The sequence below is a fragment of the Apteryx rowi genome, unplaced genomic scaffold (genome assembly GCF_003343035.1).
Source record: "Apteryx rowi isolate R43461 unplaced genomic scaffold, aptRow1 scaffold_504, whole genome shotgun sequence".
In the NCBI taxonomy this organism is placed as follows: Eukaryota; Metazoa; Chordata; class Aves; order Apterygiformes; family Apterygidae; genus Apteryx; species Apteryx rowi.
The window spans coordinates 4,190-148,368 of record NW_020450766.1 but is presented as its reverse complement, the minus strand read 5'-3'; the positions used below and the strand labels follow the sequence as shown (position 1 = coordinate 148,368).

Here is a 144,179-nt window from a genome sequence, read left to right as displayed (position 1 = left end):
GCAGGCACAGGAATGCATGAGAGCTCTGTAATGCACTGAAGTGTTAGTAAAAAAAACAAATCTAGATGAACTGTGATTTCAGTTTTTACCATGAATTACATTAGCCCTGACTAAAAACTTTAATTTTTCACTAATTACCTGAAAACTTGTTAATTTTAGATTTTATTTCAAAGTAATGAAGCTGAGAAACACTTTACTTTTATTCTTCTAAATTAAGTAAACACCAGAGAAATCCTATTCACATTGGAAAATTTCTCCAATAAAATAAATACAAGGAGCTGCCAAAACTATATTTAGCTTTAAAAATAAAGAATCAATAACATACAAAGCAAAAAAATGCTAGGAGCTTAATTTTTTTCTTCATAGCTTTTATCTTCAGATTGCAACACCAGATATGAAGAAAAAACAAACCAAAACCCCTCTCTTGCCCCCTCACACACACCAAGTATTCTTTGTTATTTATTAAAACCAAATACAAGCAAAAAAACACTGATTTCTCTTGTGCTTGCATTCTATTGAAAGAATCTTAAAGTTTAAATTGATTCAAAACACTAAAGTTAAGTCTATACAAAAAACTATTAGAATTATTTCAGCTGAAAGCCGGAAGCAATCATGAATCAAGTTTTTCAGAAGTTTCTGAGGAACTGGGTTAAAGTTACATTTCATGGCCTCTCATTCACATCTTTGCTGGAAATGTGCCCAAGTCAAGACTGCAGGTCCTGGTAAGTCCCCACTTGTAGCAAGAGCAAGTCCAAAATCAGACACTCTTAGCTCCTCAGAAAATCTAAATGCTGTAACATTTGGAAATTATCCATTTACATCTAAATATGCACTTTGAACTCACATCTTGCCTCAGTAATTCACCAGGCAAAACGAGAAAGCACTGGACAGCAAAACGACTGTTTGAATGAGTTTTTCAGTCAAGCTGGGTAGCTCTAGAAATTGGACATGATTGCCTGTGAAAATGAGGTTAACAAATGCTGATGATGATGGTTAACATCAAATCATCTGTCATTTTGCATCATTAAATCTCTTCTCTCCAAACCCAGGTGGGAAACCCAGTTAAGGAGTTCTCAAAAAAATGGAGGTTTGAAAGCATAAATATAAGCTAATTTTGAGTAAGAGAAGACAAATGGATGAAAATGCATAATCACAAGAATATTATTCTTTTTTAAATTGTCAGTAATTTGTAAAGAGAGTTTGACAATTCTTCTTCAAATTTTTTTCCCTCTTCCTCTTCTATTTTAAGATAATTCTGGAAATTTCAGAAACAAATTTTAGAAATTTGTACAAAGCTTACTTGTCAACTCAAGTCTGGAGGGAGATGGGGTTTCATTTAATAATTTTTTTAACTACTTACAGAAGCCTCTTCATTTCTATGAAAAAGAGACAAATATTTATTTCCAGTATTAGTTACTGGCATTTGAAGTTCATCTGTGAGTTGGTGTCTAGCAATGCATGAAAGGAGATATTTTGCCCTGAAGAGGTTCAACTGGAGCATAAAAAAGAGAGATTAATTTGAAGTTATAAGACGAATATTCTGGAAGCTATATATTTTGATATGAAAGTGAGACTTTAATGCCACAAAATATGACAAATTTATTTGTTTGCTCTGTCTCGATCCTTCAGTTTTTCAAAGCTAATTTGTAAGAGCAGCTTGTGTGTGGCCGAATTAATTTATTCCAATTACATTAGAACAGCACAAGAACAAGAGCTGCTCTGACATAATACATTCCTTTAAAATGACAAATACAATTGCCTGATTGAAGCACACTACTCTCAGGAAAAAAATAAAGTTGTAAGTAGGGAATCATATCTGCAGCAGTGATTAGTAAGGATGAATGAGTTCCAGTGGGAAAACAAAAGAATGCTTCCTTTTCTGAAGAGAAACTAAATCAGACTAATTTGCTTTGATGTTGATGGGAAATTACTGTATGCTTTGAAAAACAGGGACCTAATAGACTGCTATTTGATTGGAATTGTAATGATCTCAATGAGAAGCAAGAGGTGTAGGTGATAAGAAGGGATGGGAGGAAGAGCACATATGCAATAAAACAGAGACAGGATTGCCCCCAGTGATGTAAAAAGGAAACGGACAGATGAGGTTCAAACCGACTATCCACTGCATTGCATGGCTATTGTTTAAACACTTTGTAAAGATTATTTATTTGATTTTAATTAAAAAATTCAGCTCCTAGGAAAAAAAGCAAATGCAAAATTAATGTTTCTATAGAGACTGAAGTGGTCCATTTAGAACTTCAAAGGCAGGAAATTCATGAAAAATATCACATAGTGAAACTGTCAAGCATTCAGTAATATCAACCACTTAAGGAAAATGCCCAAGTATCTTTGAATGGCATCTGCCACTGACTGCTACTCATATTTAATGGTAACTTATTCAACAGTTCATGCCTATGTATTCATCTCGACTACCCAATACCTAAGGTGGTATTATTGAAAATATTCCTTTTATTATCATAATATATTACTAAGTACTGTTACTAAGTATACTGTAGCATAGTGTGTATACTATACACTCAAAAGACAATACTATTACGTAGCTTAATATCTATGTTTCATTATTTAGAAAAGACCTGTAAACAGGCAAGAATGAATAGGACTATAATACTAAATGGTTATTTTTATTAATAAGCTATCATCAACCTGCCCTGTGCTGACAACCACGAATTACAGCTGGTTGATCAGAGTGGCCTACAGCTTCTCAGATGACAGAAGTCAAGCAGGAATGAGATCTGCCTCAGAGCCAAAGAGCAGGATGAAATCTTATGTTAATTTTACTTTTTCCTCTTTAACTAGCTAAAATAACTCTGTTGCCCTCATTGCCATACTTCTCTCACCTAATTTTACAGCTTGCTTTATTTTAATGTATTTATCTCGCCAGCTTGTCTTTGGTTAATGCCATGATTCTGTCCCCTATTACACATAGGGATGGGCCAAGAAGCAAAGTGATTTGCCCCATATCTATTATTTTTGCTCTATCTCAAGGCTCAGTATGATTTGGAATATATGAGAAGTGCTGCCAGATGCAACATGCTAATAATACCTTCTCCTCAGTCCAAGAGCCTTGCTTTGGGATAGTCTTGGAGGCCTTACACTACCTCCGTTCTTGAAGGAGGGAGGAGCATCTGTCAGCATTAACCCCAATTTTGCCAGTTCAGTGGAAACAGACTGTAGCTCCTGAATCCTTCATAATACCTGCACACATCTTTAATTTGAGCTACCACCTCAGTGGGAACAACACGCCCTAAACTTATCAGCATCACCCTCAGTCACTTCACCCCCAGGTTTAATAAGTGCATAGGCATTTTTAGCAGGACTGTCTACTTTGCAAGATTTAATGACAGGGTTTTAAACACGAGCACAAAAAGAAAAGATCACTAGTAAATCAAATGTCAAAGACAATTCCAGGCTGTATTTAACAAGACTTCTAGCTGGCTGCTTCAGTTCCCTTCCCCAAGTATTCAGCAGGATTTCTTCAGCCATAGTTTGTACCTAGCTATCTAGAAACATGTAATGTATATATGAACATTGATGGGACTGGTCACCTTATGTGTTTAAAGTCTATCCTCTACTTTCCTTAGACCTGCCGGCTAATTGCCTCCACCAATCTAGATTGCTCCTTCAGCCCACTAGAGATTACTAAAACACTCATATTAAATGTCATACAATGCATATATTTTATCAAGCTTGTGATCTGGGTACCTTGCCAACTTTCTGTGGAGACCACACAATGCTTTCAAATACGTAAGAAACACAGTAAGATGTTAAGAAGAGAAGTCCAGATCTACAGGACCACACCAAAGACCCGTTTAATTCAGTAGTCTGTTTCAAAATAGTGGATGTTTCGTAAAAGCGTGAGAGGGCAGGGCAAGCAGAAGGAGATATTTCCCCACTATATTCTACCAACTTTTTGCACTGAACAGTTTAGGGACTTCCTGAGCCAAAGGTTGCATCAGCATCTTAATTTTTAATAGGCCTGGGTGGACTTTTCTTCCATTAACTTGTCTCATTGCTTTGCCTGGAAATGTCAGAAGGGCAAGCTCTCCCAGTCATTTGCTTTTACTGAGGTTCCCATGACACAGAAGGCAGTGAACCTCATGAGATGTTTCAGCACTGCAGAAGATAAATACCTGGAAGACAGACAGCTGGCTCAGCTTCAGTCTGGATGAGAGCTCAGTGGTGCGGCCATATGGAAGAAAGCATTTCAAGGGTCAACCACAAGCTTGGAAGTAGATTTTAACTGAATGTGTCTGCCAGACCATGTCTACAAACCACTGTACTTTCAAGGCAGCTTTCTCAATTGCTAGACACCCAAACAACAACGGTGCCCAAAACCTTTAGCTAATGAGGAGATGCATCATGTCATAGCATGAACAGGCATAGCCAGCTTTACCCACCTTTTCATCGCACTAGAACTAAGCTCGACTGGGGAGCAGTCATTAGTTTCAGCCAATATGTAAGAAAGGATATAAGAAAGCATGTTGGGTTACATAGGCTACTGAATATCTCACAAGCTAGGGGATGTAATCTATGGGACTTACTACCAATTACACAGTTGTTTCATGAAGTAGGCAGAGGGGGCTTGACTTTATAGACCCAGCCAATGAAGACAATGCTGACTGACCCAAACATGGCACTCTGGAAACCCCAAGGCAGAATATGCTGTCTGTGGTTTTCATCATCAGAAAGAAGAAGTCGCAGTCTCTCCAGCTACACCAAGCAATCTCCAGCAAGATTCAGATTTACAAACAGAGACAATGAATAAGACAGCCCTGAAGGCAAGGCAACATGCAAACACCTCTGAAGAAATGAAGTTGATGTAAGGCCCCACTCCACGAAGAACCATGCGTCTTTCCCTCTGTGTAGCTGCAAAAACATTTGTGACCACACAACAAGCCTGTAGATGGACTTAGCAGGTCAGGAAAATGCACTAAAAATACATCCTCATATTTCTGATGAAAATTTTTCTCCTAAGGCATACACCTTTTGGCAACCACAGTGCCATCTAGCCACTCTCAGCTAGATTTTCTACCCATCATATGAACACAAAGTCAGAGTGTCTGCAGAGCTTGCCCTCAAATTCCAACAAGACAAAAGTGAAGAAGTCAGAGTCACTGAAATGACTTCTCTGGAGCCACAACAGCTCAAAAGCATAGGGAAGAAACACAGCCCTGCTTCTCCTCAATTCCATCCTAGCTCCCAATGCATGCCGTCCCAGGCTCTGCACAAAATTCAAGTCACATGAAGGACAAAGAATTGAGATAAAGCCTGAGGTTAATGAAGATAAACCAAGGACAATACTAGAAAGAGCAAAGTAAAGTACATAACATAAACTCAACAGGGCCAAAAAGCATAGAAAATCATTGCTATTAGCACAAATAGATTAAATTGATATATATTTACACAGCTCTTCTCCAGGAACAGTTGCTTGAGCACATGCCCTAATACAAACCAAATGCAAGGGGAAATTAACTGTCAGACAAAAGCCTGTAGAAACATGTATATACATATATCCATACATACACACATCACACACACACACACACACACACACACTTTAAAGGAGTGATCTAGAGGTATCTCCTGGAAATCACATTTGAACTACTCCTTCCAGGCTAAGTTTCTTTGTTCTGAAGTCAAGCCTTAAAAAAAGCTATGCTGTGAAAAGCAAACAAGGAACTCCACATCATACTTGATTTTACGGGTAGATGTCATTTTATTCTCTGCCTCCTCTTCCTCCTTTAACACTCCTGCTAGATGGGTGCATTGTCCTCCCAGTATGTATTCATCAGCAAAATAGCCTAAAATATCTTTCAGCTGCGTACCAGAAACTGAGTGGGGGGCTCACCACATCTTTGAGCTTAGTTTTCAAATATTTGCAGAAGGAACCACTTGTTTATATATACAGAAATTGAAAATCCTAACATATAGTAGTAGAATGTACAATACATTCAGCAATAGAGAAGCAGTCTTTGTAGCATGGTCAGAGCACTAATAGAGAATAGTTATAACCAATGTGGGTTGCTGCTATTTTCACTTCCAGTCTCTTAACAGCACCCTCTTTTGCAATATTTGCTCTTGGTACTGCTGAAGGTAGATTGAAGACCAAGGAACATGATTAACTCCTCATTCTGGTGGTTTATCATCAAGATAACGCCATTGTCTTCAACAGAACTTCTCCGGTATGCATCAATATGAGATACTGCAGACCTAAAATACATCTCTTCAGGATTACATTGGGAATACCAAATTTCCATCTTCAAGAATAAAGTTGCTCATGGAGATGGTCACAAAAGGGCTGATCCTGCACTCTTCATACACCCCAAGCTCTCCTTCATATCAAAGAGTTTTGGAAGGGGGCAATGAAAGAATGGATCCCAAGTGTAACCAATTATTTTCCAGTGATGGAAACTTTAAGCAAAATCCCCAAAAAGCATAGAGAACAAGACACTGGTTTTGAACAAATTCCTGTATTGCTTCACTCCCCTATATATGAATTATTGCAGTGTCTTCACGGACATTTTTAATTCTCTTGTTATATGAAAATGTATAAATACAGGAAAAATGGGAGGAAGATGCTCATTTTAAAGAAAACATGCTGATTCCCTAAAGACTGGAAATAAACTTCAAGAGTAATTTGTCTTAATGTAAATCTAAACCATGGCTATTTTTGATGCAATGACTGAGCTCATAACTTATAGAGTAAAACTGAAACATTTGTCAAGAGCTGCAAACCAATTGTTGAAAGGCGTGCATTTGTCATGGGATGTTAAATACAAATTTACACAAGTGCAGAAGGTTTTGCTGTGATGAGCCCTTCACAGAAATGGTTAATTAATGTAAAATTCAAGATTCATTCATGGCAATTAGCAAAGCTCATCTTAGTAAAGTATCTTTAGCAGCCAATATTTGTCATCTGGAGAATGGAACAAATCATATAAAAACAGTCATGAATGTAGGAGTGATTTAGGAGTGATTTAGAGTTTATTAATAATACAAAGAACAAACCTGTTTTCTGTCTCTTCAAGGAATCATTGTAATTTGCAGATTGCAATGCAAAATGAGATGTAGCACAATGATTAATCTGTGAGCTATGGAATAACTACTATACATATAACAGATGTCTGCTGTGACAAGGGGCACATTACCTCCATGTTTATATTAAGAAAGAAGAGGGATTCAACTGTTTTATATGGGAGAGTTGTGGGAAAGATCTCAAAAAGCCCCCTATGAGAAGGTGGGGAATTATAAATATTTGCAAGTGTTTATTCAGGTGCCAAGTACAGTATACTGGTGAAACATGGCCCGAATGCAAAAGGGAGAGAGGGGGAAAACATCTGATGTAAATGTTACTGGATTCATTTTACCAGTACGGATATTGATTCACTTCATCTCACTTGGCCGACACCAGCGCTGAGCCAAAACTTGCAAGTTCATTAATGTCAGCTGTACAGATGACAGGATTTTTTTCAAGATAAAATCTTGCTGGAGAAAGAATATTAGCCAAAAGCAGTTATTCCAAATAATTTTTGCTTTTACAAAGGAAGTAGCTTATCTTCATAAAGGTGGGTTGCTGTGGTGGGTTGCTGTCAGGCTCTTTGGAGAGATGGTGTCAGATACCTTCCAATTTCTTTGTGTCAAACTCTGACTTTGGCGGCGGTGCAAGCACATCCTTTGCTGTTCTCCCACTAACAGCTTGCATCAGTAGTCCCAGTTTTTCAGGGACTGGGGAAATTGGCCTGCCTGTGCAAGGATGACCAGAGGAGGGTGTGTAGTTCCTTTGTCTTTGAATAAACTGCTTCAAGGATTTGGTGCAGGTTCTCTTTGCATCACTTGGATCCTATTTGAATTCTGATGGGAGTATGTAAGTATTTCTGCTCTCGATTAAAAATTCAAGTGAAACAAACATTAGATGTAAAGGGTAGGATTCAGCTAAAGAGACTGAAATATGACTGTAGGTAACTGACCCCATGTGAGCTAGGTGTTTCAGGCCTCACTGTGCTCACTCACATTATCACATCTGAAGGTGCACAGCTGTAACTGATCTCCTGAACACCTTGCTAGTCTCTATTGAGTACACCTTGTCCACATGTGGACACCTATGTGTAGACACCTGAATATAGGTATCCTAATTTATGAACTGAATCCACCTAAATTTTGTCTTAATGTAAGAGATACAGTGAAAACTAAGACACAACTCTACTGTCCTTTTAGATGGGCCTTTCCCTCTCACCCCATACCTATACATCGTAGCATCCAGATAGACTGAAACTCTGGGGCTCCTGTCAGTGCTTATATCTAGCGATTATACAGTAGTGTATGCATGTCCATTCCTCACTCTGAAAACCAATCCCACCATAGGAAAAAACCACGGAATCACAATCAACTGTTTCTCTTTTCCTGTTTACCAGCTTTGAGCCATCCAAAAAACACACACTTCACTCCAAAATCTTTCTGTTTAGATGTGTCCCCTAATAGGAGTTAGCTCCAATGCTCATCAAATCAGCTCCCTTTCTTCCTAATTGTTGCCTGTGCTGAGAAAGGCTGTGAAAGGAATGATTTCAGAGCTCACCAAGCTCCACTTGCCCCCAGGGACACTATTAGGAAATGATTCCAATTAATACGGCTTTACGAATGCTGTAATCTGTACCAACACAGAAAAATCATGGGACCATAATCAGCTGACAGTTCCTTGCTCTGCTGCTCTAGGTGGCTACTAAGAACTACTTTGCTAAATGACTATACACAGGCAAAAAAAAGGGGGGGGGGGGAGCTAAGCTCCAGTCTGACACACCCTGAGGCTCCCAAAAGCTTGGCAACAAAGCAAGATAGCAGAGTAGCTGGGTATGGATACTGTTGATTAGCTCTGTTTTTCTTACCATTGATGGTCTCAACTTCTGATTTCATTTAAACCACAAATGGCTTCCAGAAGAACTCAGAAAAAAAAAATCTGTTAATGTTACAGGGTCAGAGAAAACTGGGAAAGATAATGTCTAACTGGGGAGAGATTTTTCTTTCTCTTTTTAATCAAATCTGCACCTTAGTTGAGCAGAGAGTAATTCACTGACTGGCTAGCTAAGCACACTGTGTTTTTGAGTACAAAAATATGTTTTTGAAACTCTGACTGATTTCAAAAGTAACAGAATCAGGTCTTTCAGAAAATAACCTATCAAATATACACTCACTGAAACCCATGGGAATAAGCATAACTGTATTAATTTCAGAGTGGTTGTTGGTATAAAACTGCAGTATCACCAGGCAGCAAATCAATAGTTGGCTCACTCTCCCTTGAGAAAAACTGAGAAACACTACACGTAGGATTTGTAGTAGCTAATGCCTGCCAGTTCTCTCCATGCTTCTAAAATACCATTTTCAATGGAGATCTGGTAATCTTATGTATAGGCAAACATTCCCAAGTTACATGTAATGCAAAATGTACCAGAGTCAGAGCAGAAGTATTACTGAAAATGGCCTTTTTCCTCCAAAACAGAAGTTATTTTTGAAGGATTCCCCCTAAACAGAAACTGAAACTGTAGCTATAAACTCTGAATCCAATCACATTTCTAATGAGGACCCATTGGTCCTCTACTATCAAAGGCACAACAATCAAAATTCTCTTTATTAGAGATTATCATCACATGAGGCAGGAAAAGGGACAGACAGTAGGCAACTATTCTGTTTGATCTCTGAACATGCCACAGGCATCTGAAATTAGAATAAGAAGCAAAGTGGCAAAATAAAAACTCATACAGGAGATGCAAAATAATTTAAAGGTGAATTCCTTTGGAGGGGAAACAAACATTGCAGGCCAATTTATTTACGTGGGCAGCTGAAGACACACTATGTAAGACACACTACTACAAAACACACAGGAGCTCTGAAAGACTATCCAAGTGTCTGGGGAATATATACAATTTCAAGCCAGACAAGATTTGTCTTCTACACAGAATTTCACATGAAATGATTAACAGAATGACTTGCAGCAAAAACAAAACTCTATTTGCTAAAGGAACCCCTTAGTGCAACTAAAATAACAGACTAGTCAGAGGAATACAGGAATCCCACTCACTCCTCGATTCGTCTGCTTTGGCCAAGAATGTGGAGTGTGGAGAGGTGGGAGGAAAGAGAACAAGACTTCCAATTTGAGAAACAGAATATATATTTGCAAGGGATGGAGCATAGTCTCCTACTGTAGTACTCTAGTGGTCTGTTGTAACTTTTACAGAGACTGTGGACACAAAGGTGTATCCTTACCTTTCAAAATCAAAACAAACCTAAGGAAAAGCAAAATGAAAAATAAATTTAAGATGAATAATTTATGAATAAGACGCATCAAGAAAAAAAAAGAACTTTTCCACAGGGATAGCTTCCTGACAAACTTCAGCCCTAACTCCTTTTATTTATTATAGGAAGAACATGGAAAGTAGTAGGCTGAAAAATGGTGAAAGAAGGAAGCAAATCCAGATATCATTTTGCAGCTTTGCTTGTCTGGAACAGTTGTTCACACTGAAGCCAAAAAAGGTGTGAAATGCTATCAGATGAGAAAAGTAACCTCTTCTGCACAGGTGTAAGAGGCTACAGTAGCTTCAAACCAATTGCAAGGGCAATTCTGCCTCAGCATGTTCACATGTACCTGGAGGAAGATCTCTAATCCTTTACAAAGCAAAGTTATGGAATGGCCTTTCAAAAAGAATAGTGGGACTAAAACTCAACTTGTACAAAGGCGCATTTCTCAAATTTAGATATGGCTGTCTAGGATAGCAGTGGACTGGACTAGGTATTTCAGGAGGCCCTTTCAAATCCATATCTGTATTTCAACACCTAATTAACAAAATGAAAGTTGCCAACTATGACAGACCATACATCACCATACAAAGACCATACCTCACCATCTCCCAGATTTTCCTGATGAGTTGACTCAGTAATATGGTCAGCAAAATTTAATTTTCATCCACGAGGCTACTTTTCTAGAATGCCAAAATTCATTAAATCCAAAGGTCAAGATTCAAGTAGGATCTTAAAGTCAAATACTTCTTTGCTTAATGACTTTGTCTTCAAAAGTGCTTACCAAGCAACAAAGACATCCCCATTTGCAGCAGATCCTGGATTCCCAGCACTCTAAGAGTAAATCAGAAACTCAAGTCTGGATTTTGGTGTCCAACTTGAAGGTCCTTCAAATCTTGGCACTATTTAGTAAAGGCACGTCAACTCTAACTCCTGTACCAGTCCAACCACTTCTATATCCTCTCCACAGACATGTTCCTCCCTCCAACAGATTTTTTTTTAAATATAATTTTTGAATGAATCTGCTCCATCTGGAAGTGATCCAGTTTTATGGTACTGAAAGAAAAAAACACTTTCCCCTCCACTCCAAAAAGTAAGCCTTAGTCACCCAGATCAACAAGCACTAATGAACTCAGATATGCTTTATGTAGCAATTCATGTATGGTCAGACAAAATGGAAAAACCAGCTGCTGTCTTCCAACACATTAAAAAAAATCCAAAACAGTCAAATCCCAATCATCACATTTTAAAATATGTTCACCACACTTGCAAAAATTTAGGACCACCTTTTATTTGATTATTTCCAGGAAATAATGGAAGATTTCTGTTAAAAGTTAAATCCCAGGACCACTGTTAACAGAATGCACAGTGTATGAGATCCTATTTTAATGCAGCTTTCAGGAGTAAGATTTTCACCATGCTTCAAGATGTCTTTGAAATAAATGTCTGGTTATTAGTTGAACTCATTACTATAAAGAGAGCAATTTTGTAACAACAGAATATGTGAACAGCTGAAAGAAATACAGAATCATGAATCCTAAGCAAATAAAAACCTTTTATAAAGGAAACATTCCAAAATATATTTCCAAACAATGGTTGACTGCAACCAAGTAATTCACACCCCATTGTGAAACAAACATTAATAATTTTTAGCATACACTAGGACCCAGAAGCAAACAATGATTCCCTCTTCCCTCTCCTTCCACTTCTGGGCTGGCTTACTAAAAAAAGCATGATTAAGTCCACATCTTGGACTATAAGAATTGAGCTCACTTGCAGATCTAAGAGCAGTAGCTTAGTAAATGTATTTTTTCCTCAAATTCTATTTCTAGCAGAGCACTATTAAAAAGAATCAATCCAAAGGCTTCAAAGTTAGCTTAACACTTCCAAAAAATCACTTTCTAGCAGAAATATTTTTGGCAAGAGCTTTGACTATTGTTTTCAGTAGTCCTTCTTCCAAAGGCTGGTATGCTGTAAGGAAATGGCTACAAGCACAAACCTCACATAGGTGACAGTATCTGCACACGATCTTTTGTAGATACTTGGACTAGCACTTTTAGTGGGGCAGCTGAAAACCAAGGAGCTCAAGCTTGCTGAGTAGGGACAATTTTCACATATGCCATGTGTTAAAACAGCAGCCACTTCCGATCAAAACAACCTTGCATTCAATGCAATTAATATTTTTATATTGAAACTACAGAGAAAATTTTATTCTTAGCCATCCAATGAATGCTTTAAGTTGCTTGGGGTACCCTAATCATGCTAAGAGTATAAATAAACCTCAGAATGTTAAGAATCAAGGGTTTTGTTGAAATAGCTGAGTGACAATTTTTGGTACTTTGTTGGACTGATAGGTATGAAGAACCCCAATTAAATCTAAAGCACCTAAGGGCACAGCTCCGCAGAGGCACTGCAGGCTTCCTTCAGACTTCTGTCGTTTATGCAGGTGGGTCATCCTTTTCCCCAGGACCTCTCTAGATCATAACACGACTAATCAAGTGTCTGTTTTCTCTCTGGCATTAGGCCCAACAACTGTCAAAAGGAATGAACATGCTCATGAGGGAACTTCAAACAGTTCAGAGGCTTTAGGTCTGGCTAATCCCTGAAAAGTTTGGTCAATTTACTAAATCTTTATCTCCATCTGGAATAAAGACCAGTCTGCTTATGTGGCCTGAAAATTTAACAGAAGCAGACTCTCCTGAGACTTTTAGTGCTCTTAATATCAAAGAAGAATTAAAGTGCAAATTTTTTTTTTTCCTTTCTAACCATTAACATTTTCTGGTTGATGTTTTACCCCGTTATAAAACCTGAGGCTGTTTTCATTTTACCTAACCCATTCACCTGTGTCTGTGGTAGGAACTTAGGCATTTCAGATGTTTGATTGCCATGCAAAGACTGCATGTATTTTTGATACCATTTGCACTATTGTTATCAGAGTGCACATCCTACTGGAAAAAAACACCCCCCATTTTGAAGAGTTTAGCTAATGCTGACTTTAAATCTGTTCAAAGAACAAAAGGGCTTGTTGCCCAAACTGACCCAATTTTACAGACATTTTAAGAATCTGATACTGCTCAGTAATAAAGCTAACAGTAATCCAGTTATAAAGGCACTTCAGCAACAAACTAGATGATTTTGTTCTACTAGCCATTTTAAAATGCCATTCTAAAAACTTTTCATTCTCTGAAAGCTTTGCCCAAAATAAGACCTTAAGGTAGGAGAATTTTTTAAAATTAGAGATTTGAACATTTTTACTTTTGCAAATGGCTTGTAACTGGATTGTTTAAGGATCCATATTACCATTTTTGCTGTCTTCTTCCCTCCCTCTCCCATTCTATAAATGTAAGTAATTCAGTTATGAGGCAGCCCATGCTTTGATATAGTCTGTGTGGAGCAGAGACTGGGCTTTTTGTATATTTATATGGTATTTAGAGCAGCAAGGACTCAGGTGGACTCCTTATGTAGGTATGACTACATACAACAGGGATGCTAAAGAAAGAGAGATGACTGATATGTTGCTTCAGTTACATTGTCCTAACCTTTATTTAAAATCAGAGGTTGAAGTTGCAAAAAAATGGTGATTTTATGAAAGAATTGGCCCCAGGAACCTATTTTGGTTTGGTTTAGGAGACTAGCAACACAACTGCCAAGAGCCCTAAAACAGGGGTCTCCTGCTTTTGTAACTTGCTAGGATAAAAGAAACTCATGGTGGTTAGTGCTTCTGATTAGTATAATATGGCTCCTACACAGTGAGGGGAAATAATGCAAGACAGAGATGATAGTCAGTCCAGGACCACATCATTAATATTTTCCCTGTAGATTTTTAGGATTTGTAGCATTAAGACACCACACCGCTGGCTCTTACGCAAGTCCCCTGAAAGTCACTACCTGAGCCCTTCCCTCTCTTTACCACTTTAAGCAGGCTAATGAGAAATGGTAAGATTTTACTGAAAACCCATTTTTCTTCATCTCTTAACTCTGTGTATAATTCCCTTATTTTTCAGTGCATGCTCAGCTTCCCTGCAGAAATGAAGAAACAGCAGCTTATGTCTGTGTAGGCTCCAAAGCAGCACCATGTTAGTAAACTGTCAAAAGGAAAGTTCACTGAAAGACACAAAGCACAAAATAGCTTACATTGTGGTGATATGGTGCATGTTGCATTGCTGAACACACAAACTGCTCAGTCACAACACCTATACAACCAAATTCTATCTTAACTTTGCAAGCACAGCCCTACTCCAATCAGCTCCATAACCAAGAGCAAATTTTGTCTCATTCTTAAGAAAGATTGTCCTGGCACCCAGCAAACCCCTCACATCTCCCACAGACCTGGTCCTCCACGCTCAGAGTCTCCACTGACTTCTTCCAGGCTGGATATCTGAAGGAACCGTGGACATAATCTTAAGAAACTGATTATGAAAATCTAAACCAAAACTGAGAGCAGGACTCTGTATGACATATATGGAAGGTGTTTACGAGTTCTGCCATACAGAAGTGTTGGGATGAACCTGAAAATTGGTTTTGTGCTTTTGTTGCTGAACGCCGAGAGCTCTGGTCCAGGGTTTTGGTGTACCAGAACAACGAAACAGACTTGTATGCTCCAGCTGGACCCTCCCTGAGGAGATGGAAATAAAAGCTTTAGAAGCTCCAAGACATAGCAGGGGACAAGTGGCATTACATACATAATTTACACACTATCAGAAAAATATACTGGAAAAAGATGTTTAATCACACACCTTCTTGAAGCCTCCTTTGTGTATTTTTCCTGCTACTTCTTTCCTCCTAAACCCTCAGCATGTAAATTAGGCTCACTATTACCACTTACATCACCATATCATGCTATTCAAAAGTTCAGCTTGACTGAGTGTCCAAGATAGTATTTCTAGGGAAGAATTAGCATAATTACCATTTGCAAATAATCTAAGGGGAAAAAAAAAAAAAGAGAGAGAGAGACAGACAAACCAAATGGATTTTAGACCCACATTTAGTGAATAAAATACTGAAGTTCCCTCACACAGGGATGCCAAAGGTAAGTTGGGCTTCTTCAGTTCTGCATGTGTATATAGAAATACAAAACCATACAGGATTACAAAGCAGAAGCTATGCTATGTTTGCTTAACAAATGAAATATAGATACTTAAATGAAAATTAAACAGTCAGGTCTTTGTTATTGTAGTAGAGCCAAACCTGTGTAAAAATCCATAGAATAAATAATCTATATAATCCTCTGGATAAAGTAATTCAACAGAATAACTCATTTCTACCCCAAGAAATTGCTTATGCCTATCTGCCTGACTAGGTCTCCATCTTGAATTTAAACTGTAAATAGAGTATGCAGTTATCTTCTCTAGAGCTTTGCAATTGCTTTTCTCCAGATAGGTTGTAGGATTCAGATGGTCCTTAATCTGGATGTGACAACATATGTCATACATAGGCCTGTTTGCAATTTCGGTTCAGGTTTTCATAATCAATTTCTTAATAAGATTATGCTCAGGGTTCATTCAATTATCTCAGCACAGAGCCTAAAGTTTTCCTCAGTGCTATGCTTTACAGAAACACTTCTATTCTTGCTATGACATTCAATAATGCCATTTACTCCCCAAATATTTGTGGTTATTGGCCTGGAGCCCAAATGATGGAATGCTGAGGATCTCCTTTAAAAAAAAAAAAAAGAGAGAGAGAGACGAAGAAGACTGAAGAAAAAGGTAGGAATCTTTTCCAAGCCAATTGTACAGTATGAAAGAGAGATACTGAGACTGCTTGGAAAATATTTTTTAATTCAAAACCCCAAGAAGCATAAAACTATCAGTCAAAGAAAGGGGAAAAGCAGGAATAATTAGGATCACATTTTTCTGAAATCTACTGAGAATTCTTTACTGATTCCCATAACAACCAAATGCACCTCTCAGAAAATCCTGATGGCCACTGATTGTAACTGCCCCGTCAGTGTGCAACAAGCTCCTGAGAGCTGCTAGAGAAAGTCCTCAGGCATATGCCAAGGACTCACGCACATGCCAAGCCATGTGTGCAGTTTTTCCCCTTGTTATTTTTTTTTAAAAAAAACAAGTCTTATCCAAATATTTTGACCACAAAATAGTAAGGTTTAGAATACAAAAATACTGGAGGTCAGACTCTTTCAGCAGTTAGACTAGGTGCAAGGATATCAATTTAAAAGGCTGTGTGCTGCATATAAGCCAACATTGGAATTAGTCCCTTCCCCTCCTCTTGATAAAGAAACACAAAGTTTGTAGGGAGAGGTTTTGTTCTGTTTTGTTTTTTCCTTTTGCTTACACAGGTCTACATGATAGCAAGAGAACTCATTCTCAATAGAGAATTCTTCAATTCACCTGTGGAGCTCCATGGGGTTGTGTTTAGGGACACACTGATGCCTAAAAGAAATACAGGACTCTGGAAGAAGAGCTAGACTGGACCCTGGTGCAGGTTGCTCATACAAGAGAGTAGTTTTACTTTCCCTCTGCACTTCGGGCAAAGCTGGACACCAGAAATGGTTTAGTGGTTTAGCCACTGCAGCATAGGCCTCACAGTGTGGTCCGCAAAAACCGCATAAATTTTTATGGGAACCCGCATAAAAATTCAGCTTGGTACTGAACCATATGCTGCCAAACCTCAACTCAAAATAGCTAATTTTAAAGGCTGGTTGGACTTGTCTATACACAATGTAGTCAAACTTTTGACTGCAGCGCAGACATGCCCTGAGTTGTTTTACCAAATTATTCCACAGTGCTTTATATTCCTTTCAAACCCATCCCTTCTTTCTAATCAAAGCCTGGACTCACAGAGGCACTTCGACTTCGTTTGTGAGCTCCGGCTGCCTCCTGGTGTCTGCTGGGACATGGAGAGCAAGAAATACTCTTAGCCTCTTAAGGAGGAAAAGACATGTAGCACTTTAGGAGAATTTTAAGTCCATGTGAGAGAAAAGCCTAATCCTGACAGTGTCAGTGTTTTGTACGGTATTCTAAGAAAAAAATGCTGCAACACTTTAAGTTCATTCTATAAATTATGCATTGTGCATATTTATTCACTGGAATGTATAAGTGAATTGTAAAACAAGATATTTTATGGGAAATGCGGTGTAAAGCATACATTAGCTGGTTATGGCTCATGCATCTCATAGGCCAAAGCCAGATACTGTTCAGTCTAACTAGCTGTACTATCTACATGAGCTGAGGAAATAGGAGAGGAAAGGCTTTTCCAAGCCAGAAGCCCACAGTGGAAGATGCTCCGAGGAGGAGGATTAAGCCTCCCAGCTGCCAGAGCAGACAGAGGGATGCCAGGCAGGCAGGGAATTCGTCTCTGCAGCACTCTCCCCTCCTTTCAGTTCGCACTTAGCTGAAACAGGTCAAACATTATTCCAAGTGCAAAGCAGTTGTTTTTTCCAGTGGATGAGAGCGTGTGTATGTGCAGAGACAGATTTCACACAACCACACTTGAAGCTTGACTATTTTGAAAGAAAAGGCTTGAACACTACAAATATTATGCTATAGGTAAGTAAGTAAAGAGAAAAAGTTCTGGCTAAGCTACTAAAGCAAAACTCCCCATCTGAAAAGATATACAATGTTTAACATCCATTCTGTGCAGATAGGGACTGGAAATAATCATTTAAACTTATTTTGGTCCTTGACGATGCAGAGGCTGTCTGGTAGGGCTCCCAGAGACACATACACCTGTCTCCAGGGGCTTTAAAATCAGTAATGTCTAGTGTAGCTGAAACAACTACAGAAGAAGATAAAATCTACTCAAGGTATAGAACTAAACTAGCAAAGCCCTCCCTCCTACCTCAGTCTTTACTCTGGCAGCTACCTACATGCAAATACACTCTAGACTGCAATTGCATTAAGCACAACTGGAAACCTTTCTCTTGCAAATGAGAGTGCTAACTTCAAACTGTATAACAAAGCAAGGATCATCAGCTTTTCATTATGTTTCCTCTCCTTGATGGGGCAGATTTTTCTGCCAAAGTTATGTTATATAAAGCATTTATTTTCAAGGACCACTAACAATTTTAATATGACTTCCCTATATATGCAGGTGCCCTCAGCTGCATACACGACAGTGTTCACAGAGTGTGTCGTCTCTGAAGATAGAATAGTTCACTTCAAGGACTGAACATGGAGTGAGTTTATCTTTCTTCATAATTGCTCTGCTGCTATACTGGAAGAAGTGTGCAAGGAGTAGGATTTAATGTTGCGATAGTAAGACAGGTTATAAGACACGCCCGGAAGAAAGTCTCAATTTTCAACACATTTATAGGACTAACTTTGCAAATAAAAGCCTAGTGTTTCGTGTGGCCTTGATTCAAAATTCCTAGAGGGAGTTCATTTGTTTCCACTCCAAAGAAACAAAACATTTCATCATCCTATGAGATTTCTTACATATTATGTACAAACTTTCAGACATCAAAATGAGCGCAATGAGCCAAGCACGCAAAATAAATAGTGTATATTTTGAATTGTCTGCAGCAAGTGACCAAGGAGAATAAAGAGGAGGGATGCAAGCTCTTCCTTTGCCTACAGTCATGCTTTTTTGCTTTCTTGAATTCTTTCAGATTATCTAGCAAGGAACCAATTCAAAGTTCCTTAGAATAGGTGGATATGCCTATATGAATGAATACTACTTCAGCCTGGTCCAAAGCATCTGAGACCAGGAAAGAAAGAGTACGTCTTTTTTCCTGTATGTGCATGAATCAGTTTCTCAGATGAAGAATATAGACCATCTCTGTCTTCTTGAAGATACTTGGGAAACATTGGCAGGGCAACCTGAAAACCTGTGCAATTGCTTACACCCATCTTGCCTGTGGAAAAGCATTTCATCTCAAGCAGCCTTGTGTGCTTTGCAATTGATATTTTCAGTTCAATAGCTGTACTAAATAAATAAAGATCAGATCACTGAAAAGTTTGTTTTTGTTTTCTTGGAAATAATCCCAAATTTCATTCCAATTCAAACAAACGCTTGGCAGAACCTAAACCAAACATTTCAGTCAGTACTGGTGCTCCCCCATGCACACCCTCCTTTTGCTGAATGGTGAAGACATTCACCCAAGGCATGGAAAGTTCAGGTTCAATTCCATTCTCTGTGAGAGGGCATTTAACTCTTATCACCTACCTTCTACATGCCCTGTCTTCATGCGGCAAGGGATGGTGAGGCACAGCTCCCTTGTTCAAACTGCAGAGCTTTGTTTAAAACTTTTGGCAGTTGCCTGGAGAAGGTATTGGATTATGTCTCCCTCTTCCAGCATGTCTCACCTCAGGGCATGTCATAGCTCATACTTTTTTTTTTTTTTTAATAAATATCTGCTTGTTAGTAACGCGTGCACTACCAAGTCACCCTAACGAAGATCTACCCGAAACTACACTTTAACTTTACAGCTCATGCCCTGTCCTGAGAGGGGGACAAAAGAGATGAAAGCCCTGCTCAGGAGGAGAAAGTTTTCGAAACTGGGTCTTCCGCATTCTTGCTGGACTGGCTATTAAGTAAGTCATAGAAATGCTTAATCAAGCCTTTTATTCATCTAGTAATAAACAGCAAAATTCACGCTATGCAGCAAGTTCAGACAAATAGCTTTAGGATGCCAAATCTGCATTTTTCCTTGAAGAAAATAATCCCTTTCCCCCACCCTGCTTCCCAAGGGATTAAAAAGAATCTGCCAGCCCATCCCTCCAGGCTTGCCTATACAAAAGCAGCACTCCACAAGAGCATATTTCTCTTGAGTCAGAGTAGCTTCCCATCTAGCAAATAAAAGATTTCTTGGTCCTAATAAAGAACAACAATTCATAGTTAATATCTTTAGCAAGAACTTTTGATACACTTCCAGAAAATAAACCTATAACTAATATCCTGAAACTGGGATTGCTACTAATCTTGCCAAGTTAACCTAGTGCATGGCTTGGGAGATTAAGGAAGATAATATTAACCCTCTGGGTAGGATTTCTTAAAACAGCTCAAGGTGGGGCACTTCTAGAGAGCAAGAGGCAGAAGAGAGTATAGAGATGGGGGAAAAATACCCCTTCTCCTCCCTGGCACTGCAGTCCCTGGCTGGTCGCTGAGAAGAAAGGACATTCATATTCCATTCCTGTCCCTCATGGTAGTAACACACATGCACTGTAGCTCCAGGCTCAGACAAAACCCTTATCCTCCATCTTGCTGTCCTTATTTCACTCCACTGAGCAAAGGGTGGCCCCAAAGGACAACTCCACTCCAAGAAGTGCGAAAGCTTCTGAGGAATTCATGGCTGAGAAATTCAGAGGCATGGAAAGCACAAAGCATGTAACAGGACAAAAGAGGAAAATAAAAGTGTACAGAACAGGTAGAACAGAGAAAACAAGAAATTATTCAGAAACAGTTTTGTAAGAGAGAATAGACAAAAAACTAGACAAAGGCTGCAGCAAATGTCCTCAGTATGAGGTCACAGACTTGGACACATCATATGCCTGTGCTTCAAATGGGGATGCAACGCACAAATCCTCAAACAAATGTCAACTGAGTTTGCTGTTGAACTAGAAGCAATATAGCTATCCCATCACGGTACTGTTTGAGCACAGCAGACACTAATCCACCAATTAAAAAGGCAAAGCTTCCTACATTGTGCCTGACACTATGCCAAAATGAGTGTGTTGCCAGCTGGACCTGATCTACTATTTCCACACAGAGCTGTACTGTGTCTTGTAGATCTAGAAGGTAAATCATCTAACTTGTGAGTCTTTGCCCAATTATCTGTTGCATGGTATGGATATCTCAGCCTTTTAGAAGGCTGAGAGGAGACCTTTTCAATGTGTACAAGAATCTGAAGGGAGGGTGTCGAGAGGATGGGGCCAGACTCTTTTCAGTGGTGCCGAGCGACAGGACGCGAGGCAACGGGAACAAACTGAAACACAGACACTTCCATCTGAACATGAGGAAAAACTTTTTCGCTGTGAGGGTGACAGAGCACTGGAACAGGTTGCCCAGAGAGGCTGTGGAGTCTCCTTCTCTGGAGATATTCAAAACGCGCCTGGATGCAATCCTGTGCAATGTGCTCTAGGTGACCCTGCTTTAGCAGGGGGGTTGGACTAGATGATCTCCAGAGGTCCCTTCCAACCTCAACCATTCTGTGATTCTGTGATATGCCCTCTGTATCCCTAAGGATGTCTCCTGGAAACATCTCTTCCTTTATGAGCCCTAGAAATCTGCCATTAAAACAAAAGCTTCTTAGAGGGAACTACCGGTAAAGTGATATGTTGAAATAACCTGAATAAAAGAAGACCTGAAGGAAGACAAGTACGAGCAGACCAAGGAAATTTCATTTGTGTTTCCAGTATCCCATGACCACAGTTTGTGGTGGTCACCACAGGCAGTGCTTGGAGTGCAAGAGGGTCACAAGCCTCAGATAACTACTAGACACAAAAAGGTTTTGCCAGTTCAGCATGAGTCTTGAAATAGGGGCATCTACAAGCAGAAGGAAGAGTGGTCATTTTTACACACACAGTTACAATGACCTGAACAAGCGGTGATGACTCATGATATCAAATTTCTAGTACTTGCACCCACTGCCATTTTTGAAGCAGTTCTTCCATGCAATAGCAAGACTCTTTCAGGAGACGACACTGCCCCAGCCCCTGCACAGCACAGCTGGGTAGCGACTGCTCGCCTGCAGTGCCCTTGTATTCCCTGGCACCCCGGGGATCCTGATGCTCACATGGAGCCGGACTCTTCTCAGAGGTGCACAGCAAAAGCATGAGAAGGAATGGTCACAAGCTGCAGCAAGGGAAATCCTGACAAGGTATAAGAAAAAACTTTTCCACTAAGACAGAAGTTCAGAACTGAAACAGGTTGACCAGAGAAGCTGTAAAATCTCCATCCTATAACTTGACTGGACACAGTCCTGAGCAAACTGCTAGCTTTGAAGTTGGTCCTGCTTTGAGCAGGATTTTGGACCAGAGGACCTCTGAAGATCCTTTCCCACCTAACTGTGCTGCAAGAGCGCTCTCTGCTCTTGCCATGTCCTCACCATGGCTGGGTAATACAGGGTGGAACAGAACAGTGCATTGGTTTCCCAATTACATGCTGGCCTCTCATAGAGCTTGTAATATTTTAGCATTTAACTCCCAGTCAGACTGTGAAAGGTAAAGCTTAGTCTAGCTGAACCTCAAGCACCATCTGTGAATAACCAAGGCCTTACCCCTCACAGACCTGTGTAAAGCAGGAGACCTGAAGCTACATCTCCTGCTTTAGTCACCACGCTTTGTAAACTCAGATGTTCAAGGTAATCTTCTAGCTGAATTTCTTTCCAGCAGTTCCTCAAAGTCACGTTCTATTCCTTGCCCATTCAACACTCTCTTTTCTTCACAGCAAAAATAGTAAGGTCTGACTACACCTGTCATCTAACTATCATAGCCCCATGGAAGTTGTGTGTAGACAGTCTGCAACCACTCTGAGTGGAGTCTTCTACATGTGCACAGCAGCTAATGATGTGCAAGTAGGAGAAGTGCTAAAACTCCTGCATGCAAAGCTGCTTGCATCCAAGACACAGCTGAAACAGCACAGATTGTGCCTTGCTTGGCCAGACCTCAGGTATCACTAAAGATCCAGTAAGGTCTGTTCAACCCTTCATATGCTCAAAAGAATTAACATTGTCTAGGAACTCCCTTTAAAAATGCCTGGTTTTGAACTGCTTACTTAAATCTCTTTTCCTTCCTTTATCCCTGCTGAAACCTAGCTGTGATTAATATTCATACGTTCTGCTGGATTCTCTTTAAGTAATACTAACAGAAAGTGCTTGAGAGCCTTCAAGGCTTCATTTCTTTTGATGTGGTTTTGCTGGCCAATACAAAACCTGGATGAAATTACAGACTGACTGAAAGCCATAGCACATCATGCTCTTTAAAACCCAAGAGCTTCCTAGCATGGTAATGGGCTGCTTTGGAATATTCATCTTAACATTTTACATTAGAAAACAGACACAGCAGCATCCTACTTGGGTAAGACAGAGGTTATGGGATCACTTGTACAAGGTTACCACTGAATGTTCTGCTCTCCCCCGTGCACTCCCGTACATGCTCTTTTCTCGCACAATAACAGAGGTCTCAGGCAACCACTAACAAAATATAGTGACTAAGTCTGCCATTACAGCTAGAACATTCCCAGAAGGAGCGTCTGGAAAAATTTGTGAGTGCCATTCCCATCCTTGTACTCCAAACACATCAGCCTCTCCAAATTCTAGGAGAACAAGTTGCCAGTGTGCCACAGACTAACGATTGGTAATGCCTGGGACATCATGCTGCATGTAGGGATAGTGATAGAAATGAAAACTATCAAAGTTGGATGTTTTGCTTATAAAAAAAAGTTAGCCCTTGCCTTGTGAGGAGAAAAAAAGTAAGAAACAGGAGATGTGGATAGACATTGTAGTAATGTCAGGAAGTAGTGATTCTGTAGTGATTTTTGTGAGTCTTTATTTTGTGATGCCTGAAACTTAATGGTATTAGGAGTCCTTTCTGAACTCTTTCATCACACCACAGGGACTTTGTCTGAGCCCTCCCCTCATTCACCCCTTTGAGCATCTGCCATTCAATACTAAGAGAAATACTGAGGATTATTTTTTCTGTTGCTCCTGCCTCTGAGAAGAGGCATAGGGAAGGGACCCACGTTGTGCTTGGGATGAGAATGCTGCTGCGGGAGAAGAGGCAATGGGAGTGCACCAGTGCTGCCCTTCCTCAGCTGCTCTCCACTGAGGGAAAACCCACAGCACAGGGAAAGGATCCCAGCCGCACCTAGGACTGTGTAAAACTTTGCTTTGTCTTAATATATATCCTTACATGCATCCTAAAATCTCCAGAAACTGATGCTTAAAAACGAGGAAAGCCATTCCAGGGGACACAAGATGTGATCAGGTCCAGTGGACCTTAGATGTTAGATATGGGGGCGCTTCTCAGGACATTGTACTTATAAAATGACCGGCTGCCTTCAGATGCTTACTGCCTGAAGAGCACACAAAGGTCTTAGTATCACTTCTTTCACTTTTCTGACAACTGCAGGCTCAATTCTGCAGATGGCACTTTCATACATTCAGTCAGATAAAATGGACGCTATTACAGGCGTTTGATCTGGCTTGCAGTTGCTTTCAAGCACATTGCCATATTGTTAACATGAATCTCTAGACAAACTTACTTTCTTTGGCAGCACAATAATTCAGTGTTCATTTCAGAGTGGTACTGATGATAAAGATGTAACAGTGACAGCAACAAGCAGGAAAATACTTTAGGACACTGAAGCAGAACTTATAATGCCCTTAGAAAAGGTCCTCCAAACAAAACTAGTTTTATTTCTGTCCTGCTGCATCTACAAGATTATTAAGTACAGAGAATATAAAAGAAAGCTTAGCACCCAGACTCACAAGGAGAGCTGGGCAATGAAACTTTGCCTGGTTAATCCCCTTGTGGGAACATGGCCCAGAATGCTTGTACTAAAAAAAAAAAAAAAAAAAAAAAAAGTCCACAAGCTCCAACATGCAACAGATATTTGAGTTTTCAGATGGCCTGGCTATGTGACCTGGGTCTTAGTTTACCAAATGAAGAGATATGCACCTAAACTGAAAAGCTGAAATTCTTCAAGGCCCATAAGGATATATTTAAGAGAATCTTTTTTTCCCTCCTCATCCAACATCTATTTTACATGGGAGAAGGTTGGCAGAATTTGGGTTTCAGCCATGAAGAAATCACCCCAGCAGTTTGTTTGTTCTGTGGAAGAATCAAGGCATTCAGCATAGCTCTCGTTGATCCAATTGTAATGGATTTACATTAACGTAATTGTGCTGTGAGCAGAAACTTTCTAAGTGAAAAGGTCTGTTTCAGTTACTGTGCTAGTGTGTTCCATATTCCTGCCAAATAAACAAGATCTCCTGCTGGGTGATTGGAAACAAGCATAAGAAGTTTAGTTATATAGTGCTGATCTTTACAGTCTAATCTCATCCCTGCTCTATATTACTTCTCCAAACACCAGATCAGACCTGGATGTACAGCAGTGCCTGTGGGCTGGCAATGAGAGATGGCCTTATTGCCTCTCCAGGATCCTGCCTTGAGCTGGGCCCAGTGCTGAGGACCAGAAACTCCTGGGGCTAGTTACCCATCCACTCACCTCCCTGTGAGCGTGGTGTTTTACATACAGGCACAGCTCTTGTCCTTCACAAGAATAGTGGGTAGCGAGGGATATGCAGTAAATGAGTATTGAAGTCACGGGAAGGAAGCAGGCCAAGGGCATGGAGGAAGCACGGAGTCACAGTGCCAGGAGGGTCAGCATTGCTTCTGCTGCAGCAACACACAGCAGTATATGTCATATATTCAGCAGCTGTCATCAGGACAAAAGCTAGGTGCACCCCTCACAACAGCAGTTACAGTCAAGAAGTGCTTGCTGTTGGGGAGAATCATCTCTACATCTGTTGAGATTATATTGAATCCACCAACCTCTCTACTAAGATGTAAAGTGGAAATTTTACTGGTGTTGGAAGCATCATCATTTTGGTACAATTCCCTCCCCCCCCAAAAAAAAAGACACAAAAACACTCTTAAGATTTGTGCAGCCATGAATGTAAATGAGGGTCAACATGACATCTGATTTTGATCTCCAAGCCTAAGTCTAGCCCTACCCTGAATATGAAGTTCCCCTTTTCTGATATTAAGCATTGTAGAGAAATGCCCTCCTTTGTATGCCTAGACTAGTCTATGATAACACCGGCTGTGAGAGAGATGAGGGGAGGGGGCACACTATTAATCAGTAAATACAGAAGTTACGTCCTAAAAACTCTGATCTTATCTAGTTCCTCCTAACTTTTAGGGGCTCCCTGTGGTTTACAGTGTATATTGTGACATACCTCAGAAATTAGGGACAAGTTCTTATCTATATTTTACAATTATGAAATAAATTCCAGTATAGCCAAGAATGTTGAACTTCCCACTGCAAAGCTGCACTAAACTAATAACACAGCTTTGTTGTCTTCAGAGCCCAAGTGTATACCCCCCAGTCCTGAGCTGCATAAGTGAGCTAGCACATACAGAACTGGCTTGAGGGTTGCCGAGCTGTGTGCCACCCCTAAGGCGATAGCCCAAGGCCCAGCAGAAAGTCAGTGGCAGAGCAGGGCTTCAACTTTTATGACTAGACACCTGATCATCTGGGTGGGCACTAGGCACTGGTAGTCCGGGGGGGGGCTCTGAGAGAAATCACAAAATAATTGAGGCGGGAAGGCACCTCTGGAGGTAGTCTAGTCCAAGCCTCCTGCTCAAGGAGGGTCAGCTCAAGCAGGTTGCCCAGGACCATGTACAGTCAAGTTTTGACCATCTCCAAGGATGGAGAATCCACAACATCTGGGCAGCCTGTTCCAGTGTTCAACCACCCTCACAGTAAAAAAAGTTTTTTCTTATGTTTAAAGGGCATTTCTTGTATTTCAGTTTGTGCCCATTACCTCTTGTCCATTCAGTGGATACCACTGAGAAGAATCTGGCTCCATGACTACTAAGTTTCTTTCCTTACCCCATACTGCACTCAGCACTGCCCTGATCCATTGTGTTAGAGCTAATTAAACTTCACATTGGGTATCACTCACTTGTTTGAAGAAAGTCATAGAAGATCCTTATTTTTTCTTTCAATAGAGGATACAAGGGCTTTCTCTCTTTCCGATCTATTCTGGTTACTTTTGTTCTTCCATTGCCATCTGCATCTCTGATGTTCTTTATCCATGTACTTAATCTAATCCCTTGTTATCCAAGAAAAGGGATAGCTACATATTATCCATACCCACTTTCTAAAACCTGAAATAGAAAACTGCCTGAGGCTAATATGAATATTAAACTGAAAAGCTTCTGAACAGCTGTCCTCATAGGGGCCTATTAGCTCCTGTTCTCTTTTTCATACATGAGACAGATCTGACGGTACACACATATATGAAAAAGTCACTGGCACTGAGAGGGCAGAGGAGAGAAAGATTAAATCAAGATCACTCAGAATGAGTACAAATAAGACATGCACCTCAGTCAGAGCCGAGGTGACAGGGAGCTGAACGCTGTGCTACTTCATCCAAATACAACTCAGGAGTAATTCAGTTACTGGGTGGCTGGTTACCTGTAGCGGAGCTCAGATGTCTTCTCAGTGGCAGCTATAGGAACAAGAAATTTCTCTTAGAAACACAGATTTTTTTTTCTGTAATTCTCCATTTCTTTTCAGCCACCATCCCTTTGTCTTCGTGGCATATTCATGTTGTTCCTACAGTTGCAGTTAAACAGAAACTTCTACTACCAGCTATCAAGGGCTCATTTTCCAGATGCAATGCTGCTACCTTCCAAGGGGAAACGTCCAGAGGAAGAGCCCAGACGCAACAGTTCAGTGACTGGTGGGTTACCCCACCCTCTCTCTCACCAGCCTAACACATATACCCATCCCCTGCTGATTTGCAAGACCCAGTTCTTCCTTCCCCACCAGTTACTTATGTTACAAGAAACCTGGTTTGAACTTTGCTGTGTTGAGACCTGTGAAGCAGAGCAAGGCAAGGAGTGCACTTTATTTAAGCCTGAACTGTCTGGGAGCTAATGGCTCTAAATTGACATTTCCATCTAGTCTGTCCAATGTGCAGGGGGCTCCTGACTCAGTTTGTTCACCTCTTGTGGAAGAGGCCTTGTTTTGTTTCTGAAGGCAAGTTTGAAGGTGTCCAACTGACCGCTCCAGAGCCTGAGGCTTCCCATTTACTCCCAGCACAAAACATGTTGGTATAGTGAGTGCATCTTGAGCTTTTCCCAAGCTCCCCGTGCCTTAAACAATCATGTGCTGTACCCAACACACCCAACCCTTAGGACTTCAGCATTTCAGTTCAAGAAAAGCCAAAACAGTTCAGACAACATACTCTCCAGAGCTGAGTAACCTTCCAAGAACCCCAAGGTACAGACACTGCAACTTAGATACTGAGTATGAGCAGCACCTGAATATTCCTGTCCTTGGGGAAAGACATCAGCCTCTCAGCTAACCTCAACTGTCCAGGCCTGGAGTAAAAGATGCTCACATACCACCCACCCTCCCCATAGAAATCAGTTCAGCAACCAAAGAGTACAAACATTTAAAATACCTTCACGAACACAGCATGCACTGGCATCTTCTGGTGTCTCCTAGATGAGGCAGCCAAGGCTGCAGGAGTTGAACATCTCAGCTTTCATATGCTAAAAAAAAGCACCTCTCCCTTGTTCCACCACCCATATTCAGCCCCACCAGGACCTCTGCCACCCCTGATCTCCAGGCCTCACTCAGGGCACAAACACCGCACCCCACAAGTTTAGCTTTTGAATCAGCTGCTGGGGCTGGAGCAAAACCACTACCAAAATCACAACCTTACAGCCCCAGAGCCACCCCCTACCTCCACAACTCCCTGGGCAAATGTAGTTTGTCAGGCCTCCCCCTGCTACATAAACCATTCTGAGCATCCCCTTCCCAGCTGGTTGGATAAAAGAAAATGGGAGAGGTCTGAGGAGGGCAGGATCTAACAAGCTGCGGGTGGTCCATTAACAAGTGATGTGCAGCTACCACATTGCCCTGGTCCCCTTCACTAAGCAGGGGAATGGGAAAATTAGATTATAGGCCCTCAAAGCTTTAATATGCCTGGTATTTCCCAGGAGTATTGTCCAAAGGATCAGAAAACAGGGAAATACTGTGAAGAAGGAGGAACATATTTAAGGTCACTTCTTGAGTCTTGGCTATTGCACAGGGAAGAATGCAAGGCTAGAAGAAAAGCAGACTAAGAGGCAGTATGAATCTGTCTCAGTATTTGTGCAGCAGTGTTGTAGCAGCAAGCTTAATGTCAGACAGTGTGGGAGGGGAAGGTGATTGTACTTTAAACCAGAACAGACTTTACTCAATCACATTCTCGTGCTCACCTACACTCAAGCACCAAGTGATCCAGCAAAATTACTTGCAGTGACACAGAGGACAAGACACGCTGGCTAGCAAGTCCTTAGCACATCTTCTAGTTTTTCCTCAGCTGGCAACCATATGGTGCTTTTGGATTCATCTTTTGTGCCCTGTAGGAGCAGACAGGGATTATGAGCTGTTATCTTCCCATTCTGCCCTACCCCCTGAGTCATTAGCAACACTGCTCCTTTGCTTAGAGGTCTTTGTCTCCTTGTGTGGGTGTCTTGTGGTTCCAGTTCTTTTCACCCTCATGCTTAATGGCTTCAGCCCCTCCTTTTCTTTTGACTGTCCTTTTTTTTCCTGGTCTAGGTGTCCTGAAAAGCTGCATGTGGGTGCGCTACCTGACCAGCTAATCTAGGTGCTGTCAACCCAAGCCACTCATATCTCTCTTCCACCATTCCTTCTGGTGCTCCCACACTCAAATGCTGCCATTCATACTCCATCACACCAATCTTAAATGTTGCTAACTACACATCTTGACTCTTCTAGAATGGGAAGGCCTGAAGGCTCAGCCACTGCTCTGTCAGTGACAGTCCTGGGGAAAAGCAGACATTTTCCAGAGCAAACTTTCTCATTCCATCTTTCTTTCTTTACTTTTCAGTTAGAAGAGTTCTTCCTTTTACATGGGAGTCTGCCAGCCACCCAAGCCCTACTGCTCATTTACCAGTGTCAGCTCACAAAAGCAGCAGCAATAGGTTCTTCTAAAATACTTTTCATCCACAGAAAGCCCTAGTGGAACAAGACTGCTGTTTCAGAGCTCTCCCTCTTCTTTTTAACCTCTCTGCTCTTTTCACAGACTGCAAAGTGGCTGATAACACTGGAACCAGGGCTTTTTTGGTTTTTGGGAAGATTACAGAAGAGCCTCCTTACAGCCTCAGTTCTGAGCTCTTTCAGGTCTCTGGCTTTCCCTGCTCTCAGAAAAGGGGTCACAGCTACAAGATGCAGATACAAGCCTGGACAAAAGCATATCTGGTAACCTGAATGGTACTTTAGCTAGCTACTGGGAGCTACAGAAATAGGCTATGGGTGTAAGGAAGACTTTGTTCATTATTTCACCCTTTTAAACCTTTTTTTAGGAGAACAGCCAAATGCCTCTTCCATATTCAACACTCAGTCTTCCCAGTGTGATCATATGATTCTTGTCCTCAAGTGAACAGTGTGTTTTTACTTCAGTAACCCTGCTTGGCAGGCTATCGCATGCAGTTATTATTTTCTGCATGAGAAAGTACTTTTCAGTCCAAACTTTTTTTTTCTTTCTTTCTGTATGTTTGAATGGAGTCTTGACTATTTACCTCTGTGAGGTTGAAAATAGTAACTTGGATTTAGGTGATCATTTCTTTTGATGATCTAAGAGTTTTTAAATTTTAAAGAAAGCTTTATTTTTTAGATAGCCCTTTTTCAAAGTATGCTGATTTTAGAATTTTTTTAAGACACTACAGTAAGAAATCTTTCTTACTGCCTGAAGTATTGAAGAGTGACTGACCAGGGAAGCAAACTACTTAGGCAGAGAAAGCTTGTTGGTGATTAACAAGCTGGAAGTTGTGATTTCTGTGTTTAGAAGTTGCCTGGTTTGGCCAAAGGCTTTTCAGCTTCACAGTGCCCAATTTAGCCAAGGGAGCAAACACGCACCGCAGCGGGGACCTCTGGGGGTCTTATGCGAAGAGGACTTCACCTCCAAGGCACAAGGCAGCCGGAGTCTGCCTCAGAGGCTTACCCAGTGCCTGTGTGACAGTACACACATCTACACGTACTCTTTTCTCCTCCTGTTGCCTGACAGTGACGCCACCGCAGCCGCTGTGCCCCCACGGTTGCCTTGGCTGAACAGCCTGGAGCGCCTGCTGCAGTTCTGATTCTTTCCCTTCTGGCGAGCAGCGTTCAGTCCGCTCAGCTCATGCAGGAATTGACATCAAAAAAAAGGAAGGGGTTGGTCATTGCTTGGTAGGACAGGGTCAGATATTTTCTGATATTTTTTTCCGGATCTGATTTTTTTTTCCCCCAGATTTTGAAGCAAATGTTTTTGTTTTCCATACTTTTTTTTTTTTAAGTTAAAGCTGATAGCTATGGTCAAAAAGGGGCTTAGGAAAATAGAAAAGAAAGATCCCCAACAAAAGGAAATGTTAGTCTGAGGAGTCCCTTATATTCCCATCACCAAGTAGCAAAAGTATTTTTAAAAATTGTTCTACTTTATTTAAAACTTTAAAGAGTCATTGGAAGAGGGACCAGAATCTGTGCCTCAGTCTCAGAGAATGCTGTAAGCACACAGCTGGAGACTCTCTCTTCTGGTCTAGCATGCTCTTTCACTCCTCCCAAGTGTAATTCTGATATTTGAACAAAGTTGATAAAGACAGATCTCCTCTTACCTCCCTCCCTCTGTGACCCTAAAAGTTCAGCGGCTAAGACATTTGCTTACTCAGCAGCAGACAGAAAGAGGATTAAAATCTGTCTTTCATGAGAGTTTTCATCTCCCCTTCTCCATTTGCCAGTGCCTCTTGCAATTCAATGCAAACATGCTTCCCTGTATTTTTCTAAAATACCCCAAATCAGTCGCTTTCATAAATCCCTTATTCATTTTTGAGCTGGTTAAATTAATTGTTTAAATACAGGTCCAGTTCATGAACACTTTCAGATCAGCTGGAACAAGAATTTTCAGTGAACAAACAATTCCTGTCGAAAAATAAATAAATGTAATTCCAGACCTCACAGTGTCTCTCCTGCAGTTTCCAAAAAAACCTGGAGTTTGTACAGGGTTTAGCAGAATTAAGCTTCATGGCTCCTCCTGGCTGCCAGCTGCCAGGCCCATGTGAGGGGAATTGTCTCTACCAGCCCTGCCAGGCCCAGGTTTGCCTGGGAACCTGGGGAACAGCATAACATTGCTAAAGTCTCAGGGTGGGCTTAGCTTCTCCCAGGAGCTGCAAAGGCATGCCAGACGTTTTGCTTTCCATTCTGTAGTCTGCAATTATTTGTTGGTATTCGACAATGGCTTTATTAATTCCCTCCCCCCCTTCTTGCTGTTGCCAGGACCCTCCATCCATTTCTCACACATCTTCTATTTTTACCAGACCCTTAAGGTGGAACTCATTCAGTGAAACTTGGAGGGCTACAGGAAAGAGGACTATACTGGGCTGGTCATTTTGGCTTCCTCTGTAGGCAGTGCAAAGAAATGGGATCTTCTAGGGACCAACCCACCTCATCCTTCAAAGGGAGGTTTGTATAGGCCATATGGATCATAGCACACCTGCCTCTCCACTGAATAAAAAGGGATCCTGGAAAGGACTTGCCCAGATGTAGATACCTCCTCTAGAGATGCCTGAAACTTCAGAAAGATTAGGTCAATGCTATTCTAGGAGACAGCTCATTTTGTGACTGAGCACTCTGGGTGTCTACATGCCTCAAATAGCTTTGCAGTCTCTGCAGCGCTGTCTGGACACCGAGATTCCTTCCCCTAAAGCAATTTTAGCACAGCAATAGTTTGCTGTTTTCACTGATGTTGTAAAAGGGCTTACTGATCTCAGGATACTCTTTAGGCAATCAAGAATCACTTCCCCCACTTTGCAGTTCTGTGAAGTTGCTCTTTTTTTTCCTTTCTTTCTTTTTTTTTGAAATGCAAAGAAAAAACAGAGAGAGAGGGAGAGGGCAAGGTAAGACTCAGGCATCCTGTATGTTTCCTAGAGGAGAAAGAAGTTCATGACCCTGTGCCAGACCAGCACCACAGAATACAATGAAGCTCCAGAAAGGCTGAAATATTGAAGATATTTACCTTGGCTGATTCCTATGAAGCAACAACAACCCCCCCCCCAAAAAAAAAAAAAAACAACAACAACAACAGACCTTTTAAGCATAAATTCCAGCCCATTGTACGATGTCATTTCAATAGCACAGACATTTTGCGTGGTATTAAATTGTGCCATGTTAGGAGCCTAGGCCCCTTACATAGACAGCAGATCAGTTCAGGGATTTCAAGCTTTCAAGATTTCAAGATTTCACCCAAGCTGACAGTTGAATTTGCTTAAATTTATAACACAAAGGCAGCCTCAAGTGCTTGGTGAAGTTCTTGCCTCCACATTTAAAAGTGTCAAGTTCTGCAGTTTCATGAGCAGTCAGAGCTAACTGCAGGTTGCTGCCAGGAGGAATGGCCAGTCCCACCCTCCTCTTCCTCTGCTGTCTCTGACCCTGTCCCACTCCTCCCTTGTGCCTACCACTTGTGTCAAGCACTGAGCTACCAGAAATTTATGTCTTCCTTGTACAGGGAAAGTTTCAGTCAGAGCAACAAGCCCTGCGATTCCTCCCACAGCTACACAGTTGCAAAAGCTGATGTAAGGGACGTAGTAGGTGGATGAAGAAGAGCTGCAAGGAGCAGGAGGTGGCAATTTCCCCCTGAGCTGCAGAGCATGGTCTTGAATCAGGTGAGTCAACTGTAGGTCAACTGTGCAACCACATCTTGTTTTCAAAGATGGCAGCAACTGCGGTCTCTATTTACTCAATAATGCACCATTTTAAGGTCTAAGCATTGACAACATTTCAGCCTAGAATGATGGTCAGCTTCTAGCTCCTCAGCTGGGCACCAGCACTGACCCTTGCTAGTGTCACATCCCCCAGAACTGCCCCATTTTCTGGGAGTATCTAATGGTTTTTTGTTTTGCCCTCCCATCACCTTGTTTTCCTTTCCGTATCTTAGGACACAGACATCGATATGGACACAAACCAGCGCATGCGCTGTAAACAGGGAATGGGTTGAGGCTGGAGTCTCCCAGCGAGGGACCCATGTGGAAGTTCAGCTTGGGAGAACAGCAGGGCCTTGTATAAACATGTGCCATCCCTCAGCCGCAACGTGGGCATGTTGAGTCTCAAAGCACCGCTGAAGGTTATCACATACAGGTGGAGTATGAGAGTCAGAGAGAAACTTGTCACTGTGTTGACGATGAGTTTCTACCTCTGCAACAGCAAGCAAGGGATACTGGAAAACAGGGATACCAAATTTAACTCATGATAAGTTTATCTGGATAAAACGAGTGCCTAAATAGCCAGAATGATTCCAGATGCTGCTATAAAACACTGGCTCTCTGAATCATAGACTTTTACCTTGGAATATGGACCTTCATTGTCCTAAATGTGGATGATAAAATAACTTTTTTCTAGTTTCATTGACTTGCTTTTAATCAAGTCAAAATGGTGTTTTTTAAAGAAAGTTTGGGTTTTAGTAATGCTAGATTTAGTGTGCCATACATGTTTCATTACAAACTACTTTGGCTTCAGGATGTTGACATGTGTTTACACATCACTATAGCCTTTGGCCAGAACTTCTCCTTTATAATGAGGTCTTCTCTACTCTCCTTTCCTACACTACAGGCATGAAAATCTTCCTTCAGACTCCAGACACCACCAACTTCTGGACCTGGTAAGGGAAAGAGGGCCTTACATATCACCCCAGCTGTATAAACTCCAAACTTTATCCAGTACCGGTGACTACTATTTCACATACTTATTCTTCCTATGTTCCAGTACTTCCTGTTATAAACACTTCCTTCTCAGGGAGTTTCAAACAGCTCACTATGTTTTGTTTTGCTTTTTTGCCTTTTTTTTTTTTCTTTTTGCTGGTTTTGTTCTTTGGGGGTTGGGGGGGGCAGGGAGGGCAGGGGAGTGAAGAAGGGAGCGAGGAGGATGCAGGTCTGCTAGACACTTTGATAGACTTTTCAAAATGTTACTTTTTCCTCAGAGAGGTTTGCCTAAGTCTAATAGTCTCCCAAACCTCCACCTAAAGCAAAAGGGCTTTAGCTCTAGCGCAGCTCTGCCCCTAGCATGTATTGCTGAAAAGCCTAAACTTCCCACAAAGCTACCTAAATTTAAACAGCCAGAATAACCCTTCTGTGGGAACAGGAAAGTGCTGGGTCTTAGATATGTATGCAAGAGGGACAACTTGACACTCCTAAATGCCTGTAATAATTTCACTCTGTTCTGTTCAGATGAAAATAACAGACAGAAATGATGTAAACTTGGCAAGTGTTATTTTTAATTCATCAAAATTTATTCCGTATCTATTTTCTTCCAAGTCACTGTATACTGAAATGTGTGCAGTCAAGGTTGTCCTCCAGCAGTGATTTGCATTTTTGTCCTCTTATTTTTGCATAAACTCCATATAGATGGTAATATACACATATATACAGATATATACAGAGATAGGTATTGGTGAAAAGCAATCTCTTTATGAAGCTGAGACGTCACTGTAAGTCACTAAAAAATGTTTAAATGTGCAGGTGCTTCTATAGTTAGAAAGGGATTTAAAATGGAGGGATGGATATCTAGACAATAGCACATCTTTTGCAGGAGGATTTATACTATGCCTTTTTTTGAAGACTACTAAGGAGGTTTAATTCACTGTAGCAAATATGCATCAAGCCTGGAATGACTTTGAGACAAGAGCAAGTCCTGAAGATTGCTTGCGAGAGCTCTTTTGTGCCCTTGCTTTCCACTATCTTTTATATCGGGATTTGTTTTTTTTGGTAATAAAATAACAGATAGTTGCTGCAAAAAGCTACATGCAAGAACCTTTTCCTATCACATCTAGCATCTAGATACTATTTGGAAAAGTCTTACAACAACCACAAGCACAGAGCTCAGATTTGTTTTGAATGCAGTATTCAAAAAAAGAGCTGACCAGCCTGACAGTAATACAATGAACAAAGTCCAAATCCTGCTCCTTTTCTTTTGGGTTGGTGCTATTATCTTATTACTTGGTAAAATGGAGATGATGGGCAGGCTTTTTTTATGATGTATTTTAAACCCAAAACTCAAGTAAAACCTTAGTTATTGCACATGTTAGTCATATTTGAAAGTGGTTATTAAGTTCCCAAGCCTTCTGAATGTTTTTGAAATATGTACTCAAGAAATGTAATAAAATGAATCCATTTTTTACATAACCCTAATTTCAAAAAAAAGAGCAAAAATATGCTCATTATTTTACTTAGCTTTTTATTCCGTCATTACGGCACAAGATAGAACTTAAAGACAACATCACTGAATAAGTCTTCAACTCCATTAAGACTAGTATGTTTTATAAAAATTTTTTTTGATATGATACACTTTCCCTTATCAAGTGATAAATTCTCCTAGAATACTGAAGTACATTGCCACCTGCTGGCCATAAACATTTTTGCAACTTAAAAACACCAGAATGTGTGCAACATCAACTTTTAACAATGCAACATACAGTTATTGACGAAGTACAATTATTTCCTCAGACTTTGGCACAATATTTATAGAAAAGCAGCTGTGAACTTCTCCGAATGTCATATTCATTTCTGAAATTCTGTGTGACTCCCTTTTGTAAGTATACTTCTGTCTTTAAAGTTTTTCTTTCTGCTTTGTCTAACTTTCTTAATGCTGAAGCTTTGTTATTTTAAAGGAAAAGCCATATTCTTTCTCAGTTATTACACAATTCAATTTATTGGGTTTGATTTTCTAACACTGGCTTTCTAATTTGGATTCCAGTTTATTCTTTTAGAACAATATATAAAATCACACATTTATAAATATATATATTATATCCTGTATACATAAAATTGCTGTTCTTCTAGACTGGGATGGCAGATCTTTGCACTACATCTTTTAGTTGTTTTAGGCACGGCCTCGCTTTTAACTGATTCTCTGAATTGCTTCCTATCAGAATCTAAAAAAATATTTTTACAATCTTGTATCAAATTTTAATTTTGTTTGCAAATATATTTATAAGAAAAAATATTTGGTATTTTCGCCCCTAGCTCACTACTACCCTTATAAAATATATGGCTTTTCATGTTCCACTCTATTTTAGTGTTTTTCCATAGGCAGTGAAAAGAAGGACTACTTCCCCCTTTAACAGTTTTTTTTATAAGCACAGAAACCAGCTTGTGCACCTTCTATAGAATTCCAATGCATATCACGGTAACATAAGTGCAGTGATTTAAAAAAAAGAGCAGTCATGATTGATTGACATCTGCATATGAAAACATAATATGATTATCATACAAGACCCATTACAGAATATACAACCATCAGACCTGCAGATATATAAATACACTTTTAGCAACATCGAAGCAATAGTTTTATCTTATACACAGTGTATGCATACAGCGTTATTAGACTAAAATTTTCATCTTGTTTTTCTCTCTTAAAAGCTTGCTGCAAAACAGGAACGTACTGTATTTGTAAATGGACTGCTGGACAGTGCTGTTAAGAAATTAAAGTGAACAAAGTTAAAAAAAAAATTAAATGTAATTTAGTTGGTATAAAACAAGCCAGCTCCCCTGTTTTCCAATGTCACTGTTGTTTTCCTATGAGAGGGAGGCATAGGTCTGACCGGCAGTTCTGCAGAGTCCGATCATACGAGGGTTTCCGGGAGGGCGTCAGGGTTATCAGCGGATAAGAGCTCCCAGATTTGCCACCTCTCTCTTTGCCAGTCATGCCAGTCTGGCTCGGAGACGTTTTTACTGTTCTGCATATGAGCTGCCGTGGAATAGACGTTAGCCACCGGGGTCTGCGGGGCCGGCCGCTCCCGCCTGGAGGTGGCCAGGGCGGGCGCCGGGGCTGCAGGCCCTGCCGCTGCTCTGGTCCCTGAACCTTTGCCTGGTCTCTGATGCTTCCACAAGGAGTGCAGCGTGGAGGAGACGCTCGGTCGCTGCGACGGTGCAGCGCTCGTTTTGGCGGGGCCGGGGTATGGCGGGGGCGGCCTCTCTTTGCTGTAGGAAGCCTTGGCTGAACTTTGCAAACAGCCCGGCTTCGAGTCATGCTCAATGAGGTCCTCCGCGCTGCTTAAAGTCAAATGCCGCTCAGCTTTTGAAGGTGACTGGTCTGAACTCCTGCTGCCCGTGTCGATCTGCGGGTTACTGCACACCCGAGACACCGTGGGATGGAGCTTACATTCGGGAATGGCGGCCGTGGTTTGACTCCTTCGCATGACCTGCCTGCCGCTGTCCAATTCGGAGGAGCTGCCCTGCCACCGAGGAGAATACATGGAGAGGTTCCCTTGGGAAAGAGAGCACTGTCCGGGTCGCAGCAAGCTACTTTCGTAAATGTTTCCGTAAGAACCTGGGGGCCAGAGCAAGAAAGAGAACATCAGTCTGCCACATAATCATTTGAAGGACACTTTACAAGTTACTGCCTGTTCCCTGCGTCATACAGTAGAAGAGAGCGGGGGGTTTTAATTGCCCGGCTCTGCAATGACAGGATTGCAGCCTCGCTACTGGCTGAACGTGGGGACTTGGAGCAGCAGCCCTGCATCTGTCAGGCTACCACACTCAGCAATCTCTAACATTTATGCTCTGAACCATGTCTATTATATGACTGGGTGACTTTAGTACTTCACTCTTACATAAAGCCCCATGGTACTTAATATCTTCCAAATGCTGGAACAGGAGAAAGTGTTTTAATCTCACAGTTCCTCTATGACGTGGGTGCAGATGGGAGAAAAGCAAAGGCAGAAAGGGCTGGTGACTTGTCAAGGCTGCACTGGCCAGAGGCACAGCCAGAACCCTGGCCTTCCAACCTCACGGGCCGTGCTTATGTCATTACTGCGAGTGCTCTCAAATCCCCATAAGGCTTCTACCTTCTTTCAGAACGACATAAAACTTTTAAAAGTAATTTTAAAATGACTTTTTAAATTATCTTGTGACAGTTTGAAATGTTGTTGCATTTGTATAACCATTCTGCTTCTCTGTATTTTATTGAATATCAACCTTTTAAAAACAAATGAAGTTCAAGATCTTATAAGTGGTTTACGTATGTGTTTAACACTGGGCAACATGAATTCTCCCACTGGTTTCACTGGGATTTCTCAAAGAGTATAAAGCTAGGAATGCATTTGTATCTTTACTAGATTTGGGCTTAAAACTTCTGAGAAATATCTGACCTGTCATTGCTGGATCTTTGCAAGCGCTTTTCAGCGTTGAATGCCAGGTACCCCAGATATCAAAATGATCCTCTGAAACATCTAAATAGCAAAAAGAGCCGGAAGAAAATAATTAATCAATCCCTTTAGAGGCATTACTTAGAAACATACGAATGGAATAATAAGTTACGAATGGAATAATAAGTTAAACTAAGATAAGCTTTATGTAAGATATCAGAGTTGTTAACATATACTAGCATCTGGCTTACTGTGCATCTGGCACAAACACACCTAATGTATTGATGTTAATTGGTGTTTTAGGCTTAGATTCTGTAACGAATTCTGTGAGTTCTACATGGGCAAGATACCTGAATTTGCTGTAAGAGTAGAATTTTCGTCAAGTCCACTGCCTTCCTGAAGTCAATGGCAAAATTTGAACAAGAATAGGAGGCTTTGATAAACAGAAGTTAGTTTGTGTGCTTTTTACCAGAAAGAATGACAAAGCTCTCTCAGGCAGCCCAGCAAGCAAAGAAGAAAATCTACAGTACACTGTTGCAAACTTACAGAGACATGAACAAGAAGGCACAGAAAGCTACAAAGCGGTCACTGTAAGGTATGCTCTATCTACCTGCAATGTCACTTGGTTCTTACAAGAAAGTGCTGCCACTTATCAGAGTTTTAATGAAAAGCACACATCAGGCATTGCGCTGGATTATAATTGTTTCATGCCTTTTGCTGATTCCCTCTGGCAGTAAAGAGATTTCCTAATTCTTCATGCTCCAGTATCATAGTCATGCATATTAACCAAAAGATGGTTAATACATTAAAACTTTATATTATTTCCTGTTCATAACTTACTAGAAACCTGATCAAATTTTGAAAGCTATTCAGAGATTCAGATACGTAACACAGAAGACAAATGCCCAGTGGCATTTATAAAGCATCTAACTGAGATAATAGTCTAAATCCCATCCATTCCAAAGGAATTTAAGTCCCTAACCAGTACCTCTAAAGTAAAATAGTTTTAAAAATACCACCAAAAGTCTATCTGTATCCCTAAGAACTAAACAGTCCTTAAAGTTTGGCTCAACATACATGCATTTCATGAACTGATTTATCAATTATTTTGACATTTTTAACTGAAAAGCATCCTGAAGTGCTGATCAGCTGTCAGCTTAAACCACAGGTTTTTATAGAAGATACCATTCAGGTGTGCACTCCCTATATAGGTATGGAAATTATGGACCTCTGCACTAGTATTGCTAGGTGTGTAATTGGTAACAGATGTAAAGCTGTACAGCTGTCATCTGAAGACATGGAGTTGAGGACATCCTTTTCAAATTTGGAACCTTGGAAGTCTTTAAGTCTCAGATTTTCCCAAAGTCTGGAGCATAACCTCTCAGATGTAAAACCTACTGAGCAGGACTAGAGATAAGTCTCTGCCATGCTGTCACAAAAAGGCTGAAGAGCAGGATTTGTAGAGTTTTATTTTCTTAAAAAATAGCTCCAGCTTCTGAGAAATGCCATACCAAAAGCACCTCGACTGCTGGCTGAGCTAAGAAGGAGGGTTGAGCACAGCGCCGTAAGGCACACCATAAAGAAGGGAAGTTGGTCAGCCATGTCTTGTGAGGTTCTTACACTACTGCTCCTACATTCCCAATAGCTGACATTAGAGAGAAGACACTTTTAAATTATTTTAGAAATAACCATCGTTCACTGAGAAAGCGGAACACAAGTAGGATATACTCTACCTTTTCCAGCCTGTGGTGCAGAAGAATTCTCTTTTGTCTTAGGCTGCAAATGACCAACCAGAGTGTACTGTTCAGGTACCTTGTACAGCTTGTCTGGACTGAGGGCAACCTCTTCTTGCGTCGCCACCAGCGAGCGTTCAGACAGTACTGGGGAGTTGTTGTCATAAGGGGAGACATCTCCGCTTGAAGCTTTGTTGGAGTCTGTGGAAGAATGTCTTCCACCCGTGGAGGAGGAGCCTTCTGACCGCAGCATCTCAGGGCTTCTGCGAGATTTTGATAAACAAACTACTGTCAATGAAAGATGCTTTATGGTTACAGCTACAGGTGCAGTTTGATATCATACAGATGAAAGTAAATATAGAAATATGATCACAACTGCTGAAATGAAAACACTTCAAAAGCAATATGGAGTGAATTTTCCATGAGTAAAACTTCTGCCATGAAGTGGCCAGCAGAGGCCACTAAAAATCAAAAGATGATGCTGCCAAGAAAGAAAGAAAACAAAACCCACACAGTTGCACAGTTCACCACAGGAAATTAAACAGTGAATCAATTCCTTATGTTACCTTGACAATTTTGCTTGTTGCAACAATAAATCTGAGGACACGTTAGGGAAGATTAGTTAGATGATAAATGGTATGGTAAAATCCCTTCTTCCATTCTAAGTAATACACATCAGAGAAATCAGAAACTTAGATCATCTCACACTGTGGCAAGGACGCTCTTCTAGAGACATCACAAGGTAAATATTCTACAGAGGAGAGCCAGATATATGTATAGGATTTCTGATGGGGGAAACAAACAACTGGCTCAGTTGATAACTTCTAAAGCCTCTTCTACCATTTTACTTTTTACATCACCAACACCACAGCCTGCCTTTTTGACCAAAAAAAGGCAAAAAATGACCACACCAAAAATTACAGCCCAGGCTTACAGAGAAAACTCTCAGTTTTAAAGCGTGTGGAGAAAACTGAAGGAGATTGTGATGGTGTGCTCCTTTCCCCCCACTGATGTGCTCTCTCCCCCTCAACCTGACCTCCCTGTAAACAGCATGTATGTAGGGGCTAGTTGAGCATGCACCAACTAAGGCCCGTCTAGTATGCAAATATGACTATGAGTCAATCATCTCCCCCCCATAAAGAGGGGGCAGCCCAGAGCCCATTGAGCTCTCCTGCATGGCAGCGGGCTGCACTGCAGAACCTCCCCTTGAGCAGGGACGCCTCTCAAGGTTACTTCTCGAGGTCGAGAGATTCCTTACCCACGACAGATCCTCGGTAAGTGATTAATAGCATGCTGAACTTTTGCGAACTTCGTGAAACTTTGCTGAGTTATATCTCTGACTAATTGCACACATAATCCCTTAGACATAAACCGTTGACCAAGTCTGAGACTAGGATCGGATCCAGCCGCACCTAAGCTCCTCTCCGAAGGAGTTTAGAAAGCAAGGGGTCAAGCCTGAACCTCATGACTCAACAGGAGGGTTTCCTTCGCACACACTCCTTTAGATATGAACCGTTGACCAAGTCTGGGACTAGGACTGGATCCAGCCGCACCTAGGCTCCTCTCTGAAGGAGTTTAGAAAGCAAGAGGGTCCATTCTGAACCTCGTGACTCAATGGGAGGGTCTCCGTTGCACACGCATCTGACCCTGTCCTTCCTGCAGTAAATAACTGAGTGAACCTTGCCAATTGAACCTCGTTAAATCATTCTTATTTACGATTGAACTTTGTTAAGTTGCTGTCTTACTGCAATAAACGTAGTGCTGCTTCCCTCTTACGAGTGAAGTGCATCACTCCTTTCGCTACAGAGATCTCTTGAACTGTTATAGTTTACTACTTAGATAGCAGGCATGCTGGGAGTCACTGAAGCTTCAAGTGACTATGTAAAAATGCTCTGTAAACAAACATACTTTTCTCTTATTGGTCCTCCTTAATTTATATCTTTTATTATTCATTTTTCATTTCTCTGAACCTTGATCTTGGTTTCTTAGATGCTTATCTGTTGCTTATTTTTCTCCTGAGTCAAACACTTCTCTCAGTGACCTCCCATTAATATCTGCTCTAATTACGTGTGATACCACAGTGGCTCATTCTTGTAACGTGTACTGAAAAAAGTTGGCCCTCCTCAGAATCAAAGCCAAAGAGAGCTTGAACTGAGTGAGCAGCCAAAGCACATTATTTGTTATGGAACAATAGCCCTCTTTCCAGACAAATGAAATAAAACTGAAGAAGGAAAATAAAGAAAATATACGGTGGTAAGACAGCCTAGTCACAGCAGACTAAAGATTAATACACAAATAGTGACAAAACTTATCACCACTTTCAAGCTGTTTTTTTTTTTCTGGCAGATTTACATCTGCTGTGTCCCAAAACATAAAATATATGCACCAAACACAATAATAATTATGTTTTTCAGCATTCCCATTCTTCAGTATAAAAGCAACCATAAAGTGTGGGGATTGAATTAATTAAGGTTACTCCTAGTTAACTACCAGCAAGGAATCTATCCCTGAACTGATCCTGAACTCTAACTTGTGCCAGTTCACAAAACCAGAGCCGCCATTTTGGCTAAGTAGAGTTGACCTAGGCCTTCCAGTGTGGTTAGTACAGTAATGTTGGGGACTCATTAAAAAAAACCCTGTAAAGCATGCCTCAACTATGTAAGCATAGGAATTTCAGCCACCTCCTAGCTGAAGATGTTCCTAAGGTGAAATAATTTATAAATAGCCACATACTGAAGAGCTACTGTCTTTGAAGTATATAAAACTATAACACAAATCAATCTCCTTCCTTCTTTTTCTCTCTTTTGTCCCTTAATCCTCTTTCTCTCCTAAGTTTTGAAAAAAATTGTGCAGTGAGTGTGAGTTAAGAAGAGAAACATTTAAGCAATGTCTCAGGAATTCTAGAAGAGTCAAGAAGGCCTGAGAGGAAAGGGGAGAACCGTCAATATCTGTAGATTTCCTACGAACATATGTTTCTCTCTCCAGCTTTCTTGTCCTGTTAACACACGAATCTACTTTACACTAACAGTGAAGCCAGTAAAGCTTACCACATGTAAATCTTTGCAGTATCAAAACCTAACTATACTGCACAGGGCAAAGACAGTTATACCACCATTTAGGCATGGCAAGGTAACACAAGGAATGAAGGGAAAAGGGAAATGCAAATGAAATAATGTGGGAACATAAATTTGAGCTTTGTGAAATACTGCATTAATGTCTTACCTTGAATGATCTGTTATAGTCTACCTCTTCTCAAGACAGAGCTCCTGATACAAATCTACTTAAATGGAAACTGTCAAGTCTTTGGAAAGGTCCAAATGTTCAAGTTTCTATCCTCTTTTACAGTGTCTGCTAGCAAATCCATGCAATTATTTATATGTAGTATCATTTTCAAACTTGTTGAGAAAAAACAGTTTTAAAAATGAAATAAAATGCTCATAGACTTGACCAATATTACTATAAGAAACTACTATATGTATAAATAGATAAAATAGTTTGAACTTGGAAATTGATCTCATATTTTCAGTTTTAAGATACTTATTAATGACAACATAAAACATAATTTGCAAAAGACGTCAGCCCAGATTTTTCCAAATAAAGAACGAATTCCCACATATTCCTTAAAACAAAGCTTCTGCATATGCTTGGTTTAGAGTTTGAGTTCATTAGCAAATGGTTATTTCCTAAAATTCAAAATTAACCTTCCCTTAGGTAGTTGTGGGACACTCCACCCACACACTGGAGAAAAAAAATTTGGAGGTAAATGTAAATACTACTCAGTATACATGCTCTCCTGTATGCAGTCTATGAATAAAGTCAGATCATGGACTCCTCAAAGAATAATAGAAGATTATCTATTATTAAATGTGAGAAATGAAAAGCCAGGGTAAAATATCTTCTACAGGTTATGAAGTAGATTAAGGATAAAAAAATTGTTACATATAAGCATCAGCATCAGACTGCAAGTTTTGAAAGTTACTAAAGTAGCCTATGCCACATTTGTTCAAAAATACTATTTCAAATTCCAAACCAAAACTCAACTATGCTATGAAGGAGTCACCTTTTTTTCTTTTGTAATTGGCATCCTTCTGAATTTATGTTTTCCACCGCAGTCTACTAGCATGGCTGAACTGCAAAAATGTTAATAATTACTTCTGCTGAGGATATTCCTGTGTTTCTACTGGCATCATTGAAACAGGAAAATCCATTTTGGTTTTGGAAGATAACCATTCCTGCTTTACCTTAAGGCTTCTATGAGGGAAAAGAGTTTTGCTGTACAAGAGGCAACTCACAGAATGCAATGGCTTGGCAGCATGCAGGAGCAATTTCAATTTCCACATATATTTGTAACACATGTGCCAGCAACAAAACGGATTATTACGGGATTATGATGTGTCTGCTACTCTAGCAGGATAGAAGCCTCAGTGATTCAGGGAGCCTTTGCAGCCTTGAAAACCTTGTGTTGATGCATACCATATAGCCTACTGTATGGCCTCATCTTTGTGCCACAGGTTAGGATGGATTAAAACCCATCATCACCATCCAAAAGTACTTGAAAAATCTCTGACTTTGAAACACATTTACTCTAAGAGGACTACTAACTATGATAAACAACAAATAATCATAAGAAATAGATTTTATTTTGTGGTAGTTTAAAGAAGCTTCATCTTACAGCTGGAAACCCCAAGTTCCATTGTCATCAAGCCAACATACAAAAAAGTTGGGAAAGTCATCCACAAAAGCAGACTTTATAATTGCTGCCAATAGCAATTAGTGCTTTACCATGACCGACTTCCATAAGCTCCCTGACACATCATTCATGACGCTCAACTCTTAAGAGAAGTGGGCGATAAGGTACATCTGATTTGTTGTCCTTGGAGGAGGAAAAGAGATTGTGTTTTTTATTAGATTAGAGCCAAGAGGGCAGTTGTAATGGCATCAAAAGCAGAGATGTGAGGGCAACTGAGGAAGCAGGACCTTCAGAAAAATTAGTATGAGAAGAAAGTCTTGAAGTTGTTTCCACACACTATGTTATGAAGCTGAACAGCTTCTTTTCTGATAAAGATTGTCTCAAGACTATGCAAAGTTTTCCACTCCAGGAATCCAAATTTGGAATCTAATCTTGAGCACATGATCAGCAAAATCCCATCAGTAGTATAGACGTGTTTTGAAGGCTTATTTTATGAAAGTTAGGCAAATCTTCTTGTTCTCTGTTACCTCACACTTTCTTACAGGAAAAATAACCAAAAAAATGGTTGTCTGTAGCCACAAAATTGAGATTATATTCTGAAATGGATTCATCTCTTAAGAGCATCACACTCCTAGCCAGTAAGACTAAGCAACAGTCCCTCTAATTGACCAGAATATCTTAACAAAGAAGTTGCAATCACAGTGAAAACAAATTTCATTAACATTAAGAATAAATCACTTACATGATAGCAGAGCAGAAGAAAAATGACAGTTTTTCCTATCTCAGTGATATTTCAATCTGCCCATTACTGAAAATACAATAAATAGGTACTAGAATAGCTATAGGTTCCTATTTGGTTTAGTAACCTTTTCTTACAAAAACTCTTTGTCAGTTGTAACCAGCTTTGCACAGAAGATCCATTTTCTCCAGTAGGTGTGCAAGTTGGCTGAAAAGCAAGGAAGCTCAGGGAAAAGTCAATTAACTTAAAGACTACTCTGAGCAAGATCTAATAAAAATCTGTTACATCCACAATGGTTTGTGACATAATGTTACGCTCAATTAGTACATGTATCCACATGTGAGACAATTATGCATCTCCATAGTATATAGATGGTGAAATCTAGCATGAAGTTTTTGATGGGCTTGAATTTGAAATAACACGATCATTCCAAACCACAGGCTTAAACAAAGAAGTCTCTACAGTGTACCATATTACCGTATATCACATGATTTGCAGTCTCTCTCCTAATCGTGGTCTTAGCCCATGGCAAATGTGAAACAAGTGTGAAAATAGGAAAGGTAACCCTAATTATCCTGCATTTATTGTGAACTAAATATACACGGATAGTTTTGTCAGTCAGAGATAAGCTAACTGAAATTACTTTGTATTTGTGGTACACTAAGAAAACACACACAGTTACCACAGATCAGATGATATGTGATAATTTGCTACTGCACGTTATACGCTCATGTGGTTAAGCCAATAGGTCAATAAAATCCTTTAAAACACACAACACATTCTGCATTTTTTTCAATTTTCATAATTAAAGAAGGCTTTTTTCCCCCCACATGGTAATTACACTCTTTCATACCTCTTCCTGTAAAGCTAGGCACACTAGTATGTTACATCCAACTGTATAATGTTCAGAGGGAGAGAAAAAAAATCATAGCTAATAGACTGTAGAAATTCAAATTTAATTGTGTTCTGAACATGCTAGACACTTTCCACACACAGGAAGATAAAATCCAATCTGTCCCAGAGAGTTTAGAGTCTCAGGAACCTCTTTAAAATGACTTAAAGCAACCTTGTCAAATTTTGTGATTTTAGGGTCTGGTATATTGGGACTCACTAGAATAAAGGCAATGACTGTGTGTCCTGTGAGAAAGTCAGGAATCCTGTTAATCCAAATGTACAAAGTCATAGCATTAAGGCACATGGGTGTAGGCTTACATACACCATACATAAAGTTGGAATATATTATGTATCATAACTGCAATAGCGACTGGTGCGTTTTTTTTTCTCTTTTTATCTTTCACAAAGCATATGATTAAATAAGGTCCAAAGACTCTCCATATCCCTTATGTTGCAGCAGTCGCCTTGTTTACAATGTCCTGTTTCCGTCGGAAGTGTATACAGTAGGAAGAGAACAATAACCTGGTCGAGGGGCTAGCTGTGATTCTGTTAAGGCACTCTGGGGTGTGTTTCAAGGACACTAATACAAGCCTCCTGTTACTGAAGGCACAAGACAACAACAAACCCAAGAAGTGAACCAGCAGATCACTAGAATACGTCCTGTCAGATAATAGTGCACTGAATATTTTTATGTACATGTAATTCTGTGTTCTCTGCAGCAGAATGCAATCTTTTCTTTGAATCAGGAAACAAGATTTGTCTTTAGAAAACACTGTACAAGAGTTGTAATTTCTTTGGCAGAGTCAGTGCAATGGGGAGCATATTTCTACTCCGCTATAGAGAGTGTGTAAGAGCTGTGGAAAACTAGAACCTTTTGAACACTTCCAGTGGGAGATAGAAATTCCCAGTAGAAACAGAGATGATGAAAAAACAGATTACTCACGATGACTGGGAAGCTTTCCTCCTCAACAAATAGTCCACAACATCCGGGTCAGTCTCTAACAGGCTGATAAGCACTTCATTCTGTAGGTCAGGGGAAACCTATGAAGACAACAACATAAAATATTTAATTAGAGATGAATATTCTTTCACATACACTCATTTTGGCACTATGTTTACTCTAAAAGATCAAATACAAGCACATTTATAGAGAGTATATTAAATAAATATTCACAAGCTTCCACCTAAAAGAGAAATTTCATGTCACAAGTATAAGTAGGACTAAAGATCACTTTGTACAACAATGATGTCAAATACTAATTACTGTTGAATATTCCATTGCTGTCCACTACACTTTGGCATTATATCTGCAAACAACAATGGGATTATTTGTGTATTGCAGTCTCAAAAGCTCCAGTTCAACATCCTCACCTTACATCCCCTTTCAAAAATGTGTGGACATTTATGAATTTCTATTCCAAATGACCTTACATCTCTTCTTTTAGAAACTTGTATGTGAAATGTAATTACACAGGAAGGAAAAAGTTTCTTCATCTGTATTCTATGGCATTTCTCTTATTTATATCCCTCTCAAATGTAAAATTAACAGTGACTGTTCCATCTCCAAACTTCTCCAGTTGCTTCATTTTGGTGAGATTTGCTGTAAGTCAGCATTTTTCTAAATCAAGACTCAAAAGTATTTAATGTTCATATGGCCAAATCCTGGGGTCTAGGTAGCACTTAAATTCTGCTTATACACTATCAGAACTTGAGCACTTTGAGTATTTTTGTTCCATGGATTATTCTTCAGTGGCATTAATCACACAGCAAAATGGAGTTTCTAGCCCTCTGAAGCCGCACTATTTTAGTTACACACAGACCATCAGGTACCTTTGACTACTGCACTAGGGAGATGTGTTTATAGCACAGATGGTCATCACTAATCTGCCTGTCTGACATAAATTTGCTTAAATTACAGAGTTTGTCTACCCATAACTCAGGTTTACAAGTAGATTCTGTTGGATCTCCAGCCAGTTTGGTTTTCGGGTAGCAGCGACAAGTTCAGTCAGAAATTGTGCCATCTTCATCTGGAGTTTGGCCTTCTAATTTGCCAATTCTCTCTAAAGTGCTTTCTATGGAGATAAACTTTAAAAACACTTGATGGCTTCAGCTGCTGCAGGATATGGCAACATCTCCTGGGCAGGTAACAGGAATGGCACTCCAAAACCGCCCCAAGTGAGCTTTGTGCTTCCAGCTGCATTTTACATGAGTCTCATCAAGTCTTAAATGGGTTTGTCCCCATCACACTGGAACATTCAGCTCACCCTTCACAAGATTGAAACAGATGAAACCATCCGAGAAACTTGAACTAACAGCCCAGGTTCACCTATGATGGATGGAACCGGAGGCACAACAGTCTCAGCAAGGGGTCAACTGTGCCATCTGCTTCTGGATGCAATTTGTTAGAATCTAAATCTCTTGACCTTCAGGTCACACTGCACGGTCCATTTGTTCTCCCTGACATTTACTGGGAAATAGGAATAGAATTACTAATAGATTCCTCAGGGGAATACCTTGGTTTGGGAGGTATTTAGGGTGTTAAGTTACAGATTGGGCACATTTTTTAAAAGAGAGGAAATAATTTGGAAATAAATGAAGATATGCATCATTTAATTCAAATTGATCCAAAATCTCTATGAAAAATATGTGTAACCACCTATGACTTTTTGTCTTCCATTTTTTTAGTTTTATATTTGGCGTCTAAGCTGGAAAAATATCTTCCTGATGGGCATTTATATACCAGTCTTTAAATAAATTATCTTCTTTTTATAGGAATACATTTTTGGGAACCTGTCACCCTGTGACTTCTCAATTTAGACAGCATTTCTGTAAAATGGAATTCACTCCAGATAAAATTTGAGGGTAAACCAGAGTTCACATCTTTCTGTGTGTAACTTACTATCCAGTTTAGAATCAAGCTGCTAAACATATAAGAATCTACTAAATGGACTTTTTCAACAAAACAAATATACATTTTGCATTATTGACAAAAGTATTCTGTTCCATAAAAGTAAACACGAAAAAAGTTTCAGCACACTGAGGACATCTGAGAACAAGTTACAGGGTTTTTATTTAAATGAATGGGGCCATTTTAATCTATGATCCCTCAACTGGATTTGTATGGATGGTCTCCTTGCTAGCTGCTGGGGTTTGGGTTTCTTCCTGTGGATCAATTTACTCCAGTTTAATTAACTAACTTACAAATGTAGAAATAATATACCTGTAATTTTAAACTTAAGCTTATGGGGAACTCCTATATGGGTATCTCTGGAAGATGTTACAGAGCTGCAATAATTCCTCAACTGGCAGTTGTGGCTGAGTAGATGGATGAAACTTAAGGTTAATGGACAGAAGGGTAAGAACACATGGGAAACCAAGGCACTGCTGAAATAACAGCTGCTGCAGCTGCTGAGAACATCCTGGGACTGATCAGAGGCTTCTGGGACTGTCCGGGCTCCTATGGAGTGGAGGGGAGGAGCTATGGTGAGATGTGGGTGCTACACAGAGGTCACAGCTGTTGCATTTGAGCACAGAACAAGGGACCCTCGACCTCCTGCCTTGGTGCTGCTGAGGTGGCACAGAGAGGCAGTCTGTGATGGCCTCCCCACAGTAGCCATTGACAACAAAAATAAGAGATTTCAGGCACTATGTACTCCTGCTTCTTCGCAGCAGGACTTGATTTGGGAGCAGGGGGATGTAAATGCATGACTGAGCTGCTGAATGCATAACCATAAGCCCTTTTTCTCTTCATCCCCCATGCCAAGACCAAGAAAATGAGGCAAAGTGTGTGGTTGAGTTCTGCCTCTCCATATCCAGCTGCTAGGCTCTTAGTTCAGAGACTGACAAAAAAGTCATTTGCACATTCCTGCACAACATTTTTATGCATCCCTAAGACTCACTGTAATTGATAGGAACTGGAGAGGGAAGTCTTGAACAGCAATGAAGCAAGGCAAGAATCCATCTTGTCTGCTAAATCCACATATTTGCATATCGCTGATGTTAATGAGAATTGCTTGAACTCATTTTAGAAATATAAACAGCCCCTGGTAATCTGGGTTCTTCTGACAAACACAACCTTCCTGACCCAATAAGTCAGAATCATTCTGATGTTTGTGGTCTAGGCTACATAATACATCCTGATTTCCAAGGTTTTATTTCACAAATGTGTCTCCAGTTTCAATGCTGAAGCCTGTCAGAGCTTTACAACTTCCCCCCAACACATAAATAATAGGAAAACAAAACAAAACAAAACACAAAAACACCTTGGCAATAATACATTGTAGGTTATAGCTGTAGCTGAATGCTCCAGTCCAGATGTTTCTCTTTTTGTAAGTAGTACAAACGTCAAGTATAAACAGCAGTCCTGGCTTGGCCCCACTCCTATGGGTTTGGGAAACAACTTGCTGCTGCCTGATTTCAAGTGATCGGTTTTATTACAAACAAATGTACAGATCTTTTCCTATCAATGCATCAATTACCAAAGGAGGCACCGGCATAACCGTCTTCAGAATACAAAGTCTCTCTGTGCTGCCTAACAAAACACTAAAAAGTTAAAAGTAAACCCTGGTAGAAGCTTTATGAAACAGTAACTAGAAGCAATTTGACACAATCGTACATATCAAGTATCATGGGTGAGTCTAGACATTAATCCAGAAAACAGGCTTTGCCAAGTTGTTTGCTAAACTATGGCACTGGGAAGAGCAGAAGTACCCAGGGATGCTCATCTGTTGGACATGCATGACAACTCCCCATCAGTGTATTCCAGCTCTCAGGAGAACATCTGAGTTAGGTTTGCCTTTCTCTCACATGCAGCTAGCCTCTTAGATTGAAATCCATATCCACAGATTTTAATCTCTCTCCACACTCTGAAAAAGCTACTCCAGAAAACAGAAGAGAACTCCTTCTATTTCTTCCACACCGCATGTAAACTTCAGATAAAAATCCAAGCACTGAAGAGATGGAGGAATAAATCTGTCACAATTAAGAGTCCATATGTAGGTTAGTCCAGCCCTAGGCCCCACCCTTTCCACATTAAAAGTCAGAATGTGTGCCTAAAGTATTATGTGCTGAGGCTGTTCCATAAAATGTTTATAAAGAGAAATAAAAAAAAGAATACTTATTCAAGTATTATTTTAAACTTGCTGTAACAAAATTATCAATGCCAGACATGCTCTGGAAAAGCAGAACTTCTCACAGAAGTGAAACTCTGTTACTTTTTTTGCTGTGGAAGGAAAAACAGCACTTAGAATTTTCCCAAACTGTGAGAAGCATTAAAAAGAAATAAGAAAAAAGATTTCTGAGTGTCTCACTGCAACAAGAATAAAAATAACGCAAAGGATATAATGAAAGGCAATACAGCGTGAAGGAAAAGGTGACAAAACCACAAAGTTCATCTGAGGCTAAGATCAGGCTCAACAGACAGGGCTCATGATTGCTTTCTCATGCTCTTCTCTCTGCTGAAATCTGGTAGGCACCTTGCCCTTACAGTACTACATCCGTCAGTCCTCAGTGCCCACAGTCCGGGTTTGTCTATCTTCTGTCCCTGACTTTCTATCTAGCACCCAGTTTTGCTAAAGCACTGAAGGAGGTTTCCAGAGTAGTCTTCATTCTTCTTCTGGCTTTGGGAACTGATCACCTCTACATCTCATCCAGTGCTGCTTAGTTACAAGACACAACAAACCAAACTATTTTCATTTTTTCAAGACTTAAGTTTTTGTTACGACATTTATGTCTACTAAAAAGAAGACAGGATGGTACCCACCACTAAGTCCGACTAGCTTCTGCTACCCCAGAGGAAGGCACTCTCTGCCTCAGGCTAATCATGCTAAGCTGACTAATAATTTTAGAGACAATAAGAGAAAAAGATAAGGCCATAGAATGAACTGTCCTGGACACTGCTAGGCACCAGGAACACAGTTCAACTTAGCTGCATCTTCATCAGGCAACAGCATGTAGGAATTATTTGGCAAAAACATGTCCAGGTTCAAGGACATCTTCTGTTATATCAAGAACTTTCTCCCTTCAGCAAGAGAACAGAACCCAGAAACTACACAGGTTTACGCTTTACTCCTCCTGTGCAACTGGCAAATAAGAGAGCTTTGCCTTTTCTCCCCATCCAACCAACAAGAAAGTCTTTGACTGAGGAAGGTCACTCCTTACTTTAGCTAAGGATCTCATTACCCTGAGGAGCAGAACGGTCCCCCAACTTCTGAAACTGAGAGGTGAAAGAGCACTTTCAGTCTTTTCTTCAAAGCTAATGAGCAAGGCTGGTTTAGTACACAATTTCATCTTTTCCACAGAGAAATTGTCTAAGAATATATTTTATCTACATAGAAACCATTCTGGTCAAGATGCAAGTATCCACTTTTAATATTATTCCTTACTGCAAAGCATTCTCCTTGATATAAGGATATTTTGTCTGCTTACTAATTCTAATCACCACTCATTTAACACAGTTTCCACAGTTTTTCATTGTGGTCTATTTTAATACCAGCCAGGTATTTGCTCATTTGAAGTCTGAAATGCATAGGAGTAACATGAAGAAACATCCACCTACCATGAAAAGGGCTTCATAGTTTTCAATCATCTTTTGTACAACAGCTATGATAGCAGTACTTTCTTCCGCTCGAGCTGAACTCTGAACTGTGAATTCTTTGTCTGTAGATTTCTGCTTGTGCAACAGGTTAGGGCCAAAGATTGTAGCCAGGTTGAGTGATGTCATTTTGTTCCCAGTAATCTAGAAAACAGAGTATAAATAAGGAGGTCTGACGTATACAGATACGTATGTATATACACGCACAGAGAACATTTGGCAGATGGTTCATTCACAAAAACCAAAAATGTGTACTGGGTAAAACAGAAAATGAACAACTTTTGTAAATGTTGGAACACTTTGTACATCTCTGCAATAAGCAACATGGATTTTCTGGACAGATTTACAAATGGACTGGAGCAGCAGAGGGTGAAAATGCTCCCTGCTCTTAACTCCCTGAACTGCAGCAGTAGCATACTTCATTTGAATTAAGGGAACACCCTTCCAGTTGACTACCTCAACACATTACTGTTTCTTAAGACCAAATACTGAAAATTACTGGCTTTTTCAAATAGTACTGATGATTTCAAATAGAGCAATGAAAAGCACAATTTTCTAACTTTGAGAAATTAAACAGCTTAGAATATTGAGGACCATACTTTTTATTTTCATTAGTTGTTTTTTTTTTGTTGTTTCCTGGAACATGCCGAATGTTTCGTTGGGTTTTTATTTTTTACTTTCTTCTACTTTTACAACTCTGTATTCAAAGAAGCAATAGTCACCTGATTTGAGAGGAGTTAGAAGGCTGGTATAAATATTAGACTAGGCAGAAATGATTTGAAAAAATATGTAATACAACATATTTTAAACCAAAATTTTCATTGCCAAATTTGTCATTATAATACTTCTTTTTTGCTCTTCTGCTATTCTTTTAATATGGCAAAAAGCAAGGGTCACATGCTTCCTCTCTCTGTCTCTACTTGGTTGCTATTCTGGGAATGCAGAAGAAGCTGCCAGCAGTTTGACTATATAAGACTCTAAGTGAATTTCAGCTGTTGACAATACTTCTTGCAGGCTTTTTTTAAAGAAGAAAAAAAGAGCTATTTTTCACTTGTTTCAGTTACATTTGAACTAATTAATTAATTAAAAAAAAACAGAACAAAGCACAAAATAAAAGAGGTAAGAAAACAGCATGTCAAGAAATGACTGGCACAAAATGAATCTTTTCAAACAATATTTTAATCCTTTTGTTGCTGGCCATTTACTGAATGTTGAATGTAAAACCATAAACCAACTTTACCTCATTTATTTTTTACAGACTTCAAATAGATTGCATAGAGACGTTGGTAAAATGAGTTTTTGTTTTTGTTTTTTTTTAATTGGTGGGACCATGATGTAATCTTGAAAAGATACCTGCCTAAGCAGATGTGTCAGCAGTCACAATAAAAGTGCCAGCTTTCAGCTGAGAGATTCACCCGGCACGGTTGTGAGCATGGCACCCTCCCTGGTTTGCGTGGCACCAGGCACCCGGCTGCCTTCAGGATGGCCTGCCTGGGCACGAATACTGTCAGAGTACTGAGCCACCAAGGATGCACAGGCAGGTGGAGCCTGGAGCGTGCCAGGGGCAGCCTCTGGCTGTGCCTGGATCCGCATCTGTGGGCAGTCTGCACAAACAGTGAGTCTCATCTTAAGGGCAGCCTCAGGGCATCCCTTAAAAAATGGTGTAAACATATCCACTGAAATTAACTGAATGAGTCACTTTATTGAAGTTAGTCATCTGTCTTCATCTGGGTGAGAGAAGGGCTCTTGGAAGAAGGGCCTGTGTGCCAAAGCTTGTCTGCTTTTCTTCCAGTGATAGCAAACAGTCCAATAAAACACTTTCTCTTGCCCTGTATGCCTTTATTCACTTAATCATTAATGAATAGCTTAAATAATTGCAAGCAGAATAGTGTATTATCTATAAAAGATATCCAATTGCACATAATATTCCTTATGTTTACAATACAGCCAAGATGGCTCACATAAATTCATCTTGCCAAAGTACCTGTAGCAGAGCTGATGTACTGTGAAGGGGAATGAAAATGTCTGTATTACAGCTGTGGTGCCAAACCAACTCTCCTAAGCAGCATCAGCCCCTAGCCCTGCAATAAGATCCTCTTGGGCACATTCCTGAACCAACAGGGAACTCTTTGCTGGATCAGAGGGAACACAACCTTAGCTCTCAAAGATATGCAACATTTTAGCACAGTAAAATTATCACAGTCTGCTCTTTTTAAATGTCTTCCATTACAGTGGTGTAGTTTTCTACCAACTCCTTGCTGCGAATGCAAATAATAGCATTTAAAGTGGGTTTTAAAACGAAAAAGGCCTTCAAGTCATATCCAGCACATTTGAAAGTTAGGACTTCAGGCAGAAATTGGGCAAAATTCAGTCTCAAAGTGCCTGCTCTTAAATCACAACCAACTCATAAAGGTGTCCAAAATTGAGAGAAGTCATCAGGGTTCTTCATTTGGAAGACAACATTCTCTAGGATTTTTGACAGCGTCTCAGAAGTAACTTGCTCAGGCAAGTGACTCAAATACCTTAGTCTCTGTTGCAGCTCAGAGGACAGAGAAGTCCCTCATGGAGACAAACCGGTACAATTTTGTCAAGCACTGATAGACTGTATCCATCTCATTCAGAAATATTACAGCTGCTACCTTTTGCAGAGCAGCCCACTGCTTAAAGCATTTTCCTAGTAGAAAATGAGAAGTCTGGATTTTCAGATCTTCTTGGTGTGAGGGGCTCAAATGCACAAGTCTCAATGCCCAGGAGTACTCCTAAGCCACATAGTCATGTGTATTCTTGTCTCCTTGGGATGGGTGCACTCCAACCTTTCTGTTGAACTTGGTCCAAAAGGCAAGAGTAAGGAGGACAGAAGGAAACCAGGCAATGATGTACCTGACTCCCTCTAGTTACTAAGTCCATCAGGTGGAAGGGGGAGAGCTGGAGCTCCTGTCTTTTATTTTTTATTCCTCATTGCCCAGTGCACACAGGGAAACCAAAGGAACAGAGAAATGAACCGCTATGCCCAAAGGTCATAAAAGAAAGGAATAGCAGAGAATGAAGAGACAATGAAAAAGCCTACCCTTGAATGCCTTATGCTTTTGTGTGAGAATATTTTTTCCATAGAATATAATAGGATAAAACAAGGGGAAAAAAAGGATAGATAACATAACAACAAAGTCTGTCAGGCTGTGTATCTCCCAAAGGAAGTGATGGATGCCTTACTGATTAAATCATACAAAAACTAAAGTCATACAGCCCTAAGAACACAGTGTAGTAAACAACTAAATGGCAAATATGTGAGCAAGAATATTAAAACTCTCCCATCTTTCAGGGGTATGACACCATCGTGATTGTATCGCAGCTTTAAAGAACTCTTTTTATACTGTTAATTAAGCAGCGTCAAGGGACATAAGTGACCTGCACTCACCTCTTGGCCATCTTTGTCTGTGGTGTCTTCTGCGTGGCCTGCCACTGTGGAGAGGAACTGCAGCAGTCGGTGTAGGGTATCACAGTTACAGGGAGGTAGGAGATAAATGAGAAGCTGTAAGGTGCTTAGCTGTTCATCTGGCTCTAATACTAAGAGGGAAAAAATACATTCTAAGAAAAGCACTCCAACTAACCTAAAAGCAGAACAAATATACTGTTCCCAACCCAAAGGAAGGTATAAGAATAGATTTGTTTATGGATCATTTTCCTTATAATACCAGAAGAAAGAAAATTTTAAGGAAATATCAAAACCATAACAAATATTGCCACAGGATTTTTGTTTTGGCTTGTCAGATTTTTGCTCACAGGTTCACATGAGCTTTTCCCAATCTACAGGGGAGCTGAAAACCCATGTTCCACACTCCATCACTGTCACTGAACACAAAAATTTGGTTTGATTTTCTACATTCATTTAGGTATAGCTACTGTTATACAGGACACCTTTTGGAAGCATTCCAATCCAGTTTATGCTTTAGCCATTTAAAATTGGTTTTCTTACCATTTTATGCCTTACAGTGGGACTGAGAAACTGGAAAAGCAACTAGAAAGAGCAAGGAAATTCTGTACTTTCTGTAGTCTCTTCAACCACCATCACTTTAACCATCTAAAATGCAATGGTAGCCAGTAGCAAGGTGGGGCAAAGCCAGGATCTCTCACACATGAGGCCTCAAAAGAGTATGAAGAACACATACCAAGAGCAGCTTAAGCTTGAAGGGTCCAAGTTTATTTTCTCCCAAATTTGTGAAAGTCTGCAACCAGCTGTTAGCATGAGCCAACATGTTTGGGAGTATGTAATACGAAGGCTCTGAGGACCATTAATTATCATGAAACTTGAACTTTTGAAGCTAGATTTTTGAAACCAGACTGGAATTTTGTTCAGTGAACAGCTACAAAAATTAAAAGCATTAATGATGCTAAGGTAACAGGATTCAAATGGGATTCTGTCATCTGCTACTGCAGAATCAATGACAGGATCAGGGTTTAATAAATCACATGAATCACATCCTATGTACAAATATAAAAATATGTATCAATAGATATAAGTGAAATCTATGTTGTTCTAGTTTTCTGGGCTACACTTACACAGCATGAAAACCATGGAAAGACCTTAGCAAATTATAACATACAAATACTTGGAGTGAACCAAGGCTAGGGAATTAAATGCGCAGAAAACATAATATGGATAGTGGCGATTACAGAATTCAGAGAGCTAAACTTCTGAAAACCGGTAAATCAAGATGCTGCAAAGCTCACAGAGAGTGTTGATGAAAGGTGTGTAAAGTTCTCTGGTGAGAAGTGGGTCAGGCATGTCACGTAGAAATTCCTTTAATAAAGCAGCAACGTCATGAATGCTGTGCTCTTCGTCTAACACAACATCTATGCCTCGGTCAAACTCTTCCCGTAACTGAAAAAGATCATGACAAAAAAACAGTCACTCCTCATTGTCCCAATTAGTATGTTCCAACAGAGAAATCTTTTCAGATGTAGATTTACCCATTTACGCTTTCCAGATTGCAGAAGACTAGTTTTTGGTAAGGTCAAAGATATAATTGATGTCTAATTGATGCTTATTCTCTCACACAGAATTTAAAGTTTATACTGGACTGTAATAAAATACTTCTTTACAACTAATATATGGCACTTTTTATGAAAAAAAGGCACATAAGTAAATTTAATTTCTGTAGAAATGTGAGATTAATATCCCAGGCAGAAGCTAGGGAGAATGAGGAAAACTGCAAGACAGGCTTTCTTGTATCTTACTGCATTGTCCCAAGATCTCAGGATCAGTCTAAAAAGACTAAAAGGCACATTTTGTAATGTATATGGTTTTGTACCAAAACATAAATAAGAATAGTAAGACAGTGTTAAAGGCCACCAAACTCACATTTCTTTTGTGAATTAAAATGGTATTTGAACATAAGCAGTAAGTACCCAGGTTCACTAAGACTTCATGGCACTTGTCCACACACACATCCTGTTCCACTTTCCTGATTTAGTTATATTCGCTAACTGATCACCACTAGGGAGTTAGCAAACACCAAACTAAAACCATCATGAGCTACTGCTATTTTTCCAGCTACAGTTCCCAGACAAAATACTGTGCAAGTCAAAGGCATCAAACTTCTCAAAGGCAGAAGAAATTACTCTCCCACATCTGACATGCCTTATGAAAAGATAAAAACCTGTCTTTCTGGAGAGATTTCCCAGCACCAATACCAGAATTTGGCACATTCTTTTTTCAAGCCAAGAGCTCCATTTCCTACTGTCATGTTCATTTTGAAAATAATGAAGAAGTTTTAAAACTACTTCCAAGCAAAATTTCTTATCTTTGCTGATACTATGAGGAATCATGATCTCACATATATCTTCTCTTGAGAATAATTATAGCTAAATCTAACTGAACAACAGGAAATTTCAGATACCAGCCTCCTTTAGCAGGATTAAGATATATTAAAGACACATTGTAGGGAAGAAAGAAGGTAAAACATAAACAAACTATGTGTTTGTGACAATCTGTGGCAAATCCTGATCACAGACAAATCTATGTGCATGTAGATTGGGTGTAGGAATGTAGAAAATCTCCTATTTTCTGTTGCATGTGTGCCTTCTGTATTGGGTGCGAAAGGCATTCTGTAAAAGCTGGAGTCTCCTTTCTAATTTGTTGAATAAGATTACTATTAATATCATCAATACTAATAATCATGAATAGTTTATCATAATTAATGATCAATAATTATGTTATGATGACTAGGATTTTTTCTTGCAGTTTGGTGGCAAATGTGGAACATCACTGTGGAGCACCATCAATTACCTCCATCCACAGGACTGCACCTGCACAGCTACAAAAGCAACTGAGAAAACAGATTAGCACTGCATCAGGAATTTGGACTTCCTAAATAGCTGTCTGAATCATAAATTGCTGCTAAAGCCTTGAATATAGCACTTCTGATCTGTTAGCCCCATGAGGCCTAGAGGGATGCCATAATTAGCACGATATCAAATAATCATCTGTGGAACAGGGACACCTTTCAGGCTGAGGTATGACAGCTGTGAAAAGCCATATATTTCTATGTTTAAACCTTAAGTCTGGTGGACTTCAATCACAGTGAATACTTTTGGAAAGTGCCCTTGGGGAACTAGAGCACCCATCGGCGTGTAAGATGTGGGAGCTGAGGACATCATGGCTGGGAGAGGCAGCAGCCAGCAGCACTCAAGCAGTCAGGCCCTGTGGGGAGGACTGCCCTCCCTCTGCTTAGCAGCATTGCTCTGCTCATGCAACTATATCTTTTCCGGGCACATGGTAGTACCTAGCATGCAGCCGTACCGCATGTAGCACTCGGAGCCAGCACTAGCGCGGGAATCTTTGTCCTACACCCCACTGAACGTGAAAAAGCTCTACAGTCGTTCGTAACAGACATGCTTGCTCTAGATTTTCTTTCCCTGCTCAGCAACCACAAACCCTGCTGGCACATTTATTTACCTATTTATTTATTGCAATAAAATGCAGTTGAAATTGGATGTTTTCTACCTAGGGGAGTGAGGAGAGCAAAACTATGCCTACTTTCTATACAAGAAAAACTAATGAACAGCTGCAAAAGCACAATAAAATTTGATTATTGGGTTTGGCTTTCCATGGTTCAGAAAACGAATGGAATTTTAATTGAATCCAGATTTTCCCATGTGTTCCTGTTGACAGCATTTATTATTGTAACTGCAAGGGCCAAGTTGACACATCTATGTTGTTTAATAAAATAAATTAGTTCACCTAATTCAATAAATTAGTCCATGTAATAGAATACATAAATAACCAAATCTCTTGATTTCCTCAGCTTTTGAAAACATAGTAAAAGCAAAACTGGTCAGTGATGTTATAAGTGAGGCTTAGCTTACAAGCAAATGATCAGAAGCCTTCTGCTTTCTTCCATAGGTATGACGCAATTGTACTCATCCCTACATAATAATGTATGTTTTGTCAATGAAGCCTGAAATGCAAATGACAGGCAACTTACTCTTCCATACTTTTGTGGTACATCAGTCATTCAGCAATAGAAACTGGAAGAGAGTAAACTACAAATCAACAGGTTATGCTGTCCCACCAGTCAGAATAGAGTCAGATTAGCTATTCAAGGTAACTTTCCAGAGAACTATTATGTTGTATAGTTTTGCAACACAAAATTTATTTTAGGGATCAGATGCAGTCAAGCCTTCTTTTGCTCCTTTCTACTTGGTCTTTCATGCCAGGGGTATTTTCCTGCAACTTTTTATCTTCTCCACTAAGACTCACATAATCATTAAGTGCTATTCTCTACTGTTTTGTCACTTCAACATGTACAGGATTTCTGCGAATAACAATGAAATAACTAGACTGAGGAAACACCCACTTCTGTCTTTGTCTCTGGAACCTAACTGTACTTTGCCTGTCTTTGCTTTTTCAACATTTGGCTGAGACTAGGACTTGGATGGGACTTTTCTGACCTTGATGCTTAACAGGGGTAAAAGAAAGGGGAAATTTGGGAGCAGCAATCTGAGGGTCAAAGAGATTGTTTTCTGCTTGCATATTTTCTCATACTGTAAGTTTTCCAAAAAAGATTTACAGTTTGGGTTTACTTTGGGAGCTTCAGCTGTTTCTGAGATGAAACTAGCAGCCAAGATTTTTTTTCCCCTACAGTGTAACCTTTGGAAAATTTCATCACTGTAGTCTATTCAGATCTCCAACCCTCTGTTACTTCTGCAGAGCAAAACATACAAAGACTGTTAACCTGCTGAGATCCTGACAAGGATTTCATCAAAGGCAGAAGATGACTGGAAATGGCCTGTTATGAGCTATCACAAACACAGTAAAGTAACTGACACAAAAAGCCCTAATTTCACCAAGCGAAGGATGGGGAAGAAACTGCCTAACAGGAAGAAAAAACGTTTGATTGTATTGCAGCTGATGAGGGAAAAGCAGTGACATTTGCATCCATATCCACTCACCTGTTTTACTCTCTTTTTTGAGCTTCCAACTCTGAATATTCCTACTGTCTGGAGACCTGCAAGTATAGCACATTAGACAATTGTTTTATTGTTTAACATTCTGCTGAAAGTTGCATTGAATCAAAGCAATCTGGGCTATTTTGTGTACTTAAGAGTAGAAAAAACATACTCCTCTACAAACTCTACCACACTGAGGCAAACCTCAGCTGTCTGGGAAGAAGTAGTCATCCAGTGTACTTTCTAAGGATCTCACATGACCTAACCTGCAAAACAGCATCTAAGTGACATTTCCTGTGATGTCATTCTGAGATATTGAGGCACTGCTCGGCATTTGGAGATGACACTTCCAGGAATGATATCAAAGGAAATAGACAATGAAATATCTGAATACTTGGACACTGAGCTGGGTCTTTGAACATGGGAAGCAGTTGGTGTTTGGGTGTCCCCCGGCTCTGTAATGCCTATCATGACAAAGCTGAGAGTTTCCTTGAAAAGGACATAAGAAGGCCACTCAGGCAGAGAGCCCTGGGAATTGTACAAGGTTTATAGGGCAGGAAGAGTTACTATATAAAGGGAAAGCTATAAAATACTATTGTACTTCAAGCAAAGTGCAGTACGTTTGCTTGTTACAGCACTTAGACTTTAAGCTAATTGGGAATGAGTGTTGTCTACTATTCCATGAGGAATCAGTTCAAACCTTCTTCTGGCCCTGCAGGTGTTACCAGAATATCAAAACAAGCAATAGTATGTGGATGCAGGATGAGCAGATGCTGACAAATAAGAGAAACTGTAAAAGTTGACAGTAAATGAGGTACTATGCTCTTTAGCAAAGAGAATGTGAATGGAAATTTTAGAAACTAGAACACTTGTGTACATAACACCATTTTATACAGTTAGATATTATTTTCAAAGAAGGATGAGATTATCTACAAGCTTTGAAAAATTTGTGGTTTGACAAAGTCTACTCTGCAGCATTAATCTTCTCTACTGATATAAAGGAAGCGCAAAATAACCTTGTAAAACAAATGCTTTTTTCCCTTAACAGCTATGAGGCTACACTTCCCTGCTGTAAATGTGTAGCTTTGCAGTGTTTGGAGTTGCAGATTCTCATCAGAGAAATTCAAATCAGATTCTGCCTTTTATTTTTTAATCTCAACATGATACCTCCCTTAATTGATGGAATAACACAGAAGTAACTTAGTAAACCCAGGAACATTGGCAGGGAATCATGTGAAATAGAGATACTCACGTTGAGCAAAAACTAGAAGCTGATTACCAGTTCCTACATGTTCATACAGTATTTGTTTTACAAGAGGGGTCTGCAGGAAGTCAAGCCTTTACAACTCTAGGACAACTTTATGACCCAGGGAGCGCAGGGGAGGTGTCAGTCTGCCCTCAATGGACTAGGCCATGTTTTTTAATGACTAAAAACATAAATAATTTTTATCATATAATGCTGTTTAAAATGGTCTTACAACACACATCCCTAGGTGATTTTATAAAGAAAATTCGGGTGAAAGGACTTATTCATATAGCCAAATGTTTTCAGAACCAGAAACTTGGGCAATCATATAGCTTGGAATGACGTTGCTACAGAATTGTTGCTCGACCAGAAAATCCTCTATTTCCCTAAAGCCAAAGAGCAAACAGAAGGGTCTGCCTTCTACCAGTCTTCTATCATCTATGAGTTTCTCAAAGTCATCCAGTCTTGATGACAATTGCACAATGGTATTGTGGAAGACAGATTAAACTAAGCATTGAAGAACACTGATATATTTTGCAACAGATTAATCCAGAATTGCAGCTCTCTGAGATAAAAATAGATAACTATCCCAAATTATCTCAAATTATTATGTCATAGTATACTATACTGAATTTAGAAACTTATACACTTAGAAAAATACACAAAGAAACATCATAAATTTTCTTTAAAAGGAAACTAATGTAAAGCAAATATTTTAGTAATGAGTGTGGTTTAGAAAAGAATCTTTGTTATTATAGCAGGTTAAGTGGGTTAAACACTTAATCACAGATGTTAAAACAACATAAAATCACAGTATCCAAAGGATAGTGGGCTGGATGGCCTTTTTGGCTGACTCAGCTACTTTTATGTTCTCCAAAGTCAGCTAGCCTGGACTAAAGGGACGAAGGTCATTCATCTCAGCCCTATACTTATTCAGTGGCCATGATATCTAATCTCTATAAAAGGCTACTAATGACTTGCTGACAATGTTTTCCTTTATATACTTGTAAGCAATGTGGTTTTCAATTATGTACTATAAAAGCTTGGCATTGTTGTTTAAATTGCAGTCCCTCATCTGCAAAAGCCTTTCATTTAGAATCAGTAAAAGATTTTTTGCTCATCAAATTAGGCATCAAACACATCATTTGGTGTTGCAGTTACCATAACTTAATGGTTTGTTTATTATCTGGACGTACAATAACTCTGTCTTGCTGTGGTCAAGTTATTTCAATTTTTATAAAACATCTTTACGAGACAAAGATACAGTGGGAGAGACGCCAAACTGATACCTTGATTAAGTACTGTTTCTGCGTTACAGAAAGCTTGTGGGAGGTTTGTGTCTGAACAGGAGCTCCAGAAAGATCATAAAAACCTAAGAAGAATATTGGCATGAGTTTATAACCCACTTCAGAGAAAGCAGGCCTGAGCCTGAGGCTGGTCAGTAGGACCCAAGCCAGGGACAAACTGAGTAGGCAGCCTGGCAGCCTTGTAGTGAAGAGAAAAAAAGCTTCTTGGAGCTTAATATAATTTAGTATGTGGGTTTTCTTGTTTGTTTCTCCATACTTCTATCTTCAAATATTGTATCAAGTAAAGCTTTGCACTGTAGTGTAAACAGTTTATTTAGCTTTTTACCATAAGAAGATCCACCGGTTGCTAAGAATGACTTCTGGCTGACTGGCACATCTCAGACTTTACATTCTCAAGGTATAGGCAAACCTGCGGGGTGTGAAGAACCATTCCTGCAGAGCTGAGCACTGCAGCACAAGATGAATGGCCTCCAAGAAATGGAGCATCCCCATGCTGGATGGGCCAGTTTGCAAGCTTGTAGCATAGCTGCTCAATTTGGGAAGACATCCTCTAAGTAATCATTTGTGAGACAGTATCTTTCACAAAGGCAAAACAGGAGGGAAAGTGTCTGACTTTTAAAGAAGTCCTTGCAATTGTAAGCTTATGCCTGTTTTTTTTTAAGTATACATTTATTTATATTATAGCAAAAATATATCTGCCACTTCTGGGAAAATGAAATATTCTTACCATGCTTTTCCAAGTGTTGGCAGCAACTATCTACAAGCCGAGGAACCTGCCTGTATATAGGGTTCAGACTCAGTTTCTTATCTCTTGCCTTTTCTTTCTTGCTCTGAGCTTCTGCTGGCAAAGAGAGCTGGAGAGCTTCTAACAGTCGTGACTGATTGTCATCAAGATCTGTAATAGAGTCCACAGACATTGCGCCCTGTAAAAGACACCCATGAACAATCAGTATGGCTGGAGAAATCTAAACGCTTCTAATCACAGGACCTTACCTAACAAAGACTTTCAGCTACCTACATGTTAAACAAACTAATACGAAAATACATTTTGCTACACAGCTTTCATAAACGAATGAAGTTAGACAAACATAACACCAGTGTAATGGTTGGGAAAATCAGGACTGTTTTAATGCTGTTGCTACCATACTACAATGAATACAGATTAGATATAAAAAAACCTAAATGCTTTCCACTCACTTGGCACACCCTTTGTATTGTTGTAAGCGTACATACACTTCAAAACAAGGACCAATCAGGGTCTGTGTGTGCAAGCTGGCAATGCAATATTAGTGTGCATGCAGATATATGCAAATTTTTAAGCCAGATTTCCTACTTCTCCCACATCTTGGGCAATTATATCAGTGAAAATGATGCAAATATATATACATCCACGCACCACATACATTTCATTGGTTATACAAATAGATACAGCTGCAGATATTGGAATAATTTTGTTATCATAGTCCAAAGACACACAAGAGAAGTATAGAGATAATTTTTTTTTATAATTCTACTTCATGTATCTTGATATTTTATAATCATTAAAATTCTAATGAAAGCTTTGAAAACCATGTTTGGATTACAGGAAGGGACAAAAGTTCAAACAGTCTGTAAAGGATAAAGCAGCACAAGCAGCAGGAGGTTTCTGGAATATTTTAATGTTCACGCTTAAAAATGAAGATAAAAATTTTTTCAAGCCACAAAACTACTATCACTTCAAAATGACCATTTCCCTCACAGTCAGTCAATTTTTATTAAACTTACCAGGCAAATATTTTAGGCTCATAAATAATAATTAAACAAAAAGAACAATTTAGACTTTATTATATTTAGCTGTGATATTAACTGTATCATATTGAAGTTTTCATGTTAGTTTCCTTTTTTAATTTAGATATTATTTTAAAATTCTCATTTAAAATATCTTTTGTAAATTATTTTCTTTCCTTCTGAAACAAAGAATACATTTTACAATGACCTAAATAAATTACAATGACCTACAGCATATGCCATTCTAGGAAAAAAATGAAGAAAATGTAGAATTTCCATCCAAGACTTTGCTGACAACTCTGATTTCTTAAAAGCAAGCTGTTCTATTGACAGGTCTATATGTATATGCATAGACTATCTGTGGAATCTCTAGGTCTGTGAAATGAGAAGTGTTCAACTGCTAGGAAATTTCAACCTCTAGAGGTATTGTCTTCCACTAGCCTAGACAACTGAACTTTATATAGATTCCCAGCTCATAGGCAACTCATATAAAGTCCACTGAGACTTTAACTGAATTTTAAAATTTTTAGTTCATAACATCTAAAATAAGTATCTAACTTACTAGGTATAGACCTGTTTCTTATAGCTTATGGAAGACTTATGAGTAAAACAACACACTGAAGCTTTTAGATAAATTCTTTTTTTGTTTTTTTGACCCACTTCTCTAAATAATTACTAGAACCTTTGAATGCAACTTCAATCTTGATTTCTAATGTTTCTCAGAAATACACTTGCTTGATTCCCTTTATCATTTCCTGCCAAAAGAAAACAAAAAAACAAGTAAGATTTTCTGGCTATGATCCATGTGTGTAAAATTCCAAATTGAACAATTCTTCTATTTTATTTTCAAGAATTTGGGAGCTCAGACATCAAAATTAGTTGCATACAGATAGAACATTATATTATAGACAAAACTTTCCAAGGCTTTCAGTGTTCACTGTACTCTTTTCCAGCTGAAGAACATCATGGATTACATCATGGGCTTCACTGGAAGCAAATCCAGGGCAATGCTGAGTGACACTGAAAATCCTATCACCATCCTCACTGTGGCAGTTCCTGGATAGTTCCCATACGATAGGTGCCCTCCTTTATACCCTGCATTTACTGGTCCTTCCCTGTTTGTAAGACACCCTCACCTAGTTCTGATCATTATTATCAGAGTCACTTAAGTCGGATTCAGATCCCTAAAATAGATGTAAACACAGTCAGTTCTCAGTTATCCTCGGGCAGTCTGTCAAGGTTGTAGATTAACTGAGACACTGAGCTGGCTTTATGAAGAGTGATCTTCAGTTCATCGATCTAAAGTACACCCCTACTTGGCAACATCAAGTCCAGGCCAGCTCTTGTTGAAAACCTCCAAATGCAAAGGAGCACAGTACCAACACACTACTTAGGGTCAGTCCAGATTCAGGCAGACCCATTAGTCTGGGCTCAGCCAGACCTAGATGACTGCTGAGGAAAGACGCAGGAGATCCTGCACTTTGTTCCCCAGTGCTGCAGGATTAACACAGACACAACGCTACTTGGACCACAATGCCCAGTAACAAAGAAAAAACAAGTTCCACTCACTAGGCACTGTATTTGCACATCATGGATAACAGTCCCTGCTCTGCCATGAAGAGCTCAGAATCTAAATATACGGGGCAAGCCTTAAACTAAGCAGAAAGAAAAATGAAGAAAAGTGGAGGTTAAAGAGGAGAAGGAAAGAGCAAAAAGAAAATGAAGGCTAGAGGGACAGATGTGGAATGAAAGTCAGATGAAGCTTTTCATTATTTTTAAGGCCTATAGAACGCACTGTTATCTTAAGATCTCTGTTGAAAAGATGAGCAACATTGAAGAATATGTATGGGATCAAGTACTATCTATGGCAGATCCAATTTCACTCTATACATAAAGCTGTTTGAATAATAAAGCAACATGACTGAACTGTTACATGAGTGAATTCTGGTCAATAATATATATATATAAAGCTAATAATATTAACAGAGAGTCAGAGTACTCTCTAGAATAAGCAGACAGAAGGGTCTTGCAGGATGACTGGGACCAGACTTTAAGCTGCTGAGCAAAGTTCCTACTTAGAAAAAGCAACAACAGTGATTTCAGTCTAGCTCTTGAAGAAGTGATATCCACAGAACTCATACCATGAGCACTGCAGCCAGTATTACCTTATATACCATTTTTGGAAGCCTCAATTGAGTGTTTAAAGACTCACTGGAATATTCAAAAGTGAATCACACAGTTACAAACTATCCCTCCAATTTAGGTTTAAAACACACTAACAGGTTTCATGGACAGGACTGCACTTCAGCTTTCTGTGCAGAATTTGTACGAGAAACTGGTTGCCTCAATTGTATGTACTACTGAGTCGACATCTTTTCAAAATATTTCTTTAGTATAATTGAAAATAAACAGTATAACACTGCCCAAGAGATAATAGATAAGTATAGGCTTCCTTACCATCTCCTAACAAAGTCAGGAGAGTAGAGTACACTGATAAGTAGAAATACAAAAGCCAAAGCCAGCCTCAACACAGAACATGAGTTGATATTGATGCTAAATATTTGGCAATTCATTAAGTACATTAGTGAATAATTTCGGTACATTTGAGAGAAAATGTCAGCTCCTTCCACATCACACTGCCCATTCTCATTTACTCTTACTTCTCTGTGAGCCATGGGCTACTGCATCCTCATGATTATGGCCTAAAGGTTCAAATTCAACACCATGAAAGCTGTGATTCTGGTACTGGAAAAACAAAACAAAACAAAACCAACCAAAAATCCCACAGGCTTTTAGGAACCTGGTCCTGATGGGGCTCTGTTCCTTGGATGTAACATAAGAACTGCATTCCTTCTGCTTCTGGCTATTCAAATACAAGTTAGAGATCTTATCACACCTTGCAAGAACTGCAGATGACCCATATCTGGACACACCAGTTATCTTTCTCTCATATGAAAACTGGTTCTGAGGCCAATGGGTGTATGCAATGTACTTCTACTTTTGGTCACTGTCTATGCCAAATTCTGAAAGATGCTGGCAGATTCCCCTTCACACATACACTCAAGTATACTTTGCACTTCTGTGTTCAAAACTGCTTGTTCATATGGTCTGGAAAGGCAAATAAATATGTATTAAGTGTACGTTATAACGCAGACACCACCAAACATCATGCTCTCAGCTCTTGCAGACATAATGTAGACACTGCAAGCATAAGCTTCAGCTAATTGCAAGAGGGAAAGAAGGTAGGTCATGGGGCTCTTGAACCTTCTCTTAACTTGTAATGTATTCCAGTTCTACCTCTCTTAACTCTGTGGCTTATGGAGCCCTACCTAGTATTTCTCCCAAGCAGGTTTCATCCTAGGGAGATGAAGGTGAGGAGCCAATTTTACTTTCCAGGATCTGCCCTTGCGCCCCAAATTCTTTCTCAGATTATTTAACAAGGTTTTACTGAAAGTATTTAATGTGCATTTTCCTCTCCATTACAATATGAAATTGAAAAACAATGATTTTAGGACCTTTTCTCCTACGGTAACAACTCCACTAAAAAAAAAAAGAAAAAGATTTCTAATGTCATTACTAGCTGCAGTACTGGAAAGCTGTATGAGTTCAGAGCGTAACGTTTGCTTAAAGCAACAGAACCCTGCCAATAAACGGTCTACCAGGTATCTATCTTATATGCAGGATTGACACTCATCCCAAAGCACTACACTGTGTTCTGCTGCCAAAGGAATCCTCATAGCTTGTATGCAGAAATTTACTTCTAAGAGCCTAGTACAAATTTACTCTGATAACTTCTGATTTAACACTGAGGACATGATTGGAATTAGGCCATAGGGATTTTTATTTATATAAGAATAGAGATTAATAGTTAGATTTATTTCCAAGTTTGTGGACCTAAATTAATATAAGGATACATATAAATATCAGTCACATAGGTTTAGTCCTCCTCAGCTGAAAAATTAGGTTGAAGTTTGATGGAATTTGTTATATCTATAAGAATTAAACAGAAGGAGGTAGATAAAAGGAGTGAACAGGAAGACTTCTAAATAATCTCTCTGTCACTTCGGGAACTGTAAAAGACTTGCACAGTCCATGTGATCTTATCCCATCAGCATCAGAGAAAGACAACTTTCCACTACAGTTAGAATTTTCTCATATTGACTGGGCCGGCTTCCATGAAGAAAAAAATCACTGCCTAAACATGACAGGAGAGATATTGCACAACCCACAAATACAATGGGGTTTTTTTTGGCACTGGCTAGAACCTCCAGACCTACTGGTATGCATCACGTTTTATGGGTGTACTTACACGCCTCCTTGCTCGTGGTGCTGGCTCTGGTGTGTTAGGAGAAGTGGATTCATTTGGTGTTTCTGAGGTTGAACTAAGAGATGAGTTACTGCTTGAAAGTTCTTTGTTCTGTCTTTTGGATCCAAATGGCAAGAGAAAGGCCACAAAATCTGAAACATCTTTTTGCTCTTCCCTCTGAGAGTCTTGCTTGAGTTTGTAAGCCCGGTCATTAGCAATCACTTGGGACAAAGGCATTCCAAAAGCCTGGGGAGTAAATTCTGCAACAAAAAAATAATATTTACTGAACAGCTGATATTTATGTAGTTCAAAAAGAATTCAATACTAAGCTGTTAAAAAGAAAAACGATCTGAATTCCCTTTAAATGTACAATAATTCCAATGAGGTACAGGACTGCATAATTACAACATTCAAAAAATAAAATAGTGGACAAGTACAGGGTAACTGCAGTTCATGGTATCCGAATTCTGTTTCCATTTGGATCATACAACATATACCACATAGAACCTTGGAAAATCAATTGGGATCAGATCTGATTAAAATCTTAAATTCCAATGAAAGCAATTGGAAGTCAGGTACCTTAAGCTACATCTAGATGGATCATCAGAGGCTCTGGAATCATGAGACTGGGGACTCAGCCAGAATATGCCACAGCTCTCTCATGTTTCAGACCCTTTCACCAGATCTCTTTCTCACAAATGCTGCAGGGCACCCAAGTTAAGGGATAATAATATGCACATGGATTTCATTACAGTGTGTAATGTATGTATGTATGTATGTGCAAGAACTATACTGCTTTAATATACTGGTAAGATTAAACCAGTTTAACAGTGGTATACCAGTATAAAGATTATTTGTAACACTACAAAAGTAGGTATGGTTATATAAAAATATAGAAGAATATCAGCTTTCATCAATTAAAAAAGCAAACAATACCATCCCACATCAGTATAACTGCACAGTATATACATCAATATAATTGTAATGTACAAAACCTGCAAATATTTCAGATTTCAAAGTAAAATGCTCAAATGTTTTGCAAAACAGAAAAATGCTCCACAGTAAATCAGCCAACAACAACAAACCTTGAAGTTCTCTTCACTAAGTTTCAGATCTAGACCTATCTGAGATTAATGGACTCAAACCTATTGGGTCAGACTGCAAAACAGAATTATTTTGTGTTCAAATGCAAATAGCAAAATAGCTATTGAGTCAGTTCATCCTGGTGAAAATGGGTACAATTTCAACTATATTCCAGCTTCAGACCTGCTTGTATCAGGGATAAATAAGGCACTGCAGATTAAAAGCAAATTTTTGCTTAAAAGGACTAAAAAAGGAACAAGAAGCAAACAAAAATTCTTTATATATTAATCTTCACTTCTGTCACAATCATCTAAATGTTTAAAGGCCAAAGTTCCTCTTGGAACTAAAAGCCCAACTATATCTTTGAGGATGCTTTCAAATTTTATCTGTTTGCATTATCATTAAGATTAAAGTAAGGCATTGAAAAGAAGAGTATATTTTATGAATCCTGAATGAGAACATTACTTTACTATCATACTAAAGAGACAAGGACCCGTTGGTCTGATTTGGTGAGAAACATTACTTCCCTTTTAGAAGTATGAAATGTTAAGATATGAACTAACTTCGGTAGCCAGGCAAAACTAAATCAGGAAGTAGATCCTCACACATCAAGCAAGTCTGGAGGTGATCAGTGAGTAGAATGACTTCTAAATGACATCTAAATTGACTACATTTAACTTAGGACAAGAAAGAATATCACCACATGTGTATTAAGCAATGCACGGATTGCCGATTCCAAGAGTCCAGAGTTAGACCTTCTCTCCTACACCCAATGGAGTGTGACTAGAAAATGATGAGATTATTAGTATTAAAATATTTTATTGTTCCAGATTATCTTCCCAAAGTTAACATTCACTTTGAAAACTCATGTGAAACACACCTGCAACATGGCTTCCCTTCTGGTTGCCTAACTGGGTACCTTGTTATACCTCCAGCATCGCCATGGATCTGTCCTTTCACAACCCTTACTGAAGAAAGACACTGAGCCAAACAAAATCCTGAAGCAAGAAATATTTGTCTGTTTTTAGCTCTTATTCACTTATGCTTCAAACTGGGAGGTGACAGCAGTGGGTAGCCCCAGGATGCCCAACAGCACGTAGATACCGTTGATCACACAGCAGTGCTACACAGGAGGTGAGACCTGGTGAGATCCCAGCGCTGTTTCAAAGGATTTCCTTAAAATGACACTCCTCCGCAACTTCATTAGGTAAAGGTTGGTATTTTGAGGTAGGTGTTGCTCCTCCTCCCAAGCCCTCGGCTGTGGGATGCAGGGTTTTGATCCCTCTTGCTCTCCACATCTGTGCCGCAGGGGAAGGACACAGAGGCAGTGCTCAGTGGTGCTTCGCTGTAGGCCTCTTTCTCAGAGGATGTGAACCACTTCTCTGATTTCTCAGTGTCTGGCAGAGATGGGGAACTGGATGAAAACCAGCTGGCATATCTTCAGACTAAATACAGATGGAAGTGATGCTGGCTGGCAGTGGTAATTACTTTGAAGAACTGGCAAAATCAGTAACTTCTTGTTCATTTGTTGAAATTCACAGAAGTGACTGCACCCTCCATCAGGTTGGTTACAGCCTTCAGTTCTCACCAGAACTACTGAGGGGGCTAGGGATGTTTTGCCCATAACTCCTTGGAATTATTCAGTTCCAACAATTTCCTTATACGACAGGTAATGTCATGTCCATAACAGAGAAAGCCAGCCTTTCTGAAGTTTCAGATTCATTAAAAAATGGAGGACTCATAGTCACACAAAGTAGTTAGAAACTTCTTGATGGGGGAACAGGATGCTGACTCAGATGTGAGATGTATAGGTTTAAGGCTCTGGTCCCACAGCTAAGGTAAAAGTACCAACTGCATATTTGCTGATCTAGGCTGGAGATCCATACCATCGGAGTTGTTTCAATTTGTATAAAGAAACGTTCCTTGGAGAAGGGGCTCAAACTTTGGTCTGCTGTACACTGAGTGCCATGGCCGAAAAACTACTGAGTTAGTCACTCCCTTTAAGCACAACTAAAGTTTGATTATTCACTTGCTCAATTAAAGTGGACAGCTTGAAAAGAAATTTTGGAGAGAGCACCACGAAGTATGTGAAACAACCTGGCACTCTGGGCAATCAGTGTGGAAATGCAGACTCACATCCTTAGCCTGAAACAGCAGCATACAAGGACTTGATTTTTAATATCTTTTGTTTTGAGTGTTTATTGTCAGAGGAGACTATTTGCTATTTTGGAGAAGTGCATGAATTCTCTTACCAGAAAGTCCATCTTGCAAGGTTTCTTAACAAAATTTTGACTAAAACCGGTACATTCCTGTCGTGGAGGAGTGATGCACTTCACTCATAAGAGAGAAGCAGCATTATGTTTATTGCGCTAAGACAGCGACTTAACAAAGTTCAATCGTAAATAAGAATGATTTAACGAGGTTCAATTGGCAAGGTTCACTCAGTTATTTACTGCAGGAAGGATAGGGTCAGATGCGTGTGCAACGGAGACCCTCCCATTGAGTCACGAGGTTCAGAATGGACCCTCTTGCTTTCTAAACTCCTTCAGAGAGGAGCCTAGGTGCGGCTGGATCCAGTCCTAGTCCCAGACTTGGTCAACGGTTCATATCTAAAGGAGTGTGTGCGAAGGAAACCCTCCTGTTGAGTCATGAGGTTCAGGCTTGACCCCTTGCTTTCTAAACTCCTTCGGAGAGGAGCTTAGGTGCGGCTGGATCCGATCCTAGTCTCAGACTTGGTCAACGGTTTATGTCTAAGGGATTATGTGTGCAATTAGTCAGAGATATAACTCAGCAAAGTTTCACGAAGTTTGCAAAAGTTCAGCATGCTATTAATCACTTACCGAGGATCTGTCGTGGGTAAGGAATCTCTCGACCTCGAGAAGTAACCTTGAGAGGCGTCCCTGCTCAAGGGGAGGTTCTGCAGTGCAGCCCACTGCCTTGCAGGAGAGCTCAATGGGCTCTGGGCTGCCCCCTCTTTATGGGGGGGAGATGATTGACTCATAGTCATATTTGCATACTAGACGGGCCTTAGTTGGTGCATGCTCAACTAGCCCCTACATACATGCTGTTTACAGGGAGGTCAGGTTGAGGGGGAGAGAGCACATCAGGGCGGGGGGGAAGGAGCACACTGTCACAATTCCAAAAAAAATCTTTCTGTGCTGGTAAATCAGCATTTTTTAATAAAAATAAATATTTCACATAAAAACTCCCAGCCAGTTCAAATAAGAGTTTCATTCACCAGAAATCCTTTTCTTTGCTTATCAGATGATGCGTTGCTCATATACCAGCCACACAGTTAGCCTACTTGGCCTCATGCCACACAATCCAAGTGCAGTTTTGAAGACTTCTCCAAAGCTTCAGCTAGCAAAAACTGTGGTTTCCATCCCACGAACCATGGCAATCCAGTAAGAACCAATAAGGCTCTATACTCCAGACCTTAATGAGGCTTCCAGTGCTAATCAAATGAACAACATACAGCACAGCAATTTTGCATAGTCTTCTTAACCTTTTTTTTTCCCCTGAGGTACAGCTTAAGTGCTGATTTTGAGCTGATGGAGCCTTGTGATTAAAATCTATTGAGGTGCTTATACTAATCACTTTTAAATGACAGGAACGGAGTGGGAGACACCTGAAAGACTACTGTGCTTTCAGAGGAATTTTTAAATGGGGAAAGGGGTCTTTAAATCAGACACCCAAGCTAGCCAGATTGGGTAACTCTGCTTTCGCTAACTAAAATTAACCATTTCAGGTCTGGAGAGAGAGTGGTGGAAGCAAGAAGAGAAGGAAGACTGAAATCTTGATCCATAAAGGGAATGGCAAAACTCCCTCCATCTGAAGGTTTGTCAAAACCCTGAACTGACTGCAGAAGACCGAAGGTAAGACAAAGTGCTCTCAGCAGTAGATCTGCAGGTGAAACTCACTCCTCCAGCTAGTCTGAGCTCACTGACCTTCAAGAAGTGATGTAAGGCCTTCCCAGTTATGTAGGTTTTGTCTGTGGGAAGGACTTTGTTTTTTAAAAAATTAAGAGGTTCTTCAAAACTTTAGATAACATTAGTACAAAATATAACACAAGGTTGTTTAAAAAGACTATTCATATGCCTACAGAGCATGAGAGACATTTTGCGAGTTTTAAAAAAAGCACAGTAAGGCACTGAAAAGGCTAATAAAAATAAATTTCTGATAAACTCTAATGAAGAAGAAACTTCATACATTCAGCTCTCTCCTTAGGTTATTCCAAGGCATGCTGACATCCTTGTTTGTCAAATTACTGAAGAACAAATGCAAACAATAAGAAACACCTCTAAATTTACTAAGAATGGCTGGGAAGTAAACATGGAAGAAGGTTTTGAGAATTTCTAAATGTATCTAAAGAAAAATCAAACATCTGCTCCTGGAGATGCATCTCCCACAGGGTTAGCAGCACCTCTTTTTCTCAGAAACAACAGCATATACAGCAGCTCTGCTAAGGTCCCACAGAGGAATGCATCAAGCATTTACATTCCACACAGAAACGTGACCAAAAGGGATGACTCTTAGTTGCTCAACAAATCTTACAATAAGGGATTATTATTTCTGAATATGTCTCATCGTTCACCTGCAGAGTTTACTGGAAGCAAGCAAGAACGGAGCTCGTTTACTGATAAAATCTTCCAGGAGAAACCCTTTCTGAGAAGCACCTCTCCCTGGAATGCTTGAGTGTGCTCTCCAAGAAGGCATGCTTATGCTGACCTCCCTTTCACTGGCAGGAGGCAGATGAAAGGCTCTGCTCCCACCCTCATCAAATTTAGCAGCGAATTTGTAAGGGAACAGAACCCTCCTGCCGGCATGCAGAGCATCCTGAGAATTTCTTATTCCAAGCACCACTGACATTTTACTGTTCTCCCAGACTGAGTACTGTTTGTCAGCAGCTAAAGCAAATGTTTGGAGACATATGTAGACAACACAATGAAAGTCACGATGGCCCTAAATAACAAGGAGGCAGGCTAAAGAAAAGCAAGGACACTGACAGCAGCTGAAAATACTGCCTTTAATATCTGGGTGGAGTGCCGCTCTCCTGTTTAGTTCTTTTACATCCGGCAAGTTTTGCTATATCCTGCTCTGGTGAGTCATTCAGAGAAGTAAAAACAAATGAAAAAACACTTGTTTTAGATTTTTTTTCCACTTTAATTAGATGATGACAGATGTACCTGTCAAAAAGGACAAAACAATGATATCAGTCTAATTTAAAGCACATTCAATTTTACTTTAGTGTCTGTGATGACCTTCAAAAGTATAACAGTTTGTGGAAACTCTCACTTAACTGACAGGCAGGTTGATTGAATGATCCATCTAAATAAAATGTGATGTTATGAGAGTAAAAACTCCAGAGATTGGATGGAGTCCTAAAATATGAGTGATTAAATCTCAAAACAGTCCTGGAAGATATGAGTACCATATCCTTTTGGTTATGCTTCTAAAGCATAGCCATCTGTTGGAGTAGAGTTGAGGGAGAACTGTCTCAGGCACAAATTTGAGAAAGGTTGTACCTCCAGACAGAATTACTCCAAAAGTCTCTACCCTAGAGTGGTCCAGCACATGTCAGTGCTAAAGGAGAAGAATCGTCAGGTAAGGCCAAGTACACAAATCCTCTACGCTCTTTTTCAGGAACTGCCCACACCCGTGGACACAGAGCTGACTGCAAGCACTATAAATGCTCTTTGCATTAAGCTGGCCACAACTTGTCTATAAAAAGTGTTCTGGAAATCTGCTTCTTTATTTCCACTTTGATATCCTTCTTCTTGTTCTCCCTGTTTCCTTCTCAGAATGGTGTGGTTTAACTAGTTACTAAGACAAAAATGAAGAAGGCATTCCTTACAATTATGAGGACCAGGGACCTGCAAGGGTGAATGAGTAAGTACTCTTGGCCTTTTGTGTGAGCACACCCACGTCCACAGTGCAGAGTGTTTGTTTTGGACCAGTTGCCCAGTAATGGAAGATATTCTCTTTATAAAATAAACAGTAGAAATGCTTGTTAAAAAAACACCGTGGAACAGAGCAGGATAATACTCTCAGCTTGCTGTGACACACAAAATGAGAGAGGTTAGCTCTGACTTGAGCTTTGGTAACACAGAGATCATTGTTTAGGGAAGCAGGTGTGGCTCGGCCAAGATGTGAGCGCTGCGGGCTCATCTTTACAGAGACAAGCAATACCAACAGATTAAGGTCTACACTTTTCTTTCAAAAGCCAGCTCTCATGTCCGTACTCTAACAACATCATGAGAAGGCTTGGGGACTGTGTCCCTCCTAGTTCCTGAACCTCATGTCCTTGTCCCTCATGCTAAGCCCTCCAACTCTGCCTAATGCCCCATGTGAAGCATGGCTCCCAGCATGCACATACGCATCCCAAGCACATGCAGCACAGCAGTACGTGCTATGCCGTGCTGCTGCTTCCCACAGCAAATGGTTATCTTGGACCAACTACGCCAGGCTAACTGCCTACGCGGCACAAATAAGGGTCTTTGGGGTTGCTTATCCCCTCGGCAGTCATGGATTAAGAGTGTGCTCAAGCAAATTACTGTGGGGTAGATGAGGGGCTGACTAGGCACAGTCATGGACAGAACCACTGAGAACCACTGTGGTGCCATACACTGTTATCTTGACTATTTCTGCCTAAGGTTTGCTATAGGCAACAGATGACACAGCTTTCTTTTCATTCTGCTGACACAGCTGGTTGGGAACTTGAATCCTTCTGATTTCCTGGCCCTTTGTGCCCTTACTGACTGACCTGCCACTTCTGTCAATCCAGCAGACCTGATGGAAGAAGAAGAAATACAGATTCTGCTATTCAAGTAGTGTTGGGGTATTTCCCCCTAGGTTTGTGTTTCTATAGCAATTTGTATAAGGAGAGAGCATGCAAGACATCCTGGAATTTAAACTATAAATGAGAATGAGACAACAGAAGATGGGAGGAGGAGGATAAAGAAGAGGGGTACACATTGGGAATGGCCCGAAGTTAAAAAAAAAAGGGGGGGAAAGGAATTAAAATTAAGAGCATCAGCATAGCAATTGTTAAAAATGCTTGGCTGAAGTTAACCAGAAGATATAAGCAATGCCAAAAAACAGGAAGCATATAAATACACACAAGGATGAATAAGCACAGAGTGCTGACCTTTGCTGTGGACAACTACTGAGCCCTAAATGGAAAGGTGCACTCAGAAAAATCTATCTGAATAAAAAGAGAACGTCTATCCCAAAAGTAACTAACAAAATGGAGTATAAATGCTAACATGCAAGGTACATCTAAAAAAGCCCCAAACATACAGTGGCAGAAAATAATATTATTCATAAGTGCTCAAGCAGTATTATTGAGCAATTATCAGAAACAGAGGTCAGATAAAACAAAACGAGGCTACAAGGAAATCATGAAAGAGTCCAAAGCAATGCAAAAAAAAGTATTGTTTGAAGTATCTTTGGTCACAGAGAATTAAGAGGAATAAAGAGTAATGCTGGGGTAAGTATTTATATACATCACAAGTGGAAGCTATCATCTCTTAAGGCCAAAGTAAAAATAAAAGGAAAAGATGCATTGCAGGAGCTCTGGAAATGCAATTGCAAAGATCCACTGGGTTGACACAACAAAATTAAGTCTTTGATGAATTACATATATTATCTCTAAAATCAACTACTGCAATAAAAAATATGAGAATAAAAAGATGTAATATACTTAGACTCTTAAAATAGATTCTAAATAGAAACTTTCAAAGGAGGCTACTAAAGTAGAGCTATCCATACGGGGGGGATAGATAAAAGCTCTCATTAGATCAAAAATTTGTGAGAGACAGAGAATTCAAAAAAGAAGCATTAAGTGGTTAGCCATTTCCTAAGCTTAAGGGCATCCCACAGACCAGTATGAGGATGAATATCAGGCAAATGTGCTGACCAGAAGGGAAGGTTTTGCACAAAACTATGTTGCTTTGCACTCTTAACTCTATAGAACATTATGGGAAAAATAAGGAAACTAGCAACATAATGAGTGATTAATTACATTCCAGCCAAATGTGAAGTAATGTACACTGAAGGGAGCAGTGTGATAGATTTTTCCACAAAGGTGATTATAAAATCATTAAACCTCTTCTTCAAATGCTCATTCTGCATGTGGACTCAGTACTATATCAAGTGATTCTCATAACAAATGAAAAATTTTACTATCTGTTATTCACAAAGCAAAATGGGAGGCAACTGGATTTACCCAAACAAATGCATCAAAGGACTTTTAATTTTAGAAAGATTAATGCAAATAGTTTCCACAGTCATTTTTAAACCAAGAAAATAATAATCACATATATGAAGTCATCAAACAAAAATTAAAAGAAAAGCATGTTCTTTCCAACAAACATCTAAAATAACTTTCTTAGGAAGATACTCATTTTTTCATGGAATTTCAAAGTTCCATTCTTCTACTAAATTAGACTAGGATCAATAACATCAGATTAACCCAATCACTTCACTGTTATAAATTTGTGTGTTTGTGTGTATGTTTGTGGAGCGGGGTGCTAATAGTGTTTTACTACTGCTTTTTCCAAACTTCTTTTCTAGAAGTGAACACAAAATTAGATGCACAATTACCTACATGCAGAAAATGGCAATTTCAGAGACTGGTTTGAAGTCTCAGTCTCTAGATTTAGTTCAAATGGCAGCAAATTACAGGTCTAGTCCAGTGGATTAGGACCCAGGCCATAAGGCTGATCAGTGTCCAGAAAAAAGGGGTCCAACCATATCTGTAAATCTATGTCACATGAAGTATGTTAAAAACCAACAGAACAGTAGCACTGAAGCATTTATACATTTTAAACAATGGCTATTTTTCTAAGGTAAAAAAGAAAAACAAACCAACTGACTAGCTTGGGCTAGGCTTGGTTCACATGCTTTGTGAATTGAAAAAGGAGAGTGCAAGTGCAGGTAAACAACTGGATCGTATTATTCAGACTGCACTCTGCACTAGGTGGAGAAAATAAGCAGAAAGAAAAATGAAGGGAAGATGCAGCCTTTATTTAACTCCTCCTCTTCTCCCAGGAAATGAGCTTTCAGTCAAGGAGAGCTGGATTATACTAATGACAAATACAAAAGGAGAGGGTGCACTTTTCAACTTGGAAATAAATGTCTAGGCACTATATCAGTGTGGTAACATTCTCTTAGCCCAGAAAGGACACATTTAAGCCTAAAGAAATCTTACATGCAAAACTTAGACCTGATCAATGAATATGTACTCATTTTATGTTACCTTTGTCTCTGTTCTTCTCCTTCCCTAATGAGTCCAGTTTCTTTCTTAATGATTTCTTCCTCTTTTGACCATCTGTAAGAGCAAAAATGGGAAATAAGTGAAGAGAAAGACTGCTGAACAAACTGTTGCAAAAACTGTAAGATTATGGACTGAGGTGACCGTGGCACGTGGAGTCAAGAAGGGTGCGGGTACATTTCACAAAGGCTGGGGACTGTTCCAGTCTTTCAGCTCGGAAGAGTGCATCTGTGTTCACCCAAACACTGAGGTTGTGAACAGGACCAAAATAAATCCCGCAGCATGCTGCTGGGCACATGAACACATACATGGTCCCAGAGCCCTTGGGGCAGAATGGAAAGCTAACGCTCAAAACTTAACAATTCAGACTGCTGCAGGATGCTCTTGATAGGTAAGTGGAGAGCAGGTCCCACAAAACCAAAAGGCTGCAGTTTCCCCTCATCCATAGTCACACTATGATTCAGTTGGGGAGCTGGAGGTAGTATTTGGAGAGGGAGGGTGACTAACCTCCGGGAACAATTCCGCATACCAGTCACGCCAGCTGGTTGACAATTGACTGCCATCACGTGACCCATCTGATCTCAACTCACACTGGGAGCTTGCAGTTTCTGTACAGCATGTCCAGATTGGTTCAAATGGATTAATCTTAGAGAAATTATTGTTCTGACACAATATATATTATCCAAGTTTTCTCTAAGGTATTAAGAACCAAAGATTTTACGAAGTGGCATGGGCAGGTTTATTCTTGAAATAACTATGTCAAAAGGTTGGCTATCATTATTTCCTTCAACAGCATCTTTGACAATAAAAGTCAACAAAAATGTATTTTATTACGTCTCAACAAAAATGTATTTTATTACAAATACCAAAGCTTAAGACATGAGCCTGCTTTAACTTGTCACGTTTTAGTTTTCTAAATCCAAAGAAATATAAAAGGTCTATACTAACACAGGCACCACTCTAGCTAAAGATTAACAGATGCACACCTTTGCCTTCCTTACTGGTTTTGTAGTATGGCAATAATTCAAAACTAAACACACACTATTTGTATTTCACTTGTATAGTAAGGAGGACACCAGTGCCTCAACATGTTTTCTTAGTTTTGTAAACCAATGTCTTGAGTGGGCTTTTACAGTAGGGAACATACTACAAAGGACTGAAGTGGATGTCCTTGGAATAACTCTCATCTTTGCAATTACAGCCAATAAGATAATATAACGTGTTATCCCATCTTTTTCCCTCAACTCCTGTTGAAAGCCATTTCCAGAACACAACTCAACAGACAGCTGGACAAATTATGATCTTTTCAAGGCCAGTTCATATCCTATTATTCTAAAACTAAAATTTCTTGTTGCCTTATGTATCTTCTGTTCCTTCCTCTCCACTTGAATGCTTGTACTGTGGATTTATTTAGAGAGAGCAGGCATATCTGCTCCTAGCACTCATTTAACTGTGATATTCAGTTTCTATCTCTTGAGGCAGAGGTAGATTCTCTTTCACTGGTTATACTAATAGTCCTTTTCTGCATCTGCTCCAGTGAGAATTCATTTCTCTGAACTATGACTGACTAAAATTGATACGGTATTCCAGAGGAGATTTCACCAGTATAATGGTGGTAGTTCATTGCCTGATATGGTCTATGATTAGATTTTCCTTTTTCATAGCCAGATGACAAGTTCCTAACTCACAGTCATACTTTGATTGATTTATATGCCCAGTTCTTTCACACCTTCTGACACCTCCAGTTCACAAAATTGAGCTTATTATAGAAATTCTTCTTTCACCTCTTTGCAAAATAAATAGTCAGTAGCCCGCTTACATATACAACAGTATCGCTTGTTTTTATAGGGTTCCCTACTCTTATGTTCTGGCTTTATATATATGTGTGTGGGTTTTTTAAATTATGTTCCATGTTACAAATTCAAATTACTGCTTCACAGTGGCCTTTCTTTTGATAAATGACTCGTACCTCTTTGGAGTCTTGGGGTCTTTATGCTCCAAAGACCTATTTATTAATATTCTGACACCTCACTGAAGTCTACTGAGATGCAAAAATGAGAACAAAAGTTGAAAGTGGATCTAAAATATAGAGGTTTTCTATTATAATTACACAACTGCAAGTTTGGGTGGGAGTTAATGCTACGTAGTTAAACACTACGGAAATATAAGAAAGATGAATGCTATTCATTATAGAACATGGAAACAAACGACATTGATTTACACATGGAAAATAGGTCAACAACTTCTAGGGCCAAACTATCAATGCTTTCTCATGAACCTTGTTCAGAATGGATGATTCCTTCAACTGCGACAGTGAAATAATGACGACTGAGAGAACATTTTTGCATTTGTCTCTGCAAATCATGGATTTTGTATACAAATGACCAGGCCCAGAGGAATGTGAAGAAGCAAGAAACAGTTCTGGAGATGGACAAAACTAGAAAACACAGAGAAGGGTCCATTCTGTGCAGGAGTGCATACCTGAAGCAAAGAAAAACCAGTAGAATGACAGAGGGGAGATACTTGTGCAAACAGATGCAGTTCCACTGATGTCAGTGAAGCTAGAACCATTTACACCAACTGAGAGTTTACCTCCTTAAGAGAAAGACTTGCATAAGAAAATAAGACTGAGAAGCATCTTACCGAAAAGCTATAGCATAGGAGATCTGCCAAGAGGCCTGAGTTCAGTTCCAGCTCTCCTCCCCCACAGCAGAAGACATGATTAATTACAATCTATAGTCTACAAAAATAAATATGTTTTGAAATGACTGTTGATTTAGGTTATGTCAGGCATAAGGACTGCAGAAATATTCATGAAGTGCCTAAGGGCTTGGGCAGTCCTGGCACTTTTAAAACTTAAATGAATCCAATTCATAATAATAATGCTTAGTACTTATTATTTGCACTGTGTTTTGAGAACATAATTAATATCCAAAGCATTCTTGGGAAACAGGCAAAGTATCATTACCCATGTATAACACTTACTGTAGATTTCTAAATTAGAGAATATTTATGCAAAGTGTCTCAGCCTACCTCAGCCCAAAGTACTATTAAATATGGCCAGGTATACTCATTTGTGGCTTGAAAGTGTTTAAACTACAAAGTCTGGTCTTCTGCATATATAATTATATAATTATCATTTATTGTCTTCTTTCTACAGATCAACAACATATTACTTGTCTAACAGATTCCATTCAAGAATATTAGCAAGACAAGTGAAGTACTCAAAAGACAAGAAACATCAAAATGAAGGAATCAGACAAGAAGTGTCAAAGTGAAGGAAGCTGCATTGTTTTAGCCCTTTCTTAACCCATTCTGACTTTTCTGAAGAAAATCTGCCTTGGCAGCTGTGCAGATCAGTTGTTTCAGAAGTGAACTTGTTTGTTCAATACTTACTAATTTATATCTTCACTGCATTTTTCACTGCAGTGCCTACATCACTCTCTCAGCATCTATATACTAAGACTAACATGATGAATATTTTAAAAAATGGGAATCCAGAAGCAAACTCCTGAGTGCATATTAAATTGCTGCATGACCTGTTTTTCCAAAGTGGTGAGCACTTCCAGCTTCAGATAAAGCCAAAAAGACTTCTCTATTTGAAAAATTAGGTCATCTACTTTGGACTTTGTCTCTGAACAAAAGGCTACAGAATTCTGTATGGTAAATAGCAAGAGTTTTTCCACTGATACACCTGACTTTGGACAAGAATTTAGGAGTCTGACTTTTAAGTATTATTTTTGAAAATTCTGGTTTAAGGTCAAAATTCAACCACAGGGCCAACACTAACACCATTTAACTTTCACTAAAACTCTCAACTCTCAGATTTTGTGTAGCCCATTTCAAGGCCTGCATTTCTCTCTAAGTGAGACCAGGGTTTTACAAACTGGGTAATATGATAAGAAGCCATTTTCATGGTCAGAATATATAAATTCCAGCTTAAGAAATAAAAAAAAAAGGGAGGGGGGACTTCAGAATATAAGTTGTTGGAATATTTTTAATGGCAGATTTCTCTGTTCAAGATCACCTACCAGCACCAAATATGACTCTGAGATAGAGTGCAGTCTGAATCCTGTTACTCTTGCTTACTCAAAGTACTACTATACTCATTTTAAAGTTATGGAAACCAGAATGCCTATTTAGTAGGTATGGTTGTTGATCAGCTTAAGCAAAAGCATCACAAATTAGGTGTATGGAATTTCCTCAGGATGATACAGTTAGTGGCACACCTGGAGTTAACATTCAGGAATTCTTGCCACCAGTTTCATATTATGTCACTAAACACTCATTATGCTATGAAGCCTTAATGCATTTTCTTTAACTTGTTTCGTAACTAAAATAATATAAAGTAAAAAGGACGACAACACCTGAACTTTCTAAGTCATGTTTCTGACAGTATTATAGTATTAGATTTCAGATAATGGAATTTTTCCTGGAAATGTTTGAAATGAAGCTGTAACAAAAATATGATTCTTCTGCACTTCCTTTCTTTATACGGCTAATGAATTATCCATATGAATGGACCTTCTTTTTATGTCATTTATATGCAAGGACACTTTTTTGTTAACCAAAAACTTTTTTTCTAATTCATAAGGTCAATTAGAGGCTTTAAATTAATTTAACTAAGTGTTTTTTGACAAAAGAAATCTTATGTTGCTTACAGGTTTACTAAGCAAAGAACACGTCCCTCATTTATTGGCATCTTCCTTTGCTTATGAGAGTTGTGTTTCTTGTCCATTTAGGGAAGAAAATTTGTCCTGTTCTACAACTAAGGGTTATTTTCACACAGAATAATGAGAGGAGTTATGTGAGAGATGAATATCACACCCATAACTCATTTATCAAAACAGAAATGGATGATAATCCTGATATTGAAGGCTTTATGAGATTTCTAAAATACTTCTTCATAGTAGTTGTATTCATGACCATTTTCATTTGATGGGGTATTAACAACTGGATACAACTACATGCAAAGAAAAAACAAATAAAAATAGGATTCATTTTCTAAAAGTGCAGTCAATTCTATCTTGAAAATTACTACCAATGGCATCACAATGCACCAAGTCTGATCTGCCTTTTGGACTTCTCTGTTCACTTCACTCATTAGGAATGATTCATTTCCCAAGTGCCAGCCTTGCAGATTCAGCCTGGGAACCCCAAGTCCAGCTCCATTCTCTTCTGCCTGTGCAAATTTCAAGTAATAAGGACTCTGCAATCAGAAAATATTGCTGAGCTCAGTTGACAGAGCACAATGAAGAACAGATTGTGCTTTATTCCTTCATAGATGCACTGTGTGCTTGCAGACACTTCTGGTCACCATACAAAGCAAACTTGCTTCTGAATGCGCACTTTGAGCTGATCTTTTGAATAAGAGGATGCTGGTTTCACTTCATCATTTTTGTGACTATAAATATCTGTCTTGAAATACTTATTTAGATTAACTTGGTGTTGAAATGCACTGTCCCCATGCACTAACTTTCAAGCACAGCCAGCTGCAGCACAGATGGAAAGTAAACATTTTCAATTAGAGAACCAGGAGCCAAAGTTTCTGGCACATAAAGCAATAGGAAAATGCAAGACCTGAGCTCACAGGTATTTGCCATCTTTCTCTTTCTCCCTTTAACACCACACACACACTCCCTAGCAATACAGACTATTATATAGCTTCGCAACTCCGGGGCTATCTCCCTACTGTAGTTCTCATGCTGCATCTCCTTGATGCTCTCTAATTACACTTTGTTTTAGATTAGACTCCTTTGTGCTTGTCAACCTGCAGCTAAAAGAAGACAGGCCACATTAGCAGGCTCACATCTGCTCGCTTCCACGCGTGGCCTGAGCCGGGGCCCGGCTGCTGGCAGAGGACAACACTGAGATACCCGGTTGGCTCCCCTCGTACCTGCTCCTTTCTCTGCCTGTCTACTACAGCAAACAAGCTTTAGCCTTTCCAGTGCCAGCAAGTTCCTGATGGTTGTGTGAAGGCAGAAGAAACAGAGTGAAAAGGGCAGCACAGAAGCCGAAAGCCCTTCTCCACGGGAGAGCTGCAGCTCCCCGGGGACTGCGTACATGAGCGTGGCACAGGGGTAACTAAGATAGCAAGTGGGACCAGGTGCAGCGCGCAGCAGGCTTGCACGGGTGCAGAAGTGTTAGCTGACTGCAACGCTTCCCAGGGTTGTGGTGAGAAACCGTAGGAGGTTTCCGCAGGGGAAAGTTGACTGTGCACAGAAGTGATGTTCTGAGCACTACTACAATGTGCAGTAGTACAGCTTGAGAAGCCAAGCAAGACTGATGAGGGCAGAGAAAAATGTCAGCTTCAAAGCATGAGAGGGACAAAAGTGCATTCTTCTTCTCTTCCTCCCCATCCCATAAGACTATTTTGCAACCTGTGGTTAGTTATCTTCTTGGGATATAGGTTTCAATCCCTTTGGCATGTTTATTGCATTATTGACTGGTAAAATAAAACACAGAGGAATTCCCAAGTGCAAACATGCAGGTTTAGGTGATGCTGCTGTTGGAAGCTTAAACTCTGCATTATAGACAGCTTACTTCTTTACTGTGTAGTGCTAAGGATTCAGCCATAATGGTATCTGAATGAAATTATTTATTTAGAAAGCATTCATAAATTGCCTTGGAATCAGCCTAGAATGCAAAACTGCTGGAATCCTGACCTACTTCCAAAGAAAGCTGCCCCCCTACAGGAACCAGAGTTTTATCAAACAAACAACAGTTTACAAATAACCCTATGTGACTCTGATGCAAATAATAATAATAAAAAAACCAACACTCCATAGCTTGGTTGTCAGGCATTAATAGATTTTTGATGCCTCATGGCTATTCTGAAGGCAAAGGCGACATACCGTTTTACACCAGCTGAGCATATTATCAGTAGACTGTCCTGTCTTTTGGGAAAACACATCTAAAATGTGTAGTTCTAAATTAGAATCAAATCTAGAATGAAAAATGCACCATTTCTATTGAACTCTATTCTCAAGGTCTATTTCTATCAGGAAGAGTCACATCCCAACTTGTTGAAGAAAAGAAGTTATGTGTAGTATAAGAGTGGGATATAGACACAGTCTGTAAGTAGAATGAGGTAGGTATGCCTTCTCCCTACAGAAAGCTGACTTTGGGCAGTGCTCTAATTCAGATAGCAAATACTACTTAATTTCTGAGGACAGAGGAATCATAACAAAATATGACATTTCAGCTTTATTTGTCTACACCTTCTCATGTGTACTATAAGGTTTTAAACAATCTCCAAGTATACATGTTATAAAAAAATAACCCCTTTGGTATTTTGAAATATGTTCCCCTGTGTTTGTCAGTCACAAGGGACTTTGTTAACTGGTGGGTAAATGCATATGCAATGTAATTTAACTGTGAGAGTCAAACATTAGTACCTAAGGGATAAGGAATTCAGGAACTGGACCTGAGTCATGACTGCAGAATTCACGGCCCTAAGGTCCTGCCACCTTTCTGCACAGCTCACCTGTGCACAGAGAGGGGCTAAGGAGGAGACCCCTTCCCAGTGCCACCCCAAGCTACTACACTTCCATTGTCCAGAAAGCTGCAGGTTTAATAGACAAACATGAGCAGAGCTACACCAAAATCAACCCTAAAGAGAACACAAAAAGTATGCCTGCTTTCCATTTGTTCATGCTGCACATTAATATCCCTGAAACAGAGTCAGAATATTTAATTATCTTAGAATTTCAAATGACCACACCAAAATCAAGATTAAGGCTCAGCTTTCATTCCCTACCTTCTGTTATTATTTTTTTAATTTTTCACGTTTTTCTTGACCTTTGTGTATTTGGTCTCCAACCAGAGATGATTTTGTTTGGAAAGTTTAAAGAAAATATTTTCAGCTGTTTCTGCATTACTGACGCGAAAAAATGTACAGTTTTACATCCTTTAAATACCTTCTTACTTACCAATAAATTAAAAATGGCTGTGAGTATTACATGAACTCTGAGAAATAAGATATTCACTAGGTTTTATAGAGGAAATTAAAAAGCAGAGCATTAAACTATTTAAAGATAAAGTTATAAAAGTAATAAACTTTTGGAGCTTAATGGTATTTGCCACATTTTTAGCTGGCCCTAAGGAAAGAAGCTCACTTTGACATCACAATAAACAGCTGCTTAGACCTTTTTCCGTGCTAGCACGAGGGAGACTGCTGCTGCCATATATAGAAGGGACAATGGAAATATCTTGCTCAAACAAGCATGCAAAGCTACCTGGCAGCCTTTAGAGGATTACAAAGGAAGGGTCCAATGCCCTTGTATGCCCTTCTGTGGTTGTCAGCAGGGACTAACAAAAAGCAGGTGGATCCAGGGAAAGAGAGAAAAGCTAAAGAACCAGGAAGCCAGGTCTGAATTCCCTGTGCACAGGCAGGGAGTCACTCTGCTTGCTTCAGTGGGCTGCATTTGCTGAGGACTAACTGTGTCGTACTTAAGTCCCATATCCTGTTACTATTAAAAAAATGACAGAGTGGTCAAAGAGTAATTTGCTACACATTTTTATCCAGGAAGGGTCTTTCATAGAGCATACTGCCTTGCATCGGTATTGGAAGTAAAAAATGTCTCCAGACATATTGAAGTAAAAGGGAACCACTCTTTCCATAGCTCAGGGCAATACTGAGTGCAGTCAGACCAATGATGTGATTTATGAAATGGCAATGTAAAGTAACAGGTGAAAGACAAATAAAATATAGGCACAGTATTTTTTCGGATTGCAGCAGTGTCCCTAGTGTGGCAGAAATTTCCCTAAACTCAAAAGGTAGTAGAATTCCTAACTTAAATAGAATATGGCACACCAGGGAGTTTGCCGCTGCCATTGATTTTTCATGGAGGCCACTCAGAAACCATGATGGTGGGCAGAAGTTTAAAAGCTTTGAGAAAGAGAACAACATTCCCTGCTTGGAGTACTTTCCTAACTGTTGGCTGGGCAGGCTAGAGGCAGACCAGGCTACGGTTGGCATTACATTTTCTACGTATTGATAAGCCAGCTTGCACTCCCATACTGGCGGGTGAAGCATCAACCAAGTTGCTTTACGTCCTGCCTGAAGCATTTGCCCCAGATCTCTCCGCATGAGCACAGCCCGAGCTCTTCAAATGAACAGGGAATTCTCCAAACGCCCTGGAAGTCAGAGGACCTGTCAGTGGTCATGGTCAACTATTTCAGAGGTGGTTTCAGGTGTCCCCTACCATCATCTGACCATCATTTTGTTGTTATGAACCCTTCATACATTCCTCTTCTTGAAATTTCACTTCAGAGAAGGAGCTGTGCAAGAAAATACGCCAGCCTTCATAACTTGATCTCCTCCCTCTGGGACTAATAAACCCAGGGTACAATATTCCTCCACCATGCTCAGAGCCTTGATGAATAAGTGAAAGGAGAGAGTAGCCTTTAGTGCAAGGAAGTGGACTCAAGTTGCAGAAAGTCTCTCAGAGGACAGGTTTGTGTCTCCAATAATTTAGATGCTATCCCTTTGAAAAAATTGCCAGTAGATCTTCTTTCTAACAATGCCTCATTTTAATCATTAATTGTCCTCTGTATCTGTAGTATCCATCACCATGCTCACATACTTTTTATTAATACACAGAAATAGATGTTGAAAAAATGATAAACCAAACAGATAAAAGGCATGAGGAGATCTGCAGAGATGACTTAGGCCAACTTCCTGCAGAGAAACAGAGTCAAATATACTTTGACTACCAAAACCAGAAATTTGTCTAATCTATTCCTTAAATCTTTGGGTACAGGAAGTTAGTTCTCCATTAAATCTCTATGTCGCCTTTTCAGTGTAAAAAGCCTGAAAAAACAAATGCTATTAGAGTCTACAACAATTCTGTCAGTGCTCATTTCCTACTACTCTGATAATGCTGAAAGCATCATTACAATGTAAAGGCTGATAAAAGAAAGGAAAAAATACAAGGATACACACTGTACGGCACCTCTGATCAAATAAATCTATATAAATCTGTATAAATCTCTATAAACCTTTATAAATCTGTAGTCATCTTGTCTTTCCTAATCAGTATTCAGTGACTGAATTTAGACTGCTGGCAGCAACTAAAACAACTGCACTGAAACCATACAGTTGAAAATTTAGAAACTAACTCTTCTACCTAAGGGAAGAAGAAATCTTCATCAGGAATACTTCCTCAATGCACTTTTGAAAGAAGCAATATGCAAAAAGTAAGAGAAATAAATGTGATTTTCAACGGAAATTTTAAGATTTATACCAGCAGAAAATACACATTAAAGCAGCCCTCAGGCAAAGTCAAACAGAACATGAAAATTAGTAGGTTGCAATGCCAGCATTTTATTCTTTGGCTTTGAAGATGAATTGTAATAAATAACAATGAATTGTAATAAAGAACAAAATCTTAAGTCACTATAGAATCACCATATACATATGTGGATTATTTGCAAAATCTAGGACAACCTAATCAAGTGTTCAAAAACACAATTATTTTCAGGGCCAGGACTACATTAAGTATGAAATACATTGTACTTGGTAGAAATCAGTGAAGAATATCTCTGTTACAGTAGTGTCTTCCCAAAGGCTTAAAAAACAAAAAGAATCAAATACACCTGATTTTGCAAAGCACTGTGTTTAGAGTCTATGTTTTATATACTTTCTCATTCCTGAAACTGGTTTACTCAGAACGTATATTTGAGCTTTTCTATTTATCCATGAGTAACATTTTAAAATGGAAGCTGAGATTTTCATGCGACATAATAATACAGAAAAAACACTGAATGTATTTATATGAATTTATAAGCCATAGCTATTTCAAGTGTACTATCAAGGAAATTATATTGGAAAGGACTTCCCCACATCTCACAACTAATTTCTAAATTCAATAGGACTTCACATCAAATGTACACAAATGTACCCAGCAATCTCTTAACAGCATCTGGATTTGTATAACATGACCCTAACTCCACAAAAGTCAGTATCTAAATGAGCAACACAATCCTCTAGAATTACTGTGCCCTAATAGTGATTCAGTCCCAGAGAATTATGTTTCAAGACATTTGTTTATGGAAATGTGGATCATAATACTTCCTTATCTATCTCTGGAGCTTCAGCAAGATCTTTTTCCTTCATTGCAATACCCACTGAAAGACAGGGACGCTTCTGCCCACTAAACTCAGCAAAGCAAAGCGTTCCTTCGATTTCCATCCTCTTTCTCCATCTTCACAGAAACAGGTAGATTCTTGGAAGTTAGACAAATATTTCTTTTAAGGATGCTAACTCTGTTGCAATATATGCTAACTGCATCATGCTCACATTAACAGTGCCACGGATTTCACCAAAAAGCCTAGCATTTTGTATTTTCTTTCTGTATTTGTATAGCACTGAACAAAATGTATGCTGCTCCTTGATCAAGGCTCCTAGGTATTTACCAAAATACATGCTAAAAATTGAAAAGGCAAACTTTTTTCTTGGTATGGAGTACAGAAACATTTGCTTTTAAAACCATTAGCCTGTCTCTAACCGATGAAATAAATATGCCAAATAAAGTGTTCTCAGTGTAAACAGACATGTAAAACCTACTATGTGATACCACAAAATCTTGGAAACCAATCTGATGTGCATTACATAAGTGTCTTCAGTAAGAGTTGTCTAAGAGCAAAGTTTAAGAATGGAACAGATCATTAAAAACTTTCTTAACCCAGTGAAGATAATTTATTACTTCCCCTGTTCTACTGTTAGAAAAATTATATTCTTGCAAGCTTCATATATTTCCATTTTTTCTCTTGTCTCAATTATGGCTAAAAGTCAAATCAGAAAAAAGAAATCACAACAAGAAATTTCTGAAAATTTCTGGCTGGGGAGAAAAAAAATTGAAATTGTTGGCTTGTTTATCTCCCTGCCTGGAAAAGCTCCTGTTACTGACACTTCGACAAACTCATGTGCAGCAGCCTGTGAGGCTGAGTGCTCTAAACATCTTTATGCTGCAGCTGGGGCTTCTCTCATCTTAAAACCTTAAATCTATTCTGTTTTCTCTTTTCAGACTGAGAGATACTGTTTTTATTTTCCCAGGGGAAAAAATCTCTATAAAAATTCATATATTTAAATGGAAAATTTGAATTTTGAAAAAAAAATCCTCCATCTAAAATTCAACAAAATATACAGTTTTCACTCAGCTCTCCTAGCAAGTCTGACATCAGCAGAAGAGATCCAAGAATTATTAATATAATGTAAAGGAGCAAAATTTAGCTCATACCCTTGCTTGTCTTTAATATAATCTTCATGAACACAGCTATATTAAAAGAAAATCTTACAAACAAACCATGGACTCACAGGATCATGTTGGAGACTCTTCCACATGAGAAGAATTGTCAGATGTTGGCTTTAAGAAGAATGGTAATACGCCTCTCCACTTAAAAGATATAGCGTGTGCCAACACAAAAGCATCCAGTCTAATCTCAAAGCTCCACAAAGTATAGGATACAGTTTACTTAGATGCCTTCCACTGTTATAAGAGTCTGCAAAGTATATAACATGGTCAGTGATTAAACACAATGACCAGCTTGGAGCCCTTACAAAAATGCAAGTCCAGATAAAAATCATAGTCACTCTCAGTGTTAAGGAAAATGGGTAATGAAATACAATGACGAGTAATGTAAGCAAAAAACAGACCCCAAAATCTGCTCCCTGCCAAAATAAACAAGAAGCAGAGAACGCATAATTCTGAATTCCCATTTTTATTCAGAGCTTAACAGGAACATACTGGGGACAAAGTGCATCAATGAACAATAAAAAAAATCAGAAAACCCAACCATATATTTTTCTTTCAATTTCAAAATTTCTTAAATTATATACTTACGAAGTGTTGCTCCTTCAAATTTACCTTAAGGAAGTCTTACAGCAGACTGGAATATTTAATTCATATGAGCAGATGTGCAGCTTCACACACCTGATGAAATTAGCTATAAAACTTGCATACAAAAATGTGCACCAGTACACACAAAAGCAGGATAAGCTATAAGCTTTCCAGAAATGATTGGGATTGTATTTAGGTCTCCAAGCCCAACATCAGATCATATTCATTATAATTAAAACTAACCAAGAGAACTGAGAACTAAATTTGGTAGACACTAGCTAAACACTAAAATTACCTTCTCTCTCCCCAGATGTCCTAATACAGTTCAGAAAAAAGCTCAGGCAGAAAGTCAAACACTTGCTGTGATTACTGAAACAACTGTGTATGACCTAGCTGCTGCTAACAATAACTAATTGTGTGGATATAAATTCTTGTCATAGGTGGCATCAATACAGTAAACAGTCTTCTTAGTAAAGGCAATTCATCTCTTTTATTACATCTGGTACACTTGCTAAAATAGCTGGATAACATGTTTATCATCGGTTCTGGAAAGCGAAGACTATTCTGCGACTCACCCTTGTATCTTTGCTTCAGAACATTTGAGGAACATTCAGATAAACCCAAAAGTACAAAGTTAGTGTATGTAGTACTAGCACTAGAAGGTAAATACACTCTGGAATGTGGTACATGTTACAACAAAAACACTATATCAACGTAACATTAAGGCTGTGACCCAAGCCAACAAAAGCAAGATAATTCATCACAGAGATGGACGTTCCGGCCTTAGCCAACCTACTGCATCTGTTGCAATCTGTGGCATCTGATCTGTTAACAATCCTGCACCAACATATAACCTCAAAGTTCAAACTTGCTTATATCAATCTTATATTTGGGAGATGAGAGTGGAACCTAGATATTTCAGCAAGTCAGTTTGAAGATATGGCCTGAAGCCTAGTGCTTTTCCTACAAAATACTTTTCCTACAAAAAATGAACTTTGATAGCATCCTGTAGTACTCTATTGAAACATGGATTGATACAGGGATTAATTATTAGTGCTTACAAGAAAGGAATGACATATGAAAGACAAAAACATACTTCTGAGGTTCTTGCCTATTATTACAATTATTGAAATCTGAAGCAGTACACACACAAAGAAACACTCCTAAATTAACATTCTCACATCTGAAATTTTGGCCTGAAGTAATTTAGAAGCTTAGAAACAAAGCTTAGAAGCAAAATTGTCTAATAAGAAAAATAGTGAGATTCTGTGCAAAACCTAAATAATATAGTCCCTTTGCTGACTCAAATTCTACCTCATCCAGGTTAAATTAATATTTCCTAGCTTTAATTAGAAGAATTCACCTTAACTTTTCACTTCTTTCACCTTTTCTGTAGAATAAAAGAGAGCCCCCCTTTTTAAGTAGGAGCTTTCCTCTATCAAGGTCTCATAATTGACTAATCCCACAACCTTCCTTACCACAAGAACCTTTTCTCAGTTCTGGTCCTTCTAAGTCCTTTCAGTATCTTCTCCTTTTCCATCTTTAAAAGTCACTTGAAAGGTGTCATCCACTTAAGGATGGACATTAGGATACCAGGAGGCCTCATCAACTCTGCAAACTGATGCTGCCTTCAGCTGATTGATCCACAAGTCCCTATTAAACTGTTGCAGAACTAAGATTAAACATAGCTATAAAATGAGCCACTCTTTGAGCACATATGGGATTCAGGGGACATCTCAACTCACAAATCAGTGGGGCAGGGACAGGGATCTCCTAAGAGCAGGAGGTTTGGGGTTTTTTTGGTTTGTTGAACCTTTCTGGAATTGAGCAGCAATGATCATATCAACCAGGCCACTACCATCACAGATGTGAGTGCTTGATCATCCTGTTGACTGCCATTTCTCCTGTATTAAAAAGCTTTCCAGTGGTTAATCAATCCACATACTGAAACCACATGCCGGAGGTACAGCCGTTGTTTCTTCGGGCTTGCCCAATCATATCCACCTATGGTCTTTTGTCTTATGCTGAGAATATAAGTTCTGGTGGTCAAATCCACTGTACAGTGGTCTGCATTGAAACAAAACCTTGATCCATAGCTGGATCTCTAAAGTACAAGTGCAATATGAACACAAGTAGTTATGCAATTTAACTGCTGCAGTGACCATCAATGACCATTAAGCAAAAGAAAAATAAATATGCCTATCTTCTTATGTTTTATTATCAATCCATGAAGGGCATTTCTTTTCTCCAGCTAATTTCAAATATGCAGCTATAATGTCAGCTGCAGCTTTAGAACAATAATTTCTAGGCTGATACAAAAGAAAAAGGTTCTCAATTTTTGCTTGATGTCTTAACGAATAAGCATAGGTTGCACCAAGCCTGTCAAAACAAAACATAAACAAAGCTAACATAGAAGCAGACAGGAGCTTCTGTCTGCTTGTTCTCTCCTTTTGGTGCCTACAGTCAGTTTTGAGTCTGTGAAATGTGCCAGACTGAGTTGTACAGTATGGGACCGGCAATGCACATGCCCTTACAACACCTTGCTAATCTGGCCTGGTGACTCTCAGAAGCACCAGTTTAGCCTGACAAAACAGACCAAAAATAAAGGGGGGGGGGGCAGGGAGAGAGAGGGAGCAGTTTGTTCTGTGTGCTCCTGGTTACAATGCTTAAACCACTGTACAATCAGTGTGTAAGAACTGCTACCTACCGCCATGAATACCTGCCTACTATTTTTTTCTTATTACAGTAATTGAGAGCATGAAGCAGGCAGTCTGTCTTCCCAAACTGGAAGGCAGTGCATAAACGAGTAACAAATGATCATCCATCCACAAAGAGCAAAATAAACAATAATCACAAGTGGTAACATGTATCACACTTTCACAATGCAAATGTAAAACCTCTTAATAGGTTAAAACAATATATCCTGTAAAAGAAGAAAGTTTTCTTTTCTACCCCTTCTCCTAACATCTGTTAAAATCCCTTTCTTCCTCATCAGACACATCTTTTCCTCTTATTCCCAAGGGGTTCCTACCACTGCTCTGTCCCAACGTCAGCTTTGCAGCCAAGGCTGGGCAGCAGTAAGTGGAACAACTTCTACAAGTGATCTTGCACAGTGCTTTGGTAGCGAGCATTATTGGTGACACCTCGGCTTTACAAAAGCTAAAGTAGTATTAAACAGACACGAGTAGCACTAGAGAGGAGGCTGTTGTCCAGAAATCCCCCCACATTCTTCCATATCTCTTCAAAGAAATGCAATGGAAGAACGTTATATGCAGAGTCTTAAGCAGACAATAGCCCTTACTAAATTGTTTTACCAGCCCCAGTTCCAGGAACTGGTTCTTCTTCATTAAGAAACCTCTCTGTATTTGGCCCATGGAAGAGGGAAGAGCAAAGAGGAAGGAAATTCCCCGGGGGAAGTTCCTGGTACACAAGACTTCTATGTGCTCATAACAGTTTCAGTCCTCTGTCAGCCACAGTCCCTCCCCAGAGTACTGGAGAGAACACTTGGTGCGATAAGAGCACGAGTTTTCTGTTTTGCTGCAGACACACACCACATGCTTCTTTCGCATCCCGGGACAATGTAGTCAGCGGAATTGTTATCATGGTAATAATACAATTTGTCTAATTATACTGAGATGTTTACTGTGCTCTAACGTTGCCCAGGTGGCTACAGCATATGACAGTATTACCAGTGAGAAATATAATTTAGCATTTTGGGGAACAACAAGAGATTTATTCTTGTGAAAACATCAACTACGTATCACAATATTCTTTGTTGGCCCTATGAAGAAAACAGTGACACATAAGGAAACATATAAAGCACAAATTGTTGTTGATACATGGTGATTTGAATGCGGTCATTTCTTCACAAAGAGGTAGATCTATTGTCTCAGTGTCTCAGAAATCAAAAATTTGCTGTCAAACCAGCAACAGATCAGAAACCAAGATGTTGTTTCTATCTAAATCACTGGAGATACTAGCCAAATTTGTGCCTGTCTTGGTACAGGTAAAAAAGTGCATGAGGAAAAATATATTGTTTTTATACTTCTGCTCTACTGAGCTCAAGAGAAGTTCCTCAGCAGTGAGGTAGCTAGCACAAGCACCACCATCAGGAGAGGGCAAAACATAGATGAAAAGCTAGGACTTTACCCAACAGATAGTAGTAACTGAGTCGGCTGGACTCAGTGGTTATTGCATCACTTGAATGCCAACAGAGCAACTTCTCTTCCACAGAAGTCAGAAGGGGTTGGTTGGTTGGTACCCTGGGAGACGCAGCGCTTTGCAGAACTGGGCCCTAATGACACACATATCCTACTTGCTGTTCCTGCATCCAAGTCTCGGCATTGTTCTTCTGTTCCAAAACACAAGCTCTCAAAGAAATGGTAAACTAGAAAATGAGAAATCCAGGCAAAATATTTCAGTCTTTACAATTTGCTAGGTCAAAGATGAAAAAAGCAAATGGACAAGATAAAAACTTCTAAATATTAACTGAGGACCCAGTTTGACCCTTATTTTCATCCAGATGTGCCCTCTTTCAACACGGGGCATCGTTTACAGGTGTTTGGTCATCTTTCAGTCTTACGAGCTGACATTCTCAATCACTTCCAAACCAATTTAAAATAGTATTTTGGGGACTTTAATGGGATGGCCAAGCCTTCTACAGAAATTCAGCTATAGCATATCTACTTGTCTGAGCACTGGTACTACCTACATATTTTTTCCACTTCTCTGATAGATATTTCCCAATTTTCACAAAAAAATCTCTCTCTCTCACACACACACACAAAAATCAGTGCCTTAGATGCTGCAGAATATGGGCCATGTAGATTCAATAGTTTGCAGATAGTATTTAGTTTCCTATGATTCCCTCAGCTTCTTTTTCTGCAGCTCTATCTATACAAGCTTCCTTATTTCCTAATTATCCATGTATCTCCCCCTTGTTTATCTTCTTAAACAGTGACTACAAAAAGCTCAGTGATTTACATTTACATATCACGCTGGTGAATGCACACCTATCCAAGCAGCATTCAGAATTAGCAGCAAGCACGTCTTTCTTCCTTATTTATTCTTTCCCTCCACAATTCCTCATGCACTGTTGTAGAGCTGAGAAGACGGGAATTGACAACATAAGCAGCCACAGTCTCTTCCCCACTAGAGAGATGTGAAAACTGCAGTAGCAGCAACCCTATACTCCCAAATCCTGTTTGAGTCCCTACAGATAATTCGCAGTGTAAATGAAAACCAAGCCAGTCACTTGAGGACTTGAGTTAGGGCTTGATCCCTAATTCCTTGTTTTTTCTAATTGTTAAAGCCCTAGCGGTGCCTACCAGAGCTCCCCAACACAAGCTTTCAGGCTCTTAAGGGTTCAGGGAAGTGCAAAACTACTAAGCATATTTTGCTATGAATGAGAGGAGAGTTAAAACTGCGAGCTATCGAGGAAACTGCTCCAAACAAACCTCCTCCAATACCTCCTCTGCTCAAGAGATATCTGGAAACTATGAGCAGAAGGGAAGGAAGGGTTCTTCTCCTCCTTTGTTATCAGCTTTGAGAGAGCTACCTCACTTGAGTTACCAACCTTTTTATGAACACATGGCCTAAAAGGCTCATTTTTCTCAATATTCACCCAAAAGGATATGCACAATTCGAAAGTTACAAAAATGTAAGCACATCTGACATGAATTTCATCACCTTTTCTTTTTCCTGTTACAAAGAGAAGACTGGACTTTCTTGAAATGAGAAAAATACAGTATATTCTAAACAGGAACTGTAAAGAAGTTGCACCCCAATTGTACTGTTGTGCCATTCAGAACATCAGATGACTCATCAAAAATCTGCCACAGAATAACTGCATTGGTAGAGAAACTATGTAATGCTTTGCTTGGAAATGATAGCTTCTTGCAACTTAATAAATTACTCAAGAGAAAATATAAACAATATTAGGTATAGTTATTGGTGGCAGATGGAGGAGTGACATGGGAGCTGAGACAGATGTTGATTACAAAATATAAAAGAAAGATATGGCACTAATAGAAAAACAAGAAAACAAAGAAACAACCCCAAAGTGTCTCTCTGCTGGAGATCTAAATACTTGTATACATCAAGATAATGATTCTTGATGATTTTCAATTCATTTTAATCACCTACTGAAGTGCAATCTTAGGATATTTAAAATGACACACTGATAAATTCCTGTGGGAGGGGAGTCCTCTGCCTCTGACCACAGGACATTTAACGTATAGATGGTGGTGATGTGTGTCATTAAGGGCTCCCAGCTGCAGCACGAGCAGCAGAGAGGGATTACATCCCAGGCATGACAATCTGCACATCCCTTCCAGAGAGGCTGGCTGTGTCCTGTGAGTGCCAACTGCACTGGCTGCAGCGAAGGAGGCTCACGAGCATGGGAGAACTGCAGCTTTATCAAGGGGGCCCTGAACTGGGACACGACCGTGACCGCAGAGATGTGGCAGATGCTGCTGTGCTCTGTCCTAACTCCCAGGTAAGCGGGTTTGGTGCAAACACTGGTTACCCAAGAGCAATGGACCTTCACTTCCCACAGTGCTTGTGCCGGTAAATGCAATTACTACTCAAACACCTGCAGGAAGCAAATGTCCAGCAGGCACAGGTAGGCTCAGATGCCATTCATTTGCAAGTTTGGAAGAACAGTCAAGGAACCACGAAGAACGTCAAATTTTAAAACGGCATTCTGTATTTTCTAAGGCATAGATTATCCCAGTAAACTCTGCTCCTGAATAATTTTATGCCGCATTCTCTGAGGTAGAAAAGAGCTGTACAGCATATCTTTCTATGTCTGTATCTCTCCAGATCTAAAGAGCTCCTCCAGCTCTGTCAAATATACAGTGATAGCTCTTTCGGAAATTTGGCCCAACACAATTCACCTTTTTCACTGAGAATATTTAACAATTCTCAATCTGTTCCTAACTTGAGGAAAAAATGGCTGTGATTTAGTTTTATGCTAATTGTATTCCTGCATGCCCAGAGTGCCTGAGCCAGTTTCACACTGCTAAAACATTTATGCAGTCCAGTGATGTTAGGAAATCAACTGGGATGGCAGCCTGTACCCTCTTATCATAATTCTGCATTCCCTGCTATTGAAGAGAAATAGGAACATGAGCTGGACTTCAGAAGTGTCTCTACAAAGGGCATAAACTAACCTGTAGTAATTTAGGAATATATTAGATTCTTACGTTCCTATTGAAGCACAGGCACAGATGTAGGATAATGGAGTGACAGAGCGATTATTATTTATATATATTGCAATGTCTTTGGTGCCAAATTTAGAAATGGGATGGATTGTTAAATACTACATGATTCCTAATTCTGGCTGCTACCTTCATTCACTTCAACAGCTGCTTTTACAAAATCTTAAGACTGGATTGCAGCTGCTATTCATTCACCCTGCATACCTTAAAACACAAAAAACCTCATGATCTAGTTGTTCAGAGTAAGTATGCAGATATGAGATAATTAGCCTCTCATCAATAATCTTACTTATAAATCTAATCTGACAGAACTGAACAGAGTAATTTATTTCTCGTCTAAACTGAAGCAAAAGATACATGAAATGATGGGGCCAGCAATAAGACTAGAGACGAAATAGGAGCCCAGGAATGTGCCTTTTATTTTGAGATGCTTTTCCAGAGTTTACAGCACTCTTCTTTAGTTTTTATGCTTGAAATGATACTGTCAGGCTCTCTCTCTATATATAATTCATTGCACATTATATCCACCCACGTATATATGTGTCGTGACTATAAAAGCTGTTCCTGTGTGTGATCTCAACCCAAAGGATGCAACAGTTCCCATTCCCTGAGGCCCTGGCATTGTGCCAAGTGGCCTGTGACTCCTGTTTACCAAAAGATCTTACAGAGGAAGAGCAGGTTGACTGTGCAGAGACCCTGGCTTTCCTAGATGGTTGGTCTTGCATGGCATTCCTAGCAGGAAACAGCAAGGAGTGCATAAAAATAATACACAAACACTCATTCTCCAAAGCTCAAAGTTTCTGAATATTAATATGTACACTCCGTTGTCTTGAATGTGTTTCCTCTCTCTCTATATATATATATCCATCACCCACTGGAACTTCAGGTTGCCAAAAATTATTGCAGCGCCCTTAGTTATCTAATATCTTATTGGAATGTTCTGTAAAATTGTTGTCATATTGATGGAGTATTTTTTTGAGGGACTAGGGGAGTTGGAGTGGAGCTTGGAGAAGCTGACTATCCATCTCACTACAAACTGATACAAAGTTTGCCCTACTGTAATTGGTAAGTTGGACTTTGTTATTTTTGGCAGGAGTTTTCTGCAGATTTAAGAAGTTTAAGAATACCCAGACTGATGTCTCTCACATTTGTTCTTTCCCACTTCATTATTTTTATACACTGGAAACCTTTGTTCTGCTTAACTTTGATTCATTCAAAAACTGTGCCTGTGGCATTGCTGTGCATGTGCTGCCACACAATACCTCTGGTCACAGCCAAAGGTGAGAACTGACTGGCCTCTTCTCATTCCTTAAATAAGTATACAGCAACTGCAAAGACACACAGGAAAAATAGATTTGTAAATGATCATATCATAGCACAACAGCTATCTTTGGTAGGCCTGATCTACAGTCTACACAAAGTAATGGAAACTTTCCCTTTAGTTTCAGTAAGGTTTGGACCTCTTCCACAGAAACCTAAGTACAGGTTTATGTGTGGTCGTCCTACATCAGGACTCTGACAGCTAAACTTTTCCTTTGCAGTGAATCTCTTGTTCTTTAGTTGTTCAATGTCACATGCTAAAATTAACTTGTATTCTAAGAAATAATCACCACTGTCTTCAGGAAAATTTGGATAGGATTCATCTTACTTGATGCAGGTGTCTTCATTGCCTGTCTGAGCTTGTCTTCCTTAGCTTTAGATGCTTGGCTTCCTTGGCTTTAGAGCCAACAGAGCTAAAAAGCCACCTCTGGGGCATGCTCTACCTGACCTACTTAGATGTATCTTTTTGGATGACAGGAAGTGTAAGAAAAGCCTTTTCTCTCAACTGAGTATGAAGGGTTCCTAGGATGAATAGGTCACATGTATATTATCTATACAGTAGGCATCTGTTGTGGAGCAAATGATCCCACACCAAGTGGCTTGATATGGACATAACAGAGAAAGACCAACAAAATTACTAGCCATTTCTACAGTTATGATGTTTAAATAAAGATTAAATATATGACACTGTCTGCGGAATAACCAATGTAGATTTTCTCCCCTTTATTACTGGAGGCAGTGGTTTAGCAAGAGGAGGCTTTGCAAACTAAACAGAAACAGTTTATCAAGCCCTTACCTTTGGGGATAGTAATCTGACAGCCCAGGTCACAGTCCTGCTGCAACTGATAAAAAGCCACTTCCTGTAGTCGAGCTCGCTCCAGCTCGGAGAGGCTTTGAACGGGAACTGACTTCAGCCGAACGCTGCGCCCTGACATGCTGTTCCAAGTGAAATCACCCTACAGGAAAACAAATGGAAAAATATGAAGCATCATACAGTATGCACAGTTTAATAAACATACCCATCTCTTTTACCGCTAGGAAAAACAACACTGGTCCTTTTTTCTAAAAGGCCATTTTCTTGGACATCTCTAACCTTCGAAATTTCTTTGTTTTCCTAAGACCAACATTCCTTAAAAGGAGCGCAGACATACAAAACAAAAAGTCAATTCTGCCTGAAAACATTTAACCAAGTATTGTTGCAAAAACATTAGGATTCCAGTAAACAAAAGCACAAAGTAGGGAAAAAAATAAAAGAAAAAGCCCTTCTCATTTTTTTCCCCAGTTTGGTTCTTTGCACAGTGTTTTATCGTCATTTCACTCCTTTCCCTGCATAACCTGTTCGACCCCGAGAACTTTATGGACCCTTTGATGGCATGCAGCTTATCTCCCACCGTACGCCAGTCCCACTGCACAGGGCTCTTCCCAGAGCTCACAAGCACAGCCCCTCCTTCTTCCTCACACATCCCCTCCTCCTTCCTCACACATCCCATGTTATCATGCTCAGACCAGGACTGACTAAAAGACAAGCTGTTTCACATTTTTGAAAAGCCATAATCAAGTATGTGTTAAAATTTACACAGCAAAACAACATGTGATACCTTGCATCTCTGTAAGGTACCAATTATGTTTGGAAATCAAATTAAAAGCTGTAGATCTTCTGTCTCCCACCTGTGATAACGTACACAAAAAACTACTATCTTAGCTAGTATTTAGTGCAGGTGAGTGAAGTAATCATCAGTCAAACAGAAGTGGAAGCACACAGACAAGCTTAAAAACTGATAATTAACTTCAAGAGTTTCAGAATTCATTGAAGCATCACCAAGCAACACATTTTAGCGCTACAGGAAAAGAAAGATTTTTTTTCATTCTAATCATATTAAAAAATAAACATCAAACTTGTAAGTCAGTTTGGTGTAGGTGTAATAAAGGTAATATAAGATTTACATCAGATTTACTTCAATTGGGGTATAAAAACAAATCCAATAACCTGCCATTCATCACAACACAGTAGAGTTAATTAACAGTCTTCATTTTCATTGTAACTGTGGCTATTTTTGGCTTAAATTTCAACATTCATACCTTCACGGCACTCTCATTTTTTCACCGATCACTTACAATTCATCTATTGTGAACACACATCGATAGTCAAAGGATATCCTTTGACCTTTTTAAAAGATATTGGCTAAAATATTTTTATATGAAAATAAGTAAATTTTGACTTTATTCAGCAGCTATGCATACTGTTGGATGTAAACATCTTTGTGCATATGCCTCCATGATATTTTGCCTATATACATGCATATATACAACCTGTATAAACCCTTGTATATATATATACATATGTACCTACAAATATATAACCTATATTGCTATGTGGTGCTGCATATTTGTGAACGATTTGTCTGGACAAACCATTCACAAACATGCAGCACCACATAGCAAAATAGCTTAAAGGAACTACATACTAAAGATCTTTTCTTATGATGTGTGAACTATGTTTGAGATCATCAAGAAGCTTGTTTCATAATAATTTTTTTTTTATAAGTCATTAGGTAACCATCAAAAGGAAAGCTGTTACCTCCATCTGTACAACTGCATATCTGTACATTTGATGAATAACAATACTATGTTCAGTATCTTTATGGTATGTATATACAAGGACCACATATGCAAACTTGCAGGCTAGCCCAGTATTTGACTGCCGGAACTCATCCCTTTCTTTTTTTGCCTGTTCCTCTCTCCTTGCACTTTTACTGCTTTATTATTGACTAGCTGGATTTAGCAGTCTCAAACTAAAAGTTTGCAAAGCTACACAAACGAAGCCAACTAGCTTTACTCAAGCAAAATCAAAGCAGCGATATTCACATAATGCTCATTTGCAAAACTGCAAGGAAATGTTTACATTTTTTTAAAAAGCTGCTGTCATTTATAGTTAAAAGTGATCATGAACAGAATCTACAATCAGATAATGAATACTAAGAAACCAGTATCTTTCCAACCCTGGTGGCGTAAAAAGAAAAACCTTACAAGTATAGACATATGCAATTCAATCCTCATGGACATAAAATGTACATAATGTTCTATAGCCAAACTGGTAGGAAAAGAGATAGAAATACAGGTCTTTATGGCAGAATTTGGGAGTACTGTTAACTATTTCTCTGAGAGGAATATTTTCGTAAATAAAAATACCACTGATGTATGTCTAACAAAAAACCCCACCTTCTAACCATGACACTTTATTTCGGAACAGGAATTGGAAGCATAAAGGCTATTCATTAGAAAATGCTGAGGTAACAGAGGTACTTAAGACTGTAAGCTTTTTAGGACGTGTTCTGTTTCCTGTGGCGCAAAAAATCCAAGGGAATTATCACAAGTTAAATATATATTCCTTCCCTGGAATTCTGCATGGACACATGAATTATTGCTCTTTTGGGGATAAACATTACCAAGGGTAGGCCTACCTCGGGAGGTAGCTCTGCATCCTCTGCTGTGTCCCTGAGTTAGCTTTCTAAGTGCAAGTAGTAAGCTGTATCACTGCAGTACCGCAGCTGAACTGTTGGGCCCAGGCAGAAGGGTTTAACGCTGAGAGACGGTGCTTGCAAGCTGTGGTACAGCACTGCATCGATATGACTAGTCTGCCTTTGGGACCCAAGTAAGCCTCCTTGCACAGAGCTGTGCTGCTTTATACGAGTGAATCAGCCAACTTGGCACTGGCTCAGGAATCCTACCCAGGCTAATTTTACCTTAATATGGGAGCATCCCACCTCATTTTTTTTACATGAGGTCAAGGGTTTAAAACCAAGTGAAAGAAAAAAGCCCTCAACATGATCGTGAAGGCTGCTCCTTTCAACATGAGGGTTTTTATTTTGACAGCCTGCAAGCTTCCAAAATGTCCATGGCACTCACTGTGTTGGCCCTCTTTGGCTAAAAAATGGTACAATGCAAGCTATATATTTTCAAACAGTACAGCAGATCGTCAAGTCCAGATAAAGAACTTGGAATCATTCTGGCCAGTTTCTGTGCATTAAGGAAAACATTCCTCTTTTACACTTGATGTGTTTGATAAAATCTCTACTAGGTCACATTAACATAGGTTTTTACTATGCTAATGGAACACATGACTAATTAACTAAAATATTTTTGGAAGATCGTGCATTAGGGCCAATGGAACCTCCTAATCTGCTAAAGAAGTAAGAGGCTCAAGAAATTTTGCCTTGAAAATATCTGTTTCATTTGGCAAATAAATATCATAGTGTCTTCTATAAGCCAAAATACAGTATTTTATACTTTAACCTATTCATAGACTCCTATGCTTTGTTTTTGTGACGGGAGGTAAATTAAAGGCCCTATCTATCTTCTTTCCAGTGCACTGGAGAATTTTATGTATGGCCTATAAATTACTGTAAAATCAACCAGGCCTGGGACAGGTCCAGAAAAGTCAAGCTCCCTTTGAGAACGGGTACTAATGCAATTACATCAGTCACATACGCCTAAAGCCATTCGACATTGTGTGGGGCAGCCAAAGGAAGGAAAGGCAGGCCAGAGAAGCAGAATATTTTCTGTTTTTTCTATCCATATGAGGAGGCACACTTTATCAGAGTCTACTTCAACCAATGGCCTGACACAGCTCCTTGGAAAAGCCTAAGAGGAGATTCCTACAGAGGGTGTTTAAGTCAGGGTAACTTATTTTTTACAGTCTGTGCCCTGCATTTGCGTTCAGACATTTATAGACAGCGCTTTCTCTATTATTTAGATTGTAGGACTGGTCAGAACATGATCTGCAAATGGTTCTTCCATCCCCAAGAAGAAAAAAAAATAGAGAGAAGACTGTAAACAGAAATATAGCCCAGGGATAAAACGATCAGTCTGATAGGACACAACCTGCTCGTTGTAAAGGTGCTTTTATAATTGACTTTCACAAACCCGTAACCAGGCTAAAAGCCTTCTCCCATTTCTCATACCAATTAGTCACTTCTTCCCCCTCAGAGGTCTCCAGCTTCAGTTACCTTTTCTCTCTGGCCCTCCCACTAACATCTAACATTTTTCCTACATGCAACCGAGCAGCTCACTTATCGGGTAAGTAACTAAAATACCAGAGCCTATGACTCAGCAAAGGAGATGAATGATTAACCACATTTTGAGCCTTTGAAAAATCTGTCCACTTTTCCCATATGTCTTGTCCACAGTTATAAGCAAGATGCAGACTGCAGTTTTACTAATATATTTCAAACAAACATCTTTTACGGGTTTGAAGTCCAGTGGTTCTGAAATAAACATACGTGCTATGTACTGACTTAAGTAACATTACGCGCTTAAGTTACTCTTAAGCATGTGCAGGCTATTCTTGTGTATTTGACCTCTTTCTCCTGAACCTCCAACACACAGTCTTTCACTTGTCTTTTAGTAAAGTGCTGTTCCCTTATGCCTTATGCAATGCAGAAACTGGCTGATAAATACTGCAAGGAATCCTAAATGTAGGTACAGATCCACTGGTGACCACCTCTGCTGGCTGCTATGGAGTTTTAAGCTGTAGCGAGTAATGTGGATTATGGACTGGGTGGGGGGATATGCACCCTCCACACATGGGGATTTAAAATAATACAAATTTCAAAGAAAGATGGAAGAAAAACAATTTTTATCTTACTGCATTATTCTTATTGCTGATGACTTTAGTCTGTACTCATTTGGGTAAACGCCATTATCAGATTAGCTGTCTACTTTTCATTAGTCTTTTGCTCAAATCCATTTGAAACCACTAAGATCAAAACCAATTATGTCTATTTGTTTTCTGCCTACCCTAGCAACACTTAGCTCTTTGTGTTTGTAGCTAGATGTGCCTCCACTGTAAAATAATTCAGTATTTTTGCACATTAAAAGATTACATTGTGAAAGACATGGCAAATATAACTCTATAAAGTCTTAACTCTCTTTGCTTAATTACTTCTTTAAGCAACTGCATACAGTTGCCACTTTATAAATCTTCACACTAACTTCACTTAACTTTGGTAATTTATTTCAACTCCTTCTAAAATCATTTCCAGGCTCCTGAGCCATGAACACTCAGATTTTGACAGTTTATACTCTCAACTCAATTTTCATGTCTGTACATGTAAGCCCTCTCTTCCTCACTTCCTCGTTGTTGCTGCTTGTATCAACCAAAAACAATTCTGAAATGAAAGCCATTCATTCCAGCACAGCTGTATCCTTTCACATGAAATCAATATACAAAATACCGTTCCCAGACAGGATGAGAATTATGATGAGGGGGGAAATAAACGACGTTAAATATCCATTTTAGCATTAAATGCGGTTAAGGACCAAATCTCCCATCCTTTATTTGATGCCATCCTAGATAATTACCTGCAACCACGAGTTGGGAAACAACCAGATGATATAAATGTCGAAGAGTCTGACACTTTCTGTCACCTTCTTTCCAGCTGCTTTCCCACAGCCAGTGCAGCTGCAGTGGCAGGCTGTTCAGTGGTTTCCAGCTGACATTGCCAACTAATGCAACCTCAAATACCGAGGCATCTCCAAACTGAGCACCTATTTCCAAGGGACTACTAGCATCACAGAACAAGACAGGTCTCTCTGATTACCAAAATTTTTTCTTAATAACAAAATACAAAGAAGCTCAAGACTTAATGTATGACACTGACGTATTCAGAGGAAGACATCTGAACACAGACGCACAAAGCACGAGGCACCAACTATTAAGCTTCATTATGAAAATCTGGCTTAATTAAAGTCATTATCTAGGGTGATATCCTGTTCCCCTTGACATCAGTGGCAAAATTGTTAATATAATGTCTCCACTAGGAAGAGAGTAAGTACAGTCCAGATAATATTGTGTTACAGTTTGGGGTCTTGTGTTAACATTGACTTATCTCATTCTGAACTGTACCTACTTCTATTAAATAATATATGTACAGAGAAATCTATTAGTTTCAGTAAAAGATCACACTGTACATGTGCTTTAGGTATCAAAACTATTGAAATGGTAATTAATATTAGCATAGCATTGCTAAAGACAGACATTTCCTTGCTCTTGGTTATCTTGTTCTCTTCACAAGGCTATAGATTGTCAGCTGGGATTCAGTGAACTCAGGATACATATTGCTGAGTTCTTCACAGCAAGACAACCCATGTGGGATACAAATGCTGTTTTCCCCCACAGGGAAAACAGAATTCACACCCACGGCAGAAATACCTCATCTGGCAAGACAGCATGAACCAGTGCCCAGGTAAAGAAATACATTTCAGAATATTACTGCTAGTGACTTCCATTTATCAGTACTAAAAATGTCCTGCTAACTTTAGGCTAAGGATAAACAGGGAATAAAGAACGAGTATGCTTCCACAGCAGTATTAAAATTTCTAAAATAAAGGGAAAAATATTTTCTGTCCTTCTATGTTCAACCTCCCAAAGTTTTCCAAATGCCTCATGATACTACTTCATGCTTATAACATTTAAAAACATTTTCTTAAAAAAATCACTTATATATAATGGAGATGTCTTTCATTATTTTTCTGATGTTAATAATTATGAATGATGTGAAATAAATATTGCCTATGCAATTTAGCTTGACTAGCTGCATTAATAGCAAAGTATTCATCCCCAGCATGCCCAGTCTCTGCTGGACTTTTTATACATCTAAGAAATCAACTTTGAAAAGTTGGAAATCTCCATTAAGCATCAAAATTCATGATCAGTTTTTTAAAATTTCTTCAGCTGATAACAATATTTTTGGAGAAATGTATCCAGAAGCATCACAACTAGAGCCAGAAGGGGCTGAGTACCTTTTGGGGGTGCCAATGAAGGAGAGAGAATGCCTTAAAAACCTAGACCCAACTGTAAAATTACAGCTGAATTTCTGTCAGTCTTAACATGAACAGATTTCTGTGTACTTCTGTCAGTAAGGGAGGTCTAAGCCATATTGCAATATTCTGCATTTGTCTGTGGGTTGAGAGCAGGTGCACAGGTGTCACAACTAAGATGGCATGCAGTAACAAGCTGAACTGCAGTAACAATAGCACCAGAGGCCAAAGTAATGGTCTGCACAATGAAAGCCAACGTCTTCAGCAATCTCGGAATAAGAGCTCTGGGATAGGCTGGGTTACATAAAAGAAGAGAAGTTGTTGCTTTTATCACATATTGTATTTTAATAGGTTGGGGTTACATTTTTCTCAAATGTAAAAACAGTTTCCTTCTTGAGCACGAATACTGTGAACTTTGCAAGCTGGTGGCAGCTGACCCAAAATCAAATACAGTAGCTCCATGAGTTTTATTTCTAGTGGCAAAGCCACCTTAAATAGATCTTGCTCCAGGCTGTACTACCTACATAAATGTGCTCCTATCCCCCCATACCAGTCCTCAAAGTTCAACTGCTTGTGAAGTTGGACAACAAACCATAGCCTACGATGAACCAAAGATTGGTATGTTTTGTCTATACCATCTTTCCCGTATCACTTCAGTCTCGAGGACTGTCTTTGCTTGATACTGCAGATTGCAAAGCCAGAGGACACGCTGAAGACATCCGTGCACTGCAGAACTTGCAGTCATACCACTGTTTGAGTTGTTAAGCTCTTACTAAACAAAGTTTTCAAATTAGATTTTTTAATATGAAATAGTGTTCTTTCTCCTAACACTATTCAGATTAATGTTAAGCAAGTGAAAATATAAAGCCTAAACTACCTGAGCAATGAATTTTAATTTGGAATAAATAAATACAATCAAATGTTCCATTTGTAGCTTTATTGGTCCTGAAGATGCACTAGAATAGGTAGGTAATATAATGCCTCCATGAAACAGAAAGGAAAAAAGCATCTTCTGATTTCTGGCATGTTTTAAACATGGATGAAAGAAAAGTGATCTGCTGTTCCTGGGATCTCAGCTAGCTCAGCATAGAAGTTAACAGTTTCTGCATGCAATAAGAAGCATTAATTTGACTGCAAATGCTCTGAACAGTTTAAGAGTAGACTCTATATTCAGTATAAAAGAAAAAATGCCAATATCATACAGAGAAGTGAGTGACCTACTCTTACCTGAAAGACAGAGCACATGCTGTCATTTCCAAGCATTCAAAAATCATATAAACCTGAGTATTGTATATATTATGAGATTAAAAATAAATATATATGAGTATTTTAGTTTACCTTCTGGATTTTGAGCCTTTAAGATGCACTAAGATTCCATTATCTGACTCTAGTGTATGGCTAGAATCTCATTATGAAGTTAAATAAAATAATTTAATTTCAGGACTCCAAGAACTGGGATTTAAACAACAACAGTAAAGCCTTTAATTCAATATAAACCACTATTTATATTGTTTCAAGTGGTCTGAAATAGTATTTTCTATAAACTCTGACATCACTTAAAGAAAGGGCTTTTTGGTCTAAGGAAAATGAGATTTGTTGAGCACATGGAAAATAGCTATTCTGATTTCCTATATACCGGGTCTGATTGGAAAACAATATTCTATTTTTTGGAGAGGGAAACAGTTGTTTTTAGTTTGAACTGGAACAAAAATGAGACATCGCAAAATATTAATTCATACTTCATTAAGAAATGCAAGAAGAGGGAGCTCCTGGTTATTTAGCATAGAAAACACAGAAGACTTGGGAATACCAAGTCTGTAGTATTTGGTTTAGAGCAAGAGCTTGAACCAGACTTTACTCAATCCCAGGCGATTGCCCTAATTGGAAGGCTATTGACTACTCCAATATTTACTCCCACTACTATATATAATCTTGGTACAGGTTCTCTGGTCCCTCCAGACTGACTCTCAAAACTCATTATGTGAGTGGCCATTCTCAGATCTACTTTGGACACTTCCATCAGGGCAGGGTAAGGCCATCCATTTACTTTGAACTGTTCCTCATTGAGAGGATATTATTTAAAGGAGTTTTGTCTCCATGTACAAGTGAACTTTCCACTTCCAGATCATAAGTTCAGTTTAAGTTATTCAGGCTATTGTGACAGAACTAGTGATTGTGTCAGCTTTTAACCTGTGCTGAAAGAAAGGTATTGAATAAGCTTTTTTTTTTTTCTTCTTACTTAAGGAAATTTTCTTTGAGTCATGAGTTTCTCTGGTCAGCCAGCAGTAGTTCAGCTGTTTAGAGTACATATGCCTCTTGGAGGCAGGGACAGGCCCATTCCAGACATGTGGAAAGTAAATAAATAGCTTTTAGGGATTAGGAGTCTTTATTTCATGCGCTACATAACCACTCCACCCGTTCATTTTGGTTTTATTGCTCTCACACTCACACTCTGTTTACACACGCAAGCACTACCCTGTCCTACACATGCTGTCAGGGATCCTGGGAGAACTCTGTATTGCTGTCAGTCGCAATGCTTCGGCCATTGACCCCAGTTTCTCCAGCTTGTTGAGGTTGTTTTGGGGGAGTTTCTTTGTTTTGGGGTTGTTGTTTTTTAAGCTCTGGGATATCAAGTTCCCTCCCACACTGGCAGCTGTTCTGATGATTCTATGGCTCTCTTAGACTCCCTGCAAAGACTGTGGAAAAGTTAAATAGGAAAATCAGAAAGTCTAATAACTAGGAAAATATTGTGAGTATGAAGGGATGGCTTATATGCACTCACCAGCATTGCCATTAATTTTAACTAATGTGATTACTATTTCTTTGTTCCCCGTGTATTGAAACGGCATTTGTTCCCTTTGGGCTGATCTAGGGACCTTGCAACCTGTAGTAAAGGACATCACTACTTCAATTTATATGAATATGAACAGCACTACTTCAACTTTTCTTAGAAAAAAGTATCACACTTGCACATACGCATCTGCTGATTTGCCATTAAATTAAATATCAAGCAAGAGTCTTAAACATTTTTTAATGAAGAAACAACCTCAGCTATAGAACTATGCAATGCCAAACTACCCTGAGATGCATATATAACAGTAAGTTAGATTGATAGTACACGTATCTGGAAAGACCAGTAAAGAGCATCTTTGATGCTCTCTCCACTGTCTGCTATTACGGAGGCTCATTCAAATGTGGCGTGCCAAAGCAAGAAAGAAATGTAAAATGGATCCATACAAATAAAATCACTGTGCTTCAACATCAGTTTTCAGGAGAAAGGTACATTTTGTGAACTGCCCCTCTAATCTGAGGCACCCCAAGTTCAGACTGTGTGCCTGCCAGCTAGTCTGCAATTCCATTCTTTGTTTTTAAGCAGCACATTTATTTTGGACAGAGAGAGGGAAAAATAGCCCATAAAGTTCTCACTGTTATGAAAAACAGAAACAATTGCTAGAGTTACAAGCTCCTCACGTACTGAGCCAGAAGATGAACAGCTCTTATTCTCCACTTCTATGCAGCTGACTGAAACTTAAAAACGTAGCGGTAACACAGTCATGTCTATAAAGCATGAAGCTTACAGAACCTATTATCTGCAAAACTGAACCTACGCAGTTGTAACTGTCATGCCATCTGCTTTCAAGAAGCCTTCATCTCCAGCATATTTTGCTCATAACCAGCAGGGTTAGAGAGTCTTCATGCACACTTACACAAAATGACAAACTTATTATCACAGACTTCAAAGCAAACCGCCTCATGACTAAGCCATTCAAATACAAATCAGTCTAATTACGCAGCTTAGTTTAAATATGTAATGCCACTTCTCATTCCATAGGTTTCATTCCTCTCAGTTTAACTATGAAAACATGCAAGGTCATGAAACTAGTCTCAAAATAAATAGTATTTGAGGGCCCTGAGTTTGTTGATGGAAGAGATATTGAGAGCCTGGTAAAGTGGTAGGTAGTGCCAATTTTTTCCCCCACTGAGTCAAAGCTGCTCTGTTTTCTTCAAATTTAGCTAAAGCAAGAAAAAAATTAAAACACGAGCCAGTTACCACATTCAGCATAAACACTCCATCACACTCACCTCTGCCACACTATGTATAAGCGTATTTGGTTTCCTTACCCATTAAGTAAGTTCTCTTGCGTCTTCAGTGTCCTTTATCATTTGATTGAAGCAGATTTGAATTAAGAGTTGAATTCAACTATGACTTTTTGTAAAATGAGAATAAGGTACAAATAATGTAGTTGTCCTGAAACTGTGTACTGAGTGTCTGAGAAAGAGCTCAGCTGGAGCAGCTGCGGCTCCCATGATACCTTTTACTGCCAGAGGCTTCCACTGTCATGAATCTTAGGGGGAAAAACCGATCTTTTCATTTCTCTGCTTCAAAGTAAGCTCAGAGAGTCCTACACTGCTGAAAGCTACGTTGCAAAGTGTGTACGCATATGCATGTGACAGAGACACACACTAATTTTAACTGAATTCCCTGCTTCTTCTTTCAGGGGATTTGTTTTGAAAAAGTACAAAGAGTGTTAGGAAGGGGCATGTCTCCCCTCAGAAATCCTTCTTCCACATGGCTGTCCAAACTCAAAACTGACTCTAACTGCGCAAACTTTCCCTATTAGGAATAGCTACAAGAATGCTGGAAGCAGCTGGTGTTATCTCTCGGAGCACGCTGCGGCGCATTCGGTGTGTGCTGTCTGACCTTCCCTTACAGTTAGTTTGGAGTTTTTTCAAATACCTTTAAAAACTCTCTGCTCAAGCAAGCAAACCAGCTGTATTAACAACATGGTTTTGACAAGAGCAACACAGAGACCGAATATTTCACACAATTTGCTAGAAAAAAGCCCTTGATAAAGACACTTCTTCATAAATAATGTCATGTTCACAGTCCCCATATACAATGCTGTCATCCAAAGCGCGTGGGCAGGAAGTGTAGGAAATCTGTGAAAAACAAACATTGAATCACCAATGATTTTGACTGCAGTTCTGTCCTACACAGCATTTCAGCAAATAATCATCCTGAGTGACAACTTCGTGCCTCAGCTGATAACGACTGTACTTCATCAGACTGCTCACGGAGCAGCAGGAAACCATGGACCACAGTTCATGGCGATGGCAGGAGAGACTGCGTGTTTTTTTTCATATATCCACCCAGATGCTTTGTCCACCCCTCAATGTAGACAGGCTGAATCGAGGCCGATGAGCCTCCTGCCTCCCAGAGTAGGGGAACCAGAACTCATAGCCTGGAAATGCATGTATCCACCTTCCTGCTGTACATCACGGTCACTGCTGCCTACCTAGTAACAGCAAATACAGGAATCAGATACTTCTCATCTCACACCCTGATCCAAAGCCCATTCACGTCAATCACAAACATTTTCAGTGCCTCTTAGACCATCAAACCATCAACTCAAATGGTTCCTTCCCTTCATTTCCAATCCTTATACATGCCGCTACCCACAGCTGAGTGGTGCTAAGAACATGCAGTGCGATACACACTAAGCAGCATACCATACCGCATTCCCAGTGAAAAACCTGACTTAGCTGCAAAAGAGCTGAACAACCATCTCAAAAAAAGTAGTCAGTGATCGTGCTGACATCCCAGCACAAACCAAGGACATTGAACTTAAGTTAATCTCTTTCCCTCAGAGCACTGTAGCCTGAAATCAGTGTCCTGCTAGTCATCTCGAAATTATGCTGTGCATTTGCAGTTCTTGCATTCTTTCTTCAAAAAGAAGTCTCTTCAGCCCAGATCTTTTTATTATTACTTTTTGAATTTCCTCTAATGAGCAAAATGCTCTTATTTACATAACTGGAAATGGGGACATATTCATTCAGGAACCCACTCACTAGAACTACGCAAAAAAGGAACTGTCACTTCCAGGCTCTGCACTGCAGTGGTTCTGCAAACAATCCTAAAATCACCAGCCTTTTTGGGTGGCCTGCAGAAAGAAAAAATAGACTGGCTGTGAAGTATCCAATTAGCCTGTCCCTTTGTATTTATGAATTTCAGACACGGTTATATTCCTTTAACTTGGATAAAAAATTTGGTTTGTATTTGTTAGAATTATATGCTGACAGCCAAGGTTTCCATCTCAGAAACTTAGGTGCCCAATGATATTTGTTAAGTTCTGTTTTAAATCATGGTTCTTCACAGTATTCAGTAGCTAACACTGCACATATCAAAGAATTTCAGGCTACTTTGCCATTCACTGTCTACACCTGGACAATCTTTTTTATATCATTTGTATTAGCCACCAGTATATTTGAGGAAGGTTTTTTTTTTCCATTTTGAACTATTTTTTCAATAACACACAGCTTAATTTTTAAAAAATACCATTCAGGATGAAATTTTATAAATACAAAATGTTCACAGTTTATGGAGTGGCTGTATAAATTACAACCTATCAATCATCAAAAGATGGAAGAAAATAAACTTACTCTATTGTTAACTTTGGATTAATTTCCTCCCATAGCACTCAAATATTCATCTTAAATCTTCAAACTGAGTTTGGGGTTAACTCTCATTGAGAAACTAGTTAACTAATTCTGAAATTGTAATTTAGTCACTCACAGATAAGCACTATGCAACTTTTGATTTGTTTCTTAATTATGTAAAATTACAAGGACCTGCGGCTCACTCTGAATGGATGGAAGATTAGAAGCACATTAATAGGCAGCCGAGAATTCCTCTGGCTGATCTCTTGTTACAGCAAGGACCAATGCTGGCCACAAAAGCCTCATGGGACAGTCAAAAATAGCTTTGCAAACATGATTAACCTAAAATTTCATTTTTTTCAGTGGAGAAGCATGCTTTTGTCTTACGCGCAGTCATGAAAGAGATGTGTTTTCTGTGGAAAAATTGATAGCTTGTTTGAAAAGTCCAAAAAAATCTAAGCACAAAGATATTTTCATTCAAAAACGCTCTGTGCCTCATGGCAGTTGCAATTCAAGTATTCTGCATGCATGGCTAGTTTTCCCATCACGAGCAGAAGTTCTTATGACTTACTCCTTCATTTACCTTGAGAGTGAGCAGTACACTCTGAGAGTTGAAAGTCTATTATGGCTCCTTAGAAAGAATCTGGAGTACCAAAAAAACCTGCAGTACAGCTTCCAGGAGACACAGCAATGCTATTTGGAATAAAAACACTTTCAATTTTTGTATTTCCACAAAAGGTAATTGAAAAATGCTGATTACTTTAAAAGTTGTTCTTGGATTCCTTTCCAACCGAACTGCGGAGCTCCACAGAAACTGGGCAACCACATTCATGCAAAATCATAGACATTAAATACTGGCAATACCATTCATTCAAAAATCAAAAAGATAACAGAAGGACAACAACCTAGATTACACGTACACTTGATGCGTTCCTAAGACCTGTGAAAATATAGAAGTGGTAGCAAGCTGCATATGCAAAAAAGCTGCTTTACTTATTTCTGAGCTGTCTGGTCCAGTAACCACAAAATACTCTATGTGCCCCAGAGACCATCTGCATGTCTGTCAGAAACTCTAAAAAACAGAAACCAAAAAAAACCTTAAACATATTTAACTCATGTTTTTTTGCCTAGTGAAATTTTAAAATCCATGTGCTACGAGCAGCAGCACTAGGTATAAGAACAGTTACAGCCCATACGTTACTAGTAGTTGAATTGCAGTGACAAACTTCCATCTTTGGGCATGCTTAGATTTCCCTTTGGCTAGAAAGCAGTGCATACACAGAACTATGGATTCAAAAGATGTTTTGGAAAATTACATACTCGATTTTAAAGGAATATTTGGTAAGAACAAGGTGCAGCAAGAGCCTTGTGCTGCTCTCAGAACAAGTAAAACCATCAGGGAGATGTTTTCAGTACCGACTGGCACATAAAACCACACAAGCATCTATAAGCCTCCAAATTCAGCTTCTGAAAACTGGGACCACAGCATCAACACAGCTTAAAGAGGGAAGGTCCTGTTCCCAAAGCATTTGGAAGGACAAATCTCCATCCACATTCTCAAAACGAAAGACACAAATATAAACAAATGCAGAGGCAGACTGAAAAACCTATTTTTAGATGAATGAACAACATGAAAGCTTTCCAATGTCCTCTTCTTATCCCTCTCTTCTCTTTCTCCTCTTCCCTGCCCTTTCCCTCCCCTCTTCCTTCCATTTGCATTTGTTGGTGACTGCCAAGTGCTCTCTGCTCCTATTTAAAATTTTTAATGGCAAACTAACAGCCTTCCCCAATACAATTATTTTAATCTGTGTTAAGTGGCCACAGCAGCTGTTCAGCTCCCCTCGCCAATCTTATTCATACTGTAATTAAAATATACATTAGTCAGCTGAAAGAGCCATGTAAACCTCTTCAAGTTCAATGTTTCACTATAGATTTAGTGAGGAAAGAACTTAGTAAAAAAAGAAGGAATCAACAGTATGGATTTTAAGAGACAGTATGAATCCCTTGCTAAAAAAGGCTTGCAAACACAGGAGGTTAAAGAGCTTTCATGGCAATATCCTTGTAAAATCAACAACTGTTTGAAAGATTAGATTCATTGCTGGGTCTTGCATATTGCAGTACAAAGAACACCCCATCCCACATACACAGAGCAGCACAGTATGTTGTTTTTGAACTTTTATCAAACCATACTAACAGCAAAGTATCGCAGCATTTCAACTTACTGCTGAAGATTTCCATTAACACAAAGGTCTGCAGAGCAAATTCATTCTGAGGTTTACATTATCTACAGATTTCTTATCTATATTATGCCCTTTATAATCTAAGGGAGATTATCTTATACATCTCGTTAATAATAACATACTTTATTCAAGGGAAACTCATGTCATAAGCCTGTGTTTTGAAATCAGAAGAATCATAGTTTCCTACAACACCATTGTGATGTGCTTCTAATGGACTTGTGGATGAAATTTAGTTCACTTGTTTAGACGTACTCTTCGCTCTCTGAAAACCAGGGATCTCTGTTTGCACCGGGGGGGATTCTACCATTTGCCATTTTCTTTTGTAAGTTACGTTAATATGCTTAATACAATTACACGTAAGTTCTCATATAGGAGTCCAGTTCTTAAGAAAAGTTGCTGTGGCAAAGCAGCATGAATTTTTAAGCTTTGCTGCAGTATGACAATTTCCATTAACTGAAGTTCTGGCTATTCATTTAGAATCAGAGGAGGACAGAAAAAAACCTGATATAAATAAAGCTCTTAAAACCTTTACTCAGATCTGAAGAATTCAACAGCTGCATCCCATTCAAGAACTGGAACAGAATAAATATCCTCAGCTACAAGAACTACTTTCAAAGGGCCAAGTTGAAAACCTGGTACATTCCTAAAAGAAGAGATTTATTTTAAAGGCATTTGTAATACTGTCACATTTTACAAAATTTTACAAGTTAACTTGTGACATCTGTTATTTTCTTTATAACTTTACTTCCAGAAGATATGTAAAGACAGGTGAATCACAGTGTTCAAGTAATAAATAAAGTTCTAGCCTCTGCAGACAAAAGTCTGCAAATGTGTTCTAAGCACTTTCAAAAAGTAAAAACCTAAGAAAAGAAACTCAGATGTATTTTTTATTTCATCCTATGCTTTGAAAGCCATTTTCATTATCTTGCTTTTCTTGGGAGCTGAACAATTCCTAAAGTGTGAGACTAGAATTACTGGAGCTACAAAAACTGTACACAGCTCCCCGATCTGGTCCTTTCCCAGGGGTGACTGTTCGGACTGGGGTTGGCCAAAGGCATCTTCACGCTACTGATACTGGTTTAAGTAGACATGCCAGCTGTGGTGGTTGAAAAGCCACTATATGTTTGCTTCTGCGACTCAGCATCAGGGTCAGTGACCTCTAGCTGTAGAGCACAGCAGATATTGGGGCAATACCTTCTTGACTGCTCTCACCGGTGTCAAAACGTCTGTATTTGAGTCCTTGGACAACTAGGCAATGTGAATCGAAATTTGCCTTGGTAGTATTTTCCCCTAATACTGTTCTGGGTCACAGAGAAGCATTTGGTATCTTACAGGCTTGACACAATTAATGAAATACATGACTTGGGCTGAAAGAATCACACACATCATTCTATACAAGAGAGATTTTTGGTAATGACAGACACCAAGATGCAACACTGCCTGCAGAGGGAAACTGAGGAAATAATACAGAATGAAGCATCTGTTAAATATGTAATTTTATGTTTATTATTCCATAGAATGTTATTTTACTTATCTTACTCCATTCAAATCCTGCAATGAATAAACATTGAGCTGAAATTCCTAACATTTTTTCTCTATGTCTTCTCACCACAGCAGGGAAATAATGAAGAATATATTATCATTATTACTACCCACGTATCATTTGGTATAAAATGAATTAATTTATCCTTGAAAACTCCCTTAGAGTTTGTGAAGTTTTACCCTTTCCATCGATAGAGTAAGTAAGCCCAACACCTGCAGAAGTGCAGAAACTCTTTACAGCCGATGGAGTGAAGCAGGAACTTTGAGGGGAGTAATTCATTTGATCTGGTTTATGAAGATAAGGAAACTCCAGAAACGCCTTTGTCTCCCCACTTCCCACATACAGGGAGCATAAGGTGGCTAACTCAGAGGTATACTTCTACATTGTAGACTTATAGTGAGACAAAATGAATCCCGCCCTTAAGTACCATTTTCCTGGCTGCTGAGTACTGACAGCTTCCACTGAGCTCTGAACTTTTCTAGCGAGGCAACATGAGCATGCTAAACACACTTATTGGTAGCCATCTCCACAACCGCTTGATAAAACAAAGGCTTTTGTAGCAAAGTTGCCCACAAGCTTTGGAGGTTGAGTGTTTGTTCAACCACTGCCCCTCCTGTGGTCACCTGAATTGAGTGACTCCAAGCTCAGTCAGACTCCCACCGCCGTCACTATGCCACCCCATCCCTACAGAGCCCATCCCGTGTCCCAAGTGAAGCAACATCCCTTGCACTGTTCAGAAGACAGCTAAAGGTTATTCTTCATTTTATTAATTTCATGCCCAGCACTGGAAACATCAGCTGCACAGGAACCTGCTCTTGCTTAGTTCACTGCCTGTTGTAATTCCCTTAAGTCCAATTGCCATTTATAGCAATGGGGCTGGGTGGAGCCATGGAAGCTGTCCCTGGGAAGACGGAGGTCACAGACTGCCTTCTTCAATTGCTGCAAGAGTATTTTCCCCCAGGAACTGGGCACACACTGTGGTATTACAAAATAAACTACAATCACTCTGTTTTTAACTGTATTACTACTGTTTCTCAACCAATTTGGTGCCAACCTCTACCAGAACAGCTTCCAGCACTACAGAAATTTACCCTGAAAATTGTCCCAGTGAGCTCTGTTACTAGGGACATGAACTTCCACAAAAATGAATGCCAGCTGAAACTTTCCTGCCTTTCACTGTCTTCTCTCAAAAACTGCTCTAACCCAAAACGGTAAAGCACCCAGAGCTCTATTAAGTCCATTAGGGACTTTGTTATTGCCACTCTGTTCTACACATAACATACTCAGACTACAGCAGACTATACAGAGACCATGTAATAGAGAAATGCAAAGAATATCCACAGCTTGCAATGATATAGTTAATACTGTCCTCTTCCTACATCTTTTCCAAAATGTTAAAACTATCTTCTATATGAAAACAAAACAGAAGACAATAGTACAAATATCATCCACAGTTCATACTTCCAGAGTAATGTATCTAAAAGCAAATAAGCTCCTCTTTCCAAAACAAGTTCTATTTTTCCTATTAATTAATGATTGCAGATGAATTTTCTCAAATTTATTGATGGTGGGAAAGAGAAGTACAGTTAGAGCATTATTTTCTTGTAGAGAACTGAAATAACACTTTTTCCAGATTTCCACAGAGATGTTGAGTGGAAAATTGCCCAGTATCCTGAAACACTTCTCTCTGAAAATTAATTTCACCCTTTCCTTCCTAAATAATTTTTTATGAATGTGCAGAAAAGAACAGAATAAAAAAATGCAGCTATTACAAACAGATTAAACATTAATTTCTGTATCTGAAATGTCTATATGTCAGAACAAAGTGTATTATATAGTATTCCAAACCAATAAAGAGTTTCAATCAAGCTAGGAAGTCTTAGGGTTTTTTATATTGTTTCCTAGTATTACTGCCAGTGAGATAAGAATGAGAATCAACGAGTTCTACTTGTATCTAGTTGTTTTATACAAATAGTTGCATAACAAAAAGAAGAGTAAACTCCTATAGCCAAGCCCTACAGTCTAAGATAGAAGACTAAGATGCCAGCTATTGATAAATTTGAGTGTTTTGAGCATGACTACATGTCTCAGTTTCTTATTTATATCCAAAGCTTCTGTTAATTACACAAATAATTGTAAGAACCATGTATCATGTCTCATGTTCAAAATGTCTTTACAAAATGTGCCTACTTGTTTTGTCACTGTACCATGGGTGAGAGGATAAGAAGCCATTCAGACTGTGCAAAATAAACAGTTTTTAAAACTTCAGATTACCCAGATAAATACTTTCTCAGAAATTGAGGAGAGAGAGGGCGGGAAGGAGCAGAAAGAAGGGAAAATGAGAGGGAACAGGCACTGACCCAGCTCATTTATCTTAGCAGAGAAAAAGAAACTGGATAGGTTCCACATTAGCTAATTGTTTCAATCGTATCATTTCATACATGTGATTGAAATTTACATTGCTTTTTGCAATATGAACTCCTACCCAATAAATGTTATTGAATTTAGCAATGGACTAGCCACTAACCCACTGCATTGTCACTGTCCCTTTAAAAGCCTGGCATTGCAAAGACACAAACAACTCTGCTTGAAAGTGAGGAGCTGACAAAGGTTGCATTTCCAGCCAAAGTGTTTAGTTCACTGGAATGTCCTCTTCCTTAAAGGAACAGCAATTTCCCATGTATACTGCCCCGTTTTCATGGAATTATCAACCAAAATATTTCTGCAGCTCTTCCAGATTTGAAGCCTTATAGAGAGCTCTCTACCTACAAAACTGATGGATGAGCGAGGAAGTGTAAAACACTGATTCACACTTTTGGTCTTAGCATAAAGCAAGTCTGTGGCTTCATGGCAACCACTTGAGTTTGTTAAATCATAGCCTGCATATACTGGGAGGCTCATCAGATGATTTCTTGCTATCTGTATGGTCAAAACAGTTGATTTAGTCCTATATCCAAATTTTATATTCACTAAAGACCTGCAGGATGTTACTGCATGTCTTTATTTAAGCATCGTTTCATAATTTAGGATCTATATTTTGAATGTAAAAAACAAGTCAATTTTTGTTTTCTACTGTCCTTATCCGCAGATTTGACCTCACTCACATTTGCTGATTCCAGTTTGAATTCAATGAGGCTATTAAATCATTCAGGATTTGTACTCGTGTGAACATGGTCAGAATCTGCTCCTTCACTTTGCATTATGCTGCAGACCATCCCACAGACAGTAGCACTGGAAGCTGTATGGAAGATCAGCTCCAGGGAGCGGACATTTACCTGGCCAACAGCATTTTGCTATTACCTAAAGCCAAGGATTAGAGAGTTTATTGGCTCTGCTAACAGCCACCATAGATTTTCAAACACAAGCCAAAAAACCACTCATCTAAGCTATCTATCTTGTGGGTTTTATACCATGTTGGATTTTCAATTGTTTTCTAAATCATGGACTTTGCCTCCCCTGTAAAATAACCCAGTGGAAACCAATGTGACATACAGATACAGATGGGGCTCTGAAGAATTTGTGTCTGCGCAGACCACTATCAAAGGCAGTGGCAAACCTAATGATTTTTTGCCAGCAGGGTATCATCATAACATTTTGAAGCCAATGTGTGTGCGTTTACATGCACGATCATATCTGTAATGGAGCAGAGGTTTAAGAAGACAATGTTATACACTGAGAACTGTTCATTATCAAAATAAGATTAACAAGAATACTCAGTTGTTATAAGTTAAAAAGCAGGGAAAAAAGACGTTAGAAAAATGAAGATCCTTGTAACTTTCTCCTATGTGTGCCAACTTACACCCAGGCTGGGTTGCTATCTGCCCCTCTTGTGGACTTAGGGACAGCCAGCAAAATCCCCACTGTACCATGTTTATGTGTTCGTAGATAAAACCAAACCAAAAAAGAAACCTATAGAAACTTGTTACACATTGTAGCAAGTTGTTCTATGCTTTCACTTACTAATATTTAACAATTTTCAATAGAAAAGTGGCAACTTGGCCTGAGGACAAAAAGGGGTCTGCAGGAGAGCATTACGTGGTCTCCTACAAGGTAGCAGGTTTCCTGATTTCCAATGCACAACAGCTAAACATCTTGAAAAAAAGTCTTGCTTGTATTACATTGTTCTCATAAGATTTTGGGAAGGTTTATAAAGTTCTGGTGGAGACAGACCCCGCTATCACTAAAGTAGGTGCCAATCCTGACTGAAGAATAAGAAGGGCTTCATGTACACAAATGAAGAATGCTTATATTCTACAAATATTTTTCAGAAAGTGCCTGCTGTGTAGGACCACTGTAGCCATTTCTGCACTTACCTAACATGGCACACCATGGGACCCATATCCCCCAAACAGGGCTCATGAGGAACTTGCTGGGTCTTACCAAGGCTCCCATCCTGCATTTCTCCCAGCCTTTTGGGGTTTCTTTGCATGAGGGGGCTGGAGTGCAGCCAGATCATGCCCCAGGATAGGTGCAATCAGAACATACACCTGGACCTGCGCACTGAGAAGTGTTCTCAGTGTGATTATGCAGCTATAGCCTCTACCAGCCACACACATAAAGGGAGAAGATACATGTCTCCATAGTAAAGAAGCATATATCAAGCTGACGCAGTTTAATAAATAACTGTACATCAGCTGCGGTGCAATAACTATCTGTGATAGCATTGTTAACTTGAAGCTAAGGAATATACTTTAAATATATGAATATACATATTGAATATAAGGAATATACTTTGAAGCATTGTGCCAATTTAATGTATGGTTAGTTTCCTTAGTTCAGCTGACTTGCTAAGCTTCAGCAGCCCTGTAATGTTCCTGAGATTATGACAAAATCCACTGCTGGTAAACAGAGTTTACCAAGCCCCTATGGTAATCTCTGCTCAGACTAAGAACTAGGAGTTGAGTGACTTCACTTCAGGACAGAGAAAACCACAAGCCCAGAATCAAAGGCTGAAGTTTATATTAATAAAGTAAACGTGCCTGGGATCATTCCCTGGCAGTGACCCAATGGTCCTGGAACAGCCTTAGTCCATCCAATTAAACTGTCTCCCTCTCCAGAGTGGCCACATCCAAACAGTCTGTTACGAACAACCCCTGGCCTGGGCTAACTATACACCAGGAAATGTTTGGGAGAGTTGGCCTGAACAAAAACTATGTCACAGACCATAGTAATAGTTTGACAGTACAGAAGATCAAGTTCCAGTGCCTAAGGATGCTCTCTGACATGGTTTAATTTCTTGGTGTACACAGGGCCAAAGAGACCAGAGTGGGAGGCAGAAGGACATATATGCCTGCAGTCATGATATTTATGCATCATAAAGAAAGTCACTCACACTCTGCAATATGCCCTGCGTGAGAGAAGACATGAAGCTGTACTGTCAGGACTGAAACAAGGAGAGAGCGAAAAACATCTCTTTTACTTTCCTTTTGCCTCCAGGGTTGTGTTAGGCCTGTGACGCCTACTGCCCAACCTTGGGAGTGCAAATGAAAAAAAAAAAAAAAAAAGAGAGAGATGCTTTCCCATGACTGATAAAATAAATCCTTCGTACTTGTACAAAAAAGAATATTACATTTTTTGTTTTTATTTTTCCTGCCTGAGCTACACAAAACACTTCTACAAGAGTGACCTTGTACCTACACCGTGTAGTAACAAAGTTTCAACTAACATCAGAAACCAATTAACATTTGTCATTAACATTTATGTCAAAACATTAATTAACACTTACCTGTATTAGGCAAAGTTTTCCAAGGTACCCTCAGTCCAACCTAACTGGGTCACACTGCTCTTAAAATTGACAACTTAAATTCTTTTCTCTGAGCTTCATCTAGATTAAGATCAAATGACAAAAGACTCAGTGTCCCAGATTAGGCAAATCTAGGTCTACAAGGCTAAATTATAGTTTTGTTATCATTTCATGATATTCATTTACAAAATAGACAGTGAGGCTGCCTTTCTAAAATCACCTAGGAAGCTGTTCATTCTAGTTAACACAGAAAGATGAATTTACTAGAATTATTTACAGAATGGACTAAGTACCTCTTTCACCTACTTGCTGATCCACACCAAAATCAGTGGGACTTTATGTCCAAGGAGTTATGCACAATATTGTGTCTGCTGCATGATGAGAACCAAATCAGTAACTCTCTCAAAATACAAAAGAGATCTTTCCTGTGACTGCTTCTTTGCATGTGACTTATATAAATTGGCTTGTTGGCAGTCCTTTGCTCTGCAAGAGTATGGTAGCAGTGCTCTCCTTATTGCACATTTTAGATGAGGTTTTTCAGCTCAGTGTATTTACATTTTTCTATTTACAGCTCTGCACAATTCTTTCAAAACCAGAAGACAGTCTTGAAGCACTCAGCATGATGAAATGATGGGATTCCAAGCGGCTATTGTGTCCCAATTCCTAAGGGAAGATCCCGCCATCTCCGAGCCCCTCTCTCCCATTCTCCTGTGACAAGAAAACAGTTTTGACAATTTCCTCAAATTTCAAAAGACAAATGGAATAAACAGGCCTATGATCTACCTGATCTATTTTCCTACGTGGTGAATCATAAGAAGGAGCTGTTCCTGTCTAGCTACTCTCTTTCCTTAAGCCCAGAGAGAATGATTCTTCCAAGGGAAAAAAGATATGTCCCCCAATTCATTGGCAGGTGGTCTGAATATGCCTTGAGAAGCAAGACCAGAATGGGTATCCTCACCTACCTCCAGAAGTAAGCAGAAGTGGATTAACAGTTTTTAAAACAATAACATTTTAAGGTTCTGTATATGTGGAGCAGAGCAGGAAACTGTGGTACATAAGGATTTTCTTTAGAGCTTAGTTGTGCTGGCAAAAAAATGTACTTTTGATTTCCCTGTCAGCTAATGCAGATGAGCATTTTTCACGCCATGCTTTTAGCTCAGCTGATTACCATCTAACCAAACTACCATTCATCCATTTCTACTCCTACTTAATGCAGAAAATTACCATCAACTTCTAATGAGGGAATGCTGACAGAACTTGGAGACTGTATGTAATACAAAACCTTGGATTTGATTTACACTACTATTGCATTTTGATATTAAAAAAAATCCTTAGCTACACCCCTTCCTCCATCCCACCATAGCATGCACTGGTAGGTTGCAAGTACTCTATATGAATGAAAATGCTCAGACTCCACTCTGATATGGCAAAAATGCATCTTTGGAAATGTTAGCAAGTACAACTTATCTGACTTTAAAGACATGTTCAACACTCTTCAGGTCCTGGAAATACATTAGAGTTTCACATATCCCGCCCCATGACAGTAACATGGGTCATTCCCATGATGGGAAGATATTCATTTTTCAGGTCATGTGGTGGGTACCCAGTCCTTCACCAGAATGAGGAGGCTTGTGGCACCAAGGTGCCACCGCTTGGTGCACTGGGCGACACAGTGTAGGAGGATCCGAGGTGCACAGGAAATGTGCATTTCAGCAGCACATTCAGCTGGCACATCAGCTAAGGCTAGAATCAGAGGTTACCAAACAAGAGACAGACAGTCCTGCTTGCAAATGCAGTAGACTACAAGAACAAGATTACATCCCATCTTCACTGTATCAGACTTGACAGGGCAGATGACATGGCCTTTCTGCTCTCACTCTTCTTAAGACAACCTGTAATTGTGTGGCATGTACAAAAGTCCTAGAACAGCAGAAGAACAGAAAGGCTACCAGACAGTAACACTGACTTAGTTATTTATCTGACCTTAAGCAATCTCACATTGGCATGGTCCAACCAAAGCAGTTGGTTTGCAGGTCCAATGTTACCTGCTTGAAATCTAGGGAAACCTTCCATAAACACTAGGACTGGAATGGCGCTATTCCAGGTCATGTCTGCAGGACCAACAAAACTAGGGAAAAGAGAACTTGATCCTAGCTGCCAAATTCAGATCACAAAATCTTTCTCATGCTAAAAAGCACACTTTTTTTCTGTGACAAAAGAAAAGATATCTTTGAACTAGTTAACGGATATGGGAAACAGATCCTGCATGTAGACTGAGCAACCTGAGTTGTCCCATCCACACCAAATGCTCGTGAAGAGGATGACACAGACATGACACACACCATGTTGCCGTCCCAGTGCCAAACTTTCTTTTCTCTAACTGCAGATTCATATAAACTTCCTAAGATAGAACATAAAATTCTGTTCTTTGCTATCTTTCAATAGAGTTAATAGTGTAACAGAGCAGAATTTGGTCCTACATTTTCTCATTTTTTGAGACTAGAAACAATTATTGGAAACAACTTTGTTCTCCAATAGAAATATGATATAACACTCTTTCTTCAAACTTATCCAGACAGGATTGTATGTACATACCATTAATTTGCTTAAATACCTTAAATCAAGCACGCTCAAGCTTTGCTTGATAGCATACATAGTACTTTGTGTAAGACTGCATGCCCTAATCACAGTACTGCTTCAATGATGTATTCTGTCTGCTGAATTTTCATGACAGGAGGTTTTTTTAATGAATTTTGATTGGCTTTTCCAGATATGAAAATGGTTTAAATTGGGCAGGATTATGAGGCTATCCAAGGCCTCAATATTACCTGAGCCTGCACTGAACCAAAAACTTGTTCAGAGCACTTCAAATGGTAAATATTTGATTTATTGAATGTTTTTTACAGGAAATTTGCAACTTAAATTGATTTTAATCCATTCTCACTTTTTAAGCATTCCTTCTATGTTCTTACTTAATAAGACTTTGGTAAGCACGGTGATAATAAAATAGAAAATATTGTTTAAAAATTAGTGCATTAGCCTAATTCCTGTAGCCATGAAAACATTTAGACTCTGTTATCTTCAGACTTCATATTAGGAGAGCAGAAAAAAAAAATCTGATTGATAAAATACATACCTAAATACTTAAATTTTAGCTCATACATACAATTTGGTGTTCTGAAATTACTTCTGAATATTATCAATTCTCACAGTTACCGTAAGCATTTTTATGACCTGACATTCTACTATTGGCATGGGCTTATTGTAAGAAAGGCAAAATACTGCCTTCTTCTTCAAATCACAGCTGTAAAGGCAAGAATGATGACAGACTTCAGAACCATATTTTTAAAGGCATGAAGTCATTAAGTTCTGGGAATTTAAAAGTCTCAGAATGTGGCCTCAATGTAGGAATTCACCCCTCCATTTTGGCTTTTACTGAGGTGAGCTAGGAGGTTCCCTGTACAGAGAGCTGAATGCTCACTCTCTGCGTAAGACATGGGTGACAGCTCTGTGATTGCTTATAACTGGGTGCAGATGTATGTTACCGAGTCTCCTTTAATATGGAATTTTGAATCTGAGAAATCTTTTACTGAAAACCAATTATTTCTTAATGCTATGAGAACAGGACAGGTCTTTGCAGCGGAAATATCAACCCTTCCCAGTTTCTTAACTCTGCTCACAGCAACACTGTGATCATGACCTTCTTTAGTCAGATGGCACTTCTGCAGAGAGGTCACCTCAGAAAACACTTTTAGCAAGACAAATGTACCACAGCATTATCTTCATAAATAATATGTAAATTCTATATTTGGCTAAAAGTTCTGTACTCTGTGAACAAAATTACATTAAAATAGATGAAACAGCCAGCAGAAGCAGAAAAGAGGGATTATATTCTAGTGAGGGAGTGGTCTTCAAGGCAGCTCTTAAGTAAATATTTTTATCAAATTTTTCTTGAAAATCTCCTGTGAGGTTTCTCAAAAAAAACATGGGAGCAAAAATTCAGCACAGCAAGGAGGAGGGAGCGTGCACAGCTCTCAAATGTTTTTGCAGATTCTCCGGTTGCTAAAACCTATTGTTGTTTTTTTAAGGCTATGACTGCTCCCACATTCCTCTCTCAGAATCTATTAAAGCTGTGTTGTTGGCAAGTCTTGCTACATTACTTTTAAATGACATTTAGTCCTTTTGCTCTTCATAGTCACGAGCAGTGCTTCAAAGTTAAAGCGAACTGCCTTCAGAGACTGCAGAAACACCAAAGGAAAAAAAAAAGGTCAAAGATCTGCATTCTGTCTCAAAATGAATTCCAAGATCCAAAGGAATTTTATCATTGATTTGCTGTTTCCACCAAATACTTAATAATGAACGATATCTAACTTTCCAGGTAGACTGCAGAAGACTTGTCCTTGATATCTACAGGTTGTTTATTTTAATGCAGATCCAGATCACAGAATCACAGAATAATTGGGGCTGGAAGGGACCTCTGGAGATCATCTGGTCCAATCCCACATGCTAACATAGAGACATTGCTCTTTTCTGATTTAGCACTAACCAAGACAATACTTTCTCCTTTTATTTCAGGTACTATACTTTGAGAAAGATGGCTGACTGGATCTCAATCACTTGCCTTCTGGGTGCAACATTTGCTACGCCAGTGAGTACTATAGTCACACTGTAATTCAGTGCGCAGTTGTGTCACGCTTGACAGTCTCTTCCTACTTCGCAAGCAACGAATGGAACATCAACTCAACCATATGCATACGGACGGGATTTATAAAGTGACAATTATAAAGGAGAGAGGGGAGATTTAGTTGGTCTGCACACTAAACAGTCTGATAAACGTTAATTTTACCAGACTGCTCAAGAATTCCTTCTCTGACCTATGAGACAGGGCTGGGGGCTGGGGCAGGACCCTTGGCCCTGACAGTTGTCTTGCAACAGGGATGCCCTCAGTGCAAGGACCCACTGCAGCCACCCATCTCCCTCACCACGAGAGTCCACTCCCACTCTGGGAGCCACTGCTTCAAGCAGGCAAGGTCAGCAGATCCTGAGGCCAGGGAGCGGGAGAAAAGCCACACTGCTGCACTGCATAAATACATCAGGTGTGAGCAGAGGAGTGTTAGGAAAGAATCGCTCATCTTGGTCTCACAGTTAACACATGAGATTTGACAGCTCTGTGCAATTACTACTTTCAGAAGTTTATGCTGCTTTCGTGAATAGCAAAGAGAAAGATTAGTATAAAAATCCACCCTCAGGAGACATGAAATACTATTTGGTGTGCCCTGGAGTGATGTGCTGGAGTTGGCAGCCACTCCAGGCCAAAGAGCTGGATTTCTTTTCCATACTCCTCCAATCTCTTTATTTAATCTGTACATAGGAATGAAGTACAGATAGCAACACTGCTTTGACTGTTAATACTTCATGTAAAAATAAGCTCCAAATGATTTTAGACAGAAGGCAAATCTGCCACTCAGCAAAACATTTAAGCACATGCTTAATTTAAGAAGTTCTGCTATCTATTGTGTGCAAATATTTTGTTGAACTGTAGATGTAGACTCGGTTTTGTATGGCCTAACATTAGCTATTTAGCAACTCATTCCACGCATCCTAGGAGAGAATGCTTTGACCTAAAGAGGTGCTATCTCTTTCTACTGACTATAGTGAGGTACCAGACAATTGCCTTATATGTTTAACTTGTAGATGAGAAAGCTCATGCTTGAAAAATCCTACCCATAATGGCTTACCAGTAACCCAGCAAGACAAATCTGTCACTGCAGTATTCATTACATAAACTCAAAGATTCCCTGCAACACCCAGACCAAGTGCTGTGTTAGTTCAGGGTAATTTTATTTCTATAATACCCAGGTAAACAAAATGAATATATCTTGAAATTTCTTCTTATAGCTGCCCCCATCCAACACATCCTGCTTTTATCAACTTCAGCTATGATGTAGAATATTTTAATCTTTTTGAAATACTTTAATATACCTAGTTCTAGGCAAAGACTGATTCATTATTGAGTTACATCAGTTTCAGCCACCCTCCGTGATGTAAAACTCGAGCACTACAAAATGAATCTGACCACCTGGACATTCAGACAGAGAGTATTCATTATAAAGTGAATTCAGTAGACAAAACTGGATCAACTAAAAAGAATACTTCAAGTGCCAGCAATGTTTTATCAGTCTAGAATTGTTTAGAACATGGAAGTTCATGCAGTAAATAAAATTCTGGTTTTGCTATATTGTATGGCAGAGGAATTTTCCTAAAAATGGGAGACATTCATGCATTTGCATTCTGGCAGCTCCACAATCATAAAAGCCCATGATGCTCTTTAAATGAAGGAAAAAACAGACAACAAAAGTCTGCTCCAGTTTTAGGGAGTATTTTTTGCCTGTGCCTAATCAGAAAGTTCAAAAGCCTGTTGAATACTTGGGAAAGGACATCTACGTAAAAGAAAATTTGATCATCACATTAGGAAAAGAGAATCACAGATTTTGGAAACTATTATATCTGCTTTTTTCCTCCTTTTTTAACTAGTACAAAAATATTTCCCATTCCTCTAAAACCAGATGGCTTTAAGTTTTAACCTTGCGGACTGCAGCATAAAAATAGGAAAGCTGAGGATGCAGACTTGCATAATTGGAAGCATATATATATAGAACAGGAAACAGTTTCTGATTCTTAAGAAATTGTAATGGTTTTAAAATTTAGTTTCAGCTCACATCAGGCCTACATCAAAATTTTCAAAATGTGTTAAAACAGGAGATTCTGGACTGAGGAAAAAGATGGTTAAAAGATGTTCACCAGAATGCCTCAGTCCAACAAGAACTTTAGTTTCACTTGGCAAATTCAGGACTTCTCAAAATTTGTAATTTTGGGCCAGCACCTCCATGTAAGCAAGGAACCCCCAAGGGCTTCCAGACTCACGGCTTATCTGAAAGACATCCTAGTAGACCCTGTGGCTTTATGATCTCTGTTTTTGATTTGCTATAAATTCATCAAGCTTTGTGTGTTTTGGCCCAATCAGTCAGCATTTTTTCATGAAATCATGTTACCCTTCTATCTCCTTGTACTGGTGCATGCTGTTCATCATGCAAAGGCCATTGAAAACCCTATACAAAATGATGTCATTAAAGATATTAGAACTAAGTCACAATGTAACAGTAGACTCAACACAAGGCTTCGCTTTCCCATCTCTCCTTAGAAAAGGAAATATGCTATGCTGACATATCTTGTTTTCTTCTCTTTTGAAAGTATTAACACCTTTGGAATGGTACCAGAGTCTAATGAGACCCCAATATCACATTTCAATCTTATTCTGTTTTTCCCCATACACACAATCTTCATAATCCCCATCGCTGCCAGGCTGACATGGATATTGACAGCCTATGTCTATGTATACAGAGGCACATTACTCATGCACTAGAGATTACATTTGTTACAAGAACACCCAAATGCCAAGCATTTACAAGTGCTGTGTCAAGACGCTTGGAACAGAACGAGTCGAGTGCCATTATGGGTACAGAAGCTAGGAGACAGTAATAAATATTCTTCCTTGTTTGCCCCACAGGTGGAAGTCAAACACAAGGGATGACAATCTATGGACCAATACTCTGCATGGGCAGATATGGCACTGTACTTTGGCATAAAGATGGTTTTTCCATAAATATCCCACATGAATAAGTATGTTGCATGTTTCTTCCATTATGCAACTATTTTAATCCAGCAGATTATAATAGAAGGAATAGAAGAATAGACTCCCCATTTGGGGAGATATGGTACCTTAGCACTGCTGTATGCGCTAAGTGTACCATGTGGGGCAAGGACAGGGTTAGAGAGAGGAAGAGGAGACCACTTCTGGACTGGAGCAGATGGGAGCTAACCCTCCATTTTTTCATCCCGGCCAAATAAAGAGAGGAACAACAGGCTTTATTTCAGACTTTTAAAACTATGTTGTTCTTACATGGTTTGAAAACATGCAGACAATCAGATCACAGGAAAGACAAACTTTGGTCCAAGCACTTTTATTATATCATCTGGACAGCATAACAGGGGCCATTCCTAAGAGCCTCTGGATGCCACCACAATATATGTGCTAAATAGAAGTGAGAACATAACAAAACGGACTCTTTCTCCTTCTCTTTAGTATCCATCCTATGGCTATGATTCAACGGGAGGCTGGCTACAACATCAACCAATGTTACCAGTATCCCAGCAGCATCCACAAATCCGGAGCCTACCACCTCCCCACCAGACACCCTTTGTGTCACTCCAGCACCCACTGATGCAAATTCCCTCACCGTATCCGATTTTACTAGTAATACAGCACCAACCAAACCTGCAAATGCCAGACCCTGCGCGATCGCTGGCAGGTGAACAACCAAAAAAGCACAGCTTCAGCATCCTGGAAATCCCACCCGACTGGTGCAGCCCCAGCAGCCAGCGTACCCAATGCATCGGTGCAGGCCCAGCAGCTGGGCAACCCAACCAGCCCATGCAAACCAGCCTATGCAAACGCCCCGCTCTGCTGCCAGACTTGCCTCTGGATCTGTGCCAATCAGCCGACAAAACATAACAAGAGGAAATAATAGGAAAGCTTTGCCCCCCACAGTCATTACAACCAGAGAATGTGTTAATGAAACCAATAGATCTCTCTGTGTAATCACACTCCTGTCAGGTTTGAATTGGTTTATATCAGTGTAGCTTCTCTCAGATTGGAGCAAGAGGTCAAATTTAAAAAAAAATTGTAATTAAAACAGGCACAGGACTATCAGATCAGATCTGTTTCTGCAGATCTAGCACATCAATACAGCTGTGAATCTGTCCTGCCAAAGCTTCCTAAAGTCAACTGGAATTTCGGAGGAAGAACTGCATATTAACAAACTCTGCAATGCTGTACAAAGGGAAGACCACACTTTCCAGGACCTTGCATCCTGCAGGAAAATATAAACATATTAACAGCATGGCCTTTGCAACAGATAGAGTTAATAACATGTTGTCCTTGTATGTTTAAAAGAAACGAAGCATACAATACAGTACAGGCTTAGCTACTATGTCTTTCAGAGGGCAGGAAGATTTTAACAGCTTCTTCTAACAGTACAACAAGCTTCCAATGTTTTTAGCTCACTGCTTTTCTCAGCATTGTATACTTACAGCTCATTAATGCTTTTATTTGGGAAATAAAAGCTAATCTCATTTTTTCTGTATCTTAGAACTCATTTCTTATTATCAGTGGAAAAGAGACAAAACACAAACCCCATCACCACTGCACAAGAGCTCTTTGTGAGGCTGGTTTTAATTTCATTCTTTTCCTTTTCTTTTGGGATTAAAGAGGCCAGGAAATCAGAAAAAAAGCAGAAGTATTTTAGGCATTTTCACTTGCTTTCAAAAATCCATCATTCTCCTTTTGTCAGCAGCGGATGCACCCATTAACCCTACTTCTTAGTGAACACTCTAGCTGGAAAAACAAAAGTATATAACTAGCAGAGAATAAAGATAATTAAAAAAAATCAATGTGTTTTGAGGTCTTCTGTTTAGCATGGAATTTAAAAGATGAGCTTGAGGTATTACACCTTTTACTGAAAATAGTATAGTCATTGAGCAGAATAAACATGTTACCCTGAAAAATTGTCACTCTGTGGTTCAAAAAGAAAAGTTATATCAACTTATAAATATCATTTCATAACTTTAATCTTCAAACAAGTGGTTAAAATAGAGACATACCTCATATCCACTGTGAATGTGAACTGGGACTGACTATGAACTTAGATAGTGAGAACATGACACTCTTACAAAGCACACTGTATTTCTAATAAAAAACACATAGAGAATTAAATTGCTATGGGCGGTTTCTTGTTTTGTTTTTTACAGATAATCTGAGAATATAAGGCTATGTCTTATTCATTCCCTTAGCAACAAGGTAAAAATAAGAGTCCATTTTTGGGGGGACAATTAAGAATTCTATCAAAAATATTTTATTAAAATCACTGGCTTCACTGACTCTGTGTCATAAAAAAGTCTAAAATATTAATATCTGTATTAATGTAAAAAGACACACTCACAAGGAGTCATTATTTTCCTGAAACTTTATAATGCTTAAATATTGCTATCTTGTAATTTTACTACAAGTTTAATTGGTTTTCATGCTTATTATACCAGAATATGGTATGAGAATTTCAACTTTCACTAAAAAATAAATCAAGTCTTATCCTCTAAATGTGACCTTAGTCTACCTCCGAAGCCCAGCAATCAGACTGCAAATAAAAAAAACTTCAAATTATGACTGTTTTTATTAATAATCTTGTGGTTTTAAGGCTCGTATTTGTAATTTTCCAACGCTTGCAGCTATAATACTCTTTAAATGAAATTTAACAGGCTTGTATTGTAAAAATGATCTCTATTAAACAGCACGCCAGATCACAGTCTGTACCAATATCCTCAGCAGACAAATACAGGGGAAAGGTAGCAGAGAGATTATCTGCTGCCAACGTGCAGAGCATTGTTGTTGAGCTGGCATGTTGGAGGAGAAGTTATACCAGACTTAACAGAATTTACACCTTTGCAAAGAATCAGGAAAAGAATGAAAAAGACTTTGGTTCTTTAAGTAAGAAATGTCTCCCTGGCCAGACTCTGAGAAGACAGTAACACCCTGCCTTTTATTCCACCTTTATGGCAAAAGCTGTGACTGAGCTCTACCAGAGAAAGGCCAGGGAGTTGCCCATGGCAGAGCAGCAGCTCAGCCAGCAGTGGTGAGCGCTGCCCGGTTAGAAAACCCTGACGCAGCTCTGAGCAGGCGAGTCTGTGCCCTGAGCGCAGGGCCGCACCTTGCAGAGACATTCATTTTTGCTCCAGGGCAGAATCGGCACAGGCGCTGAGTTTCAGCTAGCAAACTGCCAGTGACATAACCTCTAAGTCACAGTTTTGCTGTTTTCATCTTCTTCAGGCCTGATGGTAGACCTACTAATGCCAGCTCTTATCAACTTAGATGGTCAAGCCAGCATCTCCTGAAGTCAACAGCAAGCGGGAGCTCAATCAAACCCACATATCTTTTCATCCAGATTTCCAAACAATTCTAAATTTTTAGAATGCATGGCCAAACAAAATCATTTTACGCTTTCTTTTTCATTTTAAGGGCCAAAGTAATTTAAAAATATTAAGAACCAACTACAAAGAGAAGAGAAAATAAACTTGAGTCATCTCCAAACCAAACGCTTTCTTTTCTAATCAAAGCCAAACCCAGCCTTTACATTATTTTAACCATACATACAGACTTTTCTTCTGCATATTGAAAACTTCCTTCTGCATGAAGCCTTCCATTGGAAAAGAGTAAATGGTACTGAACATTTCAAAATAACTGTACAAGTGCTGTTACTTAAAAAGATGGGAATTTATTCACCAGGCTGGATTTACTGTGGAGCCCCACTGTGAGTCAACTCCTTGGAGTCCCCCTTTAGCCTTGGGCAGTTTTTTGCTGTGTACAGCTTATCTCCAACTCCCACAGAGAAGCACAGAGAAGTGGAAAGGAGTTACTGCAGAACTGGGGAACTTGTGCTTCTCTCCATCTGCAACACCACAGTGTGGGAACGCCCCACTGCATAACATGACACAAACGGAGGAGTTTCAGACCTCATCTCCCTTAAATTCATCCTGTGTCTGCCCCTGTGTCCCAAAGAAGAACTTACAGAAACGAATGTGTATTTGCAAAACACAGGACATGCAGCACAAAAAAGTAAAAAAAACACAGCAGCAATGGAGGAACTAGAATCTCCCTTCCGTAAGATATTACTCAGACTTCTTCTGCAACTTGTCCAAAGCGCTGCCATTTGGAGATGGTCAAGCTAGTTTAAATTGCCTTGAGCTATGTGACCTAGTGCAATGCTATGCTGAGTTACCAGCTGCAGTCTTGAAAGAATAGCCACGTCAGGACAACACTGCAGGTGGGCTAGTGAAACCTTGGTCTTTAAAGGGAGCAGGCTGTCCCTGGGACAGCACAGTGCAGCCTTCCCGCCAGTGGCACACACACCAGTCCGTCCCACAGTCCCCTCAGGGCACTGACTGGGGAGTGATGACTTCAGGGAGACTCAGCTCAGTTCCATGAAGTGCAGGAAACTGAGAAGAGCAGTAAAGGAGAAATAAAATAGGGCAAAAAATGGAAAAAGATTATTAAAAAAAGCAAGGGAAAAGTATGATGAAAGATCAGGAGGGAGACCAAATGCAATATTGCTCACAGACAGAACTTTGAATATTGATAGTAAAAGTTACTGACTTCTAAGCACAAGTAGAGACAAGTACATTGAATGAAAGTGGAAAAATGTTCATTTTAATTTTTTCTTAAAGGCTTAATATTTTGCAAATTAAAACCAGGCTAATTGCCTGCATCTGCTTCTGAGAAGCAAAGTCAGACTTTTAGAGAAATGAAAGTCAGGAACCAGCAGCAGAAAAAGGAAGGAGGATATAAAACTAGTCCATTAGAATTTGAAAGATGCTAGCAAAAAGCTTGAGGCAATTGCCTCTGCATACAAGCCAGTGTACCTGAAGAGCAACGTGAAATCTTGCATATCTACATGTTGAGGGACATCTCATTCTCCTTACCTGTCTGCTCACTAGGAGGAGATTTTCAAGGCCACAAATGGTGATTCAGAGCTACAGCCAACCAGGAGGTAGGCAGGCACATTAAATATTTGCAAGCACAAGAAATGCATATCCCCAAATACACATCCCTGAAAATCTGTCCCCTAAAACGGAGATTATGTAAGAGCACACCAGTTATCAGTTACATACCCATATGTCACTAGCAATGATTTGTAGCTATCATTTATGATTTTGGAAATCTCCACTTTTAAGATTACACTGACAAAAAATGTGAAGTGGTAATTTGGAGAATGATGAGAGCAAACTGAATCTTTTTCCTTCACATATAATCCACTTCCATAAAAATGTAGCCCAGTGTTCTACTTCTGCTTGTTCCTAAAGTCCTTACCCAAGTATTTACCACACTGAAACTTTGAAAACACAATTTCCCAGTTCGCAAGCTCCCACCTGATACAGAATAATGATTCCCTGGCTTCCTAGCATATAACAAAGGAAAAAGAAAAGATGAGCTCAACTTACCATCAAGGAACTCACCCACTATTTTCGCATTCCTTTCTCAGACAGAAAATTTCACATTTGGATTTAAGACCTATTCCCTTACTTCTACCTTTGCTGTACAGCCTTTAACAGAGGGACAGAGCATGTAGACATCATGTATTTGCATGGAGCAGACCACTTGAGAAAGTTAAGCAAATCAGCTGTATCTTGCTCAGTTCCTCCTTATTCATGCACAAAGCTCCAATTTACTGACGGGGAAAGGCAGCCTCTATAAATAGGCAACCTACCTGGCATAAGACAAGACATTGCTGAAAATCAAGGCAGAGATAAGGAATGCCTGAAAAGACCTCATTTTCTTTAAAATCAGAGCCAACTGGCTTCTGCAAGAGACCATTACCGGAATAAGTACTATCAGAAACTGAAAGGGCAGACTGGGGAAGAAAGAGGAGTGTGTTTGAGGGAATGAGCTACAGAGAATCAGGGGAAGCCTCCAGCAGATTACAGAGGGCACCATGATAACAACCTGGATCCTGAGAGAAAATGGAGGCGTTTCATAAGATACAGACCCAAAGTAGTCTGAGATGAATGAGAAGTACTGAAAGGCACTGTCTGACTGTATGGTAGGTGAAACTTTGAGGAAAGCAAAGGGATACTGATGCCAAGCAAAAAATAAAAGGGGGAAGCAGAGCTCATAGAAAGAAGATGAAAATCGATGTGAGATTGTATGAAATTAATTGAAATTCAACCAGAAAGCAAAACAGTTACGATTTCCCCTAGGGATTAGTATCTCTATGTCTCTTGATAAAAGTTCACATACAAAGACTATTTATTATTGTTGCCTAAAATTCCAGCAAAGTAAAGTACAAGTATTCTCAAGCCTAAAGCCTCCATGGGAAATTTCTCTTTCTGACAGCTAAAATCAACCAAACCAGTATGTTTCCAATATCATAATATGAGAAAAAAGAACAGCATGAAGTGGTTCAGGTATTTTTTCCAGAGCTTTTTACTCTACCATCAAAGCAATGTAAAATGACTTTCTCTGAAAAAACAACTCAGGAATTTTGTTCAGCTTCACATGTATTCCCAGCAATTCAAAGCTGTTTGTGGAATGCAGTCACCCTGGGAAGCCTTCCCTTGTTTATAGGATGGCAATGAAGTGAGCCTATCAGATACTAGTTGTCTATAGATAATGTTACCTGCAATAAGATCAATCAGAAAATGATCTACTGAATAAAGTATCATGACATTAACTTAACGGAATCTAGATGTTATCATATGTTAAAAAGAGTGGGAAATTTCCAAGGAAATAGAAATCTAGGACCTAAAATCCACTTAGAGCCTTGTGAATTTATTAGGTCTTTGATTAATAGAGAGACAGAAATAATTCTGAAGGCTTCTGAAAAGCCATTCACTCCTCCAGAGCTGCAAAAGGGATCAGCCCAGAGTCAGCTATAGGAAACACTACGAACCTAAACTGAACTTAGACATTCGAAACAGGCAATTAATAGCCCTTAACTGCATGGTCATTTACCTCCGTGATTATTCCACTGGCCCAGCACCCAAACCTTTGCCTTGTCAGAAGTCAGTGATGGTCCACCTATGTCCAGGATCTCTCTGAACAAAACCATTTGTAAGGTCAGGCCATCAAGATTTCTAGGTACAGACTTTTAATTCACATGACTCAGTCTTTTAGTTTCATATCTGTGTAATGGCTGTTATTTTAGGCCCAAGCGAGCTTCTCCTTAAGTAAATGGATGTGTGTATACTGTAAAAAAAGCATGCCCACTATTATCAGATGACATTTTCTCTCACATCTAACTGCAAGACGTGAACACAGACCAAATTAAGTATGGCACCAGGGAAAACTATTTTCATGGTAAAAACTAAATGGAGTGGGCAGAAGAGATCAGGAGTATGAAAAGCAAGGAACGGGAAGCAACAGGAAGCTTACACCTCTAAATGGAATTCCTCCAACTCTAATGAATGTCAAAAGGATTTGAATCAAGCTCCCCTTGATTATATTGTGCAGACACCAGATAAGGTACTTAGTCCTTTTCTGAACAGCCCAGGATGGACCAACTACTTAAAGGGCTGTCTTCCTTTATTCTGTTCCATGAATGCTCAGGCAAGATAAAACTGATGGCACTTAAGCACTCAGACAATAAAATGAGAGGTGGGTCTTTTAGAGAACAAATGGAGAAGAAGAAAAAGTCAGCCCATGAACAGAGGGAGAAGGGTAAGTTAATATCTTCATTCCTCCTCAATGCAGGGCATTAAAACTCCCACGATTAGCAAATTTTTCCTCTTCTGAACTGTAATAGCTACATTCCATGGCTCATTGAGTTCTCTCTCTCACTAAAATATGGACAAATTATCTCAGCAATGTTTCTGGCTTGGTGTAATAGGCTAATCTATAATGATAACAGAAATGTATGTATCATTGTCATCTTCCAAGTACTGTGCAAATACTGAAGAACTGATCAATGACCACAGCACCAAAGGAGTGCTAGTGTAGGATTAATATGTTCATAAGTACGTGGGGAGCTAATGTTTATGGTCAGACTTTAATTTATGTGCTTGATTTCACCTTCCAAGAAAGGTTGATCCCTTAAGGCGGGTCATCTGTCTGACTGAAAGGGAAGGGTGAGATTCAGGAAATAGCAGTTGACTCTGTGCCAGACCCTGCCTAACAGTGGAAAAAGCCACTTCAAAAAAGCTTAGAATGTTCCCAGAATCTCTCCACTTTTAAATCCAAGCAAAAAGAAAGAGAAAACTTTACAGCCTACTCAGGATACAGCATGAGGTGACTGACATTCCAAGGAAAAGCTCTTGCATGCTAAACTAGAAAAGTAAACCCAGGGAAATAAAACAGGTCTGAGGCACTTCTGTGACAGTGGTATTTAAAATTTGTTTCGTACTAGAGTCTGTTGCAAGTGCCCAAAGGAACAGTGTAAAAAAAGTGTGCCCAAGCACTCCCCTCCCAAGCAGACCCACTGTCTTGCATGGTCAGTGCAACAGAGCCAAGGAACTCTGTTACCCACGCTACCACTTCAATAATCAAGCCAGAATTATTATCACTTTGCAAATCTGATAATCTCACCAACGGATCCTGAAAGATAACAGATACAGGCATTTCAGCACTATACCTCTATGGGTAAACAGCTCCTATTATTACATCCCTGTGAGCACATCTGCAGCATGATGGATGATGGTGAAGAGATCCATAAGTTACCGAAGTCTTAAACCTGAAAGGCCACAGGAAGAGGAAAAAAGAAAATAATCTGTTCTTCTAAGAGGCTTTTTTCTTTTTTTAAGTATAATGAACAAGATATATGTACCCTTTGTTTACAAAGTTGAAATGTTACCTAGATATGCACATCAAAAAAAATTATAAGGAGTCGTCCCCCCCCCCCAAAAAAAAAAAAAGCCTACAGGCTCAGGAAACAGCAGCAGATGCCTTCAAATTCCTTCTCATCCTGGGAAAAGAAGGCAAATCTTAGATCATTGTGTCTCCCAGCTTTCCTTCATCCAGACCAGGATGACAACTGGTGGTTAAGGGAACTTGTATTCTCAACAGTGCAACCGTTCTGCTCCAGAAAGGGGGCAGCCTTGAATTAAGTTTGACCCACATTTCTCAGAAGAGGAATTTCACTGCAGGTGACAAAGGCTTTTCCATAGCTGCTAATGCTTCTGCAGGTAGGCTGTGAAAAGGGAAGCCTTGACAATGTGGAGGCCCTCAAAAGCTAAGAGTTGCTACACTGTTATCACCCGATTCAATTATATGAGTTCACAGTAGTGTGATGAAGTAATAATAAGCATTTTAGAAACATTAGTATTTTGAAAATGTTTGAGAATATGGCTTTGCTAATACAGATGCTCCATAGCCAGTCTATAGAAGAATGAGTGGAAAATTTGCAATTTTATCCTAATTTGTGTGAGGAGGTTTGTACTTGCAAACATAGATGGCAGAAGCTGGACTTGTTTATCCGGGAGCTTTAGAAGTACAGCTGTTGACGATCCTCTCCTTCCTATTTTGGTCTATCTGGTTTTGTTAAGAGAATTTCCAGCCAGCAAGTGTAAACACAAGCCTTTTCTAACAGACTTTTTTTTTTTAAACTAGGCAGCATGTATGCTAAGTAGTGAGAACTAAGGAAATATTTTCACTCTGACTTTATGTGTGCACAATCTAGAGAACTGTCATCTTGTCCCTGCTGCTGTGGCGAGAGAGAAAACCCACTGCTTAGCCTTGACACAGGAGAAACAAGAAAAGCAAGGCAGGATGAAAGTCCTGTCAAGCCCACAAATGTAAATGAGCACTACTCTGTAAAGAAGTAATAGCCTCTACATAGGTGCTCTTGTTACGTAAATACTAAATACACCTCCTTGTAACCCTGTATGCAACTAGTAATATTCTTGGCAATGCAGCACATATAAATGCTTAGAAACAAAGGCCAGGCCACACTTAAAACCTTCTGAATGCATGTGGATTAAGAAATATTGCAGCCCTTTGAGTTGCAAGGTTGGACTAGCATTTAATACTCATGGGTATCACATATCAAAGAGATCTTGTTACTTTGAGGAGTTGAATGCCTTTCTGAGAAGGCTACTAAAACTTTGGGCTTTTTTTGGAGTTCCCACATCACCAAAAGTGATCATAGGCAGATGTTCAGCAACAGAGAGAACACTCCACAATTCTCCATATACTGTACCAAGTCCTGCCTAAAAGCAAGGACTT

The 144,179-nt window shown here is 39.4% G+C and overlaps 2 protein-coding genes across 2 annotated transcripts; one reads left to right on the top strand and one right to left on the bottom strand.

Moving 5' to 3' along the window:
• Nucleotides 1-35,247: 35,247 nt before the first annotated feature.
• Nucleotides 35,248-103,526, bottom strand: ARHGAP6 (Rho GTPase activating protein 6). Its single transcript, XM_026079916.1, has 12 exons — nt 103,373-103,526; nt 81,180-81,251; nt 70,841-71,097; nt 65,492-65,687; nt 62,215-62,270; nt 58,492-58,642; nt 57,179-57,327; nt 53,728-53,907; nt 48,115-48,212; nt 40,849-41,111; nt 39,119-39,199; nt 35,248-38,298 (listed from the first exon to the last, which is right to left on the bottom strand). Exons 1-12 carry the CDS (start codon nt 103,509-103,511, stop codon nt 37,592-37,594), a joined length of 2,349 nt encoding a protein of 782 aa, XP_025935701.1. The 5' UTR covers nt 103,512-103,526; the 3' UTR covers nt 35,248-37,591.
• A 27,426-nt stretch (nt 103,527-130,952) lies between these two features.
• AMELX (amelogenin X-linked) lies at nt 130,953-135,017 on the top strand. Its single transcript, XM_026079913.1, is given in 3 exon segments — nt 130,953-131,010; nt 133,610-133,658; nt 134,507-135,017. Coding segments are annotated over 3 exon segments (618 nt in total).
• The last annotated feature ends 9,162 nt before the right edge of the window (nt 135,018-144,179 follow it).

Bases quoted from the DNA above. Each gene is read 5' to 3' on its own strand.
- ARHGAP6 (XM_026079916.1), bottom strand. From the start codon at position 103,511: ATGTCAGGGCGCAGCGTTCGGCTGAAGTCAGTTCCCGTTCAAAGCCTC. The intron at 81,252-103,372 runs GTAAGGGCTTGA...TTGCTCTTACAG, and splicing joins TCAGATTACTATCCCCAAAG to ATGGTCAAAAGAGGAAGAAA. The intron at 58,643-62,214 runs GTGAGTGGATAT...GATCTTTTTCAG, and splicing joins CAAAAAAGAGAGTAAAACAG to TTACGGGAAGAGTTTGACCG.